Source organism: Solenopsis invicta, chromosome 4, assembly GCF_016802725.1.
Source record: "Solenopsis invicta isolate M01_SB chromosome 4, UNIL_Sinv_3.0, whole genome shotgun sequence".
NCBI classification, from domain to species: domain Eukaryota; kingdom Metazoa; phylum Arthropoda; class Insecta; order Hymenoptera; family Formicidae; genus Solenopsis; species Solenopsis invicta.
Genome location: NC_052667.1, coordinates 27709147 through 27851339, shown reverse-complemented (window position 1 = coordinate 27851339; position 142193 = coordinate 27709147). Strand labels below are relative to the sequence as shown.

Genomic DNA, 142193 nt, shown 5'->3' with positions numbered 1-142193 from the left:
CATGCAGATCTTCTATCCGCACAGCATACAGACTCATCCCCATACGTTTCCCGGCGAAGGACCCAACGACTGTCCGCGAAATATTCGCAAAGAGCAGTAAGTCGAAAACGTGTTGCCCTTGCCATTTTTGTAACGTGTCGAGCGAATTCCCTCGAATTCGTTGAATTCAATAAAATTTTATCTCTCTTCCACGAACCGCAGGGCCTTAAATTTAAAATGCACCAACGCCAAACATCCGGACTTGTACGGCCACTACAGGGAAGCGAAGTTTACGCAGACCAAGCACCACTGGTGGTGGAAAGCGAACAGGGTATTCGATCAATTGGCGGTGACGAAAAATCACACCGGGATGGTCCTCTTCCTCGAGGAAGATCATTACGTCGCCGAAGACTTCTTACACGTGCTCAGACTCATGGAGCGCACTTGCAAGCTCAGTTGCGAGAGATGCAACGTTCTGTCGTTGGGTACATATTTAAAGACGTACAACTATTTTACGGATTTTAGTCGTAAGGTGAGAACTTTTCTGTATTTTTTGGCACACATTCGTTAAATTTGCTTTGCGCGATGTTCCACGCACAGAATAAGGACGAACGAATATATAGTATATATACCGGGCGCGGGCATACGTAATGAGAGGCACATTTACAGGCGATCGACAATGCGTAGACGATCTAACGTTTGTTTAGCGGCTCTCACACACGCATTCATTGCCTCATCATAATTAGGCGTATACGACAAAGGCGATTTTCTCACTGGCGCACGAGTACATTGTTGCTGGCGCTTGTAGCGTGACAATATCTGGCAAAATTAGCGCGTTACCATGCTCATGAAACGCGACTCATCGCTTTCGAACAAGACGTTTTTTTTACCTTTTCTCACAGCGTATTTTTTTGTTTTCTTTCTGATTCGACACGCAGAAATCTCGAAGAGCGGAAATACCGTGTCGTTGCGCACCGTTGCACGATTACGACGTTAAACGTATCCGACGTTATCATATGTTCACCATTAGTATGTCTGTGTCGATGTTTCACGCACGCCCGATCCGTTAGTTCCTCGGCGTCGATAGCGCTCTGCAGAAGGAGTTGCTGCGTGGATTAAAGCGGCAAGAAGCATCGGCTATGGCGCAGAGGCAGCAAGTTGGCAACGGATACGGCGGCATCGTCACCGTCATCGGCGGTGGTGGCGACGGCGTGAATAACGCCGGTGGTAACGCCGCCGGCATCGGTAACGGGAGTACCGGTGGTGTTGGCGTCGGCGTCGGTGGCGGCGTCAGAGGCGTCGGCGTCGGCGTCGGTGGCGTGTCAGCCACCTACTATCAGAACGCGATGCAAGCGGGGCCCGGGTGGGCCTTTCAACTCCTGCCCAGCCTCTACAACCATTATCAGAAGGTTCTCCGAATCCACCGATTCCCGAGTCCGAGTAGCAACATCAAATCGCCTGCCGTCCATATTTTGATTCTTTCTACTCGCCTGGCCTCGCACCATCTCTTCTTTTTTCTTTCTTTTGCTTCGCCTTCCACCGTATTAAGAAAATGCAAGTAGTAATCTCCCCCCTCCCCCCATCTTCTCCCCCGTTAAACTTTGTACACTGGCAAATTTTGCACGGCTCGCTTCCACCGGCTCGCATCGATCCGACCAGCAAAGGACGCATTGCGTGGCGATCGATTGGTTGGCTCCGACTTGCTTGACGTTGAATTAGAGGACCGGAAAAGCGCGCTCTTTATTCTGTAGAAAGAAAATAGTAACGTGTATGCGAACCCATGCGAACCTCGTGAACATAACACATCAATTCAACGTTCAACGCGAGCATATATTCTTGCCATGCCAGACGCAGTAGGTGGAACGCCTCTGTAGACGAATTTCCACTTCTCCCCCAGGCAATAGTGCATGTTCCGAGCATCTATTACCGTCACATGCACGATACAAAGTCATAATACAATCGACTCGGTTCTTACCGTGAGCGTACGAAGTATCTTCGCACGCATGAAGTCACAAGCCGTGTCTTTGGCAAGAATAAACGGCAAAGTTCTGGTTTCTTGAATTCAGCCTAATAGGAGATATTTGCGACTGAAATTCTGACTTTGTCTCAATTGTTCGCTTTAGTTGTAGATACGTAGTCTGGATTAGATTTCCCTCAGTAGATTTTACGTGATGCAAGAGACACGATGGAAAAGAAATTTGTAATCACTTTTACATCGATACTTGATAACGATGGTCTTCGTTCTGTTGGGACAGGCGGAAGTTACTCCGTGGATATCTAGCAAGCACAACATGGGCATGGCGTTCAATCGTGTCACATGGAACAAATTACGAAAATGCGCGGCGCAATTTTGTTCGTACGACGATTACAACTGGGACTGGAGTCTTCAGTATATCGCGCAAACGTGCGTGCCGTCCAGTCGTGGCGCCGGGATAGTGCCTCGCGCTGAATCCGGATTGATCACGATGACGATGAGAGCTCCGAGAGTCTTCCATATCGGAGAATGGTGAGTATCAGCCCTTTGTCTATTTCCTTCGAACGTTAATGAAAATTAAGCTTTTATCAAACGACACGTTCAGTATTGCGGTTAGATAACTTACAATTATCTAGAGAAAGATACGATTCATTAAATTTATCACAGCTAAAATAAAGATGATTTATTTTTAATTGATCTAGGCAGAAGATAAAATTATATATCGTTTTATCTAGTCTCTACATTTTAATTAGTGAAATTATTATTTATTGAAAGATAGTAAATAGCCTGATTTTATTATTATATTTATCAGTAACATATATTTTCCAGTTGATAATACATATTCTTATCAGCATTTATTTTAAGATAACGCCTCTGTTGAGCAAAACAATTTAGGATATGAAAACAATATATTTTTATTTATAAATTTTTATTTCTTGAAAACAAGAGTTCTTCAAATAATTCAATCCAACAAAAAAAAAGTTTCTTTATTGACTTGGATAATATGCAAATATAAATATTAAAGTCGAAAAATGTCGAAGGAATACACAATTCATATCATATAATGATTAACAAAGAACTTTAATAAACAGAATCCTAATAATTTAGATAAAGATAAAATAAAGTCATTTCTTTATTTTCTAGACAATCTTTTCTAGATAACAGCAATATATACTATAGATACATGCTGTAGATACGCTTTTAATTGGTTGTTTTATTTTTTAGTGGGGTGCATCATAAGAAGAATAATTGTGAATCGACGGCAGTGATAGCGAAGGTCCAAAACGTCTTGAATGCGGCGCGCAATCATCTTTTCCCTTCGCAATTAACGTTAACGATCGCTGGAACGGCGAAGAAAACGAAACTTCGCAAAGGCAACGGCGGATGGGGAGACGTTCGAGATCATCAGCTTTGCTGGAACATGACCATATATCCAGATCTGGTCTTGCCTTGAGAACTTTGGAGTTGATAATAATTGGTTCTAATACATACAGCGTGATACGCGCGAACCGTCGACTACTGAATAATAGTCAGGTACCTATCGCGGCAATTCTATTGCGGTAAAAAATTTTTAAGCGTATATTCCAAGATATTATTTTAATGGCATGTTTAAGGATACCCAGTAAGATGATACAAGGACTGGATGAATCTCCATCGTTCTAACGAATTGGTTTTAAATTGCGCTGAACGTATTATCGCTGCCAGACATGATCGAAGGCAACTGCAAGACCGCTCTCACTGCCACGAATGGGATATTTCTTGCGCAAGTAGGAATAGACGTTTTTTCAAAACAAGATGTAATATTGCACATCCAACGGACAAGATAAGATGTCGGTTGACTCGACAGAGTGAGCTCAAATTGGTGCTATTCTGAAAGAAAATGCAGTTTTCTGTGGTATATTTAGTTCGACGGTCTGGTAAGTTGTGAGCTTGTTATACTGACGTAAAACATTGAAGACACCTGAAAGCTATGCAGCTGCAAGTGAATTAGTGAATAATATGTTTCGCCAAAAAGAAGATATTCGAAGAGCATTCATTACAATATTGACGAGAAGATTTATTTATTCTTCATTACGCTGTCCACAAATAGTGCTATAAAAACTTTAGTAATAAGACGTCGCGTTTCTTAAATTTAGTTGTTTTGAAGCAACGTGACACGCACTCGTTCGAAGAATGAGTATTTTCGAAAACTATGCAGGGAAATATAAGAGACAAGTGTTCGATTAGATTGAAACATGCATTATATATCGATGATATTCTAAAGGCCTACAAGACAGCGGAGATGGCAACATGTACGTATTTAATTTCCGTGTCGCCGTAAAGGTGATATATAGAGGAAAAAAGGCTGCACCCTGTACTTCTGTAATTTCATGATGGAATTAACTTTCTGCTTCCCGACTTAGCTTCTGCTCTTTTTAAAATATTACGCTCTACAGGGGTGTTTATCAGATTCGTAATTTTAATTACGAATTGCGCTCATCATATTCTAGTCAATGTATATGACATAACACTAAAGAGCCGCAGGTATTTATAATCGATCGTAGAGAATAAGCTCGTAAAATTAAGAATTCACACGTACTACTAGTGATATATGCCTTCAAAGGGCGCAGTAATGTCATGTAACGACCTCGGGGATACGAACGTAATGAATGTCTCATGTACCTTTTATATTTATAACAATAAAACAACAGCAACGAAAATAAATAGGATCTGTTGAAAATGGTTTTTATCTCCTGGTAAGTAATTATTTCATTTGTTCTACAGATAAGTATTTTTGCAGAAATATAACATAAAAAATACGACCGTACTTGTCAAGAGAGGTAAAAATTAGATATAAATACAATAATTAGCCCGTTATAATTTTATTTACAATTTTCTTGTATATTGAATAATGGCACAGATTCGCAATATTCTTCGTATAATATAATTCTATTAGAATATATATATATATATATAGATCTAAAAGGATTTCATGCGTATACACCGGTTAATTAAAGATTCAAGTGCTTATGATAAGCAGGTACATTATCGTCGTACTCTGCTACCATAAAATTACCAGCGATCGGACCCTCCAAATTATATTTGTCCGCAAACTTCTTTATGGAAAATCTTTTCCGCTGACTTCCATCCCTATAATCAGATAAAATGTGTTATTAAACGTCTAGATGCACGCTGCGCCATTAATCATATGCTTGCTCACCAAGTGCTCAATCTTCTTTCATCGAAGGTAATTGCGCCCTGATTTTGTTTATAAATGAGAAACACATAGCGATGTTTTCCGGTGTTTTTCGGCGGTGCAGGACCGACGTACTCCGCCAGAACTTCGCCCTTAGCTACGTTCTCTTCCGGTATATTTCCCACTAGCCAGTGACGAAACTCCCGATTGTATCCTCCTCTTCTCGGTGCATCAGGATCTGTAATAGGATACATCGATTGTAAAATATGTATGAATTTTATGGAAAAAAAGAAAAAAAAAAGAAATACCTACTAAATTATGAAATGATTGAAGTCGGTAATTTGATTACAAGTCAGAAATATAGTTCTAACACGATTCTAAACTTTTGCATATTTTAACGATTCTCGAACGTTTGTATAGTTTATATAAGTTCTAGCTCGACAATTAACATGCCAGAGAATCCGCGCGTCGCCAGGTGTAAGTGGCGGTAGAGAAAACTGGTTTGTGAGACGGTGAAAGTTCGAGGATAGCGTGTCTTTATGTGTTTGTCTGTCTCGCTGTTTGCGAAACTTCGCAGCAAGAAAACAAAGCAATCTTGCTAGAGTTATTTTTGATATTTTGCCACGAAGTCTATTCTTGCGAGTGTATCTGAATTATTTTTATGATTAATTAAATGAAAAGTTCAAGTCTCACCCGTCAAAACTAGCGTGTATAGAACTCCGCCTTCGTGTTTATAGTGTATTTCTGGTATCTCGTGAGTTTCAGTCGGTGTCAGTTCAGTTCCCAAATCGACTGTCTTCTTGCCATATTTTACCTACGTGATACAAAATCATTTATAAGTAAATTATAAATTCATCTTAAAATCGTGATTAAACTTTTATCGTATAAGATATTACAAGTTAACGTTCTTAGTTTTAGCCAATTAATTTTGATATCAGGTCCATTTATAATAACTTAATAAATAATAAAATATTAAAATTAAATAAATTATAAAATAATTTAATTAAGTAAATAATTAAAAATCGACTATAAATTGAGCATCCAGTTAAATTCCTATTACCCGATGCTTGCAAATACATACCTCAATCTTTTCGATTGGTGCTTTTTCTATAATGTCGGGCTCGATTTTCGCCTTCTTAAATTCTGATTCTACATCGCCTAACGAAAAACTGATGACACAAAGAAGAATTCCTGAAGATATATATTTATAATCATCGCGTGAACAAAAATTATATAAAAAGTATCTATTGCTAATTGTATATTTACTGAAATGTCAAAATGACTCATAAATATACCGTAATTTTTCGTATAAAATTATAATAAAAATTATTTTTGTATAAAACAAACCTGGTATCAAATACTTCATTTTTAGCGACACCTTTCCAACAAGCTGCAACAGCAATATTAACGAGACTGGTAAAGGATGGAACGTTTCATTATAGATATATCCCCACCAACTTGCGTGTTAGAAGGCCAATCCTACCGGCCTTTCCAATATCGTAAATATACAACATACAGAATGCATAGGATTTTTCCTGAGAAAATTTGTTACATCATAAATTAATTCATGCAATATGCGTAATGAATAAGTACATACATGTAGTCACAAATAGGGAAAACATTTTAAATGTTTCTTTTTTAAAGATTAAAAATAACTTTTATATCATTAATGTTGATAGGTAAATTTTCACTCGCTCAAAGTGAATTTAAATTTAAAACTAAATTATGCTTTGTTAACTTAAGACTTAGCTGTTTATTTTCCTAACTACACAACAAGCACATATACAACACATTAAAGAATATTTGATTTTATTTATTCAAACTGTTGGATATACATGATGTAAAAACATGTGTGGAAATTACACATATATATATATATGTTATTGTATGCATTGTACAAACTTAACCCTCAAGTTGCTTATAGAGAATTGGTACATAATCATCAAACTCTGCCTGATACATATTACCGGCGATCGGATCGCCGAGATTGTATTTAGCAGCAAAGTTCTTGGTGGAGAATTTGCCACGGTTGTCACCACTTCGGTTAGTCAAGCGCTTCTCATCAAAAGTTAGTTTGCCAGGCTGTTTGTACAACAGGAATACGTATCGATGGAGACCTGTACCCTGTGGAGGTCCAGAACCAATGTATTGAGACAGAACCTCTCCTTTAGACACATCCGATCCAGGAATATTGCCTACTAGCCAATGATGCCATTCACGGAACTTGGGATTCTCTCTACTTGGGGCATCGGGATCTGTTTAAAGATGAAAACAGAGTATAGAATGCAAAATGAAATAACTTAACAAATTTACTATTAAAGAACTCGAAGCGAGAGAGAGAGAGAGAGAGAATGGAACAAATCTGTTTTAAATAATTTAATTTTAAAGAGCATATTTGATACCAAACGTGTTATTTCTGCCAGAATGATTTCTTTCCTTCATAATTCCTTTAAAATAAATACCATTTGTTATCTATAATTATTGTAATCTATAATAAAAAAAGAAGTCAAAAATCTCGAAAGTTTTGCAGATTTTTAAACATATTATAAAGATACTTAAAATATAAATCTAGAACAACATTAAGTATATCTGTAGTGATAAAAAAAAATCTTAAAAAAAATTTACAAATTGCACTCACTCACTCTTTCTCTCGCTCTGAAGTTTTCATTGAAACATGTACGACAAACTACGAACCAGTCATGCATAAGGTGTAAAATGAATTGGTTTCTGCATTCCATTGTACAGTGGGCTGATTCTTGACCTGAGTCGGTGTGAGCACTTTGCCAATCTCAACAGCAAGATTATTGGGATAGGTAACGTTTAGAACGCTAGCGGGCACCTTGTCCACTACGTCTGGAATAACACCATGGGTCTGCAGAGCCTGAGCCATGGATGACAGTAGACGTGTTCCCACAACTGATGCAAATGATGCGACTCCTGTGAACGAAGCGATCCGTTAGTTCCGTTGTCAATGAGCCGAAAAAATGGGAGAGAACTGGCGATAGGATAGGGACTCGGAGACACTTGGTAGCACAATGGACCTAATGACACGCGACGTTGCACGTAAACTTTCGCAAATCATTGCAATGCGGTCCATTGCGTAACCAAACTGCGCGTTTGCCGGAAAGCGAGCGGGAATCAAGCGGAATCGGGGCGCTCAAACGAATACCCAAACAGAAGATCGCGACGCAGATTCCGTGACGCGGCACCATTTCGTCGACCGTACGCGAACAAGTGAGTGACGGGAGTTAGCCGCTCTCGCGCCGCTCGCGCGGCCCCGATGCCCATTCCCGATCGCGTGAACCGGTTGCAACGCGTGCGCTTGTTATTATTATAATAATGTCGGTTAATTGCGAGTTTAATCACGGGAAGCTGACATTACTCGAAGCGTGCAGGCACACAGACATGACCGGTAATGCGCGCTCGCGATGCACAATTAGACTAATAGACGAGAACGGATGGGGGACGAACCGGTGAAACTCACTGGAACCGTACTTACTTCTTACGTCGTCCTCGCCGATGATAACGATTTATATAACAGGGCGTTATCGGCCGCCGATGATATTAGCCGGTGACTTCGAGAATTCCGAATTCCGAGCCGGTGAACGAAGTGCTGCACGGCGTGCACGCGCGTACGCTAACTTTCCGTGTTACTCATTCAACACGACGTAAATGACGTAAATTTATAAAAAAGAAAATAAAAGTTAACATGTGCCGATCGCAGTAAATAATGGAATATCGGATGGAAGACGGCGCCTTATTTTAAAAAATAAAACTCTTCTCGACAGTTTGAGTTGATTGTGAGTTTTCTCTGCGAATTTTAAATTTTGTTTAGATTTGTATATTATGAGCGAGGTTAAGGAAAAAAATACAGATCTGTTAACTGAGATCCGAAAATTATCTTTGTACGGAAAAAGAATAATGAATTTATGCTTTCAGCAAGAATTCTTTGAATGATTTGCGATCGGAGGCTTCTGGCAAAGTTTCAGGAGAGGAAATAGAAACCATTTTCTAGTCTCAAGAATAAATTTGTATATATCTCAGATCATCTCAAAATAAATTTGGACAGGATGTTAAAAAGGATATACCACACTAATGAGACGTAATTAGAAAAAGTTTCATTATTTTACTTTTAATTATAATTTTTTTTTTTAATGAGATCAAATATATATCATTTATTATGTCAGAGTTGGGCAGTAATTTAAATAGTTAAAAAATTAATAACTTTCAACTTAGTTAATTTTAAATGATTTCATTTTTAACTTTAATTTAGCTATTTTTGAAACGCAAACTTTTATTTATTAACTTTTTTTCTAAGTGAAAAATTTATCCAGGTAAAAGAAAACATAAAAGAAAAAATACATTCCCATGTGAAAACACATGACAATAATTTCTTTGCTATTTCATATAAACTTTTAATTTACAAATAAAATATTAAGTTTGATGATCATAATTTAATTTCAAAAACTTACAATTTTTAATTTAATATAAATAATATGTTTTAAAATTAACTTTTAATTTAATCTTTTTTAACAATTAAACCATAATTCGTTTTATAAGCCATTAACTTAATTGAATTAAAAAATTATATTTATACTTGCCCAACCCTTATTAATGTCATGGATTAATAATAAATATAATTAATGATAAAATCTCGTGGAAATAAAATGCATTAAAACGTATTAGTACATTTTCTTTTAAATAAAGTTTTGAGGTCATAAAATATTCTACAAAAAAAAAGATTTATAAGAATTCTGCATTTTTCATAATAAAATTAATAAATCGATAAAGTTAATATTTTTATTTCGTTATAAAGAAATTAAATTGGTTATCATTTTGTTACAAAGGTTAAAAGTTAAACGAACAGACCTGAAAATGTCGAGGTTAACGATTGGTTGCTGGTAAGGAAAACGCGGAATGTCCAGACTTTCTTCGTTGACAGCCAATCACGCGCCGCGACGACGTCGGCGCGCCTTACGAGCACTTGGCGAGTCACCTGGGGCTAGACATATTCGCCACAAGGTCGATCACCTTCTCTAGCCTCCTCGATGGACGCATTCCAAAACATCCGTTCGTAGAGTTTGCTGTTAGCGCGAGGAACGACGCGAACTGGCGAACGTCTGTGGCATGTGGTTCCCGATTTGAACGACACCTCCGTTGTGAAACGTGGGATCAATCGACGAATGATCCGCGAATGATTTCCGCGAGTAGGAGCGGGCATATCAACGGAATCCCGAACGCCAAGTTAGTCCTACCTATCCTACAAGCAACAGGTCGTCGTGTCGTCACGGAGCAGCTTCTCCTGGGAGATTTCTCGCTGATGGAGGGAGCATTGGTTCCAGACGTTCAGGAGAGCCTACAATCAAGGTCATAACCAAGCGAAATCGCGGAGGTACGTCGCAAAGGAGGATGACCGTCGTGGAGACGTGAGGTCCGCGAATTATGGAGTCGGTAAGCCATCGCAACGTGCTTCTCGGCAACGGTGGTGAACGCACGCGCCTCCTCGGAGACCCCTCGTGACGTTGCGAGAGACACGCACGGCAGGCAGGCAGGTGGACAGACATGCATCAGAACAGGCGAAAGAAGAAGCGGGTGAACTACGGGGTGAGGGCGGTCGAGGTGGTTCGCGGCACGAAGGGCTTCGGCTTCACGATATCCGGGCAGCAGCCGTGCATTCTCAGCTGCATCGTTCAAGGCAGCCCGGCGGAGAGCGCCGGCTTGCGCGCCGGCGACTACCTGGTCGCCGTCAACGGCCACAACGTCAGCAAGGTGCCACACGACGACGTGGTGCAGCTGATCGGGAGTTCCAAGGGCATCCTGCGGCTGCAGATCGCCGAAAACTATTACTCCGACTCCTCGGATGAGGAGGGCCTGGCCACCGTAAGATCCAAGCCCAAGTACGCGCACAAGCCGCGGGCCGTTAACGCGGGTGCTTTGCAGTTGCAATGCAGGGCAGCGAAGGTTGTCAGAGATCTCCAGAGCGGCGCGATGTTCCACACAGTCCCGGCCGGCCTAGCGGTGCCCGAACAAACTAAAGATCAGTACAATTATTCTGGCTTGCATTATCGCTGGAACATGACGAGCCCGCTGCCTCCTCCACCACCACCGGTGTCTCATAAGCGCGACTCCGAAAAAATCGTGCACAGAACGGTCGTCGGTTATCTTGGTACTATCGACATACCGAATCAGTTGCATCCGTCCTCTATGATGCAGGTAAATTTCCAATATATCTAAAATGAATTTGTGATTTGTCAATTAATGCTTGTATCAGCTGTAAATATAATTGAATAGTTTAATTGTCAAATTGATGCAGCAAGCACGTGGAATCACTCAGGCGCTTATTTTGTATTGTAAAATATACAATATAAAAATAATGATAAAATACAATGTAAATTTTTATTAATTTTTGTTGCAGGTTTTGAGAAAATGCATTAAAAGACTGAAGGCTGAGAAGCGAAATCCAACTACCGTTCTTCTCACCATCCACGTTGCCAATATTAAACTTACCAATTCGGAGAATCGCATTATCGCCGAGTACCCTTCGTATAGAATAATATTTTGCAATTCCTTTTCTGAGCAAGATAAACAGTATTTTGGAATATTAACCAAGTCTATGAGGAACACCGACGACATTGTCTCAAACTCGTGTCACGTTTTCACTATTTATTACAAGTTAATCGACCATGAGGTGCATTCTAGTGCATGTAACGTGTTTGGATTTATGTGCACGAAATCATCGCAGCTAAACGTCTGCCAGGAGTTCCCTGACAGTTGTACAAGCCTTATCGGTGCCATACAGACATTGTATATATCCGATTGCACAAATGGGGATACGAATCCTTATAACGAAGCGCGCTTACGCCTGGACGCTGCTTCTCCTCAACCGAGCAACATTAGCACATCGACCGCTCATTCGAGCAACAGTGATTCCGGAATTGGTTTTAAGGACGATTACGGCAGTTGCTCGGGTAAAAACAATGCAAACGACGGCGAACGAAGGAGGCAATATTCTTCCAATATGCAATATAGGGTACAAACTCATCTATTTTATTCCCTCTATTTTATAAACATGGGATTTAAATTCTATAAATTTATCGTCCGTAATCTGAGTGATATTAAAAATATTTTCAAATTATTGTCAAATTGTGAGAGGCAAGAGAATGCGAGTTTTATTCAATTAAATTTGTTTATAATTTCAGCATAAATTTAACACATAAATATCTTGAAATTCCAAATATTTGTTAGAGATATTTTTATTAATTTAAAAGTACAATTTATTATATTTTATACATGCGTATGTCTTATGTAAATATATTAAAAGCAGCTTATTTTTTCATTTATTTAGTCCATTCTGTATAATGTTCTGTCATCACTTTTTGGCTTATGGATAATTTATTTGCAGAACGTAAGCGCGCGACTATCCAGAGAATCTGTCAATGAGGCTGCGGGACACCGATTGACAGTTCGCGCGATCTCCGAGGCGAGATTGTGGAATGAGGAAATAAAATTTGATCCTTCTGAAGGTAACGCGAAATGACACTCCAAAATGTGATACGTAAAAATCGCGTTGTTCGCATAACTTTTGAGATTCTTTTCTTTTCTTTTCTTTTTTTCTTCAACGGGATCTATTTCGAAATAGAATGCAATTGCGACATTGGAAATTTGACTTTAGGCCTAATAAGCGTGAATGCAGCAGCGGCGATGGTGGGGAACTATGAAATGTGCTTTTCACAGAGATGCGACACGTGGCGGGGAGTGGGGAAGGTACGACCACCACCTGCACCGGAACATCTGCCCCTGTTGCGACGGGACGTACCATGTTGGCCAGTACGTCCGTTGGATCCCTCGCGTCCGTTTGCACCACGGCGCTGCTCGACGGTATCGAGGACGCCGCGGAATCGTCTAAAGTGGCGTCGACGGAAGGACTGCAACATCTCATGGACACTACGAACAAGCTCAGCCCGAAGGTGTACTGCGGCCAGGTTACGAAATCACTGGTGCATAGCCTGGAGGATATCAATTCCAGCATGGAGTACGCACGGCCGACCTACTGCCACTCGTATTCTGGCAAATCGGATAAGCCTCGACCTTGGGGAAGTCTGCAGGAGATACGGAATTTTCGCAGCAGCGTCTCAGACAATTGCATAGTGAGAGATCTTTTGTTTAATTAAATTTGTCAGAGCTCTTAGAAAATTTATTCTCTTTGACTTGCTGATACAAATCTGTTTGTTTGAGAAATTACTATCAACATTTTGCTAACATTTTCTAATATTTTTGCAAGTGGTAATCGTCGATATTTTCTAATTTCTGCAAGTCTTTTATTCTTGGTTGAATTGATAAAAGAGGAGAAATGAATTCTCTGAATATATTTTCAGTTAAATATTTCAAATTTATTTTTTATACATTTATTTATTTTTATTTGGAGTTAGGTCTATAGCATGTTATTTTTTTTTTATTTGAAGTTTGAAGACAATTTATCAGTTTAACAATGACATAGTATTCTCTAGAGAAATTATGAGTATTCTTAAAGAAATCATATTTCTTAAAAATGTACATATATTTCTTTAATTATTTTTTAATTTATTTTTATCTAATATCTAAATTACCGGAAGCCAGCACACTTTTTTACATTAATTAGATGAGTTCCACGACATTGTATATTTGCCCCCCATTTCTCACGGGTTCTGATTACTTACAAAAACGTGCATAAGTAACGTTAATGCTCCCGTAGGATTTTGTCGTGGCGAACGATTTCCGGTTCCTCTCGTGTACTCGTTATTCACGGCTGCGTCATCGTTTCCTGCCTCGTGATTTGCGCTCGTGCACACAGGCAAGGGTCAAGTGAAAACGAAACAAGCAGAAACCAGATCGGCGGTTCTGGGTTCCCGCGTTTTACTTACGCCACGCGCTCTCGCATACGAATACTTTATTTGGAGTACAGGCATCGCTTCTAGGAATGAGATTACAAACTGATGCAATAGATATACTCGAATCGAGTTCGCGTAGTACAAATTTGTACAGGACGGTCTCGATGGTCATGTATTTTCCTCTCCATAGATTCTCCGACGGACTCAAAGTGAACATCTCGCGGTAAACTTAGAATTAATTTAGGATCGATTGTTTTGTAATTTGAAATATTAAATATTTTTGTTAATTAAACATTTTTTAAAATTAACAGAGATAAAAATGGAAATTAGAGATCTGTAATTTTCTGCTACTACACTCGATAATCTCGGAAAATGAAAGACAGTAATATCTCTGTTTATAGACAACAAGCTAAAACATTGCAATTCTTAAATTCGCAGAATAACATGAATTAGCATAATGGGACTATGAAGAGAATTGAGTCGCTAAACTTAAATTTGTGCGCAGAGTTGAAAATAGCTCTTGACAACTACGTTGCAACCGACAATGCCTAAAGTAACGTTAAAAAGAACGTTCCCGCGAACTGAGGTTGATGCACCGCCTTTAGGTACATGAATAGATCTTATGATGATAGACGCAGGGTCGGTCGCACTGAGGCAATCCTTATAATTTGCTTGTAATTTGCTAATCTTTCTCACTATATTATAAGCAGCCTTTATTAGTATCACAGCCGTATGTATCATCGAAAATTATCTTAAACATTATTCATCTCATTATCATTGTATTATACTGTTTGTTAGGTCAGGCTGACATATAAAATTAATTGTGTTGATTCTATTGAATAATTGAAGGTGCATTACTACTTATTCTAAGTAAGGATTCACGCATTTTATTTTGACCGTTATTTTTAATTGTGCAAAACTATGCTTATTAATATATCGTGATAAGGTGACTCTATTTATTTAAACTACAGATGTGCGAATAGCTTGAATTCAAATAATTAAATCACAACGGATTTGATTCGATTCATTTTCTATTCGAATCTGATAGGTTCGAATAGTTTGAAAATTTTGAATCATCTAGAATTTGATTTTAAATTGATCATCTACTTTGTTTCATTTATATCTTTCACGAGATTATTCTTGTATCGGAGCATACTAATTCGTCTGATTGTCTATTTTCAAAACTTTTCTATTGTTTCTAAATCTTATAAACTATTAAAAAGTTTGTGTACATAATAGACAATTGTAAATTTGTTTCAACATTTCATAAATTTGTCACAACATGATTTTATAGAATTTAGAATAAAATTCAATGCAATTTTCTCGTGTATTAAAAAGAATCTGCAATATAATTTAAAATACTTTATTATGTTTAAATTAGCATGCAAATTTGGAACAATTCGATTCGAATTTAATTCATATTCGCGCGAATCAAAGAGATTCGATTCGATTCAACTTGACAAAGGCTGCAGTCCATTTGATACTACAAATGCTTCGTTTGAGATTAATCAATCGGGAAAAGGAAATTTACAAATTGATCAATTAAAGAATGCTTTGAAACATTTATAGTTTCAAGTGGATCATAGCCAAATTGATTCGCACATCAGTCATTTATACCTTGATCCTTGAATTTTAATCGATTCGTATTCCTTGCACAGCTTATTTAAAATCTCAGTCCGTTTCTGCATTCATGAATCCCTTCGACCGGCACCCTGCATGCGGCCCTGCATAGATGTTAAAACGAGGTTGAACGATAGAGTTCGTCGGTGGAGACAGAGAGGGAAAGGCCATGACGCGGGCCCGTTGGTAGTAGTGGTGGCTATGGAACTGATGGAAGCGGAAGAGGTGCGGGGCGAGTCGACGGGTTGACGATGAGAATGAATCAGTCGAGAGCGCAGCGTCGAGGAAGAGAGGTGAAGGGATCTCGAGAGAGCGAGAGAGAGGGATAGAGGGAGGGAAGTGGGCCTTGTTCAAGCGTAAAGTGGCCCCAGCCTCGGCGTCGTAACACGCCGGGACGAGCGTGGTAGTAGCCGTGTAGCGCACGGTGCGTGCGGTCGCGACCGCGACGATGAAGTCGCTGATGATTACGCCGTTCTGGGTATTCGTTATCGTCATCGTCAGCGGCTCGTCGTAGTGCATCCTGCGGCATTTCACGTCGCGTCACGTCGTCTGCCAAGGCGCGCACCGCGATTGTTCGCGTCGGAGTCACGTCGTTGCTCCGACGTGATGCTTAGTCGCCGTGCTGGGCGGAGCCCTCGTTATTATATGAGCAAATCGCTCTCGTTTAGCTCCCGTTATTGACGTCGTTGTCTGCTCTTTTACTTATTTCATGCCAAAGTATGCGATTGCCGCCCAGTATGGGCCGCAAGTCTCGGCAGGTTGATAAGTGACACATTGCCGCCGCAGCCGATGCGAAAACGAGCGGCCCGCGAGCGCGACATGGATGCGCTGGCGAAATCGGTACGTAGAAAAAAGGGGCACGGGCAGGTTTGTCCGGGTTGCTCGGGCGATCGTCGGGCACGCTGTTGCATGCAGCACGTCTCGCTGTCGCCGCGACAGTTTCTCGATGACGCATCGTTTGGCAAATTTGGAGCGGATCCGTGTTTAGGAAATATTCCGTCGTCTCAGTCGTCTGTCGTAAGTTTTGTACATTCAGCGCAAAATAATTGAGATTGAAGTGGCAACTGAGTTTTGTTTCTCTTTCAGATTATTTGAAATTATTATACATAATTAACACTACGATTATGCATAAACAGTCGATGGGAATCGCGAGCTTGGTCTCGCGCAGGATGTTGTCCTTCAGTTACATTAAATTCGACACCCCGTATGTCAGCCGATTAAGTAATAAAGCGAGCGTATAGGAGAGGTCAAAGTGAACATAAATCAACATCGCACGTACGATCTCGATGGACGTTTCGTGCGCCGTAGAAACAACGGGATAAATGCATGGGATAAAATCATTGACCGTAAAGAGCGCGATAATCGCGTTTTTTTTTAAATTAAGTCCAGGCCTGTTGGCCTGCCGATTGTTCATTAACGTTTCTCTCTAACGGCGGCGAACGCGCTGACGCGACTTATTTCCTTAATTATTGGTAATCATAGGCTTTGAGCTCGTGAGCTCATAGCGCGCGACGACGACTCATGTTTGCCGTCGTTTAAGTCGCATTCCTCGAACCATTGTCCGACCATTGTCACGGAACGTTTTAATATTTCTTCCTCCTGCGCCAACCGGGAATACCATTGCGGCTGTTATTGCTGTTCTTCCTGAATATCTTGTCATTTAAGTCGCTCGTCTAGTTACACACCGTAATGTCAACCGAGAAAAATCGTACGTGGGAAGATGAAATTGCGCGTCGGCTTTGCACGTGTAGGAAGACACGGGGGGGAAAGGAGATGGGAAAAACGGAGCACGCGAGCGAACCAAGAAAGCGTTTTCTCATAGCGCGCACCTGTTGCGTGCGCGACAGGTGCTGAACTGCAAAAGCTCCAGCTCGGAATGCGCCGAAGTAAATATTAGAGAATTTCTTTCAGAGACTTTGCGATATAACGGACAAACAAAATATCTGCGCGAATAAAGCTTGTCGATTGTGCATAATAATAATAATAATAATAATAATGTTGACCAACTAGTGGCAATTACAATAGAATGCTATAAGTGATCAAAATATGCCACTTATTTTAAAACGATTTCTCTCTTTACATTTATTCTGTTATGTTATCAAAAGAGTTTTTCTCTAATTGAATAATTTGATAATTGATTTAGAAATGTGTAAGTTCAAAGAAAAGTAGGACTTATTTAAGTATACTAATTTGCCAACTTTCTTCAATATTAAAGTACCTTGCTAAATAGGCCACAAGAGAAATTTTTAACAACAAGGTTTATTTTAAACGAAAGAAACAAAAGATGAACATTTCTTTACTTGGAATTTTTATACTGTAATAGTACACTTGAAAGAATTTGGTTAGATTTTTTTATTATTATTAAGGGGATATATCTGTTGCAGTATGGTAGTACTGAGTCCTGTGACAAAAATAATGACTGCAAAGGAGTGCATACATGGGCAAGTGCATTTGAAAAACTGTTGGAGGATCCAAAGGGCTTGCAAACATTTGCTGTGAGTAACGCGTGATTCCTCTGCTGTTTATAAAACATATGTGCAATCACTAAATGCAATTGATTTTATTCTAGGAGTTTCTCAAGAAGGAATTTAGTCATGAAAATATTTATTTTTGGGCTGCTTGTGAAAGATATAAAGATACTAAAGATACTGCTATGCGTCACCGATTAGCTTGCCAAATATATCAGCGCCATTTGTCCAATACAGCCGCCGAGCCAGTAAACGTTGATAGTCATGCGTCCGGACAAATTACTCAAGAATTACTCGACGAAGCACCCGCGGATTTATTTCTGCAGGTACCATTGAAAATTTGTGATTTTTGCACGGTTATTAGTTTTATTAAGAATGTTATATTGTGCTAAGTCGTTTAAAATATTTTTTCTTTATGTGCTTTATTGTAAAATAAATGTCTGCGAATTTTATTATTATATATCTAATCAAATAATTACTATCACTACTTTAGGCTCAGAAACAAGTATTCAACCTAATGAAGTTCGACAGTTATCCGAGATTTTTACGATCGGAACTTTATCGTGCCTGTTTGGAAGCGGGGAGCGCCATTGTTGATACAGAAGACTGTGATCTACACCTTACAAGCTCGCCTAGCATAAAATTAAAGAAGAGTCACTCAGATGCGGAAGATCGTTGTCGAAAATCAATTCTTCCTTGGAACAGAAAAAATAGGTAAATTTTTTACAATTTTATTTCTAACAATAAGCAAAAACGCAGTGTGCATTTTATTTTATTGCATTTTCAGATCTAAATCAAAAGATCGTGGTGAACAAGAGTACAATAAAGCCCCTAGCCGAAGTGAAACTATATACAAAAGTTTTACAGTCATTAAAAGAGAAACGGAAGGTAACAATAACGAAGATAGTGTGTCAATATCTAGCAGTCGGTCATCGTTAGCGTCGTGGGATTTGGCGTTACGACAGTCGTTTAATAAACATGTAAGTATTATTGCAACTAACACGTTAGCCTGATAATGTTGTTTAAAGTAAATATGACATAGTCATTGAGTGATGTTAGGATTGCCATTCAATTGTATGTGCCAGTATTGAAGTAAAACTTGTATTATTCTCGTGAGATCTCTCTTTTTTTATTGCATTTTGAGTTATTTTAACGAGTGTTGTGTGTAAATTTCTACTTGTAAAGAATGCTTTTGGTGACAGACTTTTTAAGACGGTAGCTATTATTTATATACAATAATCAGGTGAAAGAGTAATATATACGTTGCATAATCCACTAAGATATATCAGCTGTTGTAGAATAAATTTAATTCCAATCGCTATAAATCTTTTTTATTAAGCAAGGTTTTTAGACTTGTATTGCGAAAAAGTATCAAGCCATTTCATCAAATTATATAAATTCTAAAGTGCATGTAAAAACGTACATGTCTATGTATACGTGAACGAATGTATGTTCACTTGTAGTCTGTATCGTCTTGCGATGGGCAAACAAACGAAAAGAGAGATGCTCGCAGCAAATGTACGGGTTTATGTCGAGTCATATTACCCGATGGGTCTACTACTGTAGTGACAACCAGCCAAACTGAGAGCATTAAAGATGTGGTTACCCGTCTTCTTGATAAACGAGCTCTACGATATTCTAATTATGATGTTCTGATACTAGCAACGGATGAGGTTTGTGCTGCCTTCTGTTTAACTGAATGCAAGCTTTATGAGAAATACCATTTACCTAATGCATGCATTTTTGCTTTTTTTTGCATTATAATGCATAAATAAAGTTTATGTTTCTTTGGAATATTTTACATCAGCTTACATGAAGTAAACTTGCAATGGGTAACATATATTTTTTTTTTTTTATTATTTTGTCTATCTTGTATAATTTGGTGATGGAAAAGACAAAAGTTATCTTATTATGTCTTATAATAATATAAATAAAAATATCTTGGTATCTACACATTTGTCCTATAATTTTTAGATATCTCAATCATCATATTATTGATAAATTATTGCATTAATGCAATTTGATGTAGGCCATCTGTTATGAATCTATAATGTTTGTTTGTAGATGGTGGACACAAAATGTTTTTCGTCAGTATTAGCAGGCCAGGAAGTGGAGGTCGTTCTCACAAAAGTTTTAAAAGTAGAACTACCTTCGCGAAGGATAATAAGCGTTATTGCTCACAAGGGCAAAACTCTGAAAGAAGTTTTGAGACCTCTTCTAAATAAATACGGTTTCAATTTAGACTTAATTAGTATTTGGAGCGAAGGCCGTTGTGTTCCTATGGATATTATGGCTATTAATGCTCCTACACGTATTACTATAGCGGCGAATGAAGAAGGTAATATATTGTATACATATGATATATAATATTTAATAAATCTTAATGGAAAATCAAAATTTTACAATTATTTAATTTTAAATGTTATTCTACAGATTTTCAACGGGAATTGCATACTGCCAAGTATTTAGATGAAGTGCCACATGCACAACCAACTCTAGATGAAATTACTAATAAAGTATTTGAGGAGCTTCTAGTTGGGAAGAGTAGAAATAAATATCAGTATAGTGAAGGGTCATGTAAGGTAAGCATAATAATGTTTAAAGAATAATCTTTTATTATACTGCAAATAACTTATCATTTTTGTATTTCTTTTTTATTGAATTACTTTTTATAGTCGGACGATCAACGCTCGGAAGGATCTTCCATATTATCTAGTAAATTTTTTCTTCGGGATTCGACAATTCATGGGAAGAAGAAGGTAAATGTATTCGATGTTCATATCTTTCCAATTAATAAGTTTTGTTATTTATCTACACACGCAACTTATTTCCGGTTTTCTTAATTAAGGCAAAATCTAAAAGTTGTAACACAAGTGAGAAGGGTAACGATTGTATACATGAGGGAGCACCCATTAAATCCCAGGCACCACTTATCGCCAAGTGGCGCAATGGCGTAAAATTACAGCTTCCAGGCAGATTTGACGGAGATGGTAAGAACGATACATACAATATATATTTCCTTCTCACATAAAAAGTCTTAATGTATGGATTTGGATTTTAAATTGTTTATTTTATAAATATAATTATAAAAATATTTAAAAAATATTAATTACAAATATATCAAAAAGTAACAAAATCTTATCTATTAAGATAACAGTTCACTTATAAATCACAATTGTTTTCTTTTATAGATTTATATGAGGGATTGAAAAGGGCGCAAAGATCGAGATTAGAAGATCAGAGAGGGACGGAAATCAATTTTGAACTACCAGATTTTTTAAAGGTAAAAGCACATGTGCACTGTATTTGAGATATTCAATTTTTTTATTCTATTTTATATTGAGGTTAGTAACTATAGAAAATTTAGTAACTATAGAAAATTCACGCGTGCACAAACTTTCAAGATTTTTATATCATATAAATGTGTTTCGACTATTAAAGCTATGAAATTACTAATCAGAACAAGGAGAACGGGAAACCATCGGATTCTAAGTTGCGAAGAACTCGGGTGGTGTCGGCTAATTGTGAGAGCACTGCGAAGTTCTACGATTCTAGCGAGGATAAACAGAGCAGTAGCGGATACGAATATTCCGCGCATGTGACAAACGGAACCACGAACGAACGATTCTCAGCATTGGTTAATATTACTGAGCCTTTAAGTAAGTGCCTTGATAATTCGTTTACTTTAGATGGTGATAGGACATTGGTGGACGGAGATCAGACAATTGTCGAGAACGGCACTGATTCCCCGTCGAAGAGTTCGCACTCAGGAAGCTTTGGGAGCACGGACCTATCGCATACGAAATTGTCGAAACCTCCACCGTTACCGCCGAAGCCCAAAAATCTCGTTGTGAACGTGGTGAAGAGCGGATACATCGCGTCACCGAAAAGTCTGCAAAGGCCTAACCATGTGATCGAATGAAACGACCGATGTAAAAAGAAAAATATTTTTTAGTTAACTTAACGTTTCGTTTTTAGCGTAGCATTTCATGTGATGTCACGAGTAACCGTTTGAAAACGACACGGTATGATACCTGAGAAAAATTCTTTCATTACGTTTATGAATTATTAAAGGGATTAGGGGGCTTCGTGTAGGTGTTTATACCTGGACGGAGAATACAGGCCTTTATTTATCGTATTCCCCTATTATGCATTTTTCTATATTCGCATTCCGCCACTTAGATTTTATCTCGAAAACGTTGTGTCTTGTCTGTGCCTTGAGTCTAGAATGCTATTGAATGTTTTAAAGAACATTTTATTTTGTTTTTTTATATGTATCGTGTTCATTTTACATTGATATTGAATTTAATGTAATGACATTTCACTTTTTTATGACTGTCTTTTTATCTAAATTTTATCTAAATTAATAATAAAAAATAGATACAATGATTATATTTTTCTTATAATTGGTAACTATGGATTCTATTCTAATCTACACACACACCTCATGTATGCCTTAATTTTATAAAGGTTGAAAAATTATAAGTTAAGTGAAGGAGTATGAGGTAACAACGTAATTTGTTGTGAGAATTTGTATCTTTCGATAAGATACAATATTATATTTTTTTGTTATATTTTTTTACTTTTGTTAGTAGGATTGCTGAACAACGATAGCATTCTAGGATCAGATTAGATATGTAATAGTAAATGTACACATGATATATATTTAATATTTTATATATCTGAGTTTTTTCACACAAACTGTCTTGAGAAACGTGAAAAGTCCAGGTGACGACTATGCGCTTATTAGGTGATTATAGATGAACGATTGTTAATAAAAAAAAGAGTATATGCTTTAAAAGAGCACAGTAGGATAAAGAAATGGGAACGATCTATATATTTTTTCAGTATTTCGAATAATTTTAATAATTAAATATAATTTCTAAAAAGATCGCGTCCTGTATGGTAATTTTGATAAAACTTACGCACGCTGGAAGAAAAAATGAAAAAATTACGTGCGTCGTTTCGTAATAAACAGAAGATACTCATCATAGGGTGAATTGTGCGAGACAAATTCATTTATATATCATATTGGTGGGGCATCTATTGTGACATGCTAATATATTGTATTATACGATTGTCTAAATTAGGCAAACTAATAAATTTTTTAAATTTTATAAGAAAGCTTCTACACACTTTAGTTACATTGTGCTGTCGCCTTTAGTCCTTTTCTCGCAAAGATAAAAAACAAAAACCATTTTCCTATTATCCTTTACGTTTTTTTGCTAAGATTAAACAATTCCAGTTTTTAAATTATATTTATAATGTGATTTTGTAAACGTTTGATTAAAGTATAAATTTGAAGTGCTAAATATAAAAATCTGCTAACTAAAGTATCTGAATTCTCTTCAGATAAATTACGATTCTCGCTAATAAAATATGATGTTTATTGCGACGCAATGTTTTGCAACATAGTATAAATTTTTTTAAATATATGTAGGGTATAGTATTTCTTTGATAAAAGAAGTGTCTCAAGAAGTTTATCTGCTACACAAAATAAGTAAATATTGATAGTTTTAGTTAATGTTTACTTATTAAGTTGTTAATAAAAAAAAACAGTTATTTTTAAATTCTGAAATTACGCATAAGAATATACATATACTACTGTGTCCAAAAAGTAAGGTGACATTGCATTTATTTCGAAAATTCTTTATTTATTCTTGCAAATCAATTTCGTCCCCTTCAAAGTAATCCCCCCCTGATATAATACACTTATTCCAACGGATTTTCCAATCTTCGAAACAGTTGTAATAATCGATTTCAGGAATGGCCTTTAGCTCCTTCTTCGCAGCGGTTTGAATCTCTTCTATCGACTCGAAACGGTGTCCCCGGAGCGGCCGCTTGAGTTTGCTGAATAGCCAGAAGTTGCATGGAGCCAAATCAGGTGAATACGGTGGTTGTGGAACGATATTAGTCGAGTTTTTGGTTAAAAAATCACGAATAATCAGCGCAGTGTATGACGGTGCATCGTGGTGCAAAAACCAAGTGTTGTTTCGCCACAATTCCGGCCTCTTCTGTCGGATAGCGTTACGCAAACGACGCATAACGTTCAAATAATATTCCTTATTGACTGTTTGGCCCGGCGGAAGGAACTCGTAATGCACAACACCACGATAATCGAAAAAAACAGTCAGCATAACCTTGATTTTTGAGCGACTTTGACGTGGTTTTTTCGGTCTCGGCTCACCTTTGGCACGATATTCACTCGATTGGTCGGTTGTTTCGGGATCGTAAGCGTAGATCCAAGTCTCATCTCCAGTGATAATGCGTTTTGTCTTGTCAATGTAGTCGGAAAGCATTGCTTCACACACTTCAACGCGGCGCCTTTTTTCCAAAAAATTCAATGATTTTGATACCAGTCGAGATTTGACGCGTTTGAGAGCCAACACATCCTTCAAAATGGAATTGACCGAGCCTTTTGATATGCCAATCTTATCAGAAATGTCTCTAATGGTTAAACGACGGTTTTCCAATACCAAATCTTTAATTTTTTGGACGTGAGCTTCGTCGGTTGCGGTTGATGGTCGCCCAGAACGCTCCTCGTCTTCAACACGTTCTCGACCTTCATGGAAGTCTTTGTACCACTTGTATACATTTTTTTTCGACATAACCTTATCGCCAAAGGCATTCTGCAGCATCCGCAACGATTCTGCAGCAGAAATTTGATTCCGCAAACAAAATTTAATGCAAATTCTTTGCTCAACAAATGTAGACATGGCAAAAAACGAGAAATTCACTTAAAATTATAATCGAGATATTTTTCTTTGAAGTTTGTGTTGAAGAATAGAGGTTAAGGTGCCTACGATGGACGCGGCAAATGCAACAACGCCGCGTTTACGCGGCTGGCGGCATAGAATTAGAAGCCCCTAGAATCTAGTTCTTTCTGAACTGCCGCGTTGCCGCGCGCGGCATTTGCCGCGTCCATCAGTAGGCACCTTTACTTCTCTTGGGCTGTGTTCCGTTTTTACTGGCAGTACTGAAAATTTATAGTTCACGTCACATTCTGAACTGCCGCGTTGCCGCGCGCGGCATTTGCCGCGTCCATCAGTAGGCACCTTTACTTCTCTTGGATGTCAAAGACAGTCCTACCAACCTAAAAAAAATTTTATTCCTCCAAATTCGTGCGCGCGGGAGATTTAAAATGCAATGTCACCTTACTTTTTGGACACAGTAGTAAACAAAGAGCGCTATGTTACCTAGTAATACATTCTTAAATAAGTTCGAATAAGCACCGTTAGATGGCAGAATTATACTGATTCGCAATAGATTCTCTTACTAATACGATTTTTGGATATAACGAATCCAATTGCCTGAAGCACAATTCACTGTCCATACATTTATTCGCGGTTTATTAAATGTAAGCTATTGTTTTATTTTATTATGACATTTGTCGTAATAATTACTAAATCTATTATTGTTACTAATATATATATATATATATATATATATATATAATTTTTTTAACTGTTATTTAAAAATGATAAGTAATTATCATTAAGTGTTATTGTTATTAAATAAATTATTTTTAAGAACAATTTTATAATTTAGAAAATGTATATAATAATTTATTTAATAATAAAAATAGACTTGATAATAATTACGGCACGAATGTTGTAAAGTAATAAAAATAACAGTAATAAAAAAATGAAATAACCGATTGAGGTACATACGTTCGTATTTGGGAGTGAGAGAGAGAGAGAGAGAGAGAGAGAGAGAAGAGAGAGACCGGAGTACAGAAAGTGTGACTAACGAACAGATCGTCTCCTATCGCTCCCCCACCTCCTGTACCTCCCACCGCCACCTCCTCCCGTTTCGCGCCTTTTCTCGGTCCATATCCACCCGCGCGCCCGCCACGATTCGCGCTTCTTGTCGTCGACGGCAGTGTCGTGTGCGGCTTATCGCATTTGACTAACGATTCGAAGAACGACCGTGTCCGGTCCCAGTGAGAGCCGGAGTGTCGTTGTCAGTGCGTAATAATTCCGGACGGAATATCGTCGCGAGTAATCACGGTCAATTAGCAATCGCATTCGGGACCATCTCATTAGACCGTCGTGACGAGTTCCGTCAGCGATTTCGCGCCGAAAACGATCGCGCCGCGGCGCCTCGGTGGGAGGAAAACGCACGTGAATCGCTCCTGTTGCTCGTCGACTAGGATCTACGAGGATCTCTCGCGGGTCGACTCGAACTTTTCCTCGGCGACGTGACGTGCACGTGAACGTGTTTATTCTGTCTGCGCGACAAGTTCGCGAACATTGGGAAGTGCAGCCTTGTTGGTTAAGGACGTGCTTTGAAGACCGACCGCCACTCGTGCACGACGAGGAAATCTTGTAGGCATCAGCGTTATTTATTCCGGGTAATATATCGCAATGTGTATAGATTATTACTGTGTCGCTGTGAATTTTTTCTTAAGATAAAAGTTTAATATTTTCATTCAGAAAATGAGTTAACCTTTAAGCATAAGGTAGGTGGAGCCTCAGCCCCCAGGTGGCCACAGCACTCCGGGCAACGAAGAAACGTAGGATTAGAAACCTCTTGTTCTGAAGAAGAAAAAGAGAAAGTGTTGTCCATAAGTTTTAAAGTTTATTCTTTTTTTTTTTATATTTCTCTGTCTCCCAAGGATTTCACTAATGTAAATTTAAATATAACAATATAAATTTCATGTATTGAATCGTCCTCTTTCGATCATGAACGCTTGATCACAACAGTGCCGGTGTCAAGGGTACAAACGAGGTATGACAAACAATTTCTCGAGTGAAAAGATTTCACGTACCTAAATGATTTGTTTTTCGACTCGAGGTTCGTCGTGACCGAGCGTTGCAACGATCGGGTCGCGGATAAAAAAAAAAAAGCGCGCGCAAAGAATTTTCCCGCTTAGATTTTCTCTCTTGATTTTTCAGGCCTGCGATTGAGCTTCTCTTATGTGCGAGGGTTTCTCATGTATGCACGGTGTCCCGCAATTATTGACGACCTTTGTTCGTCCGTGATTCGAGTGATTCTAACACGGCTTTGTTTAAGGACGAGCTCTCCTATAGATTCGTGAATAAGATCGTGGTTGCGATTTATGGCACACCTAGTGTATGGCCGAGGTCGACGAGAAATATTCATCCCACCGGGGTTTCCGGGAAACGTAACGACTCGGGTCGACTTCAACGGCTTCGACGGAAAGGGAAGACGCGATAACCGCTTCTGTCCGCAGGAGAAACCGTTTCGCAGCAATTGAAATCATTCGAAATTGCTTTACAATCGCTCTACGTGTTTCATTGATCGCGTCATTTTCTCCAAATTTAAAAGTGTTAGATCGTCCATTTGACGTAGATCGCACTTGTGTGAGATTAGGATGCAGTTTATCCAGCATTAGATAATTTTAGATAATTTAGGAAGAAAGTTAATAACTTTTAACTTGATTAATTTTAACTTAATTCGTGGTTTCTGCATCCTGTTGTTTTGAGCCATAGAGCACAAAGAAATTTTTAAAGACCGAGCGTAGCAAAGAGTTTTAATTGATAAACGCACACAAGTGTTAGTAGACGGTTAGATAAGCGACGCTTTCTTATCGAAAATCATTTCTTCTTGAGGACCACGAATCTCGTCTCATATTCCTTACTTATTTCTCGAAGATAGTACGCAACGTCGTTATTTCAACGCCGATTCAAAAATAATGAATTATAATAAGTGGAAGGAATTAGAGACAAGTATGTTCGACCGCGATGCATTTATAACCGGGATACATTTTTATTTTGTCATTAATTTGGAGGAAGCCTTGCAAAAAGCGAAATCGTTAGTCGACGCGATAATTGGACACCCTGTATACACGATGATCAACGAACTAGCGCAGATAAAATCACACAACGACAACGGATCTCATTCCCGCCAATTGGCGGGCCATTGTGCATCCTCAGTTCGGCAATCGCGATCTCGGTCCGATTTATCACGGCTGTAAAAGCAAGAGACGTAAAATAACGACAATTGCCACTTCCTGAAAATTTTGCATTGCTCAATTCTTTTCATCGAATTCCCAATCCCCTCTAATTTTCCCATCAGCAGCAGGGTTGATCTCGTGAATGATGAACGTCGCTCTACCATTAGAATAATCAAACGATCAGGACACCGATTATTTCACGGTTATTGCATCTTTTCGCCGGATTTCGTGAGAGATCGCTGAGGTACTAACCGAACGTATTCTTTTTTTTTTTTTTTCTAGAAGCCAACGTCGTGCCTGACGATTCGACGATAAATTCGAGATATCGCGGCTCGCCTACATTCCCCGACTTGACTCGTTGAGCTGCTGTCGCATCCACGCAAAGTAAACGTCGCCAACCATCATCGGAATGGACGGAGAATCTTCTACCGAGGGAGCCCTCGGCGAGGCACCGATCTTCGAATCGCCGATGTCCAACATCGCCAGCGATCTATCGAAATCATCACTGGATTCCGGTAGCGCGAAGAAACGTCACTTTCCACGTTCAAAAGGTATGTTTATGAGAGAGTATCAGGTCGACACGAGGGGATTGCCTCTGCGAGATGGAGCTCGAGAACGAGATTGCGTGCGTGAGGAAATTTTATCAAAATAAATATCGACTTTCTCCAATGCATCCTTTCGAATTGGAGAGCAGTCGCTCGAGTCTCTTTTCAAAAGCTCGAATCAATAAATTGACTTGAAGTGGCACTTGATAGAAGCAACAACCTTTCCTGTCGATATATTGTTGAAATTATTGTGCTAAGATATAGCAAGAAAAATATATTTATACGTACAATATTTGTGATCGGGTATTAAGCTGTACATACATTAAATCGAGATAATTATAATGAAGGTTCAAATTGAGATAAAACTGCAAATAGTTTCTGAACGACATATCTAAAACGTAATGACCAATTAAACATCTAATATTGGTAATTGGCCATTTTAATAATACTAATGCTGTTAATTTATTACAATTCTAATAGGTTCTTTTTTTAAATAATAATGAGCGGGGCGGGCACCATGTCGAGTTAATTATAGGCAACACGGATACTGATAGAGCGGAACGTGAGAGCCTTCTGAAAGGCGGGTTATTCGTTAGGGATTTCCCCGTCCTTCAACGATTTGTGAACGTCTGCCGCCGGTCTGAACCCCGCGATCGCGAGTTCGCAGCCTCAATTGTCAGTGTTTCTCATTCGCGTGATCCCAGCACGCCAATATTTTATATGCTTCCTTGACATAAACACACTTATTTTATCAATTTCGTTAAATCTATTTCCAGTAATTGTATCGTTATCAACATATCGTTACTCGTATCGCACGTTGTTTGAACATTTCATCCATTCGATTCGTCCCTTTTTTCAATTACGAAATTGTCGCGTTTTGCATAGGCTCGGTACAGACACATATGGCTCCAAAAAACGCGACATTTATATTTTCTTTTAATTTTAGCTTATGACTTTTCAATAATCGCAGCGTCGAGTTAACGTGCGCGACGCGGTCGTTGAGCACCTTCTCGCAACCGTGAGGCAAGTAGTAGCTCGTGCCGGGGTTACGGAGACCAGGTGCTCACCTGCTCCTTGTTGGGTGGCTGGTTAGGCTTGGCGCCCCCTTTTATTCATACCCCCGGTAAAGCCCAGTGGAGGTTCGCAACGCGAACGAACGGCTGGGCGCGGACGTGAGCGGGCATCCCTCGCGTTCTGGGGATACTTAGGTGCCATTTAGATATCGATAGATCAGATAGTCCAACTAACGATGTATGGGAAAGTGTAATCAAACATAAAAATTCTACGATATATTTTTAATCCGTTAAAAATATATTTAAACAAATGTTTTTTAATTATTTCTTTTTTATTTTTTTGAAACGGCAAAGGGCTCCTGTGAAACTGAATCATTTCCGAGCTTTTACTTAATTAATCATTGATTTAATTAATTATGGGATCTTTTATTTGTTATTATTTTAACTTGTTCACGTTAAAAATAATTTAAACTTGAGAAAGTTGCGGTCTATCAATTCATTAACGATATGCAACGCCGACATATTTATGGATTAGAATTATAATATACTAAAGTTTTATTATCTGTTGAAACGTCCTTATTTACTCTTTTCCAATTGTCATAAAATTTTAATTCAACTTAGAATAAACGAAGAGAAATAATGAGTGAAAAAGATAGTGCTAATTATTCGCGAATAAACGCACACATACACATACACGTTTGATGTAAACTGGTACACGTTTAAATACATGCTCCTTGCATCGATACTGACCTACCCTCGTTAGACATCAACACATCGAGAGACCGTTAAGAATACAGCTGTCTCGCGCGAAAGACTAGGGTCCGTGTGCCGACTCCCTTTAACGCCACGTTTAGCTCCAAAGGTGATTGACCGATTCCGTATCTTATTCTTAATATGATGATTGCCGTTCGATGACCCGATGAGTCGAAAGGACGGCTACCTATAAATTTAAATGAGTTTACGATTCTATAAACTTTATAGTGCCTCGCCAAAAAGAGGATAAAATCTTAATTACTAATTCATGCGATACTAATTTGAGTCTAATTTTGTTTTTTAATGTAAAATATGCTTGGCCGCGATTTGTTAATTTTGTTTATGCTCCTTAGTTCCGGTCTACACTGAGAAAAAAAATTATTAACTGGATTAAATTTTTTAACTTGTTTGAATTTCTTCATTTTAAGTATTTTAAGTTCAATATATATGTAGTTGAGTTAAAAAAATGTAATCGAATTGAAAAATATAATCAAGTTAACAACTTGTTTTTCTCAGTATACAATAGGTGTAGTAAGCCGTAAGAAATTAACCAACTATAGTCAATTACTCTTCTCAACTGTGATTGATCAATTTCTTAACCTGCACCTATTGTAGACCGGGAGTTATTTATTAACATTACTCTCTCTAATTTTAATTAAGCTAGGAGAAGATACATAAACGCGTGAAAATTTGTTTTCCGATGTTTTACTTATCTGAAGGAACTTCGGGGAGAGTGTCACTTCATTTGCTGCCCTTAAGAAAAAAAAAAAAAAGAAACTGATAAAATGTTTCAATAAACTGGTTGTTATATCAATAACTGATGTTACTGCATCAGTTTATTGAAACACTTTATCAGTTCTTTTTTTTAAGGGATGACAAAGGTTTTATCGTAACAACAGAGAGCAACAGCAATAAACATATGAACTTCTGTGAAATATACGTTATACTTATCACACTTTTATCCTTACTTGCATATAAAAAAGGCTTTCCGGCCGCCGCGCCGGAATAATTCGTAGGAGATAATCGATATACGGCGATGACGGCGTTTTACATCTTAAATAGAGGGTTTAGTCCAACAGATCCCATATTAGACGAGTATAGTCGGATTAAGAAACGTTCGCAGCCGGCCATGATCTTTCGCACTCCTCGGCCGACGTTATCGTCGCCGTTGCAAATGCGGCGGCATGGAAGTGTTGCGCCGCCACATGGCGCGTTTCGTTCTCGTCCGTTGCCTTGAAAGTCCGTTGTGCGAGGGGTACAACGACGACTGGGTGAACGGGGCACCCCTATATACACACGCCGACTCTAGTATTGAGCGGGCTATAACCGAGACGCGTGTACGCGCCTGATAGCTAGGCACCGTGGACGCACATACACACGCGTGAAGCGTGCCGCTCGCGTGCAAATTAGGTAATTACTTGCGGACGCGCCGCCTTCGACGACTGGCACGCTTTTTAGCTCGAAGAATAATGCCGATCCGCTGTCGGCTAAGCCGGTGATAATCGGAATAGTAATCAGCGTGTACCTCGCGTCAGGGGAGATACTTAATTACGTAGTTTTTAATTAATCCGCCATACGTTTCCACGTTGACTCGTGGTTGTCTTTAGAGCTCACGTGAAACGATCTATGATTCGCATTTTATTAAAATTAACATTAACCCTTAACTTACGAGGCGATAAAAAGTCAGACCCTTCGTACAATAGAAGAATATCAGATATCAGGAATAGAAATTAAAATTTTAGAATTAGTTTTCTTTAATCAACACTGTGCCATGGGTCTACTGGACTCTTATTTTTCAGAGGCTAATAAAATGAAACTCTTTACTCTTGAAGCATTTTTATTATATCTTTTTGATGTTTGGACCCTCATTCATCTATTTTTAATGAAAACTAATAATAATCAGTCTTGCATCATTTTTATTTAAAGTATGTTAATGAACTTTCAGTGATGTACACAAGCGTTGAAAGATTCAATATGCAGGGTCCAATGGAGCCACCTCGTAAGTTAAGAATTAAATTGAATGAAATTTTTAAAATGAGTAAACGCGGACAAACGAAAAATGCATTGATCCATGATAAGCCCATCGATGTGTCGACTATTATTTTTGAAGTAAACTTTTATTCAATGGAACCAATTGGCGTAACGTTCTGTAGTTTGTAGCAACATTGTTACCTAATACATATCGATTTTTCTGCATCGCTAACGGGTATCAAAAGTCGAGCCGAGTACTCAGATTTTGCGAAGGGCGCTTAATGGGGGAGACAGAGTGAAAAATCGCGGCGGCAACCGTCGGTGCAGATGAGCGAATTGAACGATATAAAAGACACTTCTTTGACCAATGGCTTTCCTATCAAGATTTAATATTTAAATACCCCGAAGTTTTATACCGTGGTAAAGGTGCGGAGGGGAAGGAGGAAAGACCGACGAGATAGGAGAGGGAAGAATGAAAGAGGTTTGGGTTCTTCGGGGTCCCCGGGGTCCCAAGCCATTAACATATCCTGTAGGGCCGGTAAGGCAGGTCTCACAATATTTCGGAGAAGGCGAAGGTTGGCACTTTCGCAACCTTTAACGGTCGCGGGCCCGAATTGCAAATCGCCTCGGGTGCGGACTCGGCGCGAGTTACGCGGATATCGCTGTTAAAAGCTGTAGAACGAGAGTAACGCGGCCCATCGCAGGATACCGTTTCCATATCACAATCGCAACGCGATTTAACGTCCTGGACGACTCCTGTTGTTCCAACCTTTCGTCTCGCGCCAACGTACGCGAGACGAATTTCAATCAGCCGACTCGTAGAGAAGACCGCGATTACGATAAAGCGATGAGGCGCGCATGGTGATAGCGATTGGCGCGCGCGGGCGCACATCTTGGGGATGGTTGCCATCCGAGGATTCCAGTTTTCCCTCCTCGCGGTTGCGCCCGGAGAAGCACCTTGGCGGATCCGTTGGATGAAAAATTCGTTGAGCGCGTGCCGGCTGCACGCACGACTCGACTACCCCTCGTCTTACTACCCTCGCGGCCTACCCTCGCTAATGTCGAAAGACGAAAGACGGAAGAAGAAGCGAGCGAGATGGAGAGTGGGGTGAGCTTAGTTATCGAACAGGCCGACCGACCGACCAACCAGCCAACCCCCTGTTAGGCGCTCTCTTGTCGCTTGTTTCCGTACCTCGGTCTCTTGTGTCTCGTCCCGATGTGTCTGGTCCCGTTGCGTCTGGCCCCCGTCCCGTCTCGCAACTCGTAACAGGGCACACGCTTCAACTTTTATTCCCACCGACGACGGGAACGCAGAAGCTCCCGCAGACGTTGTTATTCAACGTCTATCCGCTTTTCTGTTTATGCTCAAGTTCGAACACCAGCGTAGCCTCTTTTGACATTTTCATTCTCGACGATACAGATGCGGGAGGATGATGCTACGTCTTATGCGGTGTCAATCGTCGCGCTTCTAAAATGGCGCGAATAAATCTATAAGGTCGCTTCCATGATACGTTTATAGCATGGGAATCTCAACTCGGACTGTATTACACCGGTTTCCATGTCTGGCAATTTAAATAACATGAATACGACTGAATATAATTAACTCGTAGCTGGTTTTTATTCAGAATAAAAGGTTACATTTTTATATTTTTTTATAAACTTTTCACCGTATTGTTTAACATTCGTGTTTTTCACGTGAGAAAATTGTCGTCTTAGTCGCGTCATTTTAATACGAACATTTATTTCAATTTGTTAATTAATATTTATATTTAAATGCATTATATTTAATTTATGTTTATTATTTTATCTTATTATTTAATGTATGTTTAATTATTTTTTTTACATTTAATTAACGTCGTCACTCGAAAACGTGACGATTTATCAAATCGTATCTCAATCTTTCTATATTCAACGGTCTTATCACTTATCATTGCAAAAAAATCGAAACGGTTACATGGGGTTCGGCCGCCCTTCGGGACCCTTACCGCGGGAACTGTACGCGGCGGGATACGATGGGATACAACAGAGTGATTCATACAGGCACATTAACCGGGATGCTCGGGAATCCAGCTAACGAATCATTTTCAACCGGCGTACATCTTTTTTACGAGTGATAGCCAGAGAGGGACGCGCCGCGCGGTCCATTCTTTGTACGATGAACGAACGTTGCTAAATCCGACTACATTAACAGTGCATAAAATGATGTGCAGGTAAATTTGACTATATTAGCAAGAAGAATGCGCGCGGCCGATGTCCCGGCGGATGTTCGTCCTCTCACGGCTGTGTTTTATTCGATAAATGCTCCCCTCATTTTCTCTTTCCCTCCCTCTTTTTCTCTTTCTGTTTTTTGTAATATACCGTAATTCACATGGGAAAAACGGTTTTGCTAAAGTGTCTAAAAAATTTAGCTGAATATTGATTTGAAAAATAATTTTGTTCAACGATTCAGATAATGATGTAAAATGCTCAAGTTGGTTACTATTACGTCAAAACTTTTTGCGGCTCATGATACTTGAGCGTTCTTCATAATTATTTCGATGATCCAACAAAATTATTTTCAGATCTGTATCTAGTTAAAGTTACTTTAGCGAATCTGTTCCTTTCGTGCACAATTTAAGAAACAGCTTTAAAAGAGATATGCATATTCAAATCGAAAGTATGTTTTTTTTTACACAACGGATCACCTCCCGCGGTGCTATCAGGAAGGGAATTCTTTTACGACTTTATTTTTACGCAAAGTATAAACGCAAGTTTTTTTTTACGAGTTTAAAGACGATTATGACAGTTAGGATTCGCAAGAACGACTTCGCCGCCCTCGACGGACACGGTGGGGTAGGTTACACCTGTGCGAGCATGTTTAAAATGTGTAGCACATGGTGCGTACGTTCTATCTCGTTGCACCGCGGTGCCGTGCGCGCCGCGTGTTTAGCGTAGCCGCTGATGCCCGATGGCGCGATGGCCTCGTTTGCGTCAGTTCGCAACAGTTTACTCTTTATCCAGCTCGCTCTATCGTCGCCGACGCGATTCTCCTAGATTTTCTAATCTCCTACATCGGACGATTCCCACCCTTTTCTCTAAATGTAATTATACGCGTGCACGCACGTGAATCGCTCGCGTCGGGCGAATTCATAGCGCGAGCTCTGCAACCGTGGCACGCGCCGGTTGGACCGGTCGGTCCCGCCAATCGATATCGGATAGTCGAGTGCGACCCTCGCAGGCAACGCATTTCGAGTGCCCGCACACCAGGCTACGCAGGAGATATTAAGGATTGCGAAGCGAAGATTAGGAATTCGATCGCTCGCAATCAGATAATCTTAATCCGGTGTATTCCGATTAATTTTATTCTTCCCCTTTCAATTCACAGATTCCCTCTTAATCTCCAGTGCATAATCCGACACGACGCACCCCCCCCCCCCCTATGCGACGTTTTTCAATTAGGTAGCTTGCGATCGCGCGATATTCAATGGTTGTCTTATATTTTATAAACTGGACTGACGAGACACACTTTTCGCAGCGGTATAATGGTAGACCTTTTGATCTTCGATCGTAATGACAGGACAGAGTAGAGACAGGACAGTTTAATTGTATATAATTCGAGAGTTTCCGGAGATATCTGAAAACTAAACGCGTGCGGTTATTCGCGCGAATGGAGCTGTAAGAGATATAAAAATACCAGCCAGGCGCACGGTTCACGCCCATCTGGGCGGTTAACCGAGGAATCGCATCGATGCTGTCGAAGGCGCGTAGCATGACGCGTTCATGTTCCTTTGCATACACACACTTAGCTCACGCATCGCGCCAGCCAGCGGCGAACTAACGCCACTTGGGGGGCAGACATATGAGCACACATGGGGCGGCAGTCACCACCTGGCATTGCGTAGCCGTAGTTGAATACCGACCCACCCCTATACGTACACGTAACTACGTACCCTGAAACGCGCGCGGTGCGACCCCAACCCCTCGACTTGGCTCGTGCCGTCGTACATTGTCGTAGGATAGCGCGACGCTCGTCCCCGAGCGCGACGACGATGACGACGACAACGGGGGGAGAAGAGAGAGGTAAAGGAGAAGAAAAAAAAGGTCGGTAAGACGTTGCAGGGTTGCAAGAAATCGGGTTTCTTTCGACTTTTTTCACTCGTTCCCCGCGTGTACCCCTTCGGGATTTCTTCCCGTTCGCGCTTCGTTCGCCAATTTCGAATCTTTCGAATCCGCGATTTTTGACGCTAGAGCGACGCCTAGTGTACGCCAGTGACAATGAACAGGAGTCAACGAACTTGATGGGACTCAGCTCGATACGCTGATTGTAATATCGATTTCCGTCTGCATTATACGCGTACGCATACACGCGCCAACAAATGTATCTATCTATCTTTTGTGATTAACGTAATGCAGCGTACTTGTACCGGTCGTGAGCGAGCGGGAGCTGATGAGTATTTGGTGTCTCCCCTCTTCCTCGCCGTTTCACCAATAGCGAGATTCCGCATTGAGAGAGTCGATAGGTTATCACTCAACCGGCTCGTGGATGCCACGTGCGGGTACGTTACGGGCGAGTGTATGCCGTTTGTCGCAGGTTAAACGTAACGTTCCGACTGTTCTGTAACACTTGGTTCTGATCGAATCGTTTAAAAGATGTATATTTAGAAAGAGAAAAACAATTTATTCGCACAAGTAATTACTGATGTAATAGAGGATTAAATAATGATTTTTATTTAAACAAATTAAATTTAAACAAATTAAACAAATTAACATAAATTTTTATTATATAAATATTTTAGAAAGAGGTTATTTATCTGAAATATCTTTTCAATAAATGTCTTGAACATTTCATTACAACGAATTCAGTATTATCTACTGATTAGACAGTTATTACAAATGTTTAAATTAAGACTTGAATGAAAGCTTAAACGGGAAATAACTGAAAGCCTAAATTCAATCATTTGGTCCGAGACTCTCGAGAATATGGTCAATGTTATATCTTATCAACGTTGGATTGGCTAACCGTCGTGGCAGTTAACGTGCTAACTGAGGTTTAACCGATTCGTTTGCTTGGATACAGAACTAGAAAGAGACGGGGAACCCCAAGCAAAGGCTCAGCCAATTGTGACTAACGTTTACGGGAACGGTTTAGAATCAGTTACGGTAATACGGTAACAGTTGAAGGATATTATCAATGTACCGCGTGTCTAGTCATCTCCCTGCCTTCCGCTGAAGGATCGTCATGTGCGTCGGCTCCAGAGCTGAATTACACGCAGGATCTCGTGGAGGGCTAACGAGATTTGTCCCGAAATGGATATATTTCTTTCCTTTGGCGGGGCGCACAGGCTGCGCTTTATTTTTAACTACACTCGCGGGATCCGTACCCTTAATCTCGTATAAGGCCCCCACGTCGGCGGGAAACGGCTGGCGGGTACGTGTTCCTGGTGTTTGCGCGCGTATAGGAAACGGATGTCATGAGACATTTATCTAAAATTAGAAGTGTTGCCGATACGTCTGTCTCTCTTTCTCTCGCGCGGTATTAGTATTATGATTTGGTCTGCTTGCCATGCACGCTTTGCTTCTCGTGGCTTTGCTCTGGAGTGGAGTCACGACCGTTGAAGCGTACTTGCACATGTTACGCAGCCGCAGCCACAGCCGCTGCCTGTTACTCGCTGGGGAATGTGTCGCGTTAATTAGTGGGGGAGACCGATGGTCGTTCGCGCAGTCGACTTTACGTTGATGTAACAAAATCGTGCTGCTATTATTGTAGCAGCAGCGTACTGTCGACAAACTTTGCGTTTCGCAATGTTCTGTGTTGCCGGCATTCGCGGTATCTTTTACCATTAAATGTTAATGCCGTTTGTACCTATTTAGATATTTATATAAAATTTATATATTATATATTTTAAATAATATTAAATTACATTTATTAACATAAATATATAAAATATTTTGGAAAACGCGGATTGAATATGTCTTCGAATGATTGAGAGATGAATCGCGATTTACTTAGTCGCAGTTATTGCTATAAAGTTTTAATAATTAGAATTTAATAACCAATGCTGCTCTCTAAGAGTATAATACTATTGTATTACTATTTTTTTTATTTTTTTTTATGTAAATTGGTCTTAGAGGATTTACTCTAGAGATAAACGCTTTAATCGGCCCCTCGAATTAAAATTCAAAAAAAGTAGGGCAGAGTTGAATCTAATTACTCTGCAAAGTTCCTCTGTTTGATCATCGGAGTTAACCCGCGATAGGTCTTCATACATAACACATACTCGCCATCTGTTCGAAACTGTTGATTAATCTCTTATGACAGCTCGCACGAGGCATAAGATGCAGGCAGGCGAAATATTTAGCAATGCTAAGGAAATTTTCTGCCACCGCTCAGGTAGAAAGAGCAGCAGCGAGGTAGAAACCATCAGTGTGAGGGAAGCGAACCGAGAAGGAACGTTGAGATCAGTGATACGTTGACCTTTACCAGGCCAAGGTTCTCCATTTCAAGCGCTACGCTCGCCTGAAAATTCGCGTTGTGAATCCATCCTACCTTTCGACGCGAGTACGTAAGTAGCGCGAGGGTGCGTGTCACGGCCGATGCCTTCGACTTCCTGCGGAAGTGCGTTACGGTGTATGCGAGCGTCTTTCCTCTAGTTCTACTCTTATCTGTCATCTGGTAGGGATCCTATCTTAAAGTTTCGTCTAATTTCGCGTTCGTTTTGTATTCGATTCCTAGTCAAATTGCCTTCTGCTCTTTTTTTTTTACAATCCAATTTGTGCATTGTTCGACGTTGAATTTGATTTCGATTGTGAGCGCTTGTAAAAGATACACCTCGTTTAACCTCTTTTGAAAAAAGACGTCGGGCGGTAAGGCGACTGGTTTATCCCTGGGAGAAACGGCAGAAAACTCTGAGCGATGAACCTGCATCTTTTGCCAAGTATCGTTTCTCGTTTGGCGGGATTTAGGCTAAATGTGGAAGCATTCCTAGCGGGAGATGTCGCGCATATTAAGAATCTTACTCGGGATATATGGATACAATCACAACAAATGATACAACGTGAAAAAGATATCAAATACAGAATGTAGGATAAACTATATAGTTATCATAATTTATCATGTATATATTCGTACACGATTATCAAACATGTAAATGTAAAGTCTATTTCCAGTCAACATATTGTTTACAGTTTATTCTAATTTTCATAATTGAGTAGCGTTTATTTTAGAAACATTTGGTCATTTTTTAATGACAGAATTGCTCCCTAAAATTAATTAGAATATGTAGAAAGATTACAGCACTCACTTTGTTTTAAATAAATTATATTCTTATCGCACAGTGCGAAAAGAATAATTAAACGGGCATTTAGGCGATTTATCAAAATACTTTGCGAAACTGTACCACGAGAGATAAATGAAACGGAAGATATACGAGATACATATGTAGCATGCTAACGCTTCATCGCTCGACACATTGTACCCCTCGTCTTCTCATTGGTGCGACACGAAACGATTAAACGACCGGTCCCTCTACGTCTCGTATTCTTCCGGCCTAACTGCAGACTGGTCCTACGTTATGCGGGAGATAAGGATGACTTTATACGTCTTGCGTGCTGGAGCAACGACAATTCAATGAGAACGAATCCGCGTATAAATATCTCGTGGAGAATATTTTCGATAAGTCAGAATTTTTAGCTGATTTAAAAATGTGAGTCGCGGAAATGTATGAAAATGCTGAATTGTTCTCACCAATCGCGAATATTTTCAATCGTCCAATGGGAATGACGGGATTGACGGGAATTATTCTTTGGTACAATGTTTGTATAATAAAAAAAAAAAAAAAATTGATATTTATGTTACAATCGGTTCATTGTTCAAAATTTTGCGTAGAATTTTTATAATACTCGAGTATTAATTTAATATGATTGTTATTTGAATATTTTGTTTGAAATTAATATTTAACATTTCTCAGTACAGTTAGAGACGCGCAATATATGTTAAATTTAAAAAGAAAAACGAGGACAAATTTCCAACTGTAGCATTTTTTTTTACGATCTATGTGTGTTCCACATGGCACGCACGTGCGACCTATGCCACATTCTGGGATTTTGAGATACCTGGGGTGCACTTGTCACACCGGGATTGTTCGAGCAGACTCCGCCGAGATTGCGATTCGGGATGAATGGCGAGTTGCAGATGGTGGTAGCGGTTCTACGATAGCAACGACGATAATACGAGGCAGCGCGGTAATTTCTGCTCATTATCTGTCCGACGTTCGCAGTGGCGTCTGTATGCTTGGCGGCGGGACCGATTGTTATTGGAACGCGAGAACGAAAGCCTCGAGCAAATAAACGAACGGGCGACCGCGACCAGCATCCGCACGTTCAGTTCGCATCTTGCATGCGGTTAGGAGATTCGCGACAATGGGGAAATAGAACGCATACGGGCTCCACATGCGGTTCTATGAAAGAGAACACATGTTCCCTTCGATAATCACGGTTACCGGTCCAGTCCTTTAAGCATGCAAATCTCCGTCAATATTTCTGCGCGCGAGACGTGATTTTTATATTTATTGTAATCTTTCTTCCGAGAGACCACGACGATCTTCCCATAAAATCCACTCCGGCAGCGCTCTGCTGCGAAACACGATCTCTCGCTCTAACGTCTTTCTGTCTTTGGTTTCAGGTACCTCCAGCGCCTTTCATTGCGTCAACGATCAGAGAAGTGATGGGTAAGTCCATATCATTATTTATTTGCGATATGATATTCGTCATGTCATATCTCGCGCATAATAATTTCTCTACGTCGTATAATGTTATTCGCATTATTCATCAAGTCAATTTAATTTAGACTGATTAGTTTTAAACATAAGGTCCATGATCCTAATTTAAATTGCAACTCTTTTGTCTTGTGTGAAGTCGAAATACCTCTTAGCTATCTCTTGAACGGTAAAATAAAGATGTTGGGAGAAAGACTAAAGTATTATAATTAGGAGAATCGATACTCGAGACAAGTGTGCGTCGATGACAGTATTTACCGTGAACCTGCATAAGCTATTATCACAGCTGCCGCGCTGTCTTTTAAGAATTCACCCTCTACCCGATACACGCCGTTCGTCCGTCGACGCCTTCGAGACGTGCCGCAGTATCTGACCGGCGCTTCAAAGTGAACGGCTTTTCAGAATTAGGAATCGGCGATTAGGAATAGTCGCACGTTTTATTAATTCGTAGGAACGCGTTCTGTATAGTTGGCCAGTTGCGTGAGAATTGACCCTATAGCTTTTCCGCTCGTTACACCGCCACCGAGGGCTCCATTCATGCTCCGCGGTTCATTCATCGCGTCTCACTGAGAGCCTTTCTCTCTTTAGACGCGCGCGCGGTCTCGTCGCCGGTATCGTCGTCGTTTTCGTATGGTGCATGCCATCCAGACCTAAGTCCAAGCTTGGACCCATCCAGACACACAGAGCCCTTCGCCTACGGCATCTCTTCCCCCTCGTCTTTCTTCTCTCTTCTTTCTTAGCGTCTACTTTTAAATCCGAAACTGGCGGGAAAAGATAGCGTCCCTGTCGCTAAGCCTTTACGCACCTCCCGCGCTTCTGTCAGCTTCCTGTCGGTGTTTCACGCTGTTATAAAAGAGGAAACATTCTGCTTTATCCCTCAATCTAGGGCTTATTGCACACATCCTCTTCGTGTGTCTTTCTGCCAAATAAAGGGGAACCGTTCGTATCACGCAGATGAAAGTAGTCGTGTTGATAGTCGTAACGCTTAAAACGTGAGACGAAATACAAAGTAACGATTCTCTTCTCGAGAATTTGAATTTGATTACAAAAAACAGGATGAAAAGATTTTACTAGTTTTTTTTTTTATATAAAGAGAGGGAGGCGACTACTTATTATTTCTGAATTATTTTTTTAAATAATTTAGAACAATTTAATGATGTCGATGCCTTCAAGTAGTATAGTTTTCGTTCTTTGGGTGGTCTTGCAGATTTAATTACACGTGTTAAAGTCTTGACAAGAACAAAGGGTGTAAAATGACATGAGATATCTGACACGCTGATGGATACAAAAAACTCGATATTTTTTTTTGAAACCACCACACCTATGTCCTTTGTCTCTTATGCGTAGCTTAAGATCACCCATGTTGCGCATTCGCGAAAGTATGCATTTAAGAGTATGATTGATTATTATATTTTATGTCGTAAATCGTCGAAAATGATAAAATAAATAAATTTGACGATTTAGATTTCACGATTTGTCGTTCATTTACAAATAAATTTAAAAAAAAAGTATCGCAACGAAGTAGACGCAACGAAGTTAGGGTTCTACTTGCGAACTTCAGTCGTGACTATACTAATGTGAGAAACGTGAAGAGATACCGTAATTAAGAAAGAACCGGGAAAAGCACCGGTTTTCTTTGTTGCTAGGCGAAGAATTTATTTTCTCTTGGTATGTGCCTCGGTTCTTTAAGGGCCTTTCTTGATGGCCCTACCCATCTACCCCCCTCGTCTACTCCCGCGACTGGTCCCGCGTTCCTCCTCTACTACATTCTACCGCCTCTATTTATCTTGGTATGAAGTGAAGTATACGACCGACGGAACTTCAACTTCAAAATAGAACGTAGAACGTGTTCTACGACGCAGTATTCGAATGGATATAATCTAACGGTCAAAATCTTAGTAGTCAGGTGCCGGAATCCGAATAGTCATAGTATTCGAAGTTCAGTCCGTCTTTTCCTCTACTGAACTTCATCTGACGAATCGTTTTATCTTCTACTTAATTTCATATTACGTTACGATACATATCTGTATAACGTAAATTGTCGCTAATTAACATAGAATTAAAATCTAAGTATTACACCGTGTAAATGAAACTATCGTACAGAAAAATTTCTTTCGATCTTTTTATTGTCCGAACTTGGTTGCCAATTGTAAAATATGTAGGTACTTGCATAAAAATATTATATAGAATTTCATAATCTTAACTTTTAATTCCTAAATAATACTTTCAGTTATTAACAATTATTAAGAATAAAACAGTTTTTTTTTTCTTTTCAAACAAACAGATTATAAGCAAAATCAACTTTTTTTTTTCTTCGAATATGGAGTGTAAATATTTACTAACGGATACTTAGGATGATTTCATTATTTAGATATCGCGAATTTTAGTCCGATATCGCCTTTTTTATCGAACAGTACCATGTATTGTGTTCACTCCAGACTGGACTGCGAGAAAGCAGCTGATCCTACGAGCGCCATTTGTGTCGCTCGCATTAAAAAGGAGGCGAACTTTAAACTTTATCTTGGTATTATGATAACAGAGATGTTTGAACTGCGCCCTTCCCAGGAAGTTCTATCATGAAAACTCGCGATGCACGCCCGATAACAATGTTTGCGTATGCAAGCTAATCAGAGAAATCGGAGAAGATCGACGCCGGCGATGAAGTCAACCGGCGTTGAAGATGTCTGTTAACTAGGCAGAAAAACATAAAACGGTAGATTAATCAGTTCATGAGAAGATCGAGAAAAATCGGTTTGCGACCTTTTTTAAATTAAATGGCTTATGTTAACTTATTCGTCACAGTATAAAAACTTTAGAGTGAGAGAAAATAACATGAAATTAAGGAATTTACACGACTGCTTTTTAAAGTTTGTTTTAAAGTTTACAATTTCTTTTTGCATTATTTTTTTTTCTTTAATCATTTAAAATGAATATTAAAAAGATGTAGGATCCGACTTTGCTAGAAAGATTTGTTCAGCAATTGCTGTATCATTTGAATAGTTGACTGCGAGAAGATACTTCTTACATGAAGTTTACATTGCGTCAGAATTTCCTTTGCATATATTATACGTAAGGATCTGGAGGAGAGTTTGAGATTTTCAGAAAACATCTTCCGTTTCTTTGTGATACTATCCTCTTTAAAGCGCGGGAAGAAACTGGTATTGCTCAGGGATACCAACTTCAACGATGTCGAACGTGCGATGAAAATATTTATTTTAAAAAAAATCACAGTGTATCAAGAGTTACATTTCACGAAAAAACACTAAAATTTTTACGTTTTTTTCTTTTTTATCGCCATCGTTTTCACGAATCATCAATTAAAAAGAAAAAAAACCGGATGATGAAGTTTATTGCTTTCCCACTTAATCCGCGACGGGAACCCGCACAAACTCTTTAATTATAACTCTCCCAGAGAACCCGTTGGATGTAACGTCTCTGTCTCATTACGTTCTAGTCATTGTTCTTGTTATCTTTCTATTACTCATGTCAAGATTGCGCGGGCGAGATATCGTCGATAAATCGGGAAGGTGCGGGTGAAAAGTCGACAAGCGATGAAGCGACTCGGTGATTCCCGCCGACGTATTTCCGGAAATTGAGTCCCGATTTCTCTCGGCGCGGGAAGAAATTTACGACGAGTATCTCGCGGCAAATGCAAATGCTCCTCTTTCACGTCTCTTGGTTTTCAGAGACCGCGTCGTGGTATCTTTGCCGAACAGCATTCCAAACGGCGAAGAGTCGGCCCTTACCATTGGCCGGCGTTTCCCGCCAAGACGGAACCAGTTTCGGCGCGCCAAGCGACTCTTCTCAGTTAATCGCCATCGAATCGCCAATACGTCCTTCCCACTTCTTTCCTTTTCCTCTGCCCTCCTCGGCGAGTCCACCCTCTTCGACAAGACTCGTCAAATTTCACTCGTTTTATGGATTTGTTCTTTCCGCTATTTTCAAATGTCATCGAATGACATCAGTGGCAGCTACAAAGTGGAGAGGTTATTCAAATAAACATTTTGTTTTTTGCAATAGAAATATTGAATATCCATTTTCAGATATCTTTTAATTTTTCTTTGGAGTAGAGCATTTAAAGAGTTAATGAGATGGTTTTAGTAATCAGAAACTGGAGAAATAAATTAGAAAAAAAATAGCGAGTAACTAGATATAAATCTTATTACATTTAAGAGATCTCAATTGTTTATTTTTCAAATTGTAACATTTTGTTGTTTATATAAATTATACATAAAAAAAATGATAATTTTAGAGTCCTGAGTTGTTTGTTATCGTCAAACTTCTGCAATAGAAATGTTGCATAATTTGAAAACTGGTTAATTCGTAAATAGTTTATCGAAATCGTTGATTTCTTGGCGTTCACATGCAAGAAAGAAGCGGGAGAATTCAGGCGCCGCTTTTACGACGGCTTATACTCACACGAACGCACGATAACGCGTCTCGGATTCCCGAAGCACCCCAATTTTATTGTACCTCTCTACACGAGAGACCTATATTGGCATCGCGCCTTTATCGATACAACAAGTACAATGCACTCCCAAAGATATCCGAAAGGGAATCCGTGAAAGAAGCATTTTTTCGCAGCACGTTCCCGGCGGAACGTTAAGCTGAATGGCGGTACGTCGGCGCATTATTACAAACACGATGGATCGCAAAAGTTGCCGCGCGTTTTTCTGCCTCCCTCTCGACAGATCGCATTCTCACTCCTCCTCCTCCTCCTCCTCCATCTCGCCTCGTTTTAATCACCCGTCTCCCTCTCGCGACGGCGCAGGTCGCCCTTTTCACGATCTAGAGCCCGATCTCGTAGGTGGTTTTGAAACATCGTGTCTTGGTTCTCAGGTAGGTGTGGGAAGAAGGTGACTACTTTCTGTGGTACCTGTGCGTCGATAGCGTTCGTACTGCCGCCCGTCTGAGTATTGAGCCTTTGCCTGGACCCGCCATCCGAAGGATCTTAGAGTGAGAGCTACAAAGAGAGAAAGAGAGAGAGAGAAGCAGGGTGGGACCTGCCTGTGTTCCCTTTTACCATCCGTCCTTTCTCGCTCTCTGTGTGGTACCTGTCATTGTTGGTTTTGCACGGTTATTGGTTCTGTATGTCCTACATTTTTGCTCAAAATACGCCTCCAGCAGCTGATTTGCTATCGCGGTTACGGGCAAAGAGTTACAGCCAATTGAAAGCATTCTAGTAAAGAAAAACTTTTCTAGAACGTTTCTGTGTCACGAGTGTCTCACATTTGTCTTACTATGACAGTTCCTTTATCATTTTTTAAAATACTTGTCTCTTAATTGACACTTTTACTTGGAAACTGAAGTCTTTTTTAGACTAATTCGCGTGTAATATTCGAAGTGACTATATCATTAAAACAAGTCCGATTGTATAACTAAGTAACTACTAAATTATATAGTTATGTAACAACGCAACCAATACATAATAATTATATCATTTCAAATGTTAAGATATTTCGTCGCGGTGAAACTTCAAAGAAATTTCCAACATTTTTCGCGTGAGAGAAAAATGAGAAGATATGTTCTCGGTTCTGGAAAACACTACCAGAAATAAGCTTTCTTAGCCGAAGCTTCTTGTTACGCTTGAGTAAGCAGGTTGACATCCGCCTATAACATGTAGTGATGAAGTTCGAGGATCCTCCCAGGATCGGATAACCGTCTTTCTTCTACGTATACGTCTGTGTGTTTTTCTTGCGTACATGTGTTTTCTTAGCGCCATAGCGCAAGGTTCACGACTGAACTTATATAAAAGTTATATTTAAAATGTGCAGGTATACCTTTATTCACAACTATTTTGACTTAAGACTTTTGACACTTATCACGATCGGCACGTGCGGTCGCGATAGTTTCGTTGTTAGAATCAGAAAGGACTTCTTCTGAAGCGTCCCCCTTGAATTCGACGAATGTGTCGAGAGATGTCCCAGGATCGTACTCGATTCACCTTGAAAGGCGGCCAAGATTCGCCCGTTCTCGCGCGTTCCCGCGCATTTGCTAAATGACACTTCCGTCACCTGGAGAATCCGAAACCCCGCCCGGCGTCGCAACGGGATCAACACTTATGGTGACGAAGGCTTTTATTATACGGAAATACCGAGCGCGGGATCCCATCCGAAACTTGAAAAAGCCCGGAATTGAGTATTCCGATTTTCAACATCCCTGATCTTCGAAGCCGGGCGCGTTCTTTTCGTCTCGCCGTTTATATTGTATGTAGAATGAAATGAGGTTTTAACCGAAAGATTTCCCGAAATTTCGGTCGTCCCAGGAATGTTTCTGTTCTTTTTTTCGGACTTCTTAAACCAGCCGCACACACTCAAGGAGGCGTACTCGAGAGAAGATGAACCGTGAGACGATTCGTGAGTTTGCCAGTAGAAATGGGTCTTTATAGTCCTTGTACTTGTATCTTTCTGGGGGTCCCTCGGCCGTTTGCTGTGTGTGTATACACGGCATGGCGTGCATGTGTAGATCCCTGAGGGAGAAACCCGGCAAAAGAAACAGAAGAACAAGGGTGGAACTTGCCGCCGTCGTTACCAGCCTACCTGGGCTTTTTAAATCCGTAGGAGTTTTTTAAAAATGGAGTTTGGCCATCCCTTCACCTTGTCTCTGTCAGCTGTGCTTAGGAATGTCAGCTGATTATGTTTTGGCGGGAAAACGGCGTGGCGGAAGCTAGCTTCGCAATGACAGATCTACCGTTCCGATCCATGTTTTTTTATCTGGAAAAAAATTGTCTCGACGGTTTGAGTCTGATTAGACACGGATACGCCCACCGTTCTCCAAGGCCGCGTTCTCTTTCACGGTAGCCAACCAGTTAATTACCGGTTGTTACAGCGCCAGATTCTCGTGGTCCGACGTCGTTACGTCCCATAACTCTTTTATAGTTCATCTGTTGCGATTTTTGCACTTCTACATACGTCAATTATCTAACAATAAACTCGTACAGTAGTCACATTAACTAAATACTTTAATTTATTACGAATTTTAATTATGTGATTAAAGTCTTCAAATTTGTGCTTACATTCTTTTTGCTCCGCTTTGAAGTCCTAAAATATTTTTACGCTTAACTCTTAATTAAATCAAAAGAGTTTTAATTGGTTGGCACTTCTAAACAGTTGGTTTTATGGAATTTTCAATTGTGGACGAAGTCACTTTAAACTTCTTTTTATTAATCGTCATATAGTGATAATTTAATTGCAGCGTGTATTTAAATGGGACGCTTTAAAAATCTGATTTAGATGATGTGAATAGAGAAAAAAACTTGATTCAAAATACTGGTGTAGATTAAGGTGATTTTTTTAAATGCAGTTAATGATATACTCGGCTATCGGGATTTGTAGCGCTCGGTATCATGCTGAAACTCGAGCCGGTTCGCTGAAAGAACCTTCGTGGATCCTCGTCCATCACAATATATCTATGTACTCTCTCTTACTCGTCGTGAGAGTGCGGACGAAGGATCACTGCCCACATGCCGACACGTCTGGCTAGTGGTTAGTTCCCATGGTTTCGATCCCAAGAAAATCCCGCCAAAATTCGCTTATTGAACGTTTCTTATCGAACTCTATCATAAAGAAATATAATAATACAATAATTGCATTTAATAAAATTTTCTTTAGAAACGCGGCACGTTTGCATTTGTAGAACGTCTGGCAAGCTATAGATATGCTACTCAAAATAATGAATGCAAAGAATATAGTAAGAAAAATATTTTGGCATACATCTCGAGACGTATAGGGACGTCTTATATACTTTTTAAAAAAGAAACGAAAAGTATAAAACTTTAAACTAATGAAGTGGAAGTGGACTAGTTAAATTGTGGAATCTTTTCAATTGTACTGAAATATAATAACTAATTGTAAGTTTTCATAATAGAGGATAACATCTCATTCATAAAATAGCACCCAATCTGTAAATAGTTAACAACAGAAATGAAGCTATATAACGCTTATTAGGATTTTTCCTAAAGTGGTCAATACTTCTTTAGAATTGTAGTGACCGTTTCTCATGCCTGGTGTGGCACCTATTGAATAATTTCTTGAAATACTGTCACGAAAGTAGGAATCATCCTGTAGGAATGTTTCTGCTGTAAACTTTCGTAAGTCATGCTAAAATTTAAACCAGAATTTACCTGCGGTGTAAAAATATTTAAAGACTCAAAACACACACATTAAGACATATGATGTGTAAAATCATGTATACAATCTTATTTTGAAATTTGAATTATAAAGTTATAGGTGTAAAGTTATAGGTTTAAGACTGTGACTTTTTACAAGCTTACAATTAGTAAAAATTTTGGTACCAAACGATACCATATTCTAGATATAATGATTGGTAACAATGATTAGTATGAACATGTGTCATATTCAAAAGATTTCCACAATTGTATAAATGCGTAGAATGAAATGTGCTTATAACTTAATTACTATAATGCCCTAAAGTAGTTTTCATTCGAGTCGGTTTCAATGAAAACACAAGTTAGAATTTGTCAAAGACCAATTCGAAAGAAAGGATAACTCAATAGAAGATTTAAGAGACTATAACTGTGTTGTGTTTTTTTGTTCAAAACTACTACAAAGAAAAAAAATATGTACCCATGCTCTTTCCGTTGAACGATTTGTGGTAAAAAATAACTCAACATAATCTCTCTTTTCCGAAACTTCCAAATTCTAATTGATGATCCGACTGGTTTTTTTCTTGAATCATAGCGTGTTATTACAGACATTATAAAGTTATGCTTATTGTACGAAAAAAAGTAAGGCAGCGGTACGACGGTTTCATGGTAGTGCAGGTAACTGATATTTTAAATTCGCCGGCGAATCCTTTACCTTCGAAAACATTTTGGAGTGGGAACGACGGCACCAATCGAGAGTAACCGAAATTTCGCCTTGGTGTAGGGTGATTTACAAAAGACCACCGGCTTGCTTCGATGTGTGAGAGCCAATTGAGAACGGGCCTTCGGGCGTTCTCAGCTGATGGCCTCACGAGGTTTCTTGGGACCCTACGGGGAGGATCTCCCCGTCGGGGAAAAGGGTGTCGACGTCAGTGCGTCCGGTGGAGTTCTTCTCGCCATTACTGATGAGGCAATTTTGATGGCAGGCCGCGATACATTCGCTCCTGCATGCCGTACAATTCTTGGTAACCGCGTGTACAACACACGCACGATAACATTGCGTCGTTTACTTGTTCATTTCCTCCGTGGTCGCATGAGAACGTATCGGGAATACATAAACGAAAGAATTACAGCAGCTTCTGTAGGTAGTTCTTCAAAACGATCAGCCTCTCTGAATGCATCGAAGATATAGAAGTTATCGGATACTTAAATAATCTTGTATTCAACAAAATACTCGATCGCTTAATCTTTCGACATTGTGCAAATATAAGAAATAATTTTGAAATTTCTGCTCTTTTTTAATTTTAATGACAGTCTGTTAATCCTTTTTTTAATTGTCTCTCTCTTTCTTAAATAAAAAATTGAAATATAAGAGTTGAATGTATCAGACGCCATTATAGAAAAATAACAAAATATCAATTTATACATTTCTTTGAATTTAGAAATGCCCGCTGACAGATTTTTAAATTTATCAAAAACATTTGTCATTGAAATTAACGTTCAGTTTCTGAGGTTTAACATCCGTCTTGATGAAAGGGAAAATGTGTATCATGAAAAAGAATACAGTTACCGTCAAAAAAGAAAAGAAAAACAGACACCAGATGACTGAAATCAACGATTCGACTCTTTTAAGTTTTACAGAATGGTCCTGTTGAGTCTCAAGGCTCCTATATTTTTAAATTTTAAGTCTTAAAGATTCCATGAATGATATTTTTCGTGTTACGCGCAGTCATTTAAAAATATATTATTATGAAAAAAGAACAAAAAAAAAACAAAGCGCATTTCTGTCGTATCAATAGAACGAACGAACGAACGTTTCCGATTTACTCGAGCGGAAGAGAACGTGCGGCCCCGCGGTCTCATCAAAAAGCCGCACTTGTAAATAAAGAATAAAGAGAAAGACTCGCGCGCCAGCGGATGCTCTGAATATATTGAATACGCAATCGCGCGAATCGTAGACGTAGTTCCCGATTCCGCCGGCACAAAATAATGGAACCTGCCATGTGCGTTTCGGCGTCGGACGTCTTTTCGTCTTTGTGAATCGAGAATGCGAACACGAGAGCAAAACCACCCCCTGCGCACGCTTCCGGTGAATCAGGTACTCATGTTCATACGCGTTGCGACCAGCTCGGTTTCCGTTCGGCAGGTTGAAGAAAATAACCCGCACACATGCCCATACACGTATGCATTCTTTTAATAAGACCGATGAATATTCTTACGCAATCGTTGAATGAAGAGAACGGAACTCTGAAGTTGCCGATTCCGGTTCTCTCAGATAAGTAAATATGAAAAAAGAGTTGTGTCCGAATTAATCGTTGAAGATTAAACGACTCTGAACTTAAGCCTTTATATTACTCTTGGAGAGATTACTTTATTGAAATGCGAAAAAGATAAATTGAAACAGCCAGATTGATCACATCAAATTAATTTTTGAATAATCCCCTTATACGTTTTATATTTTATAAATTATTTAATCAAAATATTAAGTTTTGCCAACTCGGTATTTTGATTGAATTATTTTCAATTGATTAGATTATTTTTTTTTTGTTATTCAATGACAATACTTACATAATTAATATATAATTATAGAGGATTTTAATTGGATTAAGGAACGAAGGAACGTAAATATATCACGCAGAATTTTTTTTCATAGATATTGATCTGTAAAACGCAAAATATCGTTGCAACATTTGTAAACCGAGGTTAATGACAGAAAACCGGTGATGATATAATCCATCGTTAAACCCGTATGACCGATGCCTTCCGTATGCCAACAGTATTAATCACTAAAATTGCTTACGTCCACTTGAGATTTTTATTTCTGAGAACGACTCTCCGTAGCGAGAGTCCTCCAACCTCTTCAGCGAAAAGAGAATTAAAAACTGCTCTCGTTCTTTGTCTACGAAAAATTTTTACTATCAAGAACCTCAAAAATGACTCTAGTTAGATATTGAGCCCGTACCACTCCATTTTTTATGACTATAATCCAAGAATTGACAATATTTTACGCAAAATATCTTTCACAAATTACCAGGAATACTCGTTACTAAACTCAATCATAAATTATTATGTCGCAAAATTAATATAAAAATTTATATCTCAAGTAGCTCAAAATTACGGATACTATTTATCCGCGCAAACTGTTTATCGATATTGGTCTTTGGATGTATGTATTAGTTGCATTCATCGCTTCACGAATGGACAAGTTAAAACCGCAATGGGCAAGTCAAACCGAGTAAATCAGTACGCTTTCCAGAAAATTACAATGCACGCCGGCATTTCTCGCCTGACGTTTCTCGCTGGTCCGCCGCATCGAAGACGGTTAAAAATTACATAACAGTGCTCTCGCTTTATCCCACGTTTCTTCATTCTCTTTTCTTTCGTCCCGGTATGCCGATAGAGAGAGAGAGAGAGAGAGCGTCTCTTTTTCTCTTCCCTCTTCTCTTTCTCTCTCTCTCTCTCGACTCGACCGGCGACGTGGCGGGCTTTCGGTTGCCCGGCAACAGCGGCAAGTTCTCGGGACGAATCCCGCACAGATCGTTCCGTGCTGCGCGGGAAACGCGCCAAGACGAAGCGGTCCATCTCCACGCGGCGCCGTCGCGCCTCGCCGGCTCACCTCGCTCGCTTTGGGCGCCGCCCGCATGTGGAAGTGGTCGTTAAATAATCGCTAAACATTAAATTCTATCTCGTCTAGCGGGTTTCTCTTCTCCCTCGCGCCGGCTCGCGATATCGAGCCTCCGTTATCCGATCACCTTACGAGACGTACGTTACAGCTCGGATTACCTGTCCGCGCCACCGCCACGCCCGGCCTGCGTATCCGCCCGCACGATCTATAAGCTACGCATTAGAGTGTCGCTCCGAAAATTTCTTCGTCGTAAGACGTGCTATGATGTATGAAAATGGTCGAAGATAAGGAGCAAAGTAGGATATCACTCGCGGACAGTATGAGAGAATTCCGAGAAACGATCAGAAGGAAGATGGGACCAAAGGATAAAATGCTAAGTATGCCTGTCGATGGATACGAGAAGAAAATGCTGACGTTGATTGATTGGAAATAAAATGTAAAATTCGTATACAAATCTTTTCCTATTATCAGTTGAATTGTTATGCTTATTTTCTTTTGTACTCACTCATTTTTCTACGACAATCGACACAATTGCAGTTCATCACTCGGTGACGCTTTTCTGTAATTTATAATACGCCTTTAGGAAGCTTTGTTCAAGCACGGACTTCGGGACACGTGATGTAAAACTGTTTAAAATGGAGATCCCGATCGGAATTATTCCATTTCACACAATAGAAATCTAGAAAATAATTGAAGAAATTCCGATTGGAATCCATTCCCCCAAAAAATTGCATAATTCTCCGGTGGATGGAATACCGAACGCTAGATTGTCGGATATAAGCTTGACATGAAAATATTTTGACACCCCACTTGCCGCGTCCGAGCATTTTTTTTATCCTTCCACGCCGTTGTAATCCTTGGAAGGCGTCTCGATATTCGTCGAGAGAGATATTCGATAGTCGACAGCCATACAGTAATCGGGGGCGACTCGATCTTCCATGGGCGGCTATCGGAGCGTGAACTTCCGCAGGTTTTCCAAACGATTACACCTGTAGCTGCGAGAAAGCCCGACGCAAAGCACACACCCCTATCACTCGTTCCACGCACATGCTGGCGCGTACCGAGTCTCCTCCACTTCCTCCACTTGCTACTTCAACCGCGATTCCTTCTTCCGTGCACGCGCGCACCTTCCATGCCTTTTGTGTTTCCTCTGTGTTTTCTACTACTGCCACGTACGCGATCAGTCTGTTCCGACAACGTTTCCACCTAAGCTGGCAGAGTGACTTTTAGCAGACCAAAGTAATAGACAAGTCACTTTAACACTGCTATGCTTGGGCATCGATTTACAAGCGTTCTTCGATCATCAATCTTATTTTTGGTAAATCGGAAGAGTACGACCGCGACAAGATCCGAAATTATTGATTTCTCGTGTCCAGCTTTTGTTTCTTATCTTGACTAAATTTTTCAATTTGAATGAATTTCTTCAATTCAAGTATTTATGTAGTTAAACATATATGTAGTTAAGTATAAGTTAAATATACAATTGCTTAAATTGAAGTTCAAGTATTTTATGTATTCAAGTCAAATACGTAAATACTAGAACTGAAAAAAATTTAATCGAGTCGAAAAATTTAGTCGAGTTAACGACTTTTTTTTTCTCAGTACAGAGCTATAAAAGTTTTCCTATCTCTACCGGCTTTTAAAGAGGAGACATCTTCTGGAAACGTTAAAGGCTCTAGAGTACAGAGCCTTCAAAATCTGTTTACGGTCTACAAAAGCATCATTGTTCATTCCATCGTCCATTCGCAAAATGGCCAGCAGTAGCGGTAAATTAACCGTCTTCGCTTTTCAACCTTACCTAGCAACCGTTCGCCTTCGCTGTCCCTCGAGTCTTTTTGTACCTTTCTTGTTTTTGCCGCGCGTTCTCCTTCCTCTTCATCTTCTTCGCATGCTTCTTTTCTTTCTTCTTCTTCTTCTTCTTCTTCCTCTTCCTTCTTCATATCAAGCCTCTTGACCCTCCTACTACTCCTCCTCGAACCACCAGACACGTAGGGGAGAGGAATGCAATTCCGGAGAGGCGCAACACCGCCATTCCGTTGATGATGGAGCAACGGCCCTTTCGGTTGTCGCTTTACCGTGTGTGGTATCGAACTTGGCGATACGTATACGTTTGTGTTTTTCGATCTTCCCTTAGGCGGTACAAGAAAAATAGTCTGGGATCGCGCTTGTCTAATTCGTACGTTCCGCGTTTCTTCTTCTTTTTTTTACTTCGCTCTATATCTTGAAAGTCTTTATTAAATTCCAGCGCTGAGTTCGTATTCTTTCATCTTGAAATGACTTTAGTTATATACGTGTATATAATAATATCTTTTATGATGCCTTTATCATTTTCACTGCTCTCAATAACCATATTTCTTCATTTTAATAATCTTGAACCTAATGACGTTGAAGTCTCCAAAATGGAGTTTAATATTATTATCGCCGATCGTATTTACGTATGTGTGCGATAATGCAGATAACAACAGTGTCAACGGCAGAAACATATCAGTTTTGAAAGTAGAGTCGAATTATCGGGCGAAGAGAGCAGGAGCGACGTTGGCAACGGTTTTTTCGGCTTCGTTTCATTTCAATGGCGCCGTGGGTGGAACCCTAGCAGAACTTTTGGATTTCTTATATCCAAAGCGGCTTCGACTGAGCGACTCTTTTTGAAGTGCGTGTAACCGAACGACCGACCATCCGGTTCGCACCTCTCTCTCTCCCCCTCTCTCTCTCTCTCTGGACCACTTTGTTAGCAAAAGGAGTGATAATTTTGAAAGAAAAGGAAGCGCGAAAGGGAAATCCTGTGGGTTAACGTTTCTCCAAACACATACACAAAAGCATCATATTCAGACACGTGTAACAATTGTAAACCGGATCTGCGAACAAACTCTATGATAAGTCAGAGATAAGTCTGTGTATAATTGCAACTTGGTGGTTTCGAGCTGATATCGCATCCGAATGATGCGATATCTAAAAACAGAATGTATCAAAATTTGCATAACATACAAATGAGGCTTTCGCGATCTTGTAGAATGTAATCGACAAATTAAAATAGAAAAATTTTAAAGGTTGGTCATAATAATTGCCAGATATTATAGAAGGATATTTTATAATCTTACGCGAATTTTTTCTTATTAAGAATGTTTAATTTTTATTTTATGTATTTTTATATTAATTTTTAATTAATTCTAATATATTTCATAATTTAATTATGTTCGCAACATTGAATTTAAATAGTCTATTATTACAAAAATGTTTATTAAATGATTTGGTTGACAGTTAATATCTTCCGCAAAGAGTTAACTCAAACATTCCAGATGTACCTTCGTTCGATTTCTACGTATTGATTGACGTGACCCTGGAGTTACAGTACGTATCCGTTGTGTGCTCAGATAAAGCAACGGTACTCAGGAAGTTACGTTATAAAACTCAAAATTGTTTGCGATAAGATTTTTATCGAAACGTTTATTTGCAACATTTTCAACTTTATTAAATTTAATTTTCTATGTTTCCTAGCGTGTGACTTTGAGCTTTTGATCGACACTGTATTCTGGAAGTTAGTCTCGATGAAAGCGAATCAAAAATTGAAGCGATGAAGCATTGCGATCTATCGGCGCGCGAAAAATTTTTCTATTATTGTTTCTAATAGTGTACAGGTGGTACCTGGTTTTTTTCATAATTTGTTGTTCAAGTATCGATTAGTTTGGCTTCTGGATGGATCTGAAGAGTGAAGATTGTTGCCTCAGGCAACGAAGGGTGCGAAAGGATTAAGAGATGCGTTTATTACAACAATGATTGCAAAGTAGCAGTGTGGGTTGCTAAAAACATCTGATAAGTTCACGTAAGCCATAGGTAAACAGCTCGAGGTACAATAGCTATTGTTCAATGATGATTTATACTGTTCTACACAACACTCTTCATTCCTTTTATTGTATATGATTAGGTAATTTTCGAAGGAACTTGGGTTAGAATTCATAAACGTTCCTCAGATCTCACATCTGTCTTTGTCTTGCTTATTACGTTAGAGACAAGACAGATTTGAGATGTGAGAGCTGAGAAACGTCTATGAATTCGGACCTAACATAAATTACAGGTAACCATGGCTGGACAAAAATCGGTAAATTACCTAATCAATTTTTTTACAATTCTGCATGTGTTTCTCACAAAAAAAAAAGGGAATTCACAAAGCAACACCGTTAAATTCCGACCACTGTGTAGTCGAGAAAGGTGAAAAGGCGAGAAACAAGAGCTGAGGAAGAACGTGCTTGCTCGAGCATTTTCCTCGCGGTTTACAGACGATCCGGTTGCTATGCCGGTTGAAATGCCGACGTTGGTCCAAGGGCAAGGCGAAGGCGAAGGCGAAGGAGGTAGAGATGCCGTTGTAGGATTATGCAGGGGGTAAAGAACGGAGGACGAGAGAGCTCGCCGTAGAAACGTCGTCATCGGCGTCGATGACGGTTGGAGCATTGGTAGAGGATAGAAGAGGAAGAGGAGGCGAAGAGAACGGACTTGAGAGAAAACGAAAGGATAGGGGGGCAGAGAAAGAGAGAGACAAAACAAAGAGAGGCTGATTAGAAAGCACAGCGGGGGAGTCGAAAGAGACGAAGAGAAGTGTATCAAGTCACAAACGAAAAACAAAATCATTTTTATAGTATCTGCCAAGAAACATTCAAGCCGAAGCGCGGGAAAAATTTCGTATTATTTGAATTCTACTATATAAATTAAACGGACTCTCGAGATTAAAAGGACAATATTCAAAAAGAGGCTAATGAGAGTCAATTCAGTTCATTAACCACACTTGACTCCCATTAGCCTTTTTTAAATGTTGTTTGAATCCTTTTTTAAAAACAATGCAGTGCTCTAATTTTTAAGCTTGTATCACTCGAATGATGATCAGAATCAGAGCGTAAACGTAAAATTTGGATTATATATATATATATATATTTCATTTTCTTTCTGATTGCGTACATCATATTAATTATATTGAATAAATGGACATTCAAAAAGTGTGTAAACGCAAACGTTTTAAATGTCAGCCACGAAGAAAGAAAGCCCTGAAAGAACGAAGATAAAAGGCGTGGTACCGCATCCTAACGACGCGAAGAGGACAATATAAAAAGGAAAAGAAGACGCTGTAGACAGAGCCGGAAACGGACCGACGAGAATTCGTGATTCCTTCGATTTTATACGACGACCGTGCATTCCGAATCTTTCCCGCGAGAGATCTGAGAGAGAAATTCAGTCCTTTTCGCAGATCTTACGGTCCCCGATCGCCTCAGCCTCCCGTATCTGGACCGGAAACCGCGCGACGATTTTATCAATTAGAAGCGATTGTGAGGTGCTTTTTCGCGCGTCGTTGACGAATTCGCGACAATCGGATTATCAGCAGGTGTATCCGTCGCGGAAACGTATCCGCGCCGTAAGGACATGCGGAATTCCGCGTGGATCGTTTCGCGTCGCGCCTCTGTGTTTACAAACAAGCGGTTATGCCCTCTTTCCATATCCGTTCGCCTCCACGTCCCTTCGCATTCCTTTTTGACTCCTTCAGCCTTCGTCCTTCCCTGCGTTCGTCTCGCCGCTTCGTCACAGAACTTGCCTCCCCACCGACTTCTCTCCGCGTTTCTCTTCACACACCCTCGCCTACCCGTTGAGCAAAAAAAGACTACGACCTTCTCTCTCTCCGTGTCGTTTCTCCCCACTATCGTCCACTACCGTCGCGACCGTTGAGATTTAAATCCCCCTGCGATGGTGGTGGTAGAGAGGACGTGAACTTTAAAACGTGGCATGGGAACGCGAGTGAGCGCGACGGCGATGCTCAACCGCGAAATGAGGCTTCGCGTATCGGCGAGAGACTCGTTCGAAGATCTCTCGGAGAGATCCTCAGCCGAAGAGGCTCCAGCCGCATCTTTCACTCGCCTTTTTTTAAGGCCAATCAATTTTGTGATTTTCTTTTTAAGTTTAATGTCTACTTTGGATAATCTCCGTTTTATTTACTACTATTTATTACTTTCTATGTACTTTTTTTTTTTAAAGCCGCTAACTTTGTTGGTCCCCCTTGGACAGTTGAAGAAGTTTCGCTAGAGTGAATGATGAAAAGCGATCGAGCGATTTTCGATGTGCGAATACTATTTCTTTTTCGTCTCAGGTACAAGGTGAAATAGAAAACTATGACACGACTTTTTCTCCTGTGATTTCCTTTCTTACTCCCTCTCATGTCTCGGGTTTCCCGCTCGTTCTTCGTGATGTTCCACCTTCACACATCCGGTCTTGTACCCTTTTGATTGATACATCGTCATTCATAATCTGAGAGACTTTTCATCAGTCTAAGAATTATTTCATCGAGATTGATATTTAAAAATATTTTAATTGCATTTAATTAAACTAATATTAAATATACAATTTTTTTTTTAAATAATTCAAATTAGTATAGCCTAAAATTTGTATTTTAATCAATATTCTCTTTTTTTTTATTATTCATAAACTTTTTATCAACATAATAAAAAAATTTAAATAAAATTTTTTAAATTGGTAATTAAAGAATTGAGTTTTAGAATAAGTTTATAGTACAGAAGTCTTCCTTAACACAAATTTCTTTTAAAAGGGAATACATGATGTTTTTAGATACTGAAAAAATAAAATAAAATAAAATGTAGATGAAAAATCGCGTGATAAAGCATTTCTCAAGTATATTGTTTCAAGCTGCACGCAACTTGGAATTTTATGCACACGTGAATATCGGTTACCGTTATCGCGCGTCGATTTATTGTGTAAATTCGTACTCGATCGATCGGCTGGCGGACGTTCATTCTTGCGGTACTTAGGTACCCTCTACTCTGTCATGTACCCACGTACGCCCCCATGAACTTTGTTTTTCCCCCTTGGTATAAGAGCCCCAAGGTATTCTTTGACGCTCGCTAGCATGACAGAACATACGGGTGCAGCTGTTACAGGACCGAGTTTCGCAGTTAATCAATAACGGGGTACGCGAGCCATCACCCGAATAGTAATGATTCACCAAAGTTCACCGACTTATCATCGATGTAATGAACATCTGGCTGTTCCCGTAGTTTCCGTTTTGTCTGCACTAAATCGATATGCACAGCGAATGCGGAGAGCGACGGGCGCGTTTGGTACTTTTATTTAAAATTGCGCTCGATCTCGAGGGTCCGCAAAATTCCCAAATCATTGTCGATAAAAAGCAGTGCTTTTAATACGAAATAATACTTGATAAAAAATTAGACGAAAAAAATCAGAATACTGCTACTTACTAACTAATCTTTCGTGTATTTCTTTCAACGTATCAGATTATAGATACATTCTCGAATTCTATCTCGAGTTATAGATCTGAAACGGGTTTAGCGGACATTGAACTGTTGTTTTATTCAAAAGAGAAGTTAAGTTTTGGCTGGATGAGACTCCTGTTTATCTCACTCTGCTTATTTTTCATTAAGTCAGAAACTAGAATTGATTAAAAAAATTCCCCTCAGAATACGCGAGTTAATGTATGACTATGTTTTCAGCTCTTTCTTTCCTTTTTCTTAACATTAAAAGTATCAATATTTTTTACTCACGAAAAGAATTAAGTGGCTGAATATTATGAAAATAAAATAATGAAGAGAGAAATATTAAAAAGAAATTGGAAACGGTCAGTAATGACCGCTTGGTGCTTTCAATGTTAACTCATTGCGCACCTAAGTCCAAATGGAGACTAATGCCATCTTTTACATTAATTAACTAACATAATTTTAATTATTTAAAATTCATAATGTGCGACTTAGAAGGCTCATTCTGCATTTCCAATCGTGCCAACGGTTTATCTCGAACTAAAGCGGCGTCAATAAATGTACGCGCTGTAAAATTATGAAATGAGACTTCTCCTTAGTCGGGGCAGAAAATCAAGCTCTCCTTTGTGTGCGCATGTACCGACGGTACGTACACATTGTAATGCTTATAATTCACAACCGTCGCGTACCTGCTATCATTTCGTCCCGAGTAACAATATTTTACCTATCGCGCGCGTGTGATGTGGTTCGCTCGGATGACATATAGTCGCATTCGCGTGCAGACGTATGCGTACGTCGGATATGCGAGCGGCGAACAATAGGCAATCAGAGCTCTTTCGAAGTCAGGGGGTTACGAGCGACGCGTTTTACCACACTCCGCGACGACGAAAGGACTCTCCGTTTCTTCTCGCATTTGCAACACCGTCGTCCTTAGTTAAGCCACTGTCGGGCGCGCGACGGAATTGCAACGGATGCAACATTTCTGACAATCGAAGACCAGAATTTAAGAACCGGATTGCTCGCGCGATTTTTGATATTCCGGCGAACCAGTCGAAGAACGAAGACTTTCAAACGTTTTATCGTTTAATTTATTTTAAAAAAATGAAAGAATTGTGGCAACCTCTACTTTATAAAATATTAATAAGATAGAGACATTAGATAATGAAATCGCAAATAAAATCTCGCTTCTTTAACTTTCGGCGGACAGCGATTTGAAAGGGTCGAAAGGGTAAAATGTTACGCTGTGTTACGCTTATAGCAGCAGTCTAATAAAATAAGGTGACAATATTATAATAGACGTAGATAGCGTCAGGCGTTCGAATGTGAATCATTTCCCCTTCGCCGTTATACAAAAATTGTTTCGAGGGAGATTAATTCGCTTGAAATATTCGACGCAAATTTTGAATATCTCGCGCGAATAAATCATTAATTTATCAATATTTTTTTCCCGTTACTTCAACGTGTTCGCTGATCATTGACATTTTTTGTTTCTTCCCGATACCGCAGACGGGCTCATTACGTTACGGTTGGATGGAACGAGAGGCGAGAAAAGAAAAATGTTTTTCCTTTTAGATTGATGTGGTGACGCAACGATTAGTTTCGATCGATTATATCTGCCGAAAAAAATGTCCTCGAGACAGGATTCGTAACTGATGATATCTCTCTTTCTCTTCTTTCCTTCTCGTCTCCATATCAGTTCCGCCGTTCATCGCGCCGCTGTCTCTCGTCAGCATCCCCTGGATAGGGGTTGAGACTTCCTCCTCCTCGAATGTCTTCCCCGGTCGTCGTTCTCTCTCGCTTCGACGTACGTACGGTACATCGCGAATTCGCTTACTTATGCGTTACATCTGCGATCAGCGACGGCTGTGCACGTCGGAAGAATAGTGTAATCGGCCGGGGTGCCGTCTTTATAAGGGTGAGACATACACGGAGGAACAGATGATGATCCCGTTTAGGAAGCTGTGGAGACGTCCCCGTACGTCTGTAAACTTACGGTTACCGGGTCATCGTCACCAGTGGTTCTTCGATCGTTTTGCGAATGAAATCGGCTAAATTTCCGCACATCGAGCGAATCGTTAACTCGCGTTGAAGATAATCTGTCGTACAGAACGACGAATTCGATTTTTGCATGAAACGTGCCTGCGTAGGAAGAGCCCCCTCGCAACGCGGAGAGCATTAGAATAATTAAATTTGATGTAACGTTAATTTAAAATATAAAAGTACAAAACTTTAACATAATTTCAATTTTTCTCAGCTGCAATTATTCATTTTTTTTTTTACATTAGTTTTCGGCAAAACATCTTGATTATTTTCCAACTTGAGATTTATTTATCCTCTTTGTCATTAGTTTCCATTATCTATTTTCTTCTTGCCATTTCTTATCTTACACTTCGCGCATTCCGCGGATTCCGCTTCCGGGCCCAGAATATCATGAAATCTTTCGTTTGAGAACCTCGTGACAGGTATTACGTAAGTGGCTTCCCGCCGGCGGACCGTACATCGATCGGAAACGACGCCGCGCGTTACATATGCCGGTACGCGACGTAACGCACGGCGACCGGTGCGTACGGTAGACCGCCTATCAGGATTGTACCGTAACTTTCAATATTACGTCTGTATGGATTGCTTACATTATGTTTACAAGCAGTGTAAACTATTACAAATTGGATAATACAATGCAGAAAAAGTAATTGAGTTATAAAATTATTAATATATTTGTAATTTTAATATTTATAAAATATTAAAAATATATTTAATAATGTAATATTAAAAAGTAAAGAATGAAATATAATTTTTACGATTCCCAATGAAATCTGAATCTATGATCATTGATTGTTTACATAGATGATACATAAAAGGTAATTCACATAGTATATGCACATACGTAATGTAGATTATTTACATAAACTCAATTAAAATGTATTTTGCAAGATGTATAAAATCTTAAAATTGTGCCAATTTGAAAAAGAATGTATATAATATTTCTTCGAAATATAACTATTGTACAACTACTTAAAAAAAAAATAAAACCCATAGCATATATTTTAATTGAATATAAAATTTAGTCACAAAGAATTAAAGAGGCAACTATACAAAATAAAAAAATTTAATTGAAATAAAAATTTTAATGTATAAACTTAGTACAGTTAAACCGAATAAGAAAAACTTTATAAGTAGGAATGAATGTAATGTGAATGTTATTACTTTGTTGTATTTCGAGATCTAGCAACTAACTTTTTTTTACATTGAAATTTTTGTAATTAAATCTTAGAAAAAATTCTGTTAAACAGTAATTACATTTCTAGTAAATATATACTGCCTTTCTAATTAATTAGCAATTTAATTTAAAGATTTCATACATTTGTTTAAAAAAATACGTTTTTTTAAGTCAAATTGCACAGTTTTGTGACATCATCAATTTTTTTTTTTTTTTTAAGAAACTTATAAATATTTTATGCGTAAACGCCCAACCCTATCGCCTATACCTGTCGGCGGGAGCGAGGCACACATATGCCACACGCATTCAACTTCCTCACGTGTGCGTATGCGTACGCGCGGGAACGCGGTGGTCGTGCACTTAGCAGCGCCTGTCTCGCACGCATAGACGGAGGGAGAAGACAGCGGCGCTAAAGGGAGGAAGAGAGAGACCGCGTGTCTCGTGCGGTACACCGTCGACACCCTTGGCACGCGCCAACCCTCACAATGGATACGGTCACATCTGCACTCTTTCTCACAGAAAAATCAAAGTCGATGGGCAGCATTTGCCGCCGTCGCCACCTCGTCCTACCCCGCCTCGCCTCGCGACCAGTATTTGTCGATATTGGCCGGTACTTCGCCACCCTGCCATCATCATCCCGCATGTATTCGCACGCACACGTTCGTATGAACGTATAAATGTTTCCATATGAAATAGGAAACGCATCTCCGGGCACATTCCTCCCCAACAAACGAGTTGTAAGGGTCAATAGTCTGGAATGAATATCGATCATTGATGGGTAACACATCTGGGTCGTTTGATAAAAATGCGCTGACAGCATTGCGGAAGATGTAACTGCATTTCGCTCTAATGTAGTTGCCTATTAGTAATGTTATATTTAGCAGTAGAAGCGTGCAAAATGAAATAGAGCTTACTCTTGTACATCTTTTGCAATTTTAAAGAATTCTTTAAGAGAAAGATGTAACGAGAATATGATTAGATAATTCACAAGGGGATCTAAAGAGTAAGTGGCTCGACGGACAAATTTTATCGCAAACACGCACGATTAAAATAAGAAAAGATCTCTATGGATTCTATGTCGCGTGAGATGTCGATATTGAGGCGCGAGGAAACGATCGCTAAAAAGCTGTTGGCTCTGTGCAATAAATTGCGCGAAGGGTAACGACTGGGTAGGGAGCGAAACGTCGAAGGTGTACGATCTGGCAGCTGTCCGCAAGGGGGTCTGCGACCCCCGATTCGCTGGTTTCACGACGGATAGCAGCTGAGTTACCCCCATGCGGCCGACGCCACCGGCATGCACCGTCGCCGTCGTATGTACGTCGCTCCTTGCTTTTTGGCGAAACTTGCGCATGGCGTTCGACGTTACCTTTACCGGTCGCGTATGTCCATCCGGAGGGCGACAACGATGGGGGGTATCTCGGCTCCTACCTCGTGCCATACCGTACGAGTAGGAGGACATTCTTCCTCTCGCTCTTTCTCTCGCGACTAGGAACAATCGTGCGTGCGAAGAAACCACCGCCCCTCGTGGTACCTCAAAGGAATTCACGTAGGGGTGCGATAAAGTCAAACGACAGCTGATCCATTCCCAAGGATATAAGTCAATAAGTACGTTGGATTCGTCGTAACGCTGTATCGATTGCGGGGTATGAGGGAGACTATTAACGAGAAACGATCGACGTTTGCGTCTTTCGCGTATCTATTGGAATTCACGTACATATACGTACACAGGCATACGCACGAGAATTGCACCCTTATCGATTTATATTCTTCTTCTTCTTGCTTGAATTGCCACAGACTCCTCACTGAGCTCTAATTCGGATTTATTATTCCCGAATACTCGTGATTATATAGATTTCGAGTTGCATACTTCAGTTTCAGACACGTGGATACCAGTATCAACTTTAGACCTTTGGCCAGAGGGCGTCATTTTTAGGAATAAAAAAGAAGGGATTTGTAAAATTCTAGAGACTTTCGACGACGGCGACGACAACGGTATTGTCGAAATATCTAAAAATTGTTCTAGATACAGATTCGAAGATTATTTTGTTAGACTATTTTTTAAAATAATTACGCGCAAGACACTTAAGCATGATGAACAAGGCAGCAAAAAATTTTGATATTCTGGTAATCAATTTAAGTGTCTTAATTATTTTAATGATCGGACAAAGTTCTTTTCACATTTGTATCTAGTTAAATTTTTAGACAATTCGGCAAATACACCAACAAAATGATGTGAATACGTACGCGTTCGAGCGTACGAAATCTTGCCGTTAGCGCGCGATACATACCTGTTCCCTAAAAGCAAAAGTGTCAATTTCGTGAGGATCAGGTGACGTGCATTGTAATTCTCACAAAAATGTAGGTCGAGTTTAATATCTGTTTTCGAAACTTTAATATTAGTTTTTCTTCTTCCCTTCTACGCCCTCTTCTTAGAACAAAACTTAGCGGAAAATTTTTCAAAAGTATCTGAAAAAAAATACATATGACAAGGTGAATGGAAACTGTACATTTAGACGAACATCTCGATTGTCTCCTGGGTCACAGGCAGTCACGGAGCAAGGGAGGATAATTTTGTATTTCTTTTTACAGTCGCTGTTGAAATCAAAGTGTACCTTTGTTATGCATGGGTCTTTCCATTAGATTTTACGCCTTCTTCAATGTTCAAGGTTTGCTTCATTAAGATTAATGTGTTATTGTATCAACATATGCGAGATATCGGAATAATTAAATCTTCTTTCATATATTTGTTAAATCTATTTAATAAAAATAACTAATGAATTTGTGTTATCAAGTAGAAAACACATGATACTCGTGTATGTGTATCTAATAGAATATTTTTTTATTATTTTTTATTATAATAAATTGTTTCGAAATTATGCGGCACGCTCTTATTCGATAGACTGTAATTATGTAAACGACTGTCATAGAATCTTAAATTAAAAATGTTTAAAGTCAATAAACTCGACGTCGAGAGTTGGCGATTTTTCGCACGGGAAAAAAGGAGCTGTACGAGAACCATCGGGGAATGAGGGCGAGCGATCAGACGAGGATCGAATCTAACGTACACGTGTGCGGATGACGTGCACATATGTGCACTTGCGCACGGAATTTAACGATGCATATATGCGAGCGCGGGCCCCCCCACAGTGGTTGATCGCCCTCGTAAGAGAAATTACCGCGGTATCTCCCCACCGAGCCCTTAGAACCCAAGGGCCGATTGGCTGTCACCTACCCCTACTTTCGTCCTGCGCCCCACTATACAACATATAAAACACGTGTGCGGCGTAGCGTAGCGCACAGTTCGAATACTGTCTCGCATTCGAGTGGTTTAGCCTGGGTCGGTTCTTTGGTCGGTTGGATGTTGATTTATTTTGTGAAAAAAGAAATATTGTAAATAATCGAATATGGATTGTTCTGAAAATACTGAATTTCTGGATACATTAAGAAGAATAAATTACATAAGGTACGCACGGTGCAGGCAAGGCAATTTTAAATAGTGCAGTGTACTCTGTGAAATGTATTTCGATTGACTAAGGTGTTACCCATTGCCCCACGGGATAAATTCTAAGACTAATAGTTCGTATTTTTTATATGATTAATTTTTCGGGTGTGTTGATTGGCTTAGGATAATAATCCTTTTTTTTGAGGAGTTCCAAAAACTTCCTTTCCTCGATAGCCAAGAAGAGTTCAGAATTCACGAAAAGTTCTTGTACGACGAGTGAAATATTAATCTAATTGTGCATTCGATTTAAAATTATAAAATGCACCATTTGCCTAATATATATCTGAAAGTGTTTATCAGTAATTAGTGTTATTAAAAAAAAAAATCTAAAAAGTAACAAAGAGAAATAACTAACTAGAAATGTGATTAATAAAAATTTTTGGCGCCGAATCGAATCATTGAATACATAACTTTTAATTAACAACATTAATCTTAGGGTGGATGTGTAGATAATAGTAAAAAATTTCTATAATGTAAAAAAATAATATTGATTGTAGATGTTCTAAATTATTTTAAAGCTCTCTAAAAAGTATAAGTGTAAAACGAAAATATTTAAGAATATAATTATTACTTCGTTTCGGAAACACGTGAATGTGATTTCCCGCGATTAACGTGCGCGTGCGCAGTGAAGTGAAAACTGAAGGTCTTATAATTACAGTCTGATTATAAGACGATCAGGAGTAAAATCTAGCGTGAGAGGAATATATCACCACTAGCTTGTTCTCTGTCTCCTCTTTCTATTTCGGGAGTGATCAATTAAACTGATTGTCTTATGATCAGATTTTGATTGTAGAGTTTCTAGTGAAAACGTTGCGCATTTTTCGCGCCAAAATTTAGTATAATCGATTTTAAATTTTCAATTGACAATTCCTAAATTTAATCGATTAAACTAGGGTGATGATGATGATACTTAGGATTAAATCGATTTCATTCGTATACTTACAGTGACAAGAGAGAAAGTTGGCAAGATACGTGGACAAGAGAGAAAAAGGTTGAAGATACGGAACGGAATTATTACGTAAAGACATTGACCACTCGTGAATGGCAAAATTCATCTCATGGAAAAAATGACTATAACAAAGAGAACAATGGTACCTCCAGCAATTTGCCATACAGCTGTACTCCGCAAAGAGTAAGAACGTGTGTCTCGATCTTTATAGGAATATTCAATTCTCCAATAATAAAATATCCATATACATTTTATCAGACGCCAAATTCTCGTAAAACTTTGCAAATTCTCGATAATCTTTATGTCATATAATAGAGCTGTCTTAGTAAACCGCACAATTTATTAGATAGTATTTTAACAAAACAGCTTCTTTCGTAATAAATTTCTTTTTATTACGGGAATTTTACGACTTTAACAACCCATTTCAGTTACGATTAATTTTGGTGAAAAATTGAATTGCGATTGGTTTTTGATTTCGGTCGAAGTTAAAAAGAAGTTTCGGCGACCTAGTTGAAACTGCTCAAGTTGTAACTTGCAATAAAACCTACAGTACAAAACATTTATTTAATGTGTTTATTTTCTCCTAATTTTCAAAATGTATAAATTATGTGTAGTAGATATTAATGAATCAGAGAAAATCAGATAAAATTTTTTGACATACAATTTTATCCTACGATCATACATATAACCAGAATAAAAATTTTTATGAGAATAATCTCTTTGTTTAAGAACAATACCAAAATAAAGATGCGATTTACACGAAACTCGAATGGAAGGGATGCTCACGCAGGAAGAAGGCACGTGTCTTCCGCGTCGAATATCTTTTAGCGCTTGCATCGTGTTAGTCCGATTTTATCGACCCAAAGTTTAAAGCTATTACGGGCATCCGCCACCGCGAGATCGGACGAGATTTTTACGCCTTCCATACATATTCAATTCAATTCCGGTTGTTCTACACGCATTCCGAGGGCAGATATCGTCGTTTCCGCGATTAAGGTCGAACGACAAATCCGGCTCGCGTGTTGAATACGCGCGTCGCGCAGCTGCCGCTTATCATTAGCACATTGATTTTCACGCCAGCAGATAGCGGGTTTATTTTACGAAAAGAAGAAAGAATAAAAAGAAAGGGAATTACCTACCCTCCCGTTATTCCGTACATCGGCCTCTGATTTTTTTTCTTTTAGAATACACGTGACACCTTGCGCGCTCGGCCGTAACCGCCGTCAAGTCGATTGGCGGCTACCTGCCGCGTTCTCTTTTCTTCCCACCCTCTTTTGCTTTTCTTCGACGATCGCATCTGTGACTCGCGCGGCACGCTTTCCTTTTTCCGGCCTTTCAGTAATCGATAAAAATCACCGGAAACGGATTCCCCTGTAAGGAATATGCGAATCACCGATTCGACTTTTTATTTAATTGTATGCGTAGGATCGTCTGATAAAATGTTGAGGAGTCCACTCTGAACTGTGGAATATTTTATAACGATGCATGTATGCTCCTTTCAAAGTTCCGTCCTTCCTTTTTAAAAATCGCAGCGATTGCGTTACTTATTGTTGTACTTCTCCAGCAGCGCTGTAAGAAAGTACGACAACCTTTGGAGGATTACGATGAGAACAGCCAGGACAGCGGCCATCCGTCGAGCCCTATGAGCGAAAAGCTGAGAAAGAGGCGCGAATTGTACAGAAATCTCAACATCCCCGAATTCAAGATGAAATACCCAATGTGTTCATATACATCTCCACCGCACTTTCGTGGCCTGAAGACCACGAGCTCGACCCTCTTGCGTAGCTTGTCATCGGGATACGAGAGCATGGACGACGGGCTTATGAGCGAGCTCAACGACATGGAGACAACGGACGAGGAGGAGATGCAGCTACCGAGCGGCATTTCGAAGTTACTGTCCGGCGACATAGTCGCGCCTGAGACATCGGCGGACTATGACGTCTCAACGACTCCCGATTTCTCCCGGAATCTATCGCCCAAAGTGAAAACGTGGATGTCCGTACAGAACGGCATGTACAAACGAAACATCCAAGCGATGTCGCCGCCCGCACCGCTAGCGAGGTCACCGTCGCTGGCGAGACGGTCGCCGTCGGTAGGGAGAACATCGTCGTCGCCGAGGTGGACGCCATTGGAGAAGAAACCATTGGAGAAGATGACGTTATCGAAGATTCGCACTTGCTTGTTTCGGTCGCCGACAGCCTACTCCTCGAAGAGAATGATAACGAGGACATTCAGCTACGACGAGGCATCAGCGCCCTACTATAGATTACAAATGGAGATCTCGCCGCAATCCGCGAGGTCTTACAAACGACCATCGGAGGACCTGCTGGAGGACGAGGCGTCAATATTGAAAAGATCGCGCAAGTCCCAAGGCTTACGTCCGGACGCGACTCCCGTGTCGGCGAGACGCTCGAGTACCTTGACGCGGCCGCAAATCGCCCTGCAGAGAAGCCTGTCAGAGACCGTCGAGACACACACGAATATCAAATGGGCGATTCACCGCAGCACCACCGACTCCGATCTCATCGGCGATTTCAGCAAACCGTGCATCCTGCCACTGACCAGCGGCATTCATTCGGATCTCAAGACCATCACGTCCGACACTATGGCGGCGCTCTTACGTGGCGAGTTTGCCGACCGCGTTAATTCCTACTCGATCGTCGATTGCCGATATCCGTACGAGTACGAGGCGGGCCACATCGAGGGAGCGGTGAACATCTACAACATAGAACTCATCCAACAGATCATGTTCAAACATCTGGCCAATATTACCCCCAAGATCCATGTCGATACGGACAAACGCAACATACTCGTGTTCCACTGCGAGTTCTCGTGGGAGCGTGCACCGAATCTCTCGAGAATTCTCCGCAGACTGGATCGCGAATGTAACAAGGAGCATTACCCAGCGTTGCACTATCCGGAGATGTATCTCCTACTGGGGGGTTACGAGAAGTTTTACGGCGAGCAGAAGGAGTTCTGCTCGCCGCAGGATTACAAGCCGATGAAGCATCCCAATCACGAAGCGGAATGTCGATTCTTTCGCAGCAAATGTAAGAGCTGGCAGGCGGAGAAGACCAAAGGGATTGGCCAGACGGTGCGAGCAAACCTCGAGCGTTTTGCCTTTTAAACAGACATTCGTTTTTCTTTATTTCAATTTAATCTAATTTAAGGCTCAATCCGCTCCCGTACTAGTCGCGAATCGTTTAGACGTTGAACGTCCTCAGAGACGGTCGGGATATAAAATACGCGCGCACCATGCGCGTCGCTAAAGTGCAAACGGTGTAAAGAGACTACTCGTCCATTATTTTTTTTTTTATTTTTGGTTGCTCTTTGCGCTATACAATGTGACTGACTCGAGGAATTTTCTACGAGTGTCTTACATATGATCTAAAAAAGAATGTAGATGTAAATGTCATTCAACCATGTATAGATTCTAATCGAGCTTAATACTTAGGCACTTTAGTTTACGCGGAGCGATTAGAATTTATAGATTGTACTTTTGATAATGACGATTTAGGCTATGGTGATATATGCGACTGTCCACACATCCTGAGGTCGAAATTTGTACATAAAAATTATATCGGGCAAGATCATATACTATACGTCACTCTATAATTAAGTATATTCTGTAATCAAACAATGCAATACATCTACGTGCTGACCCGAAGTATAACAGGGCATAATGCCGTGAACGTAGGTTACAAATTTCTTTTAAAACACTTCGGGCGGCATCTCATTATGTATATAGATCATATAGGACATATGATTGAGACGAATTTCAACGATTTCACGTCGTCGATCTCTTGTCTCTTTCTGTTATTATTAATTTGCCAAGGTTTTTTAAAGCAAACGCTTACGGTCGATTCTAAAAATTACATAAAGTGTTACCAATTCGTTGTTGCAATTTGAAAAATGTATTATTAATATAAACACGAGAGGCTAATCCTCAAGTACTCGCGTTGAATGAATGCGATTTAATTGATGTTTCTTTTGGTTGTACATTTTTTTTCAAAAGAAGAATAGAAGAGAGTTAGTTTCAGCCGCGTTTTGAGTAGAGGATTTAAATTCTATAAGAATTTAGCACAAAATCTGCTTTTTTTTTCTCAAACTTCTCTTCAAGAGATCAAAGGCAGAGAAAAGCGCAAATACTTGGGGATTAATCGATAACTGAATTAACGATAAATTAACTCAAGTCAAATTTTTCCATCGAACCACGTGATACAAATGCTATTAAATGTGCAAATTTTTTTGTTGTTACATTGTAAAAATTATTTTTACGTTACATAGATAAATATTTACGCCACGTAATGCAAATCCAATTTTTTATTTTCCTTCACTTCTCACATCTCTTAACGAATGTTCAACACGTTTTTTATATATATTCTCCCGTTTCTAATATTTATTTCGGCATTTTATTATTACATTACATGTGCATTAGACAAGTTATTGCAACGCAAGTCTCGTTACAGATAATCTTTTGCGTTAAAAATTTAATTTAATAAATTGAAAATAAAGTACCTATTTTCATTTTGCCACAAATTTGAAACATCGCCGCTGTGATTGGACGCACGCTTTATTTCTCGCAAACAAAACGGAAGCGCGTGCAATTTAGCCTCGAAATCGATCTTCTCAAGATCAATAAACGTAAAATTGTTCTATATGTCAGCGATATCTTTTGTGAATTCTATGTTCGATTAAACTTAAAAAAAAAGGGAAAACGAATTATATGATGGACGACAAGCGCATCTCTTCGGAAGTAGCACCTGTCATTTTGAGCGACGCGCCTCAAGATTCGGAGTCTCAAAACTGCAAAATTCATAAATGTCACTCGGAGAAACGCGATGATGACACATGGAACGAAGAAAGCCCGCAAGACGTGATCGATCTCGGCAATGTTCCCGGGATTTACATTGACACCTCGGATGAGGAAGATACATCCGAGGGACTATCGGATGACGTTGAGACGCAGCTTCCGCTCGCGATGGATTCAAGATCATCTGACTGCGGAAAAGAATTCGCGTATTATATTCCCGCTATGAATTATAATTTTGAAATTTTGAAAGATATTTCGAATTTATTCTTTTTCTTTTAATAACAATTACGAAGATAGTTTTGTTTAGATATTTCATGACAGAGAAGTTATCGAAACAAAAGAATTACACTAATTAAATTTTATAAAAAACCAAAAATATTTGTTAAAAATATATTACTTAAATTATACTTTTTTTATAATGATTTAAAATTTATCGTATATTTAACAATACAATTAAATATGTATGGAGAATATAATTTATGTACATCGAAACGATTTGCGCGTTAAAAATTATAAAAGTTGAAATATAAAAAATGCTGAGATTTCCTTGTCACTTTAACACTTTCTTAGTTAAGGTAAAATTATTGTTTACCGGATAGAAAATTACTCCATTTAGATCTGTCCTTCACGAGCGTGCTCAGAAGCTCTGGTTGGAGATGACGAGCCTTCGGGAGAAACTGAACAAGGAGATGGCTCTTTGGAGAAAAGAGAAAGAGGAATTTCAGCTTTTACGCGAGAAAAGCGATGCCATTACATTTGAAGAAGTAACCGCGGCCGCACGAGCCGCAGCTGTGGCCTATGCCATTGAATCGCCGCTCTCGGGTGATTTGGGTAATGATTAATGATCATCAGAATTTAATAAGTAATACTTTTTTTTTAATAAGTAATACTTTATGAAAAAAATGAGTTAAAAAGAATTGATAGATATTTTTTTCAGTAAGTTATAAATTTTTAAACGGAACGTAAAAAAAACTTTGTATCCTCAATTATATCTTCAAAATGGATTGATTGATTTTAAAGTTATTAAATCGGAATCTGTAGCTACAGTTCTTTTTCTATATATTGTATTTCCTTATTTACTTCCAGTTTAATCCCCTGAATTAATAATTAACATTATTTGGCCAATTTGCAGGTAACATCGTTGACATCACGTCGGAACGAAGCATCCGGGAACTTGCAATACTCGAGTACGAGAAGAATCTCGCAAAGTATCACGACCGATATTCCCTCGAGCAGGCCGAGCAACGTTACAACTCGTATAGGCGTGTGCTCGCCGACGCCTACAAGCAGAAGCTGTCTGAAGTCGAGCGTCTCTGCGACGAGGAATTGGAGAACATACGACAAAACGCGAGCTGCCTAGAGCCATTCAAGAAGATTGCGTCGCACTGGTCCATCGACGAGAACGATCACGGTGATTCGCAGCAGCACGACTGCGACGATCAACACGAATCCACGGACTCGTCTAAAATTATCGAGATGAATCCGAGCAACGACTGGTGCATATATGGGAAGATTGACAACGAGGTCAACATGATCCCAGAAATTCTGTCCGCCCGTTTCAAACTGGAAGAAGCATTATTATAGGAGCTTGTTATCTTGTTCTCCACCTCGATTATTTTTATTGTTAATATTATTTTGTAATTAAACGCTGCACAGCTTTATAATCGTAAGAAAATAAGACTAGTGTTCTTTTTTTTGTTTGTAGCTAATTAAACTGTGGTGACATCACAGATAGCACGGCAATTTGGACCGCGTTCTGGCAGTAATGAAGGCAATTAAACTTAATTTTTATGAACTCATATTTCAGATACGTACGTTAGATATACATATATAAATATCAACTGTTAAACACTTTTAGTGTAAATTTTGTTATATTTTACAATTGGTATTTGAGATTATTATATATTTATCTGAACCAATGACATATTCAAATTTTGTGTCGTAATATATATTATAAATAAAATGTTGGTTCTTTGATATTTTCATTTCAAAATTTCGTATTTTTGATGAACTGTGTTGTTAAAACAGCTGGCTGTTTCTCTTTGGCTTTCTCATTGGAAACTGAAAACAAAAATATTTTAATTTTATGAGCGAATTTAATCGATTATAAAAAAAGTATATCATAATTATTTACTGTTAATTTGTCACTTATTAATGAATATCGATGTTATCATCCTGTGCTTTCCACAATCGACAAATGTCTTTTTGTTTAGCTTGAAGACACACGTCTTCGATGTGAGATTTAGCTTTCTCCAATAAAATTTTACTCGATTCAATACGTTTTGCTACAGCAGCCAACTGCGTCTGGATAAATAAACAATTAAAAACAAAATTAGTTAACAAATATGCTCATAATAATATACGATTATTTTACGTTTCACGATTTTAAATCATTCTTTTATACATCGATTTCCGTAGGCTTCATCGACAATTGTTTATCATCCGTGAATTTATCAGAGATAGGTGCTAAAAATGAAAACGGTTCTTGTGGATTTTCCATAATTCTGTGCAGAGACGCTTGCAATTCCTCGGATGACATTCCATCGATATCATATAAAGAAGTTGTCAATTTGGAATCATGTTTCGTGATTTCTTTTCGAACTGCAGAGTCCCGATTTAATTTATTAATACTCCGTGTTGCACTATCATCAATTGATAGTTTATCAATCATGTAGGGCAATGCCTCAACGGGATCGATTTTTTTATTAAAAGTTGGATGTTTGGCAGATCGTAGGGGCGGCAGAATCGATGATTCAGATTTGACTAAAAAAATGATGAATTTATTTAATATAATTAATATTTTTATACATTTTTTTTATATTAATCTTTTTTGTTTGTTAAATTGAGAAATTTTTAACAGATACAGAAGTATATATTAACTTACCAGTAGAATTCTTCATATTGTAAAAAAGCTTATATATATTGAAGCTATATTTAGCAAAATTGAGTGAAAGTTATACACATATTTTTTGCAATTTTAAATTAAACAAACAAGTCCCATTAGTTTTCGAACGAATTATTGGTTACAATCACTGTATACGCGTTTCTGTTATTTTTGTTTGATCAATATTAGTACAACATAGAATGCACGAGTCTGCCATCCGCCAATAACAGTTGATTCAAAATTCTTTTTTCTTAGATTTTTGTTTTTAGTTATTGTTAATACTTTTTTTGTTTTTTAAGCCTTGATCGGAATTGAATATTATAAATTTTGATGTGGAAAATACGAAATAAATATAAAAACACATTTATAAAATGATCTCTTCATTTAACTATAGCCAAGCTGATACATTCAATCGAAATAAGAAACGGATAAGTTTATAATTCTTGTAACAAATTTGTTAGGCGTTAGATATTCATGGCTTTTAAGTTGTCACTCGCGTACAAAGCTAAAGTCACTTATACACTAGAGTAATATATATAAATTGTCTACCAACATTATATAACTGCATAATTACAACTATCCCACGAATATTAAAACTATCACAGTTCCTCCGTTTTTCTTTCGATATCAGTTTCGAGAATCAATTTCCTTTAAAAAAGGATTGCGAAGTCGATGCAATTAATGGATTTATGTCTGTATTCAAAGAAAAGATGAATGGTCGATCTCGAGATTACGATGAACAGAAGCGCTTCAATAATACAGATTCTTGACAATAAATGTAAAATATAGATTTTGCAATTCTCTGGTTATTGGGGTATGTAACTTGTTCGTTTTCATTCGATATAACCGTCACAAAGAAACTGCAAAACTAACTTTCTTACATGTGTATACGGTCATTATACACTCACACACATTATATATATGTATATATATAATGTATATATTACTATATGTATAGGTAGAATATATCACAGCTTAAAAGTAAATAAGTCTCGCATCCTCGGGATTCTGCTCCGCCGGACAGTACGGGCATTTCAACCTGGAAATAAATTGATTTCTTTTAAAAAGTGACTTTAAATCAGCACTTAGAAAACACCAATGTACTACAGTCTTGCCGCATATGTAACACCTACTTATTCGCGTTGGCAAGCTTGTTCAGTGCGTCTCGGGAAATCACGTGGCCGCAAACTAATTTCATCGGCGGATTGTTCTCTGTGCTTTGTTGCCTAAGTATAGGGCAGGCGAAAACTGAATGGTAGCGGCTTTGTTTTCCCAAATCTATCTCAATCTGTGGAAAGGGGTTTGATATTTCAAATTTTAATATCTATACACATAAAATTAAGTGTGTGTGTGTGTGTGTATATATATCTGTCTTGTAACTTACGGGCAATTCATCTTTACCGCTCCAAATACCGGTAACTTGCCTCTGTTGCATGACTTGCTTGATGTTCAATAAAGCAGGCAATGCAGTGCATCCCGCGTTGATACTGCAATAAAACAAATCACGATGTTTTGGTCCGTTAAATTTCTTTTTTCTACTATAAACAAGCAAGATATACATACCAAACTGATAATGGACTATCCACACTTAATCCTAGTAATGTACACGCTTCTTTAGTGAAAACATCATGTATCTCGAGCCATAAAGTTGGATCTAATAAATGACTGTAAGGAGATGATTGGATTCCATTGGGCAAGTAAAGGAACGTTCCCATTAAAGATTGCACTTCTTTTTCGTAACGTCCGACAAATTGCTTGAAATTTTGCCGAGCATATAATATTGCCTCTCTCTGCTTACTAGGGCCTTGCTGAACTAACCTTATAAAATGTAATCTGTGTAGTTTAAACTCGAGAGAAGAATTCTGAAAAGAAATGAAATCAATAAGCATGTTATGTGCCAAATAAAATAGATTGTATACATTTATGAGTTATAAATTACCTGTGCTAAAAGTGCTTCTCTGTGTTTCTTAGCCCAGTCTAATGCGGGTTCAAGATTTCTCTGTTTTAAACAATCTAATATGTAGTTCAATTCTGTGAATGGCTCCTTTCTGCCTTCGTCGGTTTTGATGCCAGCTTCCTGTAAATATTATCAGTTACAATATTATATACAGTATTATATGCAGTTACATATATATGCAAAGTAAATATGAATTTGATGAACATTGGAATAGCAAAAATAAAAATAAGCAAAGGCATTAGCATGTTATGTGTATATACACTATATTTTATTTAGTAACTTGTGAATGATAATGTATGCAGATATATATATATATAGATAGATAGATAGATAGATAGATAGATAGATAACATTAAGTAGATTTGGTAAACAAGGAACTTACCACTGCTAATTCATCGGCAATATCTAGCATCCCTTGACGATAAAAGTGTTGACAGATAATTTGATTCAAGAGATGAGATTTCTCAGGCCCAGAAAACACATCTTCTCTGCTGGTACTAGCAAAATCAGCAATGAAATTTCTATCTATCGCCTTACCCACTTTGGACACTGTACTGTGTAAATCGCGGTGATCTGTTGCCAATCTTTGTACAGTATCACGCACTTTTGCCATTGCTTGCTTTAACATTTGCACTTGACCGGCCGTTAGCTCCTGATTAGGTGGTGCTAATAAAAATATATTGTTTTCTAATCAAAGTTGATTATATATAAAAAAAGTTCTATATAAAAAAATTAATATATAAATATAAATAGTAAATTTTTATATGTATTACAAATTTTTTTTTATAAAATATGAATCAAATAATTTATAAAGAATACATTACTTTTTCCTTTTATTATTCTATTATTCATATAAATACATATTTTAAAAGTTTAATTGCTTTTAATATCAGTTGTACATCTAATTTATTTCAATGACAAGATGATTTGCAACTAGTACATGACAAGCCGATACCTCAGTATTCAGAAAATGTGATAAGATAAATATACATGTAAAAAAGATATTTGGATTTACATTTAATTGCAAATTATTGTATTACAACTTATGTAACTAAGCAAAACTAACAATATACTGTAATAGTGTACAATATGCAGTTTTGCATAGAGGTTAGCCAATGCCAAAAAATTAAATCGCAGTATTGCAGTCAAATATGTTAATAATTAATCTATCCAAAAAATCAGTTTGGTTCGTTAAGAATCGAGGACGCGAATGTAAGTCCTCCAAATTGCGTGATCGAGAGATCGAGATCAAGGACCTCGGGGATTTAGGAATATCAATGACCTCAGCTTCGTTTACCTTCCTCCAGATCTTTCTTCAGTGATTGAATATGGTTTATCAGTTCGCGTAACACCGTTTCCGCATGTTCATTTATCGCACCGAACTTCGACAGAACTTTATCTACCTCGCGCTCAACAGCATTACACGCTTCCATTATTATTATACAATAATCACTTCTCGCGATTGACATTTGCACCATGAAGAACGCAACCAACGCAACCAAGACCAATATCGCGGAATTAGGCTACTATCTCATGTAACGTATAAAAAACCCGTTAGATTCTCATTGGCTGTCTTCAGCAGATTCAATATGTTGAGATATTCTTTTAGATCATCCAATCAGACTTTCAGATCTAGAAGAATATACCAATAACAGCGAGCGCTTACTCAACTGTTGATTCTGCTGAATGCAGCCATTGGTAGGAATCACGTGATGGGCTACTCCCACCCCCCACCACGGTAGGAATGATGGGATGCATCGTGATTTTCCGTGTGGACTTTAGTGACTTTAGTCGCGTATATGTGATATCGCCTGCAAACAATGTACAGATTGTTTCAAAAACAGTTAAGCATTCAAAGCTTAAATTTTAAGCCAATTAAAATTTATTCCATTAAATACATTAATATTTTAAGAAAAAACCGATAAAAATTCTTTGATATGAATCTAATAGTATCGTATAGTAAATCATATAAACTCCAGTTGTATTAAAATAGATTTATATATATATATATATATATATATATATATATATATATATATATATATATATATATATAAGCTTATAAATGTAATGTTATTTTAATTATGAATTATGTAAAAACTACCATTTACCATTTTTTATTTGATAACGTGAGATGTTAATCATTTATTGGATATAACTTTTTTAGTCTGATTTTTTCGTATCGTCATCTTTGTCGTATTGTCATCTTGTAAGAGAAAAATTGGTTTGAATGATGTAAGAATGCACTTAAAACATTATTTTATTTTCCCAACAGTAATTTTCTTCAGTTAATCATTACATTAAAATTCTTATATATTTCTAAGCAATTACGATAAATATTTTATATACAAATTAAATTATCGCTATATATATATATATGTGTGTGTATGTATATATACACATATATATGTATATGTATATGTATATGTATATATATATATATTATAACTGAATTATAATATCATTCCTTTCGTTTTAGAGGAATTAATATGTACTGGCGTTTGTTTTATCTTCAAAATTTTACACTTATATAATTACACATTTTCATTGAAAATAATATTTTGAGGAATGGATGCATGGATTTGAAATAAAAAATTTCACCATTGTGTGGAATATTCATTATTGGGGAATTCTGCCACTCTGTAACAAGATAACATATATTTAACTTATAATAATAAAAATTATACATTTCTGCATGACAGCAAGCATTTTAAATTTAACAATAATAAAATAATGAATAAAATAAATAAAATAACTAATTTGACTCACACAATGCTAAGGCTGTGTTCAGAAATGTCACTTAAAAAATGATCACAAAGTATTAAATAAGAATGAAATAATACATGGGACATTCAGATGCCATTTCTGAGCCCAGCCTTAAATAGCTTTGATTATATGTATTTTTCATATTTTTTGAGACTTACCCATTCTCGAGACATAACTAATATGGTTGTATTTTCTAACTTTGGCCCAATCAATGGATTCATCTGTGCCATATAGCAACACAGCCAGCTGTAAGTTACATTTATGTATTAGTTACAAATTGATCACATGAATTGAAATAGCAAGGTGATTATGAAAATACTACACTTACAATAACCAACATGTAAATCCTGTTAACACCAGTAGAACCTGCAGTATCCTGGAATGAAACACAAGTTTGATGAATATGAATGTTTCAACGAATATCTTAAGAATATCTCTATCGTTTTTGTGTAAAATTAGAAATTGCACTGTTACGCCAAATTTGAGAAAAGCTATGATATTGTGAGAAAGCTGTTTACATTCTTGAAATACTTGTCTATTTTGAAAAATTTATGTAGATACAAGTGTGAGTTGCAACAAGATGAGAATATATACAAACTGAAGAACAAAAGCGCTGAGAAATCTATTTACCCGCGGTTTGGTCCTTTTGGAACGAAAAGTGGTAGCGCTATTCCCACGAAAAACACTGCACCCCAGAGGATCGTGAAGGCTATTACAGGTATAACAGCTGCGCCCATTTTTTTCTCTATCTCGATCACGTTCCTCTAAGAAGTTGTGAAGACGAATGCGTAGCCAGTAACCGCGGTCGTGTACGAGCTATTTACAGATAACGAAAGAATCACATGAGAGACTCCTCGTATGTCCTCGTACCATTCACGTGACACATCGATCACCGAACTAACCGAAGAGTCTGCGAAAAAGGTAGGCACGCCGCACTCGGGCGTTGTGAATGGGTTCGTTCGTTGCAGCTGCACTTTCCGCGCAAAGTTGTCAAGAGAAAGTATATACTTTTATTATTAGGTTTGTTTGTGTCGCATGCTCATAATACACTTCAACGTACTCCAATACGTTTGCCGCAAACGCATTGGAACGCATCGGTGTATGTTGGAGCATGCAATGTGAACAAATCTATTATCACAATTGACAAACTTATCACGTGAAGTTGTCTCCATTACGGATGCACGTTGAGAGGTCGTATCTACATATATTTGTGCGTTATGACTATCGATTATTCGGAGGTATGGTGACGTCAAAACAGCTGTTTGACAATTTTTTCGTAGTTGTTATGATATATGAATATACAAAAAAAAATCTTAGATAAATCTGGATTCCGAAAATGCGTAAAAGTTAACAAAAACATGTGCAAGCGAACATGAACACGTCTATTGTTGAAACAACTAACGATCTGAAGTTGGCGTTGAGTGGCCTAAGAGCACGTTTTCATGCGAGTTTATGGCGTTCTTTCGAAACGAGACGCAACGTGTAATCACACTCAATCAACACCGTGTGTTTTGATGCGACAGTTGGTGATAGGCAGCCGCAAGTTGAGTGTACTGCTACGTACGATCCTTGGTCTTTAGGGCGGAGAAGTAGATAAGTCAGACAACAGTAAGGCTAGCCAGCTCGTAAAACATTTTTTTTCCAGAAGTTTACTGAAATCAACGTTATTCGTTCAAGATGAAGAAAAAGGTAAACTCTTTTTTGCATTACATAGATATAGAATTGCGTTCTTTCGTCTTGCATATGTTTTTTTTTCTGATGGACACGTTTCTTTGTCCTACGAGACAATTTTATGAATCATGTGCTCCACTTAGGTGTTGCTGATGGGCAAGAGTGGGTCTGGGAAGACAAGTATGCGAAGCATTATTTTCGCCAACTATATCGCTCGTGATACCCATCGTCTAGGAGCAACAAGTAAATCACACACATATTATGCTAAATGTTCATAGAAGGAGGATTAACACAATGTAATTTATTGCAGTTGATGTAGAACATTCCCATGTTCGTTTTCTCGGCAATTTGGTTCTGAACTTGTGGGACTGCGGTGGACAGGAGGCATTCATGGAAAATTACTTTGCGTCGCAACGCGATAACATATTTAGAAATGTCGAGGTGTTGATTTATGTCTTCGATGTGGAGTCGAGAGAACTGGACAAGGATATGCATTATTACCAGAGCTGCTTGGAGGCAATACTGCAGAACAGCCCGGAGGCAAAGATATTTTGTCTGGTTCACAAAATGGATCTTGTGCAGGAGGACCAGCGTGATTATATATTCAGGGAAAGGGAGGAAGATCTGAAAAGACTGAGTTTGCCTTTAGACTGTACCTGCTTTCGCACTAGCATATGGGATGAAACATTATATAGGTATGTAACAAATAAGATTGTTATTAACCCTTAGGGCCTAATCACAGGTATTCCATATTTGCCTCATTTTTATTCATGAAAGTTTCTTGAAATTTCAAATTTTAAAAAGTATAGATATTTATTTGAGAAATTTGAAATGTATTTTCATAATTTTTAAACCACTTTAAATAAATAAAAATAAGTGATTAGGTGGATATGATAATGAAACCAATATGATATTCTTTTTTATGTTGTATTATAAAAGTGAAAGCAATCTTCAGAAAGAAATCTTCATTATTGCAGAGCATGGTCGTCCATAGTATATATGCTGATTCCCAATGTAAAAGAGCTTGAGCAGAGCTTGAATCAGTTTGCCAACATTATTGACGCGGATGAAGTTCTTCTGTTTGAAAGAGCAACCTTCCTAGTGATAAGTCATTGCCAGCGAAAGTTTCACAGAGACGTTCATCGCTTTGAGAAAGTTTCCAATATCATAAAGCAATTCAAACTGAGTTGCAGGTAAGCACCAGTTGCTCAGAAAAGTAACAAATTTGGCAACTCAAATAGGAATATGCCTGCAATATCACATTTCAGCAATAGAGTAAATAGTTCTGCTATTGAGAATGTCTTAAATATTATTGGAGATTCGATCTCATTTGCCCTATTGCAAAAATGTTGCTGCAACATTTCTGGAATTCCGTGCTGTATGAGAAAAAAGTGATGCAATGTCGTATTATTATTGCTTTGCAGCAAGTTAGCGGCGCAATTTCAAAGTATGGAAGTTAGAAATACCAATTTTGCGGCCTTCATTGATATATTTACCTCGAATACGTACGTGATGGTCATCATGTCCGATCCAACTATACGTAAGTATTTCAAGTATGAAATTTATACGTGTGTATGAAATATCTGTTAAAACGCACTTCTTCTTTTAGCATCTGCGGCGACGTTAATCAACATACGCAACGCGCGGAAACATTTTGAAAAGTTGGAGCGCGCCAGCCAGAGCTCGGCGTTATCCAGATAGAAGTCGGCGCGACCCAGGCGCCTCGTCACCCGGGTCCATCCTGTTAATAACTGCTGAATTTCTGGGATCGTATCGTGTTAAGATATAGCGCGATCGTGCGGGGATTTGTTGACGAGATCGGAATCACAAAGTATACTTCAATGTATGGCTTTCAACGTGAGCGTTTATGACAAAATAAGTAATATATAACGACGTGTCCGAAAGAGGCTGACGGTTATCGCTATATTTCAGGTATATTAGGACTATCGATATGAATTCATCCCACATGTTGCGCGCAGATGCATTGCGATCATAGTGCATCTGTAATTTATCGACGTAGAATAATTTCCATACGCGTGGTTCTCTTGCTTCATTTCTAGACAGTTATTATGGAATTGTTCGAAATGGATTTCAATCAGAATTATTCATTTATTCTGTACATTTCTGTTGTGTTTTTTAGGGAAAACGAAACAATGGATCGAAATTCGTTTCGAACAGTTTGATAGTACGTACTCTGAAATAATTTTTTATTTACGATTCAATGAAACGTGTCGCAATAACATCCAACGAATGTTATAATTATAAATAAATCATTGCAACCATACGTTGTTCTTTTTTGCATGCATCACGATCTCATAGTATAAGACTGAGTGTTCACTTGAGAGCTTCTGTTCGCGATGATCTACGACAATATAAGTTTCCTGTGAATATAATACATATCGATACCGCTCTCTCCTTTAATTATGTATTCACTAATTTCAATTTTACTCTTAAAGATTGTTCTTGAATATAAAAGAAGCTTTCAAGTGGACGTGAAGCTTATTGCATCGGAGTATCGTAGCGTTGTAAGATGGATAAATAGTTAATGTCACTTTCGTAGGAAAAGGTTGTATGTTGTATTTGTATATTTACAACCTTAAAAATGATGCAAGGTTTACATACGAGATGTAATAAAACTACAATGTATTTTTTAAATGTGCAAATAAATTACAACCGCAAGTAAACACATTTCTTTTACGTTGAACGAATATTAAAAATTTATAGAATTGATAGAAACATTTTTAGTAAAATAATCAATGCTTAAAATAAATAAATTTAATCTTAGAAACTATTTGGATTAAAAATTTTTTATTAATATACTTCTTCAGATGTGCTTCTTTAAAGCTCTTTCTTTTTAGTTTTTAATATATTTTATAAGATTTAAAGCGACTGAATTTGAAAGAAATAGACTTGTTCTATCATAGATAAGTGGAAAATTAAATTTCCCGCCATAAAATTGCCAAATGGCGGAATTGTGTGCTGTCATTGCTTTTCACATTCAGAACAATTTATGACGGTTTTGTTGCACAGTTATTGCTCGAATGCCGTAATGGACAGAATACTCAAGGGGATCATGAAGTACAGAAAGTGCCATCGGGAGGGAATGGTGAAGCAATTCCAACAAGTCAGAGATCATCCCGAGGTATGTTCGTACAGTTAAAAAAAAAAAATCTCGCGTGACGAAATCTTTCGATGTATGAGTACTCAGGTATTCTAACATTTCTCGCGTCGCCAAGGGTGGTTGGTCCACGTGCGTTTTGTTTTGATACTCAACAAGTGATCCATCAAAAATGAATTCGCTTCATTTAACTTTATTTATCTGACACAATTAATGAAATCATTCGTTTTGAATGCAGTGACCCGAATTATGACCTTGAAATCATATGTCATTGATCGACTAATAATTATTGGAAGAGTACACGTGTATCTATTAAACAGAACGTTTACCTTATTGACAGATAGAAAAATAAGTATTCTGTTTTACCAATAAAACATTTTGTTATTTACCTTACGATGTTATGCTGGTAGATGTAGAACAATATAGTGTAGTAGTTCTGTTTTTCTGCCAATAGAGTGCTCCTTTGGCAAAGACAGAACTATATTATCGATGTAAATTTTAGAATATATCAGGATATATTTAAAGGCAGAATATTTACCGACCATATCCATTATTAAAAATTAAAAATATATAGTATAATATATGTTTCTAAAATGTTTAATTTACCCACATACTTTTTTATATACATTTATATATTTATTGCTTGAACATATTAAAAAATATTCAAGAATCGAAGAAAGAAATGCCTTCGTATATTTCATAAAAAATTATTATAAAATTTAATAAAATTGGATGTTTTACCCAAATAGCATGTGTCATTCACATATTGTTTTATATGTTTCTCAAATGAATCTAATATGTTTTAGAACCATTTATAAAACGTCCCAGTCAGAAATAGTGTTTCGAAGAAATATTATTTCGATGTCAAAAATAAAAGTTAAAAATTTTCAAAATTTCTATTCACTTCGATGAACTTTTAATTACAATTTTGACTATAATTTTCCAATCGGAAGTAAATGAATCGATCTTCCAAAGCGATATTGGAATCTATTTAGATGTTGATCCATCACGCAAGATTCCAATATCGCTTGGAAAAATTGGTTCAAGAATTTACTTTCATTTACATTCAAAAATGAATTAAAATTGTAGTAACAAGCTATAGAAATTAACAAGCATTTTGAAAATTTTTGACTTTTATTTTCAACATTGAAAACTTTTTTTTTTTTTTTTTTTTTTAAAGCACTACATCTAACTGGGGTGTATAAAATTGAGCGTGCTCAAGCGCAATTTAAAAGTAAACCTTGAAAATCTTTTTTGCCCATTGATGTATGTTATTTTTGCGTAATTTATCTAATTTAATGTCTATTATTCCTCCTGTCACAGCCAAAGGCAGTGTTCTTTACCTGCATGGATTCCCGGATGATCCCAACTAGATTTACGGAAACAAACGTCGGAGACATGTTTGTCGGTACGATTCATTACAGTAGCATTGTTGCGATCGCACGTAAAAATTCTCCTTTTGTTTATTCTTTAACTTTTCTGATTCCACCAAATGTGTATTTTTTTCCTTTTTAATACAATGCTTCTTACAACATCAGAGATTCTCTGACGAGATGGCGTGCACTGAGAAAAAAGTTATTAACTAAAATTTTTGACTAAATTTTTCAACTCGAGATGAAATGTTTTCAGTCCAAGTAATTTAAGCATTTGACTTATATACATAAAATACTTAAACTTCAGTTTAAATATTTATATATTTAATTTAAATACGTAAATGTTTGAAGTGAAGAAATTCAATTAAGTTGAACAAGTCAAATTAATAAATTTTTTTTCTTTGTACATATGTATTCAACGCAATAATTCCGATGTATTCTTATCAAAATTTTATTAAAATTAAGAGAATCACCATATCACCTCCTTTTCTAAAATCGCTTTTCTATTTTTATGAATATTTATATACATATTATATCTTCTTTATATATATTTATAATAAAAACGCTATTCTTTGCGTAACGATACCTGCAAGAATTTTTATACTTTTCGAAATACTAGATTCATATATCACTTTTGGATTTCTCAATTTATCCATGGAGGAACAATCAAGATTCAACAATCGAGAGCCGACGAAGCATTATGTATCGGACAGCCTAACAGAATTTACCTTTTCAGTTCGAAATCCTGGCAATGTCGTTCCGCACTCGCGGCACTTCGTGGACGAATTCACTATGTGCGAGTCGGCGGCGTTGGAGCTCGGATGCGTGGTGAACGACATAAAGCACGTTATAGTTTGCGGCCACAGCGATTGCAAAGCGATGAATCTGCTCTACGCTTTGCGGGACGAGGAGTTCGCGTCTCAAGTGCGTCTTCCTCTTGCGCAAATTCCGATTAAAAATTCGTTCTTTTTTTTTCTTCTCTCGCATCTTGCCTTCGCGGGCGCGCGATAATTGGCCAATTCCGAATTTTAGACGAACAGGAGGATGTCGCCGTTGAGAGCGTGGCTGTGTGCGCACGCCAGCAACAGCTTGGCCAAGTTTCAGCATCTCGAGATCACCGGTTTCCGCGAGCCGATCCTCTTCCAGGCCGAGACGCCGATGCGGAAATTCGTCGCTTACATCGATCCGGAAGACAAGTTCGCCATCGAAGACAAACTGTCGCAAGTCAGTACCACGACACGTCGAGCAGGTCGCTGCGCCGCGAGGATACTCTCGTGTATCTCGTCTGTTTTGTTACACTCGAGGAACTTGTCTTGTTGCAGATCAACACGTTGCAGCAACTCCAAAACATCGCGTCGTACGGATTCCTGAAGAAGCGTCTGGAGAGACACGATTTGCATATCCACGCGCTGTGGTTCGACATTTACACCGGCGATATTTATTACTTTAGCCGTGCCAACAAGAGATTCGTGGAGATAAATGAAACGACGGAGCCGCTCTTGCTTAAAGAAATTAAGCAATATTACTCGTAGAAGCCTTATTGTATTTTTCAGACAATTGCGTGTTTACAGTCCAACGCTTTATACATTACATTGCCAGAGACGTATCAGTCAGACCGCGTAAAATAATCGTATATTTTTTATATATAATATTAAACTTTGAAAGGCTGAAGCTTCGTTTTATATTTTTTACAAGACTCTTTAATGATAAGTTGAATCCTCATCATTTATCATTCGCAGAGCGAGGAGTATGTATGTTACGCTTTGCGCGTCGAACTTCAGATACTGTTTAAAGTTTAGTCTAAAGTACATTCTTTAATTCATTATATAATTATTTTTTATACATGTATGTACATAAAATATAATATACTGAAAATAATATATTGATCGATACTTTTGCGCTGTGGCAAAATATAAAGATATAAAATTATGGAATAAAGTAAACCTCGTTGTCCGTTTGCTCCTTCGTTTTTTTGTGGTATTCTCGTTATTTCGGCTCGATTAGATCAAGAAAAGAATCGTGAGCCTCAAACCGACGGCAAAAGAGCCACCGATAGATGGACGGACGGCTCCGGACGAACTAGAGCATGCCAGTTCTGAAAGAGAAAGCAAAACAACGAAAGAAGTCGCAGAAATCAGAGTGTTGGTATCGTCGTCGTTAGAATCCTCTTCTTGACGACTGCAAAATGTAAACTTATGTAAGTAATATCGTATCCATTATACAGTTTGATTTACATTTTTTAGAAAGCTCTAAATAATTGCTATATCAAAATTTTTATGTGACTTTATGCTGGGTCCAATCTGAGCTGACATTTATTTTTTTTCTACCAAATCGAACTCTTATAAAATACTTTAAGCTTAATGCTGTTTTTTTTTTTGGCTCTGCGTTTTAAGTATCGAAAGACCCAAGTCACCTTTTAAATTGAATTGAGCAAGCTTATATAGATATTTCATAAGAGATTAGATATTTTTATGCCATATAAACAATAAATAAAATACAGATTTAAAAGAAGACAAGTCGCAAGTGTCTTCACGTTCTAAGTATGTCAAATGTGTTCCCTCGTTCTTTCTCCCTCGTTTTATGAAGTTCATAGAATTATTACCAAATTAGTAGTCCAAAGTTTGACACTTTTTACGAATCGAAATTAATTGACTTTTGCGTTTATTCTCCCCGTTTGCCGTAAGACAAGCAGTGAAATGCTCCAGATGCCGTAAAACACGTGTGTGGATGCGAGATCGCGAGTCCGTGCGCGAGTTCTTGCGGCACCCGGCTACGTAAGCACGCGTGAAAAACGGTGCGCTCGTAGTTTGCACTTTTCCGTCCGCCACGCGGTAAAAGTGAAGAGAATCCCCCCAGACCCCCAACAGAATCGTCCAGTTAGGCCGGTTGGAAGTACGTTGCGGCTGAAGAAAGAGAAGAACCGGAACTCCGAAGAACTGGAATTCGTACGGTCTCTTTGGCGAGTACCGGTGTACTATTTTAACGAAGATGGAACGTCAGAGGATTCAAGGAGCCGCCGTAGGTGGTTGTTATTGGTATACCGAGCACCGTGACAAGTGCCGTTTAGGTAAGCGCATTCAAACAGACCCACCACGATCGCATTGTACAATTCAAGTACCTGTTTAATTTAAATATACTGCCTCAGGCGTTGCTTCAGGTGTCTACTGTTCGGTCATTAAGGAATAAAGCTTTCCGATATTTCAAGATCGTTCTGCGACGTAACAAAACGGCGCGCGGCGTGGCGCAGCGATTCACGTAAAAGAAATAACGAGGAATGTTCGGTAGGACTTTGATTTCAAGAATAAAGGGACGAAATTGATGTCAAAAACATTTAGGTATTTTTAAAACTAAACGCCCTTTGAAATAATCAGTAGTCGTAAATTATTTCACACTTTGTACTGTTGTACATTTGCAAATTTATTTATCTTAATCAATTATTTTACTGATCAAATGTATTTAATAAGTTAAATGTATAAAATTTACAAAGTACAAAGTGTAATATGTTAAATTTGCCGAAATAAAATAACAAAATTAGTAATTTGTCGATCATTTTGAAAGCACGCTCCGCGTCTTTTACGTCACATTTATGAATGGATGCTCTAGATGAAACGTCTAATGGCTCTTTTAAATTTGGAAAAGTTTCAAAGTATCGCTGTTTCATTTCTGAGCGAGTTGTGCGTGGAGATTGTAGAGCCATTCCATCTTGGCTTATCGAGCGGCCGTTTATTCGATGAAATTATATATAATTTATTTACAAAACGGATAACAGGATAAGAGAACGATGTCACGATTTTGCACGATCTCTTTTTTTTTTACGCGTTACACTCGTCCGAGAAAAAGAGTGCGCGCGGCCAGTGGTGCGTGCCGAAGCATAACGCGCTCCGCAGCCACCACACGGTGGCATTACCACTTCGTTACGCTCGTATCTTTCCGAAACTTCATGCCGGTTGTCGTGGCGTTATTCCGTCCTGGCGATGGAAAATGGTCGGACGTGCGGTAATTAACGAACGGCGTGGTTGCACTCATGTAATTAATTAGCGGGCTGAATACTTCGGTAGGTCACTTAATGTCCGTCCCGAGTTACGTGAAAGGTGTAAAAAAGATGTACGTGTCATAAGCGCGATAAATAGCGATCGGATAATCCATTTTGGATTTTTATACAAAAATTGACCAAGCTACGTAAAAAACGATTTTAAACCAAATTAAATGGACTATAGGACTTTGCATACGGAAAGAACACTTTTACTGCAACATCTAAAAATCCAGCTAGATGTAGATCGGAAAATAATTTTACATTGGATCATCAAAATATAATTATATAAAACGCCCAAGCATCATAATGTTGCTGCAGTTTTTCTAGCAACCAAGCTAAACATTCGATACAATTTTTTTAAACAATTCGACAGAATATTTTCAGCCTTTTGTTTAAATCTATACAGATAAATCTCGCACACGCATTTAACATGCCGGATGTAATTCTTCAAATTAAGTCGATATTCCGAGTGGAAGCAATAGACAGCCGTAAGCGACGCGGTGTACCTCGACTAAATAGTTGAGCGTCTTTGTCGTAAATCTTCTTGGCGAAAGATCTAGCAATGGAATTACGAAAGTACTAATATATGCGTGCCGGCAAAATTGTGAGGTATGCACTTCTGCCGGACCCACCGCGCGGATTTCTTGCGTGCCGCGTGTTCGTTTTCACGTCCGAGTGAGTAAAAGTGAGTTCCACGCAGTTTGTTACGCATGCATACGCGATTTACACGTCTTCGCAAAGGACAAGGAAGGCGTAATCACTGCTCGAATGAAATGACGAGATCGGACGATTCCGTGCCCCTGATATTTCTCATTTTGTCATTCTCGCCTCTTAATTAATCTCCGATCGATCGTGAGAGCGTAAGCGTGCGATCTCCGAATATAATCACGAATAAAATCTCGGCTTTCACTTTTGGCCAAGTATCCTGCGACGAATTATTTTTCATCTTCGTTAATATCGTCCATAAAAATTTCACTGGGTAATGAGCGCGCGCGTGGTCTTCCAAGTGAAAGGATACGTTCATGTACGTACAACACTCGAAGAACACGTACGCGTGCACACCAGCTACTTTTAATTTTTGACATTAGGTATTTTGAAAGGTTGCAATTTAAATATCCGTCACAGTCTATATTAAAATTAACGAGATCTAGTGCCTCTGCAGCTCAGTCCGCCAGCTAGTTTTCGACGTTTTCGGTCGCATTTTCGGCCGAATTTAGGTCGAGGAAGTCACGAACGCAGTACGTTTGACACGATTTCCTCTGTTCGTCGGTCGAATGTCAAGGTGTAGGTCCTGACATACAGGTCCCGCGCGTACGTGTCTGGCCCCGCTGTCTCTAACTATCCGAAATCCCAAGTGAGACAGTTAGAATGTCGTAACATTGTAACTGTATAATTCTAACGCAACGCACGACGAATACGAAGCGACCATCTCGAGTCCATCATTATGAGAGCGTCTTTCATTTCAGTTCCATTATTATTCTCTTGATGAAGAGATAGAAATTTCCTGCTGTATTTGCTCTGTTATTCCTAAAACAGAAGCATCTTATTAGACTACTTTGTCGAAATTTCGCATAATCACTCCTCTGGGATTCCGAAAGAATTTTGAAGAATACCGATAAATTTAATACACAATTAAAATCTAGACATTGTTAGAAATTTATAAGATTCTTTATTTATTGCGAAAATATTACCTTAATCTGGATACTATGATGGTAATATCTTTCGCAATAAATTTTTTCTAGTTTTTCAGGATGAGAGAGAGGAGGAGGATCTTGTAGATGCTTGTTAGCATCAATATTATTAAATTGATTAGCAAATTAATATCGTGATATTATTTTTTTGATTCAATTTAAGAGGTGCTCGTTAAGACTGATGAATATGCGGCACGCAGTTCGAAGAATTAGGAAATGTATAATAAAAGTACCTATAAAATTATTATTCGAGTATTAAGATCCGTTTTGCTTGTTAGCTATTTTATGATTTTGATTATTATACTTTATTTCATATCTTCAATAGATATATTAATGAAAAAAAACGATGCAATTAAACTTAATTTTTTGGAGATTATCTCAACGCAATAGACGACATTGACATCTGAGATATGTGTGTCTCACAAAAATAATATAAGGATCATATAAATGCAATGTATGCCATTTTAACATCTGTTAATACGCTCGAACGCATCAACAGATAATTTATATTTAAATTATCGTTAATATAGTTAAATGTAAATACTTTTTATAATTAAAAATTGGATAATTAAATTACCTTACGAAACTGAAACGTTACAGACAGGTGTCCTTAATCAATTGCCGAGATTTCACAATTCCGTCCAAATCTTTTATAGTTGCGTGGGTCAAGCGTGTTGGCAAAAATTGTCATGTCCGCGGAACTTATTGGGCAACTCCGTTCAGCGCGGTGTGTCGAATGTCCCCCAATGATATCGCGCATTTTTGCACGGTGTTCGCAGAACGTAACGGCGACGGGCGGTCGTAATTATAAAATGTCGCAAAAGGGTGCAATGAACTCACGGAGTTGCTGCAGCATTGTGTGCTTCCGCCAAAGGCCAGACGAGTTCTTATAAAACGATTCTACTGTACTACGCATAAACGTATTTTTATTATACATTCGGCGAAGTTTTAATCCTTTACTTTTACTTACGTCATTCAAGGATGTATGTGTCACATCTCTAAACGTAACCAGAAGTATAAAAATACTTTATAGATAGTTCTATTATTTGAATAAATTCGAATATAATTCTTTTTAAATTAAAAATTATTTAAGTTTTTTAATTATTAAGTTTCTTAAATTATTTGCTCTTGATTTTTATGTGAAATTTTGTACTCCTTATTTGCAAATTTGATGACTAAGTAGCATTACAAATTTAATCAATTTTTAGAATTTGAGTCTTCCGATCTCTTTCTTTGTCACTAAGCAACGAATCAAAAATAATTTGATTACAAAGTAAAATTTTTTAACCTTTACAAGTTTCTATGAAACTATAAATTGTAAACCTTTCAAGAGGATCAATAATTTACAAATGTGAGCGTACGTTAGATCGCGCGGATAAACGCACGACTCCCCGCACTTTATCACGCTGATGACAGAAATTGTGTTAGGCGAACGCTAATCTCGATGGAAGACTCCGGATACAATGGAACGACGCGCGTATATCCTCCTATGATACTTTGATGCAAACGAGTATCGCCTCTCGTCGACGCCTCTTCGCCGCGATGTGGCGTGTCACAGCCGACCGCCTGTCGTGCGTAGATCGTTCGTGGCGTTCGAGCGCATAAGTTCAAGAACAATGGTGCTCCGATCTATATAACGCAGGTACGATTTTACCTCAGCACGACCGGGCAAAGTGACGGCCTCGGCAGCGGTGGTGGCGGTGGCGGCGGCGGCGGCGGCGGCGGCTGTTCATTGTGCCTGCGATGGTGGCGAACAGCTCTTGTGCCACTGACCCACAAGCACACTTACCTATGTTATACTATGCCTGCTATATTCGCGGTTCTCCGTTGTCGTCGCAGTATGCCTTAATGCCCATACATACTGCGGCACCGCGAGGCAACGCGGGGAACGGCGCGGCGCGGCACCCATCAGGAAGCGCGTCGAAAATTCGGATGTTATTTTCACCCGCGCGATCGACGAGCCGATCGATAACGCGAGCTTGGCTCAATCAGATTTAATGGAGCCTCGAGCTCAGCGAAGCGTGCCCTCGACGTCCCTGCTCGCTCGAACCGCATCTTTTTAAGCGTACAATATCTCGTTACGAGCCAGCAGATCTCGAATCAGTCGAAGTATTTTATAGACTCTTGGGTAAATAGGACACTGTAATCATTCTCCAATGATAGAATCAATATCGTTTTTTATCATTTCTTCTGACAGCTATCAAATGTATCCCAATTCGTAGTTTAACAATTTTAGAAATGTTTTTCGTGATTTGTTCAATTTAATTTTATTAATTTAAACCTCTTGAAAAATGATTGCATCTGCCAGGCGTGTTATTTTCAGTTTTAATAACGTTGGCTAAACTTTAAGTAGCCATAATGCTCAATGCAAAATTATTTTAATGACGCGCATCGATGAAAGCGATCATTATACTTGGATAGAAACGTTCTTGGTTTACAACGCCTTTCTTAAATCTTATCTATTTGTTCGCGATTGAAAGATACTTGAGGCGCTGAAGATGTTAAAGTCGTGGAGTATCCACTCCGACAGATGCGCGCGGCCGTTGAAATCTCCCCACGGCCGGCGCAGCGTTGAAGTCTCCGCGCTCCGCGCTTGCGGGCGTTGAAGTCTCCAAGCGCGCGTCTTCATCTCGGCGATTTCAACCATTCAATCTCACACAATTTGACTTCCACTTTACAGTATTTTACCTTGCCGTCGTTAAATGTGCTTAGCGTCAAAATATAATGCCTCTGAGTTTCATTCGTTTTTTCTTTATATGATCGATCTCTCGACAATAAGGACTATCCAAATTTTCCTATCGCTCTCGGATACGTTACGTACATATTAGTGGACATCGATTCGTTTCTTTCTAGATGTAGCAAAGTCGTAAAGTTTCCTACAAGAGTCATATATGTATGACACTTATACATGTGTGATTCTTGTAGATAAACAAGGTAGGCAATTTAAAGGGCTTGGCTACGTCTAGGCAGGGACGATCAGTGTTTATGGGTACGTAGGCGCGGATGTTTTCGCCTGATGTTTTGGCATTCTAGAATCGTTTTTATCATCATCCATGTAGTTACCGCCGTGAATGCGAATGGGCAACGGCTTCTCTATCATCGTAGTGAAAGTTACGACGAGTTCTCGGATGTGGAGTTTTCTATTTGGGGAACTATATAAACATATCTCAACGATGCCGTGAATTTAATGAGGTTTTAAATAGAACACGAATTAGCGGATCAATCTAAAATTCTTCGCGTTCGTGCAACAAATTTAAAAAAAAAAAAAAAAAAAAAACAGTCTACTTCGTCGGCGCCGCTAAATGAAAGGAGTTTCAGCGATAACGGTTCACGTTGAGAGAACCCACGACAGTTGTTAATTCCGTAATACGGAATATTAAGACATTGATCAAATTATTCTTTTTCGAGTAATATCCGTTATTATTGCCATAACTTATGTTTAAATGATGCGTTACGCCTTTCTGCCGCGCGGAAACGGCGCGCTTGGCGCTCAAAGTTGAAATGGGACGACGGGGCAATGAGCGGTCCGGATTTATCGATAATGAGATCCTCTTTCGGCCGACACCAGCGGCAGAAGGACACAGGCGCACACGTGAGCACGCGAGCGCGGCGCGGAGTCTCCTTCGGCGCGAGCACGCACGAGCTGGCTCGTCTCGCAATTTACTCTCCATCTCGATTGGCCCACTTGTTAAACAGGACAAAGCCGGAAGAGTGACGGCGGCCCTGCGACGGCGACTAGAAGGGAGGTGACGGACGAGAGAATTCGCTCGACTTTTTTTTATATTAGAACCGCGAGGCCGTGCGAGAGAGAAGGATCGCTCGACGAGGGGCCCCGAGAGGCTATCGGGCGAGAAACGCCAAGCCGGAGGAGGAGAACATCCTAGAATGGAGTTCCTAGCACGAACGCGGGAAAGATCACGGAATTTAGCTAGAGTTTTTAAAGAATTTTCATCGATGGTCGATTTTAAGGATGTATTATAGGTACAGTGCACTGAATATACCATTTTGTTGAAATAATTTATGATCCGGGTAGAAAATCGCCAATAAACACATGAATAAAAGATAAGCGAGGACAAATGTATTCATATTAAAGATCATTATCGATCGCCGCGAGGCAAACGTGACCCACTCTTGGTTTCGGATACGAGCGGAACTCTGGAAGCGATCTTCCTTCTCTTTTTCGCGTTTCCGCGCCGACGCCATCGCGCCGGATCGCTCGACGGTACTCTCCTTGCTCCAATTGGCTCAGCCGCGGCTGGGAAGAAGCACCGGCTGGGAAGAAGTACTCGGCCATGAGAGACTTAACGAGCTTGGCTAGCCGGGGTACTGGAATAAAAGCGACGGTTGGCGACGGTGCGAATTAGGACGCGGGGGAGGCCGTGATACTTTTCACTTTTCATCTATCGCACTCCGCTATTTTACAATGGCGTACTCGCGCGATAGCGTTATGCATATTAGTCTTGTAGCTTGATTATTACATGCCGAGCAGCTCCTCGTTTTCCCGACGTCGCATCGACTTACTAAGCGAATAACTAATGAGAGATATTGCCATTTATGTTTTTTTTTTTTTTAGTGCTATGGGTATTAATAAATTGCGATATATAAAAGCTGTTCTGCCACTTCCGACTTTTCCTTTAACGATAGATCGCGCAGTTCCTGAAATATCCCGCGTACCAGCCAATTAATCACGAACCTGAAGGACGATGAAAAGAACGTAAACCTATATCACATCCGGCCATCAATCTTTCTTTAAACATACCTTTAAACATACTTTCTGTCCCAGAAACGACGGAATCCTTAATTAGCACCCTTAGCGCTATTTCCTAAGCAGCCTACGTTTCCGGAAACCGGGTGAGAAATTTGAACTTACGAAAAAGAGCAGAGTCTTTCCTCCTTCTCCTGCTACTTCCCTCCCCCTCCCCCCCTACATACTTGGGGGCTTACTCGGGGCAGGGCCCCGAATTAAAAATTCGCAAGACGGTAACGTCAGGATAATAATTAGACGGCGAGTCATCGCCGCGTTTCTTTCCAGCAACGTAACTGGGGCGTAGTTTTTCCCGCCCGACACGGTTCTCGGTAAAAAGATTTTACGAGTGGAGCAACCGAGCGACTTCATCTACGGTCCATTTCTACGAGATCCGCGCGCCACGCCGCGCCGGTGTCTCAAGTAGCCACGCATAGCAGAATTAAGCCAGTCATCCGCTTCTTCGGTCCGCTTCGCGGCCGACCGGGCCCCGAATCTGTGTCACATCTTTTTCATCGAGCGCTACATAATTGACAACGAGCGCTTACCTAGTTACGCTTTCGAAAAATAGGGCTTTGGTCCCCATTCCCCTCCCGCGCGCGCGCGCTTTACTGCCGAAACCACGTTCGCCGCGGCACACCGCAATTCCCCCCACGTTACACACGAATCCGGAACTTCGTTCGGGCACACGAGTGGAGGACCCCACGCTCCTCGGAATGTCCTCATTTTTTCGGGGTCTCGAGGGCCGCGCGACTTCTTCGACGTAACACAGCCAGATGTCCGGTCTCGCTCGCGTAGTACCGCGAGCGCGGCTTACTTGCCCCTTTTCGAGGTCCACGTGTACTGTTTGTCATCGCGTCACCGCGACGCTCATCCAGAAAGAAAAAGTATTGCCCCCAAATTACTTCCCGTAACGAAAATATTTATGTGCCGGTACCTGCCGAGGCTGAAGAATTTAAAGTAGCGTCGAGATATATTTAACCGAGTTTCTCACACAGAATTAATTAATTTAAACGTGCGTTCTTCCTTTCACCAAGAGAGAAAGAAATAATTAAAATTACATTGGGAATCTACGAGGTCTTTAATATACAGAACGGTGGAGCCAACACTAGCTTATTCTTTATTTAAATGTAAGCAAAATTTAATTTAAAAAATATAACAGTTAATTGCAAAGATATTAAACAAAAATTGATTACTAAAAGGTTAGAGAGGCTGGTCACTTCTTTCTTGAAAATTGTATCTCATCGCATTATTTCTATAAAAAGTAATTTTTATTATTTATATGCATGAGTGTTGAGAAAATTTCCAATTTAACTCATTCGTTCTCTAAATTAAACAATTATTGTTATAAATGAATGCATACATGTGCCTAGAAGCATCAAGCGTCGAACGTCAAAGCACGCGCAGTGATATGTTAGTAACTATATGAGGTCGTAGTTTTTTCAATATTCGCTGCCAATGTTTCAATATTTGCAATTAAAAATTACGTGAGCAGGTATCTGCAACTTTAGATTTCTGCTCGACAATTATTGTGTAATGACAACTTTTAACATGCTTTTTTTTTCTTTTATATTCATAGAGGAAATTATCCTTTTCTTAAAAAAGAATTTTCGGAAGAATTTTTGATGGAAGTAAAAAAGAGAAAAATCAAATGACTTCTCTTAAATCCCTAAAAGGATAGCCTATTCAACCTTTGGTTAAATTATTCTTACGAGAAAAAAACTACAAGAATGCGAAAAAATTATTGGTATACTATTAAAGCACTGCATTTTTTTCGTATTCTTGTATTCTTTTTTTCCGTAAAGGGTAAAGCGTGAAACTGAACCCTAGCGGATTGGGAGGTCAAATTGGGACCAGAAAGAAAAAAAGATAAAGGCGGCTTTTGATCGTGCACGAGTCATGCTTCTCAAATTGGTCTTGTGCGATTTATTACGTGGCAGACCGTTCACCGGCCGTTTCGGAGTGATAAACAATTACGAAACGGATTGTTAAAAATGGCAGTAACGCGCGCGCATATTTATGTAATGACGAGCGAGCTGGCGCTGTTCAGGTATGGCTTACGAGTGTGTAACGGCAACTCCAATAAGTTTCTTCGCAAGTAACGGCCACGTTTCGTATGCCTGTGCGATTCGATGTGCCCTGCGCACCTCGTTTCTTCGAGATACGAAGAGTGCGATGCAGAAAGGGCTCCACTGGCTGCAAAATTTTCTGCAAACAAAAATGAGAAATATATGAAAAAAAAAAAAAATTAGCCCCTGAGAAAATAATATGATTATTGCTGATAAAATATGACAAGAAAACGAAATATCTTATCTTTCTGTTATCCTCCGTTTATCTCGCACGCGATGGAGTTGAGCTCAAAAAAGTTTCGCTTTTTTCTCTCAATGACTCGATAGGCGGTCGCGTCTACTCAGATTTCCTCGCTGAGAAACAATCATACGCGAGTCCTTGGCAAGGCCGGACAGCGTACCAGCATCCAGCTTCTTTTCCAATTAGCAATCTGTCGATAACCATCTCTCGAATTTTGATGTGCAATCGCACGTGTGCTCGCTCTGTGCCGCAACAAAACGTAGGGAAGCGTATCGTCCGTTCAGAATTGCACTTTATTCGCACCGACGACTTTCTTACGATCCTTTTGTTCCACAATTGCATCGCAAATATATCGTGATATGGAATCCTAGATCTATATTGCAATCATAAAAATGCTAAGTCTAAACCTGCGCATTACCAGGATTAGCGATTTACTTCGAAGACTTCAACATTCAAACTTTGAAGGTTTGAAATTTCGAAACTTTGAATCTGTAGTAATCAAAATTACACAATTTTTAAATTTAATATAATAATAATAATTTTGTTAGACCGACAAAATAATTACATGGAACGAATTCTGGTATTCAAGCCGGTTGCTTTCAGAATGTCAGAGTTTTTTGCAGAATTGCACATCATGCTTGAACGTCCATAATAATTATTTTAATAATCTAATAAAATTATTTGCAGTTCTGCATCTAAATCTTTAGATATTTCAGCAAAATTGTTTTCTTCGTCTTTAGAGAACTGATTTCGAGATAATTATTTTTTAAACATTTGTGTTCCTTGTAATTACGTACAAAGTTCTCCAAATATACTTCTAATTTTTCGTGATACATATTCAATATACCTGCTCACGGAAGTCATTAATTTATTCTTAAAGAAGTAACGGAACATAGCTATACCAGCGTTTTAGTACCCTATATTCGTAAACAAAAATTCAGGAAGAATGGAAACGGACTGTAATAAATTCCGTTCATTCGAGACGGAAAACGGTACCGTGCGTAAACACCCAAGATGTAGGGTCATTCGACACGGATTTTTTGCGCACGCTTTACACTTGTCAAAGTGCAGTTTGCATAAGAATAAAGCAATAAAGCAATAAAACATACTAAAACATAATAAATGGTTTTAGGAATGATTTTTCACGTATAATTTTTCAAGATTATGTATTATAAAAATATTTACGACAATCGAGATTGTTCACACGGAAAGAACGGTTTTGCTAAAATATCTACAAGTATAGTTTAATACAGATATGAAAATAATTTTGTTAGGCCATAAAATAATTAACCACAAAAATAATTATGTCAAATTCTGAAACTAATTGTTGGAATATCAAAAATTTTTGCAGCATTGCTCATTCTGCTTCAGCAAAAATGCATCTTCTGCAACGCGTTAAACTTTTTTTGTTTCGCAGAAAATTCAAAATTTTTTGATCCTCGAGCGATTTAAAGAAATGCAGTTTGTTTCAAACTTGTGTGATATTTTCATATTCTCTGACAGGTTAATGTTTACGACAGCGCGAGGCGAGCTTTTCGTAGATTGCATACGTGTTGCATGTCTTTATGTCTTCTATCCGAAAGAGTAAATTTTCATAGATCTTCGTTTCTATAAAGAATCCTCACTGTGCTATGGTTAGCTTTTGCATTGTCGAATTCATAAAAGGACCATAACAGGTCCTTCGGGAAACCGCACGCTGAAGAATTGCCTACATTTATTCCGAGCACTGCAGGAATTTCGTCGGCAATCTACTTTGGTCGAAGCTTGGATCAAAGTACCTGTTGAATTCAAAGAACCCGCTTTATTTCCATCCGGTAGCAAAGTGACTTCTAACGCCAATGGCGTGGGCATTGTATAAACGTTTTCTGTCTAAATGCGATAAATAATAATCGTGAGAATGATAAACAGTAACTGCAAATTAACGAGGTGCAATTTAATTATGGTTGTGATTATTCGATGTGTGGTTGTCAATTCTTTCTGTGGTATTTTTTGACAATATATCGATGAATAGGGCATTAAAACTCATGATGATGAAGAAATGTATTAACGAGCAGAATTATGTTTTAAGAATCGTTATTAATTTTTAAATAGTATACTAAATCGTCAATATACACTGTTCTCAAAAAAATAGATTTATTTATATTTATAAAAATATAAATTTTTTTAAACTAAACAACATTTTTCTGTGAACAAATGTGCGTCTGTAATACATATAGCTATTTACTGTATTGAAAAAATAAAAGATTTAAGAAGGTTTCAAGAAGGGTCACACATATATTACGAGTAGACCACATACTGCGCTTCAATGAGCCCTAAGATATATTGAGAATAAAAAGAATTGCCTGTTCAAAACCGAATATTTCATTCGGTCGCAAATATCCGTGAAAAATAAGTCTCACAATATTTAGATTTGTTTTACTAGTTTAGCATCGCGTTTACGGATGTCAATCACGAATTGTGTCACGAATTTTCTGTAAAAAATTTTTCGCACTGCCCATTAGTTAGTCCATAAAACAATCAGAAAAACAATTTATAGTTTCTTTGCGTTGCAAAAGAAAGCCAAAAAATCTTCTGTAATAGATTTAAGAATTTTCGACAGTTTTTCGACAATTACAAATAACACTAGAAATCTTTCAGAAATTTTTAGAAGAACGAAGAATTTATAATAGTTGCTTATATGAATATTCGAGAAAATATATTCCTATGGTATTATTTACATTTCCAAAAGTTTAAAGAAATATATTTCTTTTTATCACGTGAACTATTACGTACTTTTTAATTTATACGATTGACTACAACAAGTTTTATAAAAGGACTTAAAATAAAGTTCAAATAAAAGGTAATTGTTAAGTTTAATAAGCTTCACATTGCACACGAAGCTTGTTAAACACCATAGACTTACTTCTATTTTATTTTGTCTACATTTCTACCATCAATCGCTCAACGTGAACCTTCAAAGATGCAAGCGATTAGAACAATTATCTATGTGCTCACTCCTTGAATTACTTAGCAATTATCTTTTACGTTCTATTTAGCGAACATGGTCGCAAATAAGAATAATGCACAATAGTCGTCGCGATAATGAAAGCGCTGTGTTATATTCTCTTGCGTTTATAATCATATTTCCTGATTTCTCATACGAGATACAGCGCTTCGCAACGAATAACGAAGAGCGCGATCGTAAAAAGAACCGGCGCGTAAAAAGAAGTTAATTGAACGCGGACAATTATTACGAATTGAGAAAACGCGTCAATGTGAGTGACTCGCGACTACTTGTTTAGCCTTAAAGACTTTTATTATCTGTACCTTGAAGGAGCGCATTAATCGCCGTTTAATTGTCGAAGGCTGCACCCAATATTCTCCAAGTATTTCGATCGCAAATAATCTAACACTGAATTACTCCGAGTTATGGGAACATATATATTTATTGCAAATTTATCTTCTTACCCATTTCATACACTGAAATGTGAAACGCCTTAAATAAGAAACTGTTATGTGCCATCTGTTCTAAAAATGTTTAGAAGGTTACTGGCCAACATTAAATGTCAAGGTTTTTTTATTCTTTATTCTTTAGCAGAGCAAGGCAGATTTCAAATTAATGAAGTCAGCGAGCAAATTTCAAATTGACGAGCGATATAGTTTTATTCGCCAGTATTTTCGCCGTGCACCGAATAAAGTTATGCACTGAGCACTGAGTTATGCACTAAGCAGTAAAGAGATAAGATAAAATCCCAAGGAGAACCTATATTGCATAAGCGACGTCGTGATAATGAAGGACGTGCAGAGCACATGTGGCAAGGAACACCCTTGTCGTATGTCCTACCGAAGAAAATTTGTTGAGTTAACGATAAATTTTATCTGAATGTCTTGAAAAAGAGAACAATTAAGTGTCTTAGGTGCGAAACTATTGTTGATCTTCGAAAATCTTCGACATCTGCGACGAATATGTACTACCACGCGTTTGGACACGTGTCGTCCGTCAATGCTAGACTTTTTAATTTCTATCACAAAGTGTCTACCGAACAGATGAAATCGTTTTACGAAACGATTTCGCACGCAGTCCCTCTTCCGTGAGAAAACAGAAAACTTTACACTTTATTAAGATTATTAGAATTCAAAGAAATGATACATTAATGGAAACAAGGTCACAAGGGCAATATTTTATGTCGAATGTCTTTTTAAGAAACAGAAAGAAATTTGTGTCCTTCATGCATTTTATATATTCGCTGCGAATGAAAGCTCCAGAAGAGTAAAAAAAAGTTAATTTGGCTTTAAAAAGGAATAAAAAGTCGGCGGTTAAAAAAAGAAAAATACAGAAAGAGATGAATTAGTATACTTAGAATTGAATACGTTCAAAATTGAATACGTGAATCGGCATCTTTGAACTTTCGCATTAATTTTACCGCCCCTAAATTAATTTCATAAGCTTATAATTTCAACATAATTTAGTTAAAAAATATATATTAACTTACTCAAACCTATTTACCAATTACTTTTTTAGCAGGTTTACTGACTTTATAATTATGAGCGATGTCACTTTGTTTCAAACGTCGTAGATTCAAACCTGTTGAATTGGGGGAGGGGGGAGGAAGAGATAAAAATATATCTGCTCTGAGAGAAAGCAAATAAATGAACTTCTACCCACATTCGTGCAATTTTAGCTGCAATATACGGTAGATATAAAATAATTTATGCGCGGTAAACAATGTACCGATCTTTCGTCAAGATAAGACGGTTAACGTTTTTAATACATCGAATATAGAGATGAGTGACGCGATGAACGCCCGTCCTCCTCCGCCGATTCTCACATAGGAAGAAGGTGGCCGAGTGGTACCACTAGTCGCAGCAACGAAAGTGTAACCGACATGTTTCGCCAGAAGTGGGGCTTCGCTCCTTCGGATCGTCGGGAAGGGAACCCCCTCCGAGGCGACCGCCATTCCGTATACGCGCACGTTGTAATTCATCGTTTTATATATCGCGCCGAGAAAAAAGAGAGAGAAAAAAGGAAAGAAAAGAAGCGGGAGAGCGCCCGCGTCGACACTTCCGCCGCGATCATAGGGCGGAGGCATCGACGGCCAAATCGAAAGTTATACAACAATTAGCGTGACGCAAATGATTGCGATATACGGCGTGCGCGCCCGTTATTCCGCTGCGGTTGCGACATCGTAACGGCTTAACGAATTCTTTAATGCGTTTTTTTTTTGTTTGATCCGTTTCGCGAATTTTTGGGGGAAACGTTTCAACGCAGCCTGCGAACACTTTGTACATTCGCCGTGAATTTTCCGCGAGGATTCGTTTACGGAAGGAAAATACTTCTTTGAAATATTATTTCTTCCTAGAAAAAGAAAAAAAGATCTTTTTCAATCCTCTTTAAATAGTTTACGATTTTTTTGTTTCAACTCTTTTCATTTGACCGCGAACTTTTCAAGAAATGTTTCGACGCAACCTGCGGATACTTTGTACATCCGCTTTTTTTCCCTTGAACTTTTTCCGTGAGGATGTGCTTATAGGAAAATGAAAAAATTGTTTCTTCCTAGAAAAAGAAAAATAAATTCTCTTTAAAAGGATCCAAATGTGTAAAGTAAAATAATCCACAGGTTTGATTTTTTTCTTCAAATTTTAGCTTTATAGAATTGAAAACTTTTTAAATTGTTCACAATTTTTTATGCTAAAGCTGTTTTGTATTAAATATTTATTTTCCATCACACGTTTGGTTTATATATAATTTTATTATGCAGCAGGGTATGCCGCTCTTTGAATTACGGAATGCCGAGTAAGGATCTAGCCGAAACAAGAAAGATTATGAATCGATAAGACGTGCTGCTATCGCAGCTGTTGTTTCCTTTTAAAAATCAGAAAATTTAATCTTAGGAAAAAATATTCGCTAAAGAGATTTGATAAAAAGGATTATCTGCAGTGTTGCAAATTCCTTTTATTTGCAAAGCGTCTCCTTCGTTTCAAACGATAAATCTTTCCTGTTTCTTTTTCAAACATATAAAATTTTATATCTCTTATTTACCGTTCATAGTAGATCACAGCATGACGAACACAAAATGGTATGTAACAGTAAAATAATTTGTGTTTTTTTTTTTAGGGTAACAGAACTATTTTTTGCGTTTATGGAACAATCGAAAGGGTCGAAATCCCGTTTTTCAGGATACGGGACATAGGACATTGAGGGATGCGGAACATCTATTCACAGCAAAGATCGACGTGCAAGACATCTTGGTGTGCGCAACCAGATGATTCAATAAATACGTCCTTGGTCAAAATTATTAGGCGCCTATATTTTTTTTCGTTTCTTTAAAATTTCTTTTATTTGTATTATATTAATTACTGTTATCATACATAAGTTTGAAGGAGTCTTAAAACAAAGAATAATTCACATTTTAACTTCGGTTTAAATCCTCCCAGTTTTAGAAATTTTTACAAAAATATAAGGTGCCTAATAATTTTAGTCAAGGCTGTATTACTAAAATTCTTTAAAATATTTCCTCCCTACAAAGTGGAAAAGCATATCTTATGAAATCCACAATGAAATTGTGCAGCAACGAATTATTGGTAAAAATTTTACAAAATGATTTATAAAAATGCTTCGTTTACGCGATTCGATTAGCATAAAATTAATTTTGTAAATCTATTTTTCTCCAGAGAAATACAACGTCGCAGAATTAATGGTTAATTTAATTCCGTCGATTTGTACATGTGATTTTAATTTTAATAACTCGTGCGCGCGATTATGCTATGCAGCATGTAAAAGACGTAGGGAAAAGGCCAATATGAAAGCAAAGTTGCAATTAACACCGTCTCAGATTTCTTCCCCATATATCATCGATAGCGATATGAAACAGCATTAATAACGGATAACGGGCGTGTTACGCGAAATATGCCGATAACGAAACAGCGAAGGTATGCGCGATGTGTGTCCTGGGCAAAGCCGACTTACTCCACTCGTAAAGTAGCGGTCGAGAGAAAGAGAGTACGCGGGAGAGGGGACGAAAAGAGAGAGAGAGAGAAAGAGAGAGACAGCGTGCGAGCGAGCGGCGAAAAGAATATAATTAACTGCATGCATCATACGCAATGCGCCTCGGCGCGAGCGATCCGCGCTCGCATCGCGTTCAATGGCTGCGATAAGAGACCATGACGAGGTATGTGCTGAAAGCGTACGAACATCCCTTTACTTGAGGCCTCTCGAGTCCTTCCAGGAAAATGTACGACGTGCTACAACACTCGTAAAGGCGGCCTCAATTACCGAGATGCGGTTCCACAGCCTTGGTGCCGAAACGGAACCCCCGCAGTGGACCGTCACACTGCGTCTCCGATTAAGTCTTCAATAAAATTACTGAATTTACTGAAGACTTGCGAATAAATCGTTCGACACATTTTAAATTAGCCCCTAAATTTTTTTCATCTGATTTCAGTAGAAGTTTATTTCGTGATACATTTAATCTTGTACAATATTTTATATACACGCAATTTCTTGCGTATAATCTCTTTTGCATTTAGTTCCACTATTGCATTTTGTTCTACTTTTAATTTTGGGAATACGCCACGAAAAGGAAATTTACAATTTGAATTTGTAAATCTATTGTTGTACTTATACGGACGCGCGTGTTCCATCCGCCTCGGCCGCCATGTGTTCGCTTCTTCGTATTCTCTTTCTTCGTTAACCCGCCCCTCTCTTCCTCATCGCGCGCGTTATTAGTGAAGGTAACTGTGTAACATTTCGAAATCTCGTTTCTGCCAATTAAACTCAAAACGCGAACGCGCCGCAAGAAGAATGAATTCTTCGTTGGTCAATATGAATTCACGACACCTTAGCGTACGTGTTGCATCGCCTCTCGAAAAAAGCAAAAAAAAAAAACGGGGCAAAATGCGCTCGCCGCGTTTCCGAATTTTTTTTATCTTGTTTCCTCGTCCGCACGCCGTCGTTAATATTAACGTAAAATAACATTTAAAAACAACGAGGAAACTTCCGTCGAAAGCGAATCGATTCGCTCGAATCGTCATTGCGAGCCGTCCTTATTTTTTCGACCTAATAATTCCGCTGCCGCGCACAAAGCTCCGCCAGTCGAATGGCCAAAATAATTAAAAATTTTAATGTTGTTAATTACACACGTCACGTGTGTTACAGCGGCTTTTCTTTTATGTAACTAATATGTTCAATTGTTAGTTATAAGAAATTTGTTAACTAAAATTAATATTAAATTTCATCAGATATATAACAAATTTTACTATAACCATTGTTTAAAAACTTATTTTATATAATAAATGCTATTATTATTAATTAAATTTTAGGGACAATCGTAAGGTATTTAAGAAAATTAACATTTCCCCGTTGTACGGAGTATACTCGCGGTATAATTTTAGGATATTTTTTAATATATATCGACGCGTGTCACGTTCCCTCACCTAGTGGGCAGACCCGAAATATCTGACACAGGGAGACTACCCAATAAGATACCGTTATACAGATCATTCCCTGTATGATACCACGAATGAGAAGTGGTGGGATGACGGATAGGGTAGCACGGGAGTCTGCTGGGGCGGTGGAAAGCATATCGGTGGATAGCGGAAGAAGAGCAGCGGCGACTGGTAGAGTGAGAAAGGAGCGGGAGGAACAACACTCGTTGCACGAGTGGGGGGTCCACGTCCTCCCGGATCGTTGTAACGAGGCCTCTCGGCCCCAGTCGGCCGCTATCGTAAGGCCCGCAGCAGTAAGGGCTTACAAGTCAGACAGTACGTTTCTACTTGGTCTACTTTCGGGACTTAGAGCCGAGTTCTCGTTCACCGTTGAACGGCGAGTGCCTACGCGAGGATGCCTACCCTTTCCGTGACATCGAAAGGGTGCCCGGAGTAGTAGTCGACGCACTCGCACGTAGCCGAGCACCACTTCTGGCTACACCGCGCGAAGGACACTTCCGCGTGACTTTTCTCGGGATCTCTCTCTCTCTGTGATAGTGGACACGTGAATTGAACGTGCGATTTCGGTCGGTCGTTTTCCGCGGAACGGCCTTGATGGACTAGTGTCATGTGTTGAGGATTCGAATCGACGGGAACAAAAATTTTCTTACATGATCGGTGCCCGTCACCGATGACTTTGATGATATTGACTTTAATGAGTTTTATCAGTAGCACTTTTTCAGCTTTGTGGCAATTGAAATAGAGAGAGAGAGAGAGAGAGAGAGAGAGAGAGAGAGAGAGAGAGAGAGAGAGAGAAAGCAAAGCAAAGTTAAATTATTATATCTAGCAGAGCTAGAATAATTATAAATAATTATTAGCAAAACAGTGGTTTACAAGTATCGAAGAAGGAGGAAGTAGGTCAGCGAGAAACGGAGCTTCGGGTGTCGTTGGCCCATGAAGTCGATGGAAATACTGATGAATGAAGTTCGAGGACAACAGAGATCGAAGAGGCATAGGAGGAGAGCCTGGGCTAGGTCAAGGACTTTGTGCGGGAATCCTTCTTCGTGATCCACGGCGATCTTCGCTCGAGCCTGTCTACCTATGGTCTCCTGGCAGTGAAACGAGGAAGAGCGAAGATTAACAAGTGGAGTGAAATTGACGTATCGATTCTCTCTCGGACGAATTCTGATGAATCTATGCACAATATTCGGCCGCGTCGTCAGTACAATTTCACTTGCCCCGCGCGATTGTGTTAAAGAGTCTCGCCGTTTGTATCCGTTGTCAATGCGCCGCGTCCCGTTTCCGTCTCGGCACTCCGCCGTGAAAAGGTGAATCGCGCGGGTCTGATAAAAGTGCTAAAAATCTTTGATCCGTTGTCAGGGGGGAGGGGGGGAAAGCCGGGCCATCGGGTGATAGAGTGTGCCTTGCTCTTTGGATAGATTTATAAGAGGAGATTCCGTAGAGCAGGCCCAGCAACAAAACCATTCTGGATACCAAGCTACTTATACGTAAGTTACACTCCGCATCTATAAGATGTAACTATTATTTTATTTATTTAATGGTTATGCATTCTCGGTCGATGCGTAATAAAACGCGTGACGAAAAATTTTGTTTCTTTTTTGGTAGCAAACGGTTTGGTATGTTTTGCGTTTGAAAATTTTTTTTTTTTGGTGAAAAACGATCCAGCATGTTTTATACATTTAGATACTTATGGAGACTGAAGTATGCACGTTTAGTACAAAGTACTTCCGGATCGGCGATAGAATTGAGAAGATTCCTCAGGAAGGAATCAATCAAAAACGAAAGACAAGTATTATAAGCAAAGCATTGTTTTTGAAAAAAAATTGAAAGCTCATATTTGTGTTCGTAAACATTAATTTCTTGTAAACATAGATTTCTAACGACTTTTGTGTGTATATTACCGTATATTATTTCAGGCATGATTTGTTATTGTTATATTTGTTGGTACTCTTTTCGGTCGTATCAAGAATCCAGGAAGACTCTGCATTTAAATCTGCATGTAAAATCTAATTAATTCAATACATAAAAAATAGAATAAATAAATAAATATATATGTATATTTATATTTATATATTTATAGTTTATTTTAATTTTTATATATTAAATTAATCATTGTATCTTAGGAAAATTTAAACAGAGATATATATATATATATATATATATATCTATGCAAATCAGCAAACAGATATCTGTACAATAAAATATTCAAAATTGTTTTTTAGTATGTTTTTTATTACATTGAGAGACAAAGTTCTTAAATTTTAATAAATATTTTTTTGAATATCTATAAAATATTTACCTGTGATACATAAATATTTACCCAATAAGAAAAAATAATACTTAATAATAAATTAATGGTTCTTGTATTAAATAAATAACTTTAAACTTTGTAAATATTTCATTAGTACTATTTAAATAAATATTTTTTAAAATTTAGTAAATTTCCCTCAATGTATATTCGTTGTAAGTATCTACTTTTGGCTTAAATTTTTCTGTAATCCAATTCAAAATATACAATTGTAATAAATGCATGGACGAATGCTGTGACTGAATTATACGCAATTGAATTATATACTATATTAATAATAATATACGGATATGTGTACTTGCCGGTTAGTACTGGCTGGTGATCTATATTGTGTTTATATTTTTATTCTGAGGTTTTTTAAGAAAAGAATAATTAGCTTATTTTGTATAAATTATTAATTATTTAATGCGTTTAAAGAGAAAAAAATCAATGATCAACGAACGATTTGCGCCAGTGGCTAATTTGTATTATTAATTAATTATGCTAATTATTGCTAAATTGTTAGGGAATTTGAGTTTTTGGAATATCACTAAACCTCGGTCGCGTAGCGGAGTTCCATGATTTTACGAATCGTTTGTCGTCTAGTACTTCTTGTGCCACATACGTCACTCGAATTACCACGCTTTCTAACGATAGAACTTCGTTCGCCACTCACGATAAGTAGTCGTCTATTTGTGCGCCCGAGTCAATAATTTTGCGACGAATCGATCGAAGCCTACATCGCGTTTCCCGATATCGTAAACCACGCGTTGCGACAAGGTCAAGTTTATATTTAAACGTATTTCAAAATTTTCTGGGAATCTGAGAAGCTCAACACACAATAAATCGAATAGAATCTAAGAAACAAAGAATAAGAAACAGTTCAATCCGTTGACTAAGGAACGTATTAAATATTTTTTATTTTATTTATATCAGGAAAAAAATAAAACGTTCTTTATTCAACATACTGAACTGTTCCTTTTTTGCTTTCTGTTTCCTATTCCATTTATTGCGATCAGCCTCTGATAGGTCCAGGTTCGTACGTGAAACAGCACATTTTAATTAATTTCTAGAATTTCTTCAAAATTTTCTATCGTAGGATGTTAGTAACACTCATGTATTCACACATGCATACGCATCTACACATACGTATATTTATGACAACTTTTACTTAAATAAAAATTAAATTTTTATTTGTCAAATTTGATTCCTTATTGGTTTTAATAGAACGTGTTAATTCTTTGTATTATATAAAATTTTGTGTTATATAATACAATCTTATGTATTAATTTTTTATATCGTATTATATGCTAACTTTTTTAAGATTGTAAAATCGAAAATGTATAGCATAAAAAAAGCCGCGTGAGTAAAGACAATTATTTATTTTCTTATAAGATTGAAAGAGGTCAAAGGGTCAAGTATTTTCGACAAGACACTACTTTCTGGCCAAAGGCAGGTTACCGTAGTCTTTTTCCCGTACAGCACGGTCCGCATTATATTATGTGCATTCTGGTACAACCTGTTCTTCTAACGGATTCCGTTAAAAAAAAAAAAGTAGCGGTCTTCCGAAAAAGTCTTTTTCGGAAGTCGGTAAACGTTGAATAGTACCTATAGAAAGAATGTCTGAAACAATGGAAACATGTCTGCAATGCTATTGTTAATTTTCTTTAGTGAACCTAGTGATACATGTGTAGGTAAAAATAATTTTGAACAGGTATTCAAGTGGACTTACCCTTACTCATTTATCTTCTTCGGGTAGGTCTTCCGGAGAAAAGATAGATAGTCTTCAATGTCCATACGCACCTTGGTAAAGGTAAAATGAAAAGGTACAAAAATAATGTTTGAAAAGAACCCGTATAGTTTTCAAACCTTTTGAGATCTGCCTCATCTCTCATTAGAGATTAATTTTTGCATAGATTACACGTAGCAGCTCCCCCATTGCTACGGATAAAATTCCATGGCATGCTACCATTATCTTTTCATTTACTTGTTTTATTACTTTATTTTTCTGGTTCTTATTTATTTATTTATTTTTTTTAATAATTCGAGTTACCGAAAGTGAACAGAAGCTCACTACATATTTCCGTGGTTATGTCTTCACGTTCCCCCGTTTCTTCGGCATTTTGCAAGAATCGACTCGACTATTAGATTCGGGCATCGACGACGTCTACTACATAAACCATGTACACTACGACGATAACGACGAGGACGGAGGCTGCTAAGTTTGCGGTGAAATTTCTCCGGAACGACTTCCTTGCCCGTTCGCTAGTGGGGGTCCGGACTTGTTGCTCGAGGTTGTAGACATCTCGCAAGGCGGTTCGTTGCTCCTCGATGCCAATCCGCGATTGGCTCGGGACAGTCTCAGTGTCAGGTCGTCGATTTCTAGTGGCGCGTGCTTTTTATGCAACGACTCCTCTTCGTCGCAGCTCGATTTCGATGGGGACGTTGCCTCTACGAGAATCGCTCGATTAATATTGTAGGGAATCGATGACGTTTAATCTGCGAGATGGCCGTGTAATTCTATAGAATATTATTTGGTTAAATCATGTTCTGTCTTTGACGGCATTAAAATTGCTTAATTCTTCTAGTTAATCTAGATATCATCAAAAAATAATGATAAAAATAATGATAAATCTCATTTAAGTATGTCCACAAAATAAATAAATATGTAAAAATCTTGGCAAGTCTTATGAACATTTTTTACGTTCTTTCGACAGCGATAATTCTCGATAAATGAATCTAAAATTGTGCTATTCACCGGGATGTCTGATTTTTCTCATAGCTTGCATTTTTCATAGAAAGATAAAGTAAAAAAAGAGAGGTTTTTACTTCTCTTGCAAAATTTTAAAATATGTTTGCCATATTCTTTATATTTATATCGCGTTATATCGTCAATACATTTAACAGTAGAGAAGTACTGTGAATGGTTCACACGTTAATGCAGAAAGCTCATTTAAGTGATTCGTATATTTTGATGTTATATACTATTTTTAATCTACCAAATTTGTTGGCATGACATTTAATAATTCATAATCGTTTCCAACCGTAATTTTATATACGATACCTGCAATCAGTGCTTTATGACACGAAAATAAAGTGTAAACGAAGTATTGGGACATCCTGTATATTGGCACCAATAGAGTGCTAATGCAGAGAATGTCTTAACATATGGTGAATATATACTTCATTTTTCTGTATTTGCGTCGCAAATTGTAAAGCAAATTGTTACTGCAGGCGTTTTGTATTAGGGTTGGAAGATGCAATTGCTAGTCATTAGGGGCAATTTTACTATATAATACTTGCAACAAATTTAATCAATTAACATTAAGCATCGCCTTAATATGTTATTTAAATCATTAAAAGATGCTCGCAATTCTTTGCTTAAATCGATACACTTTAACACAATTAAATTTGCATACCTACGTTTCATGAAACATGAATATAAGTTGGTTCATATATAACTTTCGCCGCATTGCGGTGACCCTCTTCGCAGGAACACAATAAAACGTTCAATTAAGAATCTTTTTATGCTCTACATATCGAACATTTTGCAAAATATTAAAAAAGAGTGTCGATACGTATAGTTGCACTAAAATAAAAATTAATAAAAAATACTGCTATTGTACGCTAGTTATATTTCACCGGCACTATTTCACTCGAACGGAGATAATTTTACAGAAGTAAGAGAAAAAGAGGTAGAGAGAAAGAGAGAGAGAGAGAGAGAGAGGGAGGCATGAGAAAGAAATGATGAGAAATAGAAGCGGAAAGGGAATGCGGGAGAGAGACAAGGAAAGAGAGAGGAAAGACGAGAGAGAGAAAAAGTAGTCGGCTGCGAGAGAAGGACGACAGAACAACAGTGTGGTGGGGTGTTCTCGCTGGTGCCGCGGTGGCTAGAGAGTAGGTCAGTGTACCACATTAACCGGTACTCCATTGGAAGTAGGGGGGTCTTCCGACTCACGTCGGTTCCGTAGAGCCTGCAGCTATACCGCGAGCCGCGTCCACGGTCGCTCACGGCCGTCCGTGGATATGGGGGACCCCGACGGTGATCGCCCACGGCCGTGTCCACGGTGACTGCACGAATCCGCGTGATCATCCGTGTCGGTCCATCCGAGCGATCGCCCATATATAGGAATACATAAAAACCGACGCGTGCGCCTGTCCTTAAAACGAGTCTTCGAGAGAGAGAGATCTTCCAAAAATTCTCTTCTCGAAAAAATCTCGTACTCCAGCATTTTGTTCTCTAGAACTATTTTTAGAATTCAAAGTCGACACGAGCTGTAAGAGAGCAGTTGATTTGAGTCGCGAGCTGAAGCAACGAAAAAAAATATCCCAAAAGTTTTCCAAGGATAAATTAACGATTAGCAATTCTCAATTTCTCAGGCGTCAATTAGGTGCCTCGATCTCGCGTTCAATTACCTTTTAAACTTGTCTGTTGTTCGGTCGCGGACGGGGGTCTGCGCGGCCTTCGAAATCTCTTCCAATAGCGCGCTCGGGTCTCATGCGTACGCAACTTGTCCTTGCGGCGAAAGTGCCATGAAATGCCGACAAACCAGTGTTGTTTCAGGCTCGACCGCGGTATGCGAATGTCTGTTCTCCAGTCCGCGCGCACTTCCTCGACACCATCCCGTCTCTCCTCGTCTTTAACCTTTACCTTAAGGGTCGTCGCACTTTCTCCGATGGCAAAGCGGTGCCAGTTTACATCGCACGCATCCATGTATCTAACCATTTGATGCATTTTGATCTCAACAAACTTCGATAGTGAACGACGCGATTATTTTCAGCGAGAATTTTCTTTGAATCTTCTGAATCATATTACTCGAGTCGAAACACTAGCATTGCTTTTCTGAACATTTTTTAATTCAATCACACACGAATACAAATTAACTTCAAAAAATTTTTCGTCAGTTTTATCAATTTTTTTAGTGGCAACGATAATTTTAAATAAAATATATTTCGAGATGCTTTCAAAATTTATTTGCGCAATAAGTGCGTTAAAAAAAAAATTTTTTTTATTTTATGTTTACAAAGTCATGCGACTTTGTTAATTTTATTAAATATGTAACTTTATAATGATAGTCAAAAAGTTACAAACTATATAACGTTATAACCTGTATTTTGTCTTATTGAACATTTGCCTTCGTTTCTATTTGTATTTTTGCTTTAGAGAATTATTTTCAAAGTTAAACACCTATGAATGATCAAATTGCAATAAGATTTAATTATCTTGTTTCTTCTTTGCAAACCGTGCTTCAGTTTTTTTCCCTTCACTACATTTTTTGCTCCACTTTATGCATTTTATTTTAATAAATAATTAACAAGTAATTGCTATAATTTTCAGTAGAATATTCTGATCTTATATCGTTAAACTTAAAAATTTCATCATTGATGAATATGAAATTATTTTTGGACCCGTAGCTTTTATATCGTGAAATTCTAATAATCTGTAATGTACGAGTAATACCAAAGATATGATAGATACAGAATATTTAATGTCGGAGTTGTCCACGCAGCATTCGATACTGTGCATATTATCGAACGGGCATTTCATCAATTAGCGAGCTACACGCAACTTCAAAGATTTTTATTTTTATCTTCAATCAATTTTGATCTCGTCAAAGAATGTTTTTTATTTTTTATTTTTATTTTTCTTGCACAAAATATGACACGAATTAGCATGAAATTTAAAACAAATTACAATATTTGGATATCTTCTTAAATTTTGTCGATACAGACGCGTTTCCAAAAGTAATCAATAGTCGAATCAATAAGAGAAACGTAACAATACTCTTGTGACATTTTCTTTATGCCCACATAATGGCAATATTTATGGGGTCACTAATGAAGTGCCCAAGTGTAGCCGCGCTAATACACCGTTATAAGATAGTTAAAAGATAGCACCCTCATTTGACTCATCTGTTTTTTTTTTTTTTTTTAAGAAATTTACACGAAAGTCATCGCGACAAGTGCATATATTAACTGTCGTCAGTATTCCTCCCGAAATATCAAGAGAGTTTCCGAGTACCAAAGGGCTTTCTCATAGCTAACAATCAGGCTAATCGAGTTTTTCAAATACCTGCGACATATAGTATATATCTCATTTGCGATATCCGGTACGTCTGACTCTAAAGTCCATTTTCTACTTAACGTTCTTATAAATTAAAACACTCTCTCATTTACAAATAGAGAACAAGCACACTATATTTTCATTCTCTTTGTCGTTTTCGTCTTTAATTGCTGCATTACAAAAATCAGTTTTTACATTAATATTTAATTAACAATATTGTTTAAAATTTTCTATACAAAATTATTTTTAGCGTAGATATTTTATAATATTTGTGAATAACGATCTCTTTGGTTAATTTTTTTTTATTAATACGATAATATCTATAATAGTTAAGATCAACAACAAAATTTCACTAGTCTCACATAAGACAAAAGAAAGAGAGAGTATGTGATGTACAAATAATAAAAATAATTACTAGGGCTGAAAATAGTTAATTCAGTCCTTGGTAAAAAAAATTGAAGCAACTACTGCGTTCGAATTGACTGTTTAAACAAAGAAATAAAAAAGAGGCGACGTTTTAAAAAGTTAAATGAGTCAATCGGGGACGCGAATGAACGCGTTGTCCGTCGCGGCTGCGTAACGAGGCGAAAAGATCCATTTCGCGTACAGCCGGACACGGAAGTATGGAAATGAATTTCACGTTTGGTCGCGTCTGGTTCTGCGTGCTACGGTGTGGGTCACGGGTATCGAGCGGTTCCCAACCGGTCGCCCACGGATGGAGGCGAGCGAGCGAGCGAGCGAGGACGAAGACGCTCTCGCGCGAGCGTGACTCGTTTGGCGCCGATGTGGGTCATTCACGGGGAACCGCGTTTCGCACGCGCCATTTTTCGTAACGAAAAGGAAAGCCGCGGCCGGCCAGCTGGCTTAGCAAAATCTGACTGGTCTTGCGTAGGCCTCCCGAGCTTCTCTCGGCTACCCAGTAACGGTGCCTCGACCTACTTCCGTTCCCCAGTATACGTGTCGATATAGTTTAGCCGGGCATAGTCATCGCGCGAACAAGTGTGCCGCCGATGCGCGCCGCGCCGAGCCGCATTTCTTCCGGCTGGCCGCCGCGGCTGATTAAACCTTTCCGCGTGCGCGGAAAAATCGGACGGACTCCCCCTCCCCCGTCCAAACTATCGCTGCAAAAAAAAAAAAAATGAATCGCGGTCGTAATCAATCCGGAACGTTTAAACGTCACCAAGAGTATAAATGTAAATATGAACGTGCTAGAGGAAATAGGAAAATCTGAAGATGAAGAACGGAAGACGAGCATGAGGCCTGGTCACCAGATTGACAGGTCCAGAGCGCGCGCGCGGGAATCGCGCGGAAAATCGCACGCATGGTCGCTCGCGCAGAAGTGGGTCGGCGGCGCGGAAACCGCGGCTCGCACGCGCCATTTTTCACAACGAAAAGGAAAGCCATTCGGGCAAAATCTAGTCGATTTGCGTAGGCTTCGGCCGTGCAGCCGGCTGTAACGGTGCTCCGGCCTACTTCGGCCGCCCCACTGAGCGCAGCGGCGGCGGCTCGAGGCGCGAGCGCGGTATGGTTTCGGCTTGTAGTCACGGCACGGATATTCGCGAACGGCGCGGCGCGGCGCGGCGCTCCTCTACCTCCTCTCGACGCGGACCTCGCGGGCCTCGCGGGCCCCCGTTGTGAGGACGAATGAACGAACGAACGAATGGATGGGATACGGGTACCCCCTTCTGCGCGCACGCATCAATGCGACACGCACACGCCAACGAAATGCATGTGCACGTGACTGTGTGTGCCGATGGACGGACATTTCGTTCCGGGACTGCCTCCTGCGGTGGAAGCTTCCTGGAAGAAATTAGGAAATCCCCCACGCAACGAGGAGAAGGAAAATTTATTCGTCACTCTTATAGAGAATACGAGTATAAAGATAAATTTTAAATAGACAGATACGCCTCCTGAAATGTTTCCTCTTCCAACCGGAATAATAATAATCATTTATTTGTTAATTTAATTGGATATTCATTTCCCTCATATGCTCGTTAATTTATTTTTCATTGTAAGAATTCCTCTGTATATTAATGCGGAATAAAAATCGTCGATAGAAGACCTTTAAACTTAGACAGCAATTATTATTAATTAAATGTTGATCTAAAGTTATTAAAATTTTTCATTTTTATGATCTAACGATAAGGAGGAATGAATGGGTCGCAAGATGTAAGAGCCTGTTCTATGGGTAAAAGACCATTTGAACTTAAAAGAAGCTAAGTAGAAAATGGACATTATAGGTCAGACATATTAGATCTATATCGAAAAAGAGATACATTGTCTTCTCACGAGATTTTGATATGTCTTGTCAATAATATCTACGAAGCAATATCTCTTCAACGTTGTTTCAAGAAACATATAATTGTTATTATATAATAATAATAATTATAAATCTCTTATATGTAATTAATATTTTCACTATCACAATTTTATGACAATTCTATTATAAAAAAGGGACTATTAGACAGAATTATGACAAAATGCTGCGATAAGGGAAATGTTGATTTGCAGCGAAAATATTGGGTAGAATTTCGATGTGAGCAACCTCTTGGAGAGTAAGTGGTGGTTTAATAGCTTTTAAAAATTTAAAGAGGGAGAAACGTGTTCGCCATAAACACGGGCATATCGCAAACACCGGCTCCGCGCAAATCGGTACGGCCGAATTTGTCGTATCGCGCGGATACCCGGTGATCCCATTGATAAGTAGCCCACGGAGGCATCGTCGTAGGACCGAAAAAGCTGACTCGATCGATCCTCGCGCGCGGGCCCACCGCGCGATCGCGCCGCGCGCGTCCGCGCCGTTGGCTAACGGTACACGGCGAGAGAGGACCCCCTGTCCTCTCGCTTCTTAAGCGCCGAAGAGAGGGAGTTATGAAGAGAGGGAGTGCTTATTCTGAAATGTTTACCGTTGACAAGGACGGACTCTAACCGACGACAAGGACGGACTCAAAGTAGTCTGACAGAACGAGGAAAGGTGAAATAGGGAAGAGGGGACAGGGAGGAGAGGGGAGGAGGGAGGGTCCGTGAGAGGGGGACAATGATGACGATGATGATGACGACGACGACGACACGACGACGATTACGACGGATGGGACTTGAACGGGCGACCGGCAGCGGGGGTCTGATTTGCACGTTTCTCGTGACGTTGTACTGTACGGTCACGCGGATACGTCAATCGAAACTGAAAGAAAAAGGGATGCTTAATTTGAGCCTCTCGCGTAACAGGATGCGAGCAATGAAGGGCGCTTACTTCTGCGTGAGTGAGGGTCATTCTCTTCGGCGAAGATAGCACCAGGTGGATCTACCGATTCTGCGAATTCGGAAGTACGTAATCGTCATGCAGCAGCGGTCGCATTGAGAATCCGGAAGAGTAAAATTTGTTTTCTTTTCTTTTATTTATCTTTATAGCAAGTCAGGAAATTGATCTGAAAATTGAATCGCATTGTTATGCCGTGCGTTTGAATCACACACTTCTACATATTACTCTAGACCGCTAACTTTGACCTTCGTATTGTGTGAAGCTACATTCAGTGTGGGATAAAAATTATATTACGAGGCTCCAAATCTCAAAATTATACCAGTTTTCCCTTAACGGCGCGGTTGATGATAAATAATTATGACTTAACTTATGTGCAAACGCATAAAACATCTAATAAAAATAAATGCAAGTAACCCAACAGGTGGTATTTCCCACGGTAGAGATGGCTATCACATTTTATCATCCGAATTCAATAGGATCTAGTGGTTTAGTGTAATATATAATAGTCTGTGGTTTTAATTTTTTTTTTTATCTTCGATCATACTTTTTTTCTCTGACTCTGTTCCTTCTCTCGATTTGCTATTTCGTGTTCAGCGCTCTTTATTATACTTAATTATTTCTAGCACATTTTATTAGTATATTCTGTTGTTCGTTTTAATTCCGATCGTTATTCATCGTGTATTGATGAAACTTGAACGTTACGAGCTTACGAAAAATTCGATAACAGATAACTTCGTTAATAAATTACTTTTAGTTATAGATATACAATATATCTTAATTGTGTAATTTGTGAGTGCAATATTAATTTGAAAATAATAAATTTTCTTAAGAACAGATTGTTCTACCTTTAAGTAAACTATGTGTTAAATTATTAAATGGATAAATGTCTACGCCTACACGAACATGTAATAGATTTACCGCATAGTTTATTCGGAGATGGAACAACCGATCCTACGTGCATGTATATGAAATATAAAAAAATAGTGCATTAATAGTGTTTCAACTTGATATAGCTGATATACTTTTTAATGCAGGTGAGTGTCGATTCATTATTTATTGCTATTCAAGATTGCAATAAAATAATAGATGTACAAATTCAAAATATGAAACTAACGTTAAAATTAGTAATAAATGGCACCAATCTAACATTAATTATTTATAGACACACACACAGTCATGCTTATTATATATATGTACAACTCTCCTCGCACTCTAATTTTATAAGTTAACTAATTAACTTATTAATTGTATAAATAATATACAATAACATAATGCAATATTATAATACAATAACAAGAAATAATACAATAACAATATAACATTAAGCACGCTTTTTCTGAATGAAAAACATTTTGTTTTATGTATGCATGTGTATGCTTACGTATGTGTATGATGAATTTAAAACTAAAAATAAAAAGTGCATGGCATTATTCTGCTTTATAGGTGTTTATTTAGCGCATAAACCTGCTAACTAATGTTTTGATAAGAATATTATAGTAGTTAAATCGCTTCGTTAACCTTTTTATCCCAGCTTTTCATTATTCATCCCTCTACGCTTGCTGCTTGCTACTTCAACTCTTTCAGTATCTCAGTATTTCTTGCTCATTTTACACGCGTTCACGTAAATAAATTTTGTCCCAATGTATTGTAAATATATCAAATCATATAAGCTATTATTCACAACTTACGCACTATGTTGCAATAGTGTTGTAATCTTGGAAATTATAATGCAATATTAAAATGTCATAGAAATATAAAGTTAGAAGATTTTAATAAATTTGCAACTAAAACTGTTACATAATATTGGATCTATGAAATATTTCTGCAATGAACAAAATAAATAGTTTGTTTCTAGAAAAAACTAATAAATGCAATTCAAATCAATAAATAATGTATAAACAAATAATGTATCAATGGGCTAATATCTATATGTTTGTATATATATTTTTAATTACAGCATTCATATTGTATAAGAATCAATTTTGATCTGTATGTGAATTCTCCATTCTTAACACATAAATATAAATTGTGTTTTTGTACAATCAATAATTAATTTTTGATTGAAGGGGATTAGAGATCGAAATTGGTACTGACACAACTGTGAATATCTATTGCATCTATAAAAGATTATACAGAATGATACACTATTTGTGAATGCTTATATCTATATTTGCACTTATCAGCTCATCTAATAAATTCTAACATTGTTCATTTTTTGTTCATTTTTTTGCAACATTCTCATTATTTTTCTATGCATGAATAATTATCAGTAATGATAAAAATATAATATGTTTATATAATTATTAACATATATTTTCTTATAATAAATAGATTATTATTAATATTATTAATGTTATATAGAGATCACCAACAAAGAGGAAAATCCAGTGGAAAGTGTATCACGTCTGTACTGCAAGTCAAAATTTTGATATCGCTAAATAAAAAAAGATCAGTGAAGATTGCGAAGTTGCAGCTATGAAAGAACTTTTAAGAGTCGTTAAAGCAAGAAAAGCTCCGAAAACTCTGGTAACGAACAACACAGTAATGCAAAAAATGAGAACAGCAAATGACTTGAAAGCGGGATATCTCGAGATGAGTCCAATGAATGATCAGAACTATCTAGATGCACGAATCAATGCAACAAACGACTTGACAGTGGGATGTATCGAGAACAGTTCAATGAATTATCCAAATGCACATACCAATACAGCAAACAATTTGGCAACTGAATATGTGAAGAATGGTTCAACAAATATCCAGAATTGTCCAAACACACAAATCAACTCAGCAAATAATTGGAGAGTGGGATATATCCAGAATAATCCAATGAATGACCAGCACTGTTTAGACACACAAATTAATACAACGAACGTCTTGACAGGGAGATATAACCCAATGATTTTTCAGAATTGGTCAAATACACAAATCGATGCAGGGAACAAGTTTGCAGCAAGGTGTATCGAAAACAGGCCTATGAATGTTTCGAATTATCCAAATACACAAATCAACTCAGCAAACAACTGGAGAGAGGGATATATCCAAAATAATCCAATAAATAACTATTGTTCAGATGCACAAATTAATACAACAAACATCTTGACAGGAAGATATAGTCCAATAATTTTTCAGAATTGGTCAAATGCAAAAATCAACGCAGGAAATAAGTTTGCAGAGAGATGTACCGAAAACAGTCCTATGAATATTTCGAATTGTCCAAATACACAAATCAACTCAACAAACAACTGGAGAGCGGGATATATCCAGAATAATCCAATAAATGACCAGCATCGTTTAGATGCACAAAATGCAGCAAACCTCTTGACAGGAAGATATAATCCAACGATTTTTCAGAATTGGTCAAATACAAAAATCAACGCAGAGACCAAGTTTGCAGCGAGGTGTATCGAAAACAGTTCTATGAATGTTTCGAATTGCCCAGATACACAAATCAACGTAGCCAACAACTTGGGAGCGGGATGTATCGAGAAAAGTGCAGTGGGTACGCAGCATTATCCAAAAATCAAAATTACAATAAAGCTACAAATTTCACATTCAGGTTTTATTAATATAATTTATAAATATTTTGTTTTAATTATGAAACTACACACATTTTTATACATGAAAACGTTAAGCTAGATAATGTCTCTCAAACCTTTGAGCAGATATGTTTATGTTCAATAACTTTATTTTATCTAGCATTATCAATTTCTAAATTATAAATTTTTAAATGCTATCAAAATTTGAGATTTTTGGTTTAGTGTTATACACGTGTGTAGTCCTATTATAAATACGTTAATTATAATTAAATAATTTAAGTTAATGTAATTAATTAATATTACTAATATGCGGTGAAAAAATTTCTTTCTTGTCTCGGGTAAATATATTTTCTTGAATTATAGTTTATTAATTCAAAGAAATAATTACTGTGTTTACAATAATTTTTTTTGTCCCAATAAAATATTATCTTGTTACAAATAATTAATTTTTTGAATCACCAATAAATAATAGCTTAAGAAAATGTATTTACCGAAACAAAAAATATTTTTTGTTGTGTATGAACGTATGCATATAATTAGTATGCATTTATGATGCAAGAATTTACACTCATTCATACTTAATTTATCAATGATTAATGTTAAATTACGTTAACTTATTTTACATTTATTCTTTATGTTTCGTGTCATACACGAGATTGTGTATAATCATAATTTCAGAAAAATTCGGACATAAGTATGAAATATAAAACCAAAGAGATGTGTTAATCTTAAATGTCAAGATTAAATATCTCATTTGCTGTTTACTTTTATCTCGCCTGTAGCGTTGCTCAGTATACGCTACAAAAATATATTTTTAAACACGGCAATTTGGTCGGCTGAGTGTACTCGGCCGTGGCTGGCTATAATGTGCCACTAACCCAGTTAGCCGGAGCAAGTCTTTCTTCTTGAAGAGAGGGATCTGCGCCTACCCGACACGTATGTACGCGCCACGTGTATATACGCACTGACACTTGTTTACGCGTGGAATATGTAGGCACAATACGTGCTGAAGCGGCCACGTACATGATGCATCCGCGTGCGGTCGCGTGTATGCGTACATGTTAGCAAGTGCGAGTGCGATCGTCGGATCGTATCGGCCAGACCTACCTACCTATTCACCGTACGAACGTCCACTACAACCATACCATCAAGCCGTACCGCATGCCTCACTTGCCTCACGGATTTGCTCCTATTCATTTTCTTTCTCTCTCTCTCTCCCTCAGCATGAATCCATCTCGAAGAGACTTTGGAATGCCCCGTAGAAGATTCTTTTTTCCTCTTTTTAATTAACCCCCTTTCTCTCTTTTTTGTCAATGCCCATCCCTTAATACAGTTTATATCTTCATATAGTTTATAAACTGTTTTTCTCCCTTTTTTTTTATTATAATAGTAATTTCATTTTTAATTTAATTTAAATTTTAAACAAGTGGTGATAATAGTAGTAATAATACAATATTTTTAATATATATATATATATATACTACTTAAAAATATTTATATATTTGTTTAAGTAAGTAGAGTATAGTAATAATTTATCTTACATATATATGTATATATCTAAACCTTTATATCTACATATCGCTAATTTGCTACACAATGACATAACTAAAACAAAAAAAAATAAAATAAAATAATGTTGTATATTTTAAAAACTCTTCATTCTCTTTTGCAAATAATTAAAAAAAATGACGACTTTTTTAAGTTATGTTGTTGTAGCAAATGTACGATACACCCTCTCCGAATCTTAGAGTGAAACACCACTCTAAAAGAATAAAAACTGAGCTTGTGCAATTATTCAAATAATTTGCTACTCTAGTAAAAGTGAAGAAAATAATATTGGACCTAAGAAAATATACTTATGTAAGAATAAAAATATTTGAATACGGACATTGTTTTTTTTTACGATAAAAGTATGTTTTTTTTTATAGTATGCCTATTCCTATTCAATTTACTTTTATAGTTTACCACTGCCAATCGATGTTCTTTCTGTATTTCAGGGTGCCACAGCTTCGCTGGTGGTTGCAACAGTATCAACAGTGCACAAAATTACCGCCCGTTATTGCCCCTGACTTCGGAATTTCCTCAGTACGAGCAGGAATCGCTGTTCAACACTGGTGACTGTCAGTTCGAAAGACCTCCGTATCAAGTCGCGGGCCAACAGCCATCCAGTAACGACGGTAACTTTCAAGGTTATCAAAATTCATTGTACAATCCTTTGTTTCCGTCATCGAATGGCTCTAGTGCGAACGTGTGTGGTACCCTAAATCCGTCTGGCTGCTACAAACTTCCATCGTCACCAGAATCTCTCGCAACTACTCCGCCGGCTCTCACTGAATCGGTGTCGTCGTCGACACATCGCGCGCAGACACAGGTACCTGACTACCTGTGCTCGGAGAAACCTAATTTCCAAAAGGTGTCCAAAAAGTTACTCAAGACGTCGCCCACGTCGACAAACACGCGTAGCATCGCTGCTACCAACGCAGCGCCGGCAGCTACTAACGTGCTCTACAACGAGCAGGTACAGTCCCTAAACTTCAGGAACAAGACGGAGTTTCACGGTGTGTGCCCGGAGGAGCAACGGCAGTCGTGTAGCGGATCATCCTCGTCGTCCTCCCGATTCATTCCGTCCACAACATACGACAACTTGTTGAACTCGGTGAGGAACCTGCCGATCGGTCGCATTGGTATCAGCGGTGACAACGTCTATGTGGATAGAAACAACAGTTGCTTGAAAGAGTACTCTTCGAGGGCGATACCAACGGTGAAAGAAGAACAACGTAAGCTGCCACCACCGCAGCAAGAATCGCCCGTAGTGCCAGGTTACAGGCTTAACAACGCAGGTTTCATCTTGGAGACGGGCTCAGGGTCAAAGGGCGAGCCCGCTATAGAGACAAACGTAGCTTGTACCATTGCTGCCCGTAATAGCAGCAATTATAAGCAGCAATCCTTTTGCGCGGGAAGAAGCACCAGCGACGCATCGCTGGTGAAGCACGCGGCCCTGCCACATTACTTAGACACCATTTCGCCAACATCGGACATTGTAACGGAGATGAAATACGCGACACAATCGGGCCCGCCGGCGGCGCCGCCACACTTGACCTCATCTGGCGTCGAGCCGCCGCACAGCAGCCAAGGTTCCGGGATTGTGGTGGGTAGTTCGCCAGCTGAGATCGACAGTCTACTGTTGCCCTGGACAAATGGGCCGGAGTTCCTGGATGGAGGAGTCCCGGATACAAAACAGACGGCCGTCGGATTTCAAGATAATTGGGACTCGATCCTCGGTACAACGGTCTCCGAGCAATCGGAGGGGAAGCTACTTCCGCTTCCACCCTTCACCAATTACACGGGACACCTTCAGATCAATGGCATCCCTGGACATCACTATCATACGATAGCTTCGTCTGGCCAAAGATCGTCAATCGAGGTGGGATCTGCTTCTCCCACACCATCCTCCAATCAGGAATTCTTCGAGTCGCCTGTAGTGTCTTCTAGCACGCCGTGTCCGCAGGCGAGCCAGAAACAGCAGCAACAACAGCAACAGCAGCAGCAAAATCATCAACAACCGCAACATCACCATCCTCACAATCCACAGCAGCAACAACAGCTACCGCAGTCAACGCAGCAGATAATCTACGAGGACATGGAAGATATAGCTCAGATCATCGGTTCTGCGATAGCAGACACAACCGTGCCGGGCAATGGAAATGGTCCCAGTTCCGAGCAGGATACAGACGCCTCAAGGGACTGGATAGACATCGCCGATTGGATAACGGACTGTTCGCCTAAGACCCATCAAGAGACCACGTCGCCTAGCACGTTCGCGTCTCATCAGATTTACGTGACAACGACTCCGTCAACGCAGAATCAGCAACATGCTGGCTCTGCGTTACAGAACTTGCTCACGCAGAAACTCGATTACGCGCCGTTACTGCAGGCGAGACTGCAATCCGGTAACGCCGCGAATCTTCAGAACGCGTCTTGTGGTGAAACCCCATCGTCGACGAGCCCATTTCCACCGCTCAGCCCACCCAACCGAGTGTCCACGTCATGTAGTCCCGACGATATTCTGACTTCGTCTTTTGCCGCGCCCTCCCACCCCAGAAAGAGGTCACGACCTTCACCAGGTTCCGGGGGCGCACCCTCCAAAAAGGGTCCATCCGCCGGTGCCGGTGCGTTACCATACGGAACGGAATCGGGTTTAATGAGTGGCAAGGATAAGCCAATACATCGGTGTCATATCTGTCAAAGAGGTTTCCTAAACAAAAGCAATATTAAAGTACATTTACGTACGCATACGGGCGAAAAACCGTTCAGATGCGATGTATGTAGCAAAGCCTTCAGGCAAAAGGCGCATCTTATTAAGCATCAACAGATTCACAAAAGAATTGGCAGGGATTAGACAGATTTTTTTTCCAATCGAACAGACATACTTTATAAGATAGAAAATAGTGTAGTTATTTTAATAGTTAGTTAAATAAGACAAATATAAATAAGAACACTTGGACATACTACTGAAGTACTTATGATGTTATGTGCTTATGATGAAACATGTCGATGTAGTGACTGTGTAAATTTTAACTATCAGAGTCAGGATAAATGCTGCAAAGTTTGTATCTTCAATAGCTTCGAAAAGAAATCTGATGGAATTTCAACGAGCTGCTTGGCCTCTTGTGCTGAGCATCATTGAATCTTGATCAGAAATAACAATAAAAACTAAGATAATATTTACTCTCTATTGTTATGACTTGTTCGGCGTTCAATGTTCAGAGCTCACGGTCCAGTACTGCATTGTGTTAAAATCGTATCAGACTACTCATAGGTACGAGCTTTATTATTATTGAAAATACGGCTGAGTTATATTAATTTAGTTATAATCGCAACACGACAATCGATTAAGGACCAGTTGCCAACCTGATGCCTGAACGGTGCAAATCCAAGTGATTCTTGAAGCACGAGTGCAATAATGAAGTAAAATAGTAACTTCAGTATTGACAAGCTTCAAGTATGACTTATCTGGAAATCTCTTTGATAGTTTCATCGGTGCATGACTTCATCGGTGCCAATTCTTGTTCGCAAACGCGATTCCGCTTCAATCTAGATTCCTTGAAAGCGATAAAAAAAACTTTACGAAATTTTTTACTTATTTTATATACATCCGCACGTTATCTGTAAATGTATGTATATATAAAAAGTTTCATATATAAATATATATAAATGTATATATTTATATTTATTTATTTATATATGACAACAGACAGAAAGATTTAAAAAAATTTTTTTAAATATTTTTTTCTTGACATATTTTCTGTTATGTGATAATACATATTTCTTGGGAGAACTAAAAATTGAAAATTAGAATGGGTGAAATCGTCGATGGCCACTACTTTTTATCAGAAAATAATTTTGTTTCAATTAACTACGTTCGCGCGATTACTGTGTTATACCGGCTGTATTGTACTATACTGATTTTTCATCACACGTTCGCTATATACGCTAAAAATCCAGATAACCCAAATGCTGTCTGGAACGCTAGGAACAGTGGTCTCCTGGATCCTAATCGAACGGTACGTAATCCAATGGGTGATATCAATCCAGTTCGTTGTGGTGCCTGTACTTTGTAAAGAAATTTTTAAGTAATAAAATTTATAATATTGAGTTTGGCGCGAGACAAGCTGATATTGAAAATTTTATTGTTTAAGAGAATGTTTTCTCGATGTATTATTTGGGCTGTCGGATAGTTTTGAAAACAAAATCGAACCTCTGCTTTCTCGACCCTGCCACCTCAAATATTCAAGTAGAAATATTATACGAGACTAGCAATTTTCTTCGCCTTCTTCTGTTTCACGGAATATGGATCACGATACTCGATATGACACTGCGTTACATCAAGATACAATTTCTCATCAAGATATAACTCAACGTCAATGAGCGCGCCATAGGGTAGAAGAAAGCGAAGAAAATGATTAATCCTGTATTAATACGCAGTCGGGCGCGTGCCTACTCGCGCTCAAGATGTACCTAAACTCGAACGTAGCGCATTAAGGAATAGCTTCTAGTTTTCTCTTATTTATATAGCTTTTTATTTTACGTCCCTTCTACCGTACCCTCGTTCTCCCATTTAATTTATCTTCCCTCGATACTTGACTCCGCGTACCTTGTAAGATAGCCGCTCTTATTTAAGCTTCCTCCTCCCCCTCCCGTTTCCTTTTTATCTCTCTTTTAGTTACGACCTCTCACCGTGTGTAAAATATTGTACGACTTAGTTACTTAATTGCACTTCCCTCACGGTCCTGCGCGACAAAAGGATCTATGTACGGGTTTATTTTTCCTGTAATACTAAATCGAACGATGAACGTTGACGAGGTGCGAGTTTTCGACGGATCGACGAATAATTCTCGATCGTAATCGCAGGGACACTCTCACGGTTCTCGATGTTAGTCGTCGAGCTCACGGACACTGGCTGAATGCTTTTTTCTTCCGTGCGATTCTCTCTCTCTCTCTCTCGCTACTCGATCCTCGAATTCTCGTTGCTGCTGCTGCTTCCGCTGCGGTAGTCGCTGATCACGGAACATAATTTGTATAAAGTCATATGCATTGTACATGTGCATTATTTATGAAAACTTGATGTTCAATTAAATGATTGTTACCGCAATACAATCTTGTCATGTTTCTCTCGTGCCCTTCTTACCCGGACCACTTCCTCCGCTCTCTATCTTTCAGGCATTCTCTCTGTGGCTCAACTCTCGACCAGCAATTTCATAATAATCAACTTGGCAGTGGCGCTTTGTTAAAAACATTTATAATGTTTTGTACAGCAAATAAATAATTACCAAGGAAATTGTTCGTGGCGATAAAATCGCGGTCGGAAAGATATAGGGCTCGATAGGGAGAATAATGATAAAGGCATTACGTGCATTTCTGAGATTCAAGAACGCGATGTTACAATGGCACGGAGGCTTTTAATGCTGAACCTGCATGCGGAGTATGGACAATTGATTTTTTTCAATTTACCGTTACGTTTAAGACGGAATAAAGGTAAAAGAGGCATGAAGATCCGGCTCCGCGCCGCGCCGCGCCGCGTCGCATGCAATGCGGTTTCTCGTGGGATACTTGATCGCCCGACATCGTAAATACGTTCTTTCCGTAGAATTTTATAGCGCGCGTTTCGATCTCCGGCGAATAACGCGTCTCGCGCGCGCGTCACAATGAAATTCGGGATGAATTCGCGCGCGCGTCACGGTGTTCGGTCAAGTCGCACGCGCGCTACTGTCGACGTTATCGCTGTTATGGAATAATCGCCAGCTACGGTGAAAAAGGCAGGGGATTTGTTTTCGGATAGTCATCAGAGGCGGTAGTCGGCGCTTCCGGACTTTGGATGCCAGCGTCAGCTCCGAGCGGACAACGGGCCAAATTACAGGCGAGCTCTAACAAAGGACGGCGTTGAAAAGGGATCTAGGACAGTTCGCGTGGCGGTCTGTCCTGATGTTTGCGCGGGGTATATGGACCGCGGATTATTGTTGAATATAATGATATAACGGGTTTACGGTCCCGAAGGTTATACGGTCTGTCGTGCGATGTTGTCTCTTCGGTGTGGAACAAGGAGAAGCGTAGATTCAGATATGAAGGAGAAGATACCGAGGAGAAGAGACGAGAAAGAGAGAGACATGGAGCTTTTATTTCTGCCCGACAATGAGACGAGCGAGGTTCTCGTGATCGTACACGCGAATCGTAAACAGAGGCATGGTCACAACGCGTCTAACTGTACTGTTGATTAATTCACGCGCAACGAACATATAAGGCATAAGAGTATCGATACACGGAGCAGCTAACAGAAGCGCGCAGCATCGTAAAACAACAGCAAAACAAATAAGGAGTGCTATAAAAAAGACGCAAGATGAGAGATAATTGAGGGAACGCGTCGCCGCTTACGAAGAAGATGCAAGGCAAAGGATGATTAAATGGCTGTAAGGCAGATGCAAATAATTAGAAGAAGATGACGTTACATAGAAGGTAATAGCAGTAGCAGGATTGAAAGATAAATTATCGGAGATAAGTGCGAATTTCAAAGAGAGCGCGCCCCGCTCACGGTTTTATTAAAAAAAGAGGGGAAAAACGGCGAAAAAAATTAGGATGAGTGAATTTCCGTAATAAAATATCATTTCACACATTATTTAGCAATTACGGCTAGAGTAGCGTAGAAAAGAAGGTAATACACAGATGAAGGGGGAACGCGAAATTGATGAACCGACACGTCGATGACTCAAATGGGCAGAGGCTAAACCATCACCACGAAGGGGAATGGGAGAGTGAGGGAAGAGATCCGTGATACCACAGTTCCCATGACGTGCCCAGTCGGACCAGTGACCCAAATTTTTGGGGCCCGCTGGCGGAGCTTCGTAAACCCACAACCTTCAATATCGTGCTTCCTCCTCCTCCTCCTCTTCCTTTTCTCCCTCCCGATGTCACGGATGCGTAAAAGGCTTCGATGCGAAAGATCAATTCATCCTGCAGCATGACGATATTGAATTGTTGGTCATCCGATGTTCGTCGATGATAAGAGGGGGAGGAAGGAAAGGGGGAGGGGACAGAGTAAGAGAAAAACACGAGGAAAAGAGAAGAATAAATTTTGTGTCGGACGCCACTACGCGTGCGCTATATTGAATACGTTCAATTAGTGCCTTCTATTAGTTACAATGATTGTGTAATTTATTCGCGGGATGTTATATGCCTCGCCGTATCCTAGCGACCATCTGTTAGTTTAGTAGCCTAGATACCTGAGACGCGTATGAAACTTAATAATATTGCTGAAAACAATTAGTGGAACACTTCTTCGGATAAGCGTGATAGAACACATGATGATAGAAGATGATAGACTATACACATTTTGAATTTTTTAAATATTTCTCCTGGTGCATAATTCAACATATTTTAATTTCTTGGCTTTTCTACAAATTTCAAATTTCCTATTAAATTTCTCTTAACGCATAATTTAAAACATGTTCATCATAACTTGGTTCAGCTTCTTAGCTTTTTTTATAACGATACTTTTCGTGCTCTTAAAGAAACAATTGCGCCCAATTGTTTTCGGCAATTTATTAATCGCGAAAAAATTCCTCGCAAGAATCTCTGAAATATTAAGATAATTATCATAACTGTGCAAGGGGCACCAAAAGGGAAGGAGTCTCTATGACACGTAAAATGTTCAAATTAATACAGGAAAAATATAAAATTAGCTCTCGGTGATAAATGTTTAGATACAGTTGTAATTTATAGATAAATATTGTTACTATTGCGGATGAATCGGATAATTGTACGGGGGTGTGGCAGGTATCTCTTCCATATACGTATCGCGTGTAATAAGATAATAAAGTAGTCCGTATCACATAGTCATCCTTCCTAATAACGTCGCGAGATCAAGCGGCGGAAGAGGTTTCCGTCGCGTTTCTTTGATGTATACGAAACTCTTCTACGTGCCCGTTATGCCCGTGATACTTTTCTCGAATCTCCTCGCGAGCGGGAGAGCCGCGCGACGTCAAGTCGCATCCGCGACATCCGACTCTTTTTCGGATGAAGAGGAGCGTACGCCGTAGCCGAATCAGCGCACCGCGGCTGTCGCCGTGCGCTGTTCTATCGCGTCTGCCTGCCAAGAGGATTTCATTTTTATTGTATCGCCGGCAATATCAAGAGGGGAGGGAGGGAGGGAGGGAGGAAGGGAAGGAGGGAAGACGCAACCGGATGTAACGTGGAGGACCCGGCATCAATTACGGCCGTCAAAGGAGACAATGGACAATTCTCTCTTCGTGGCGAGTGTGCACGGCGCCGGTAGGCAGCAGGCGGCGTGTATAGTTTTTACTGTGGAACCTCCTTAAAGAAAGTCTTTCACCGTGTACGCGAAGGAGGAGCGCCGGCGGAGTGTCGTTGTTGTCGGCCGGAGGAGGAAGAGGAGGAAGAGGAGGAGGCTGAGGTGGTGGTAGAGAATGACGAGGGGAAGGAGAAGGGCAAAGAGGAACGACGAAGGAGGAGGACCATGTTATACTACTTTGGTATACTTCGTCGTCGGTACCAGGCAGCGATGTTCCACTTACACGGCACACTTTGCAACTCGCCTCGCTTCAGGATCCTGAAGAGTGGGTCTGTCTATCCTACGGTTCCGATCGCGCGTCGTTAGCTGTATATAACTCGCGTATATACCGCGCGCGCACACGAAATGCCTGCTTCGACACGAAATTCGTGCGAGACTTGCTGCGAGACGTTAGCGAATTCGTTTCTCTCTCTTTCTCCCTCGACCTGTCTCATAATAAGATGGAGAAATAGTTCTTATATTTATCAATTTACGAATCCAGTTGGAATGTAAGAAAATTGAAGAAGAATTTAAAGAATAACCAATAGGGACCAAATGCTAAATAAATATTCAAGATAGTATACTTAAAACAAAAAGGATTAGTGAAAGAACGTCACGACCAACGTGTACTGTAAAAAATTATAGGCGTTTCTATCATATTTCTTAGATTCTTTACAATGCATAGTAAGACTAGAAGTAACTAGCTTCCGTGAAACAAATATTCTTTATAAAAGAAATTTGTCTATTCCATTTTTAGCGTCGATTAAATATTTTCGTTGAATTCTCAATTGTACGTAGAATCCAGTTAAATACGCCGATTCGTCGGCTTAAGTCGGTTTCTCTTTGAAGTTCGCGGTGTATTTTCGAAACGAAGTATTTTATTATTACTCCTCTTCTGAACGAAGTGGAAATCGACGTAACGTATCTTCCCCGCTTTGCATTCCATTATATCAGTTCGAATAAATAAGTAAATGTGCTTCCGTTTGATGTAGGACGCACGATCTCAATATAACGAGAGAGTATGCGTGCGATTAAGTACGCAAAAATTAAAAAAAAAAAAGACTCAAGCGTGAGTTATATTTCTTCCTAGACTGTCATATTAATGCGTCATATTTGATGCGTAGAAATTATGTCAAATTAATATTACATATCAATTCCTTATAAAAGTATCTATTTTTTTAATAAAGTTTTTTTTAGAAAAATTTTTTTAACAGCCTCTCTTTTATCGGTATTTTTTAAATAATTTTAATATACGTAATGTAATATAGTATAATGTATGTTATATATCAGATATTTTATAGTTGATAAATAAAAATATAGATTACAAAGAATTGTACAAAGCAACAAAATGCTTTCTGCTTTCTCAATGTGTAGTTAAGAATTGTGCGACTCTACTAATCCCACGCCGTTTTATGTGTTACACGTGCGCATCTTGGCGATTACGCTCAAACTAGGACAAGATGAAAATCGACATACTTGCGATTATGTGCGCAAATTTGGCTGCATCCGCCGCCGAGGTTCGCTGCAGAAGACCGCGATAACCGGCAATCGTTTATCCACGCATTAATGCCCAATGGGCAATCATTCGAAGCGCTAATTCACACAAAATACCATGTCATATCGCGACGGAACGACAGAGATTTTCGGATTCCCGTTGAGAAATCGAAATGACGTCGAATCGCTCGTTTCAAGTTCGACACGCTTTCGAGAGTTTAAGGAAAGTCTTGCGACATAAGGTCGTATCTATGTATATGTGAAAATTACAAAGTCGAAGCCGCAAGGTAATATCGACGTGTGAAATAATATCAAGCGTTACATTGGTTCTCCAGGCTTTTACTAAAATAGCATGTACAATAAATGCGCGCATTCAATATATTATATAATTATATAAATATATAATATATAATAATATTATATATAGAAACGTCGCACACGCGATTGTAAGTTTATATAGACGTTCAGTTATCGTTTAGTTTATGAAAAATGTCCAATCATCAGTCAATTTTTTTTTTACGGGATGTATCGCGCGATGCCAATTCTTTAGGAGGTAAATTATGTCAGCCTCTTTGTCCACTGCCGTCGTGAACCAATTCCAGATGTACGTAAAAAGATTTGCATGCATTTCTTGGTTACCCGAGCGGAACCGGAACACTCTTTCAACCCACGATTATCTCATCAATCTTCTGTCTCTACGATAAGTCTCTAGTGATAAATGCCAAAGACAACGAATTTGAAATATTCACGCCGCACAACATCCAGCGTGTTATATGTACAATATGCAATGTGAACAATAAATACGCGTTTGCGCGTGCACATTTATTATTACCTCGTCTTCGAAGAAAAAAAAAGAACCATCGCGCGTCACGAGTGACCCAGTTTCCACCATACGTCTGACAAAGTATTTCGGTAAATCAAACAGTTTGATAATGAAAATGCAATGCGTATAGAAGAATGAATAAAAGATTGGCCGTGCAAAGAAACGCGTGTCACGCGAAGCAAGCGTCTTGTTAAGAGTCATGTTTTCGATTTGGGAGACTGCGAGGTCTCCTTCGTGTCTCTTCCCCTTTCGCTCATCTCTCATTACCATCGAATGTGCACGCACATCAGTCGGCGCGCTTACGGGAGGGGGGCCGCGCCGGAGGGGGGCTGCGGAACGGGAAAGGGGGGTACGGAGAGAGAATTTCGCAAATGGACGAATAATTAAAGGCGATTCGGATCATGTGAGTGGTACAGTTCACACAGTTACATCTCCTTCTCAATGGACGCCGTTGGTGGGTATGCGGTTGGCAGGTGAGCAGCGCGATGCACGCGCACACGGCTCTCGATGTCCTACACGCGTCTCTCTCGCGGGTAATGGGTTTCACGATTCTCCATTCCCGTGGTAAAGTTCCCATCGTCGACGTTGGCGTATCGCTCGCACTTCGGTCCTCACGAGGTGCGCAACTTCTCGCCGAGGAGATTGTGTCAAAAGATACGCGACGACGCACCACCGACGCAACGTCACCCAGAGAAGTAAATAGACCTCGACAGGTTTTCTTTGTGGTCATCCGGGATCTCGATCGGCAATTCGATTCTAACACGGACGATAATTTATTGCAGGGAAAATGAGTACGCTGGGTCGAGGAAGATAATTACTTTCACGTAATGTAGATATAAATGGCACGAGCTGGTAAGTGTATACTCATTGGAGGTCCACATGAAAAAAATTTTATTCGGTTCTTTTAATACGTGTTTTTTATATTAATAGATATTAAAAAAAATTAGCGCTGCCTAATTTATTAAAGTACTGTCGGAGGAAGCTCGTATTTTTTATTCCGATTTACACGCATGTGTTAGAACGGACATAAATACAGAAAAACGTAACGTACGTCATCGAGGAACAGTTAAGAATCATCTATTAACCCTGTCGACCAATAATAACTGCAAATTATTAATCGTGCAGTAATTTAATACGCGTTTGTTACATCGGTCGTCGTTAGTTGATGGTTTACCATCGATGGCACTAAATCATCCCGAAATAAATGGCACTCTTCGATTGATGATACCGAGATTTTTCTCTCTCTTCCCCTCGCAACGTATACTCGGTCGCGAGCGGTCTTGACAACAGCAAAAGGAAAAGAGCGAGAGAAAAAGGAGAAGAGCTGTACAAATGAGAAAGAGAAGTACAGTTAAGAATTCGTCGCACGTGGAACTGCTATATCTAGTTGTTCTTGCCCTTATCTGATGCTCCATTTAAATAGGAATTCTTAATTACCATTGCACGCTCCCTACCCAGCCGCGTTTCTTATGGGCTGGCACGTGCATCGATAAACGAAGTGTGTCGTTCTGATATCGAACGTGTCAAATTTGCGATTCGAGAATTGGCATCGACGTGACACACCGCGAACTCTTCGTTAATAGCCAAATGCGAATTTCAACTGACGCTTCCCCAATTTCTGATAAATGCAACAGTAACTGAACACATTACGATGCATATGAGGAAAAGAATAGTTTTGCTCAAGTATCTAAATATTTAGCTAGATGTAAATCTGAAAATAACTTTGTTGGGCCATCAAAATTATTGAATTGTCAATTTCGAAGAGATGTCAAGCCCCATTTTTTTTCAAAATACAATTTTTTCATTTTCTCATTCTGCTCGCTTGTATGCATCGTTGAAGGAGTCACGTCCAAACGTTCAAATTTAATCTAGCCAGAAGGACAAATTTCAAAAATGGTTACCATTACTAGCAATTATAAATAAATGACCAATAAAGTGTTTATACAAATTTTGGTGGTGCTGATTCAAATAATTGGAAAAAAACCTTTTTTTGTTTCCTATAAAATTTGAATTTAAAGACATGACACCTCAAAATTGACATTTCAATTATGTAGGACGTTCCAGCATACTGAGCCAAGCTGTGAAATGTTTTTACATTCCAGCAATTAATTTGATTGTCCTAATAAAATTATTTTCAGATCTGTATGCGGTTAAAGTTTTAAGCACTTCATCAAAACCATTCTTTCCGTGATGAATTGTGAGAGACGTGGACGCTCGGGGCCCTTGAAAATTCTGATAAAGAATCACGTTAATTCATGTATTTTTTTTTTAGCACACAGAGAGAGAGAAACAAACGATCGGCATGCCTGCACGTGACAGGAGCCGGGGGACGATGCCGCCGCGCACAGTATGACGATTGCTTTCGCGCAGTATGACGATTTCATGATTTATGAGAGTTATTACGATTCGAAGTGATTTATGGCGCGGCTCGTGATTCTTTGCGCAAAGATAAAAATGACGATTCGCCATTATGCGTTACGGGGAAATGCGATTAGAGAATTACGCCCGTCTTTGAAATATAAACGCCTGAGTATCTGCCCGTCCACCCCGTCAGCTCTCCTCTTCACTAATGAGTCCCGCTCGATTATTCGTCGTTGATTTTATTTCTCAAGTATCGGGACGAGTGGCTTAGATCGGTCGACAGATGAGTGTCGTATCGCCGGGCCGCTTTCTATTAATTGCCCGGCGACGCGGCGTTCGTGTTTCGCTTCCGCTTAGTTATGATAATTCGATTCAGCGTGCCCAAACGTCGCGCGCGTGATTTTCGTTCTCGGGACGGAAATGATTTTTGACAGAATCCCATGAGATTTCACTCGTGCGTGACCGCGGCGGTCGCCGTGATGCCAAGAGAAATCGAACTTGATCGTTAAGCGAGTCGCGAATCGCGAGCTCGGCCCATTAGCCGCGTTCGAGTCCCCTCCGGCCCCGTCGCGTCCGCGAGGCCCCGGACGACGAGCGCGAGGAAACTCATCATTAATAATGATCGGCCGCGGCGAGTCGTTCGTTCCGAAAATCAAGCGTTTTTTTTTTCGACCGTGTAAAATGCGTATACGCCACATGATATTCGTGTCCGCTTGACGACTACATACATTGATCTCGTAAAGACGACAAATGCGTACGTGTATTAATTACAAAAAAATATACGATTGCGTCATTAAAAACAAGAATTCAAACTATTTTCCGCAAATATCGCGATTATTAATTTAATGTCACGAATTTTTGCGGTAAATTAGATTCCTCAGACATCTCTTATAAATCGAAAAAAGAAGTTTGAATTGACTTGCAAGGCTTGCAATTTTCGTCCAAATTATAACAAGAGTCGTAAATAGTAACGGAGCTCTGGTAAACATTTTTGTTTTAATTTTTCTGTAATTTTATAACTTTCTCAAATTTTTTTTATACGAATTGGAACACTTTTCAGAAATACTCAGAAAGTCTACATCTTTTCTTAAAATTTTTTATGTACGTTAATTATAAAATATGCTAAAGATTTCTAGGATTTTTAACCTTTTAAATTTTATAGGATTTTATCAAAAATTAGAAAATAAAAAAATTTGAAAATCTTGGGATATTTTTCATAATTAACATATATATGAAAAATTCTGAGATGTAGAATTTCTGAAAAAAAAAAGTTTCAATTCGTATACAAAATCTGAGAAAGTTATAAAATTATACAAAAAAAATATTTTGAACAATTCTGAGAAAAATTTTCACAAGAAAAAACTGTAAAGCGTAATATGTAATTCGAAGAAAAGTGCAAACGCCAAAAGAAACAGTTTTCAAAAGCTTCCTTTCCAGTCAACATTCTGCCAGATGAATGAAACGTAGTCGCGGTTTCTCTCCTCATCTTCTTCGCGCGCCTAATTCCCGAGGGAGTAAGAGAGCAGCGACGATCAATGTGCGACATTATCGCGCAGAAAATAGCGAAATAAAAATAAGCGGAATGTAGAATTATATAACGCTCGAGATCCTGTTTGTCGAACGGCGAGCGTGTTACGTTACGGCGGAATTCCGCGGAGAGAATTTCCGCGTGTGTCCGTCCGGGGGGAAGGCGAAAGAGAGGGTACCCGCCCGTAAATCTCCTTTTCTCTCCGCGGGTCGAATCTACGCAGAATCTATACGATCGATCACCGCGCGATCGCGCGCGTGGGTTTCGATCCGCGCGGAGGAAAGGTGCACCATCGTCAGCCCGGTAGAAAGCCTCTCTCGCCTCGATGTCGGCGTGCTAGCGCAAGTTGCCGCCGCGACTCGTTTATGCCGCGTGCGTATACGCGCGCGTGTGCGTGTCCGCGTATGCGTATGTGTATCGGCTCGTCTTTGCTAGCATAAGTTAAGCGCGCGCCGTGGCTCTCCTGGGCTCCCCCCGTGCTGGTGGGACCTTGTTTCATGACCCACATAAAGCAAGGCCGTTAACACTACTCACGACTTGGCGTACCCACACACACACACACACACACACACACACACATACACGTGGGGGCCCGGCGCGCGAGGTGCGCTCCGCGCTCTATGGAGAAGGCTCACGTGTGTACTCCCCTACCCAGATAGCGCGGCACCCATCGGACCCCCGTGCGAGATGGCCCCGAATTCGTACCACCTGGCTGTACACCGGCGCGAGAGATAAGGAACTCTCGAAGATATGTCTCGCTCAACCGCGATGTGTATGTGTGTGTATCACTTTTAAACCGACGCGATTAAATCGAGAGCTCTCTGACCCGGTCGTTCTCGTCGACCCATTAAAGGCGTCACAATTAAAATATATAGAATTTTAATTAAGTCGCAACTGTGTTTTTTTTCCCCGCGAGATTCGTAGCATAATTATAAAATTGGTTGACTCTATTTTTTTATTTTGTTTTGTTATGTGCGCTCGAATTTATTTTATTTTTTCTTTTCGTAATTATCATCTACACTTTTCAACACCACACTTGCAATATGTAACTTTCTTCCACTCAAATCCTTAAAGATAAATATTCTTGATCTCTTTGAGTAAAATTATTATATTTTTCGAAAAGCGAGTTCGTAGAAAGGAAGATTATGTTGGTTATCAAAAAATCATCTTATAAATTTTTTGTCTCGAAAAGGGCATCAATTATTAATTTTTCGGAAAGACGTGAGGAAAACGATGCGTGTGACACATATTACAACCGTAATGATAGATTTCCTAGGAAACTATCACGCTGTAATGATAGTCTCAAGGCAAAATAACGTGATTTGGCGCGGTGTATAATCGACGAAAATATAATATTGACCGAGTTAATTTTCGGGTTCGTTGTATCGCTTATGAGGCAAAAACTCGCATTCTCCACTTTCCAAGATTTGATGTAAAAGCGAAGAAACTTCTTCCGTGTGTTCTTTCGCATACCTGTATAAATCTTCTGGATTTCTTTTCTATTTCAGGATCGGAATATGAATGCCAAATTAAGCTTGCTGCGTTTTTTTGTAAAAAAATAAAGCAACACAAATAAAACTACACTTTATATATATATATATATATATATATATATATATATATATATATATATATATAACAAAAAAAAGAATCGAATACGAGTTTTTATATTTCTTCTCGAGTTGCCAAATTTTATTGGTTCCATGTTCTTCAGCTACTTCTTTCCGTATACTGAGAAAAAAGTTGTTAAATTGACTAATTTTTTTAACTTGGTTAAATTTGTTCAGTTCAAGTATTTATGCATTTAATTCAAATACATAAAATACTTAAACTTTAATGTAAGCATTTATATATATTTAATTTAAGCATTTATATGTTCGACTCAAATACATAAAAACTTGAATTACAGAAATTTAATCAGGTTGAAAATTTTAATCAAGTTAACGATTTTTTTTTTCTCAATATAGCTATCGGCAGCAATGCCATTATTAAATTAAATGTGACTTATTTATTCAAACCGTAAAATCTCGAATTCTTCTTCCCTCCTCCCGCTTTTATCATCAGGACACGGTGCTTCATTATGATTTGATTCGCATCGTTCGTCGCGTAATCGCCATCGGGGTGTCGGACACGCGAATAATCTTCGGGAAAGCACGTTTTTACGGTCCAGCTCGACGAGACGGTCTCCTCGGTGCGCGAGGCCCAAAGATGAAAAAACCGAGAGGATCATTTCCCTCCCCCCTTCATACTTGTACCATACTCATCTTACGCTCGCCACGATGCGCGATGCGTGTATGCGTCGTCTCCGCGTTTAGTAGGTCACACCGATGCGTGTGTGAGATGCTGGTGTTAGCGAGAGGATATCGTGGCAACGCGTACCAGCGCGAGCACGACGCATTATCGTATACTCACGGCGGAGCCTGGCTGTGGGTCCGGCCACCTTGGTAGCACCTTGATCTTGATCTTGACTCCGCGCAAGGCCTGTCGGTGCGAGCAGACACCGCTGATCGCGTCTCTCGTTTTGTACAATTCGCGCGAATTTTTACCAGCACTGCGGAATACGAGACTGCGCCCTTAGAAGTCACGTGCGATCATATTTTTTCTCCTTTTAATACAACTTCTACACTTTGCGTTCGATTAAAAGAGACGCTTAGATTAAAAGAATGTTAAAGGAAAGCGAAAGAAAATTTAAAAAAATTTGCGATTTGATTAAATGAGTTACGGTAAATAATAAACAACGACACGATTGCAGACAAGGAGACGGTTAGAAATATTCTTTGACGAGATAACTAAGGCAATTAACTTATTAATTTTATAATATATGATTATATAATATAATAAAAATACGTTATTCTTTAATTTTTGTTTTCTGCGTCTTTCATTAAATATTTTATTTTCTTCACAATTTTATTATTATATAAAAATTTAAATTAAATCCTATATCCTGTTGTACAAAATTCTATTAAATCATTATAAAAAAATGTAAAAAAAATTGAACAATAAATATAAATAATGTAAGCTTTTATTTCGTTAATCGATTTATGCATTATGCGAATCTGAAAGCGTTAATGACCTAATTTAGCCTTCAGCCTTTTCTGATCATTTTTTAATCACTGCGTGTATATTATAAACATAACTGCCGCCATCTCTCGCGATCGAGCCATACCAAAAAATTTATATGAAGAAGAGCTAAGTAACACGTAAAAGAAAGTTCTATTATCATTATCCTTCTGCGTGTGTATTCCGACACCGCTTATTTCATCTCAATCGTGGATTCTGTGGAGAATTTAAAGTTACTTTCTTCTTAGCAAAAATTTAATTAGGTCGTGTATTACCATTGTTAGATTCTCATATCTGCGCCAATCATCTTGCTTATTATTTAATCGTATGGAACATATTCTAAAACTCATTTATAAAAGTAAACTGTTCTCTAATATATACAAGAAAAGAAAATTCTACATTTTTATCTGTAACTTGTATGTGAGCAATATAAAAAAAATTTTTCCAATTATTAAAACT

The 142193-nt window shown here is 38.8% G+C and overlaps 13 protein-coding genes and 1 long non-coding RNA gene across 28 annotated transcripts in view; 7 read left to right on the top strand and 7 right to left on the bottom strand.

Annotated features, from left to right (window-relative positions):
- Positions 1 to 4657, top strand: part of LOC105196388 (alpha-1,6-mannosyl-glycoprotein 2-beta-N-acetylglucosaminyltransferase) — a 23502-nt gene extending 18845 nt beyond the window's left edge. For 3 of the 5 annotated variants that reach the window (XM_026132764.2, XM_026132762.2, XM_039448634.1), the window contains 6 exons: positions 1 to 96; positions 202 to 511; positions 1050 to 1388; positions 2235 to 2485; positions 3179 to 3487; positions 3568 to 4657. The exon at positions 1 to 96 is cut by the window's left edge and continues 330 nt beyond it. In XM_026132764.2, coding sequence (XP_025988549.1) covers positions 1 to 96; positions 202 to 511; positions 1050 to 1388; positions 2235 to 2485; positions 3179 to 3407 — 1225 coding nt within the window. In that variant the 3' untranslated portion in view covers positions 3408 to 3487; positions 3568 to 4657. The remainder of the gene's footprint in view (positions 97 to 201; positions 512 to 1049; positions 1389 to 2234; positions 2486 to 3178; positions 3488 to 3567) is intronic. The other 2 variants (XM_026132765.2, XM_026132766.2) reach the window with 2 other exon arrangements.
- A 142-nt stretch (positions 4658 to 4799) lies between these two features.
- On the bottom strand, positions 4800 to 6766 carry LOC105196387 (protein D2). Its single transcript, XM_011162320.2, has 5 exons — positions 6477 to 6766; positions 6211 to 6320; positions 5823 to 5943; positions 5154 to 5367; positions 4800 to 5083 (listed from the first exon to the last, which is right to left on the bottom strand). The coding sequence occupies exons 1-5, from the start codon at positions 6493 to 6495 to the stop codon at positions 4945 to 4947; spliced, it is 603 nt and encodes a 200-aa protein (XP_011160622.1). The 5' UTR covers positions 6496 to 6766; the 3' UTR covers positions 4800 to 4944.
- Positions 6767 to 6921: 155 nt separating this feature from the next.
- Positions 6922 to 8835, bottom strand: LOC105196386 (protein D2). 3 transcript variants are annotated; one of them, XM_011162319.3, is made up of 3 exons: positions 8629 to 8835; positions 7824 to 8066; positions 6922 to 7384 (listed from the first exon to the last, which is right to left on the bottom strand). In XM_011162319.3, exons 2-3 carry the CDS (start codon positions 8017 to 8019, stop codon positions 7032 to 7034), a joined length of 549 nt encoding a protein of 182 aa, XP_011160621.1. In that variant the 5' UTR covers positions 8020 to 8066; positions 8629 to 8835; the 3' UTR covers positions 6922 to 7031. The 3 variants fall into 3 exon arrangements, with proteins under 3 accessions (XP_011160621.1, XP_011160620.1, XP_011160619.1); XM_011162318.3 differs by having other exon boundaries at positions 8512 to 8650; XM_011162317.2 differs by lacking the exon at positions 8629 to 8835 and adding an exon at positions 8299 to 8557.
- Positions 8836 to 10143: 1308 nt separating this feature from the next.
- LOC105196385 (regulator of G-protein signaling loco) lies at positions 10144 to 23209 on the top strand. 3 transcript variants are annotated; one of them, XM_011162316.3, is made up of 15 exons: positions 10145 to 11342; positions 11545 to 12159; positions 12532 to 12652; positions 12864 to 13276; positions 18001 to 18111; positions 18186 to 18410; positions 18578 to 18798; positions 18872 to 19064; positions 19548 to 19757; positions 20149 to 20422; positions 20518 to 20666; positions 20760 to 20843; positions 20933 to 21074; positions 21276 to 21367; positions 21526 to 21663. In XM_011162316.3, exons 1-15 carry the CDS (start codon positions 10692 to 10694, stop codon positions 21529 to 21531), a joined length of 3507 nt encoding a protein of 1168 aa, XP_011160618.2. In that variant the 5' UTR covers positions 10145 to 10691; the 3' UTR covers positions 21532 to 21663. The 3 variants fall into 3 exon arrangements, with proteins under 3 accessions (XP_011160617.2, XP_011160618.2, XP_011160616.2); XM_011162314.3 differs by having other exon boundaries at positions 10149 to 11342; positions 21545 to 23209; XM_011162315.3 differs by lacking the exon at positions 19548 to 19757 and having other exon boundaries at positions 10144 to 11342; positions 21545 to 23209.
- An 809-nt stretch (positions 23210 to 24018) lies between these two features.
- Positions 24019 to 24722, bottom strand: LOC120357617 (protein GVQW3-like). The gene is made up of 2 exons (XM_039448469.1): positions 24272 to 24722; positions 24019 to 24098 (listed from the first exon to the last, which is right to left on the bottom strand). The coding sequence occupies exons 1-2, from the start codon at positions 24720 to 24722 to the stop codon at positions 24019 to 24021; spliced, it is 531 nt and encodes a 176-aa protein (XP_039304403.1).
- Positions 24723 to 25913: 1191 nt separating this feature from the next.
- LOC105196384 (cdc25-like protein phosphatase twine) lies at positions 25914 to 72005 on the top strand. Of its 4 annotated transcripts, none has more exons than XM_026132760.2 (5): positions 25914 to 26411; positions 28286 to 28554; positions 40945 to 40990; positions 67694 to 67880; positions 69262 to 72005. In XM_026132760.2, exons 2-5 carry the CDS (start codon positions 28413 to 28415, stop codon positions 70822 to 70824), a joined length of 1938 nt encoding a protein of 645 aa, XP_025988545.1. In that variant the 5' UTR covers positions 25914 to 26411; positions 28286 to 28412; the 3' UTR covers positions 70825 to 72005. The 4 variants fall into 4 exon arrangements, with proteins under 4 accessions (XP_025988545.1, XP_011160615.1, XP_011160613.1 ...); XM_011162313.3 differs by having other exon boundaries at positions 25914 to 26437; positions 69265 to 72005; XM_011162311.3 differs by having other exon boundaries at positions 25914 to 26437.
- A 1016-nt stretch (positions 72006 to 73021) lies between these two features.
- On the top strand, positions 73022 to 74485 carry LOC105196383. The gene is made up of 2 exons (XM_011162310.3): positions 73022 to 73341; positions 73643 to 74485. Exons 1-2 carry the CDS (start codon positions 73167 to 73169, stop codon positions 74092 to 74094), a joined length of 627 nt encoding a protein of 208 aa, XP_011160612.2. The 5' UTR covers positions 73022 to 73166; the 3' UTR covers positions 74095 to 74485.
- Positions 74292 to 75604, bottom strand: LOC105196406. The gene is made up of 4 exons (XM_011162342.3): positions 75395 to 75604; positions 74915 to 75273; positions 74645 to 74814; positions 74292 to 74571 (listed from the first exon to the last, which is right to left on the bottom strand). The coding sequence occupies exons 1-3, from the start codon at positions 75408 to 75410 to the stop codon at positions 74662 to 74664; spliced, it is 528 nt and encodes a 175-aa protein (XP_011160644.1). The 5' UTR covers positions 75411 to 75604; the 3' UTR covers positions 74292 to 74571; positions 74645 to 74661.
- Positions 75605 to 75757: 153 nt separating this feature from the next.
- On the bottom strand, positions 75758 to 78870 carry LOC105196382 (E3 ubiquitin-protein ligase RMND5A). 2 transcript variants are annotated; one of them, XM_011162308.3, is made up of 7 exons: positions 78649 to 78870; positions 77734 to 78017; positions 77334 to 77471; positions 76958 to 77256; positions 76779 to 76881; positions 76528 to 76682; positions 75758 to 76451 (listed from the first exon to the last, which is right to left on the bottom strand). In XM_011162308.3, exons 1-7 carry the CDS (start codon positions 78827 to 78829, stop codon positions 76370 to 76372), a joined length of 1242 nt encoding a protein of 413 aa, XP_011160610.1. In that variant the 5' UTR covers positions 78830 to 78870; the 3' UTR covers positions 75758 to 76369. The 2 variants fall into 2 exon arrangements, with proteins under 2 accessions (XP_011160610.1, XP_011160611.1); XM_011162309.3 differs by having other exon boundaries at positions 75758 to 76433.
- A 723-nt stretch (positions 78871 to 79593) lies between these two features.
- On the bottom strand, positions 79594 to 81031 carry LOC105196380 (V-type proton ATPase subunit e 2). The gene is made up of 4 exons (XM_026132758.2): positions 80748 to 81031; positions 80446 to 80493; positions 80276 to 80363; positions 79594 to 79991 (listed from the first exon to the last, which is right to left on the bottom strand). Exons 1-4 carry the CDS (start codon positions 80852 to 80854, stop codon positions 79971 to 79973), a joined length of 264 nt encoding a protein of 87 aa, XP_025988543.1. The 5' UTR covers positions 80855 to 81031; the 3' UTR covers positions 79594 to 79970.
- Positions 81032 to 81357: 326 nt separating this feature from the next.
- LOC105196381 (ras-related GTP-binding protein A) lies at positions 81358 to 84443 on the top strand. Its single transcript, XM_011162306.3, has 6 exons — positions 81358 to 81806; positions 81932 to 82031; positions 82099 to 82483; positions 82766 to 82981; positions 83213 to 83328; positions 83398 to 84443. The coding sequence occupies exons 1-6, from the start codon at positions 81795 to 81797 to the stop codon at positions 83487 to 83489; spliced, it is 921 nt and encodes a 306-aa protein (XP_011160608.1). The 5' UTR covers positions 81358 to 81794; the 3' UTR covers positions 83490 to 84443.
- On the bottom strand, positions 84053 to 87116 carry LOC120357639. Its single transcript, XR_005574655.1, has 2 exons — positions 87008 to 87116; positions 84053 to 86469 (listed from the first exon to the last, which is right to left on the bottom strand). It is a non-coding gene; the product is annotated as an uncharacterized LOC120357639 (long non-coding RNA).
- LOC105196379 (beta carbonic anhydrase 1) lies at positions 84741 to 88237 on the top strand. Of its 2 annotated transcripts, XM_011162303.3 has the most exons (5): positions 84741 to 84930; positions 86230 to 86314; positions 87016 to 87203; positions 87312 to 87503; positions 87602 to 88237. In XM_011162303.3, exons 1-5 carry the CDS (start codon positions 84799 to 84801, stop codon positions 87809 to 87811), a joined length of 807 nt encoding a protein of 268 aa, XP_011160605.3. In that variant the 5' UTR covers positions 84741 to 84798; the 3' UTR covers positions 87812 to 88237. The 2 variants fall into 2 exon arrangements, with proteins under 2 accessions (XP_011160605.3, XP_039304569.1); XM_039448635.1 differs by lacking the exon at positions 86230 to 86314 and having other exon boundaries at positions 84743 to 84930.
- A 19397-nt stretch (positions 88238 to 107634) lies between these two features.
- On the top strand, positions 107635 to 132119 carry LOC105196378. 2 transcript variants are annotated; one of them, XR_005574498.1, is made up of 2 exons: positions 107635 to 108968; positions 124625 to 124719. XR_005574498.1 is itself a non-coding variant. In XM_011162302.3 (2 exons), the coding sequence occupies exons 1-2, from the start codon at positions 121567 to 121569 to the stop codon at positions 127024 to 127026; spliced, it is 3426 nt and encodes a 1141-aa protein (XP_011160604.2). In that variant the 5' UTR covers positions 121474 to 121566; the 3' UTR covers positions 127027 to 132119. The 2 variants fall into 2 exon arrangements, 1 of the variants encoding a protein (XP_011160604.2); XM_011162302.3 differs by lacking the exon at positions 107635 to 108968 and adding an exon at positions 121474 to 122590 and having other exon boundaries at positions 124625 to 132119.
- Positions 132120 to 142193: the final 10074 nt, after the last annotated feature.

What these genes read in the sequence shown, in the direction of transcription:
- LOC105196387 (XM_011162320.2), bottom strand. An exon ending in CACCAATCGAAAAGATTGAG is followed by an intron (nt 5,944 to 6,210) that starts GTATGTATTTGC and finishes TGTATCACGTAG; the next exon opens with GTAAAATATGGCAAGAAGAC. An exon ending in ATACACGCTAGTTTTGACGG is followed by an intron (nt 5,368 to 5,822) that starts GTGAGACTTGAA and finishes ATCCTATTACAG; the next exon opens with ATCCTGATGCACCGAGAAGA.
- LOC105196386 (XM_011162317.2), bottom strand. Translation starts at nt 8,341, where the DNA reads ATGGTGCCGCGTCACGGAATCTGCGTCGCGATCTTCTGTTTGG. An exon ending in CGTCGCGATCTTCTGTTTGG is followed by an intron (nt 8,067 to 8,298) that starts GTATTCGTTTGA and finishes CTTCGTTCACAG; the next exon opens with GAGTCGCATCATTTGCATCA. An exon ending in TTACACCTTATGCATGACTG is followed by an intron (nt 7,385 to 7,823) that starts GTTCGTAGTTTG and finishes ATCTTTAAACAG; the next exon opens with ATCCCGATGCCCCAAGTAGA.
- LOC105196385 (XM_011162314.3), top strand. Translation starts at nt 10,692, where the DNA reads ATGCATCAGAACAGGCGAAAGAAGAAGCGGGTGAACTACGGGGTGAGG. An exon ending in GCGTCTCAGACAATTGCATA is followed by an intron (nt 13,277 to 18,000) that starts GTGAGAGATCTT and finishes TATCTGTTGCAG; the next exon opens with TATGGTAGTACTGAGTCCTG. An exon ending in CCTTGGAACAGAAAAAATAG is followed by an intron (nt 18,799 to 18,871) that starts GTAAATTTTTTA and finishes TTGCATTTTCAG; the next exon opens with ATCTAAATCAAAAGATCGTG.
- LOC120357617 (XM_039448469.1), bottom strand. Translation starts at nt 24,722, where the DNA reads ATGCTGCAGAATGCCTTTGGCGATAAGGTTATGTCGAAAAAAAATGTA. An exon ending in GAGTGAATATCGTGCCAAAG is followed by an intron (nt 24,099 to 24,271) that starts GTGAGCCGAGAC and finishes GCTATCCGACAG; the next exon opens with AAGAGGCCGGAATTGTGGCG.
- LOC105196384 (XM_026132760.2), top strand. Translation starts at nt 28,413, where the DNA reads ATGGACGGAGAATCTTCTACCGAGGGAGCCCTCGGCGAGGCACCGATC. An exon ending in AACGATCAGAGAAGTGATGG is followed by an intron (nt 40,991 to 67,693) that starts GTAAGTCCATAT and finishes GTATACTTACAG; the next exon opens with TGACAAGAGAGAAAGTTGGC. An exon ending in ACAGCTGTACTCCGCAAAGA is followed by an intron (nt 67,881 to 69,261) that starts GTAAGAACGTGT and finishes GTACTTCTCCAG; the next exon opens with CAGCGCTGTAAGAAAGTACG.
- LOC105196383 (XM_011162310.3), top strand. Translation starts at nt 73,167, where the DNA reads ATGACGAGCCTTCGGGAGAAACTGAACAAGGAGATGGCTCTTTGGAGA. An exon ending in GCCGCTCTCGGGTGATTTGG is followed by an intron (nt 73,342 to 73,642) that starts GTAATGATTAAT and finishes GCCAATTTGCAG; the next exon opens with GTAACATCGTTGACATCACG.
- LOC105196406 (XM_011162342.3), bottom strand. An exon ending in TGAAGCCTACGGAAATCGAT is followed by an intron (nt 74,815 to 74,914) that starts GTATAAAAGAAT and finishes TTATTTATCCAG; the next exon opens with ACGCAGTTGGCTGCTGTAGC.
- LOC105196382 (XM_011162308.3), bottom strand. Translation starts at nt 78,829, where the DNA reads ATGGTGCAAATGTCAATCGCGAGAAGTGATTATTGTATAATAATAATG. An exon ending in GAAGAAAGATCTGGAGGAAG is followed by an intron (nt 78,018 to 78,648) that starts GTAAACGAAGCT and finishes TATTTTTATTAG; the next exon opens with CACCACCTAATCAGGAGCTA. An exon ending in GCGGTAAAGATGAATTGCCC is followed by an intron (nt 76,683 to 76,778) that starts GTAAGTTACAAG and finishes CCCTTTCCACAG; the next exon opens with ATTGAGATAGATTTGGGAAA.
- LOC105196380 (XM_026132758.2), bottom strand. Translation starts at nt 80,854, where the DNA reads ATGGGCGCAGCTGTTATACCTGTAATAGCCTTCACGATCCTCTGGGGT. An exon ending in CCAAAAGGACCAAACCGCGG is followed by an intron (nt 80,494 to 80,747) that starts GTAAATAGATTT and finishes GTTTCATTCCAG; the next exon opens with GATACTGCAGGTTCTACTGG. An exon ending in GGATTTACATGTTGGTTATT is followed by an intron (nt 80,364 to 80,445) that starts GTAAGTGTAGTA and finishes TGTAACTTACAG; the next exon opens with CTGGCTGTGTTGCTATATGG.
- LOC105196381 (XM_011162306.3), top strand. An exon ending in CCATCGTCTAGGAGCAACAA is followed by an intron (nt 82,032 to 82,098) that starts GTAAATCACACA and finishes AATTTATTGCAG; the next exon opens with TTGATGTAGAACATTCCCAT. An exon ending in CATGTCCGATCCAACTATAC is followed by an intron (nt 83,329 to 83,397) that starts GTAAGTATTTCA and finishes TTCTTCTTTTAG; the next exon opens with CATCTGCGGCGACGTTAATC.
- LOC105196379 (XM_011162303.3), top strand. Translation starts at nt 84,799, where the DNA reads ATGACGGTTTTGTTGCACAGTTATTGCTCGAATGCCGTAATGGACAGA. An exon ending in AAGTCAGAGATCATCCCGAG is followed by an intron (nt 84,931 to 86,229) that starts GTATGTTCGTAC and finishes CTCCTGTCACAG; the next exon opens with CCAAAGGCAGTGTTCTTTAC. An exon ending in CGTCGGAGACATGTTTGTCG is followed by an intron (nt 86,315 to 87,015) that starts GTACGATTCATT and finishes TTACCTTTTCAG; the next exon opens with TTCGAAATCCTGGCAATGTC.
- LOC105196378 (XM_011162302.3), top strand. Translation starts at nt 121,567, where the DNA reads ATGAAAGAACTTTTAAGAGTCGTTAAAGCAAGAAAAGCTCCGAAAACT. An exon ending in TATCGAGAAAAGTGCAGTGG is followed by an intron (nt 122,591 to 124,624) that starts GTACGCAGCATT and finishes TCTGTATTTCAG; the next exon opens with GGTGCCACAGCTTCGCTGGT.